A 102,595-nucleotide genomic window follows, 5' to 3' on the forward strand; every position below is an offset into this window, starting at 1 on the left:
CCTCAAGGTGAGGAGGTGAGGGGGAGAGCTCCCTGAGCACGGAGAGGAGACCCCGTGGCTCACCGGTGCTCTGGGGAAGGGGCAGCTTGAGGGAACTTACAGCCATTTGGTGATGGAAAGAAAAGAGAGAGCAGGAAGAGAGCGCTGGTGCCTGCAAGGGCTGGAGGGCCCAGGGTCCGTCTTCTGGGTTACTCCAGAAGAAAATCTGTGAGCAAAAGGCTGGGAAGCTGAGCCAGGGCAAGAGCATACTCTGCCCTGGGAGCTGAGAGGAACTGGATGGGTCCTGGCAGGACGTGCTGGGCGCAGGCTGGGGCTGGCAGGTGAGGGCCAACGTGCTCACATACTGCTGGGGTGGGGTAAGCCTTGGAGTCTCCTGCAGCCGTGGGCCTCTCCGAAAGCTGAACCGAACCCAGATCTCCAACACTTCTGGCTGCCAGCAAGCCCTTGGGATGGGGCTGCTCTCTGCTGGAGCCAGGCAGGATTGTTCTGAGCTGCAGCGACCACTCGGGCTGAAATTTCCACCTGGTCCTTCCTGGAGAGCACCACTGCTGTAGCTGCACACATCTTCCAGCCTGGCTTAGCCCCTTGTTCTCTGGGCCCTTCTAGGCACGTTTGGAGCAGCACAGGAGTGGCTGCCAGGCTTGGTCATGAGAAGGAAGTTCTATGTCATCTTGTCCGCAGGTGCCATCAAAGTCCTTCCCACTCAGCTGATGGCACTGGTGCTTTGTCCTACTGCCCTAAGCTTGAGTTCTGTGGGACGTGCTGGCCTGGCCCATGCCATGTCGCTGGGATCAGAGTTAAAAGCCTTTGCATCCTCTCCTTGGTGTGGTGGGCACGAGTCATGGACCAGCATCGACGCGCAGAGTTGTCCCTTCTTGTGCTGGCCTGAGCGCTGCCCACCTGTAGGGCCCCGTGGGCTCTCCCCGTTGGGAAGAGAGGTGCTGGGTCGGGGGAGGAATGGCTCTGGGTTTCGGTGAGGGCTGGGCCTGGCAGGGTGCTTCTGCCTGGGAGGGGAGACGTGATGAGGGGTGCCATGGGTCGCTGGGCCTTGCCCGCAGACTGGCAGCGGTGCGAACTGCACCGTTGTGCTGAGCGAGTCTGGCAGCCGCCGCGGTGAAGGAGGCTGCCGTGGCGCTGGGACTAGTGGAGTGGGGTTTGTGCGGTACCGGAGGGAGACGGGAGGCAGGTGCCTGCGGGATCTGTGTCTGAAACACTTGTCAAATGCTTCTGGGCTCTTTGGCGGCCGGTGCTGGCACTGTGGGAGCAGACAACTGCTGAGGGTTGGCTCCCCAAAAAGCACCTACTGCCTGGAGCAGGGGGCTCTGGGCAAACCGCGCCGGCTCTGGGCAAACCTCCTCTCCTCTGGCTGGGGAGGGTGCAGGGCTGTAACCAAACCGTGTCCCCTTGGCTGTCACAGCTGGTGAGCGTGTTTGTCCTGGGGTGCTGCAGCAATGCCCCGTCCACCCGGCATCAGTGCCGTTTCCGATGCTGACTCCGTGCATGGCAGGGCTGCTCCTGGCCTTTTTATCGACGCAGCACAGGCAGGAGGGAGGCGGTGAGCCTGGCTTTCTCCTGCCTCCGGCGGTGTCCAACCCGCGCCCAGTCCCCAGGGAAATGGGGCCGGGACAGGTGCGTGGCTGCTTGCCAGCCGGCCCCGTCCCGTGGGCACGCGGCAGCCCGAGCAGGATGCGCTGGGTGTCGTGTCTCTGCGTTGGGGCACAGCTGCTCAGGCAGTGTCTGCAGGGAGCCAAAAGGTGCTGCTGGCCGAGCTGGACCACAGCCACTGGGTGCAGAGTACTGAGCCTGGGGCAGCAGTCTTCGCCCCAGGGAGCTGCCGGGGTGCTGCATCGCCACAGACCTCTCGTCGGTCCCCTCCTCCGGTGGGGGACAGTGTGGGGACCCAGCACTAAGGTGCTGCCAAGAGCCAACTTGCAACTGCAGCCCCTCCAGCCTGGCGTGGCGGGGGGGTGTGTGCTCGGGAATCACCTCTGCCTGCAGCCCCCCTCCCCCTGTGGGCGGCCAGGTGGGTGCCGCTCACTCAGCGTCCTCCTGCTGCTCCGAGGGTTGCTGTGGCTTGCTGGGGAGATGGTGTCTGCCAGCATGGCTCTTCCTCCTCTTTGCTTGCCCTGTCTTCGTCCTCCTAGCAGCTCTCCCTCGATGGTAGGGCTCACAGCCCACCTCAAGCTCCTGCGTGCTCTCCACATCTCTCACTGCTGTCATCGCTGCTTGGCAGAGCCTGGTTTGTTTACTGCTTCCCTCTTCAACGTGTCTTTCAGGGGTGCCTGGGGTGGGTTTGGGGCTCTGGGGAGGTGGAGTGCGTCTCCGCTGGCCCCACGTCTGCCCCTTCGTGCTGGGACTGCGACTGCGAGGTTGGTCGTGGCCATCGGGGTTCAGGTAGCACCGAGCTGCGGTTGATGTGTGGTCGGGCTCCTTGCCGTGGCTCAGCAGAGCAGATGTCCCCAGGCTTGTCCCTGGGAGCGTTTCACTCCTGCAGCTTTGTTACTCTGAGTGGCATCGAGGTTGGCTCGGCCTCTTGGAGGGGCGATGCAGAAGGATGGAGTACCTCAGGTTCACCAGTCCCTTTATTGTGAAATCTTTTTTTTGTGTTGTGTCTTGCAGAATAACATTCATCCCAGATTTGATGATAATGAAAATACAGAAAAAAGAAAAGCAGGTTTGTGACCCTCTCTCCTTCTCCCAACTCAGCTGGCAAGGCCTGGGGACCGTGTCCTGTGTGTAAACTGTTGCAGTTGGTGTGTTGTGGGAAGGGGGCCGGGGGGGCTCTTGCGTTTCAAGGCAGGGCTGTTGCTCAGCACGTCGAAATTTAACCAGAGCTGCAGCCTGGAGCGGATGAGTCTGATGTGGGCAATTGAACAAGGTGGGTTTTATCTTCAGGAATGGAAATGCTCTTGATTTGGTTCTGCTCCCTGTGGCGGAAAAACTCTTCTTTTCCCTCAAAGTCCTTAGTATTGGTTCTTGTTTGAATCCCATCACATATCTGTTACAAAACCCCATGTTTGCTGTGATTACTGCTAATAACACGATGCTGCAGGAGGGGAGTGGGGACAGTAGTGGGGAGGCTGGGGAAGATCACCTCTGCGGGGCTGGGAGCGCTTGGCTGGGGAGTCTTCCCTTGCTCACAAATAATCCCATCCCACCAAGCTGCTGTTTCCGAATTGCTGCATCGGGTTGTAACTACCTGCTGCTCCCGGAGGAGATTTATGAGCCGGTGGTCTTTGTATTAACCGTGTGCGGAGGAAGAACCAGACCATCGGCGCTCTGGTAAGGGGAAAGGACCTGGTCCATGCGTGGAGACTCGCCTTGCCTGCCGGGGTGAAATATGGCTGGAGGTATAAAACAAACCAGTCTGCTCTGAGCGGATTTGTGTCTGTGCTGCTTTTAATGGGAAACCATTAAATCGAACACTGAGCTAAGGGATAAATCTGTGGAGAGCACGAGCTGGTGCCATTTCTCGCCAGCTCTGAAGCAGCATCTTTGTGCTGCTCAGGGCAGCTGCAGATCGCGCTGTCGTGGCAGGTTAATGGGGAGGAGGAAGGGAGGGAAGGGTTTGGAAAAGGCTGCTAGGAGCTTGCAGCGAGCCAGGCACTGCGGATGGAGGAAGGTGTGTGTACGGAACACCGACGCTGTAGGAAGTAGCGAGTTTGTCCGTGTGTTCTAAAGAGGCTGTGAAGAAGTAGAGCTGCCCAAGCTGAGGAGGAGGGGAGCACAGCAGGCCTTGTGTACCAGCACGGCCGGATCGCTGCCACCAGGGCAGGGGGAAGGCCTGGAGGAGAGCAGGGTGCTTTAGGGCACGGGGCAGTGATCTCTGTCCTCTGGTAGCCAAGCCCAGGTAAGAAATGCCCACCGCTCCATTGGACTGACATGGCACTTTTGGCTGCTCTGGAAGAGGGATTGCTGAAATGCCATGGGTTTTAAGCACAGCAAAACCATCCTCCCCCAGCATTTGGGGATTGGGGAGGACTCAGTTGCCAAAGCGTTTTGTGTAACTGCCCTGCCGGTAAATTAGTCTGGGAGGGAGGCAAAGGCATGCTGGTGTGAGCAAGGAGGGGTAGGGGTCAAGCTGCTCATCTCCTGGGCTCTCTGAACCAGCAGCAGTGTAGGACGATCCTTGCAGCGTGTCACGGAGTGGGCTGCAGCGTTCCTGGGGTCACCGGCCCTGCAAGGGCTGTGCTGGGGTGTCCCCAGAAGGGCCTGGGCAGCAGTCGGAAATGCTGAGGTGAGTTCAGGGTTTGGAAGAAAGCCTGGCCAAGCAGGCTCCCGGGTGTACTCTGTGCTCCTGATTGATGTGGCGAAGGGGGTGGCTGCTCCCCGAGGTGGGTGGCTCCCTGGCATGCTCTGCAGAGCCTGCTGAGTGGCGTTGGAGGCAAAACTGGCAAGAAGTGCCATGCCACATCCCCCTGGCCACCTGAGCCTGGGAGGTCCCACACCTTGTAAACAGACTCCTCATGGCACCAAGGAGGGCTCTTGCCTTCAAAAGTCCATTGAGTGATCTCTCTGAAGAAGATGAGATGCTTGTTTGGTTCCCAGGGCTCTCAAGGGCCACGCGTTTCCATATGTGTCTCCCTGCCAGCCTCTCACCTGCAGAAGCTCCACCTTGGTCATCATGTAGGTGTAGGTTCAGGCCCATGGGTACAAAGGCTGGCAAAATGCTGGCACCCTTCATATTGGTGATGGATGGCAGGAGATCTGCCAGCTTCCTTCAGGAATGCATTATGGACGTGCTCTCTCCTTTCCCAAGTCAGCAGCTGCCCTGAGCAAGTGCCTTGTCCTGCCCGTGTCCACCACCAGTTGATTATGAAACCTGGGCTGGAGAGCTGGGGTCTCACAGCAGGCTGTCCTGGGAGGAGGTCCTCTCTGTGCCCCTGCAGCAGTGCCACCCTTCCTGCATGGATTGGGACAGCTTGGCGTGCAGGGCACTGCCAACTGGTGCACCAGTTGAGGGGCTGTTGTTAGCGCAGGCAGAGTCTGTGTTTGCATGACTCTTCTTCCTTAGTAATGCACGAAAATCTGGTGGATTTGTCACCAAGCTGTGACTAACTCGTGAAACCTGTCATTTCCCTCGTGACTTACGAGGCTTCATGCCAGGGCGCCTCGTCTGCTGGCGGAGGTGGCACGCGGGTGCCTGGCTACCCCAGGGAGCAGTGACAGCGATGGATTTTCTTTGAGGGCGTCAGCAGCACCATCGTTCCCTGGGCTGCCTCTCCGGTCTGTGTCCTGCTCCTCCCTGGACGCTGAAGGTTCTTCTACTTCTGCTTATTTCTGCCAAGTAACCCAAGAAATATTGAACTAAAATAAACGCAGTTATCCCACAGTGCCTGTAAATCTTATTCTACAGCCATGGAATTGCTCCCATCATGCCCAGGCTGGAAGAGCAGAGCAGCGTTGCCGGCCTCTTGGAGAGGGAGGGGATGGGAAGTCCTGTGACCCCTTAGCACCTGCCTTCTCCTGGAAGGCTCTTCTGGCTTTTCAGCCTGGGCGTGGAGGCAGTGGGAATGGCCCTCAGCATGCAGCCCTCGCAGCGGGGACGCGTCAGGGCGCGCAGGCGCCCAGGAATGTCTGTGGGAGCTCTGCTTGCCTTTGCTTCACGCACTCACTGCATAAAACGCAGGTTTTTCCTGAATATTATGGGTGTGTTTAAGTAAAACGTGAGCTTTGGTGTCTCATCTACTGCAGACACTGCAGAGGGCCGACACTAGAGCTCCCAGGGCTGGCGCAGCGTGCGGGGGAACAGGGGCTGCCCAGCCTGAGGGCACCTGTGGCTCTGTCCCAGGCCGTGTCCATGGGCTCCTGGCCCATCTTGGGCCTTTTTTCGTCGTGATGAGACTGTCAGGTACGATGATCCTCGGTGCTGGGTGTGCGGAGGAGTTTTGCTCTGCTGAGCAGCGCGTGGGCACCCGCTGTGGTAAGGATGAAGGGCAGGGGGAGCTGCCAGGGTGCCCTGCTCCTCCACCCACAGCCAGGAGCACTGGTCCTGGTCTTCCCCTGTGGTCCCAAGGGTTCCTTACCCTGCTGCTGCTCATGGCAGCACACTGCTGCTCATGGCAGCACACTGCTGCACAGGCCCTCCTCTTTCCATGCTCTTTCCCTGCCTGCCTTGCCAGAGAGCTCTGAGCTGGGAGGGCAGCTGCCTGGCCAGCCCAGGGCACCAGCATGGCCATCTGCCCCTGCCATGCCCGGCACCGGGGTGGTGGGGACATGCATGCCCACTGCCAGGGCTGGCTCTGTCACGGGACGGAGCTTCCCGGCTGTAGTTGTTGAAGGCTGCGTCTTGGTGGAGCGTCTCGGGAACAGAGCCAGGCCCCACCTCCGTCACGCACATCCCATGGCGACTGCAGAGCCTGCTCGGAGACATGACGGAGGGTGGCACTTGTGTATTTTTAGCTTCTGCTGCATTGCATTAGGAGCTGGGAACGAGGGGTGTGGACACCCAGTGACTAGAATACAACAGCCCGTGCTGCGCACGCCACCGGCGGGCATTGCAGCTGCCAGAGAGGCTGGCTCCACCGCCTGCCGAAACGCTGCCTATGGACGAGGCCACCTTTTCTGCTCCTGTCGTGGGGTCTGCGACCAGCTGCACGGATAGACCGGGCTGGTGGCCACCAGCGTGACCAGCCGGGGAGGCAGAGCTGTGTGACGGTGCCCGTCTTGGGCTGCTGGGGGGGCGGCAGCCTGGCTGGTGGCTTCAGTCAGTGCTGTGGGGGAAGCCGAGAGGCTGGGACAGTCGGTGTCCCGGAGACCCTCCACATGTCTGATGGATCTCCGTGGGGTTTGAGCCATGCCCTAGACCCAAATGCAGGGCTTCTGCGGAGGCATCCTGCTTCTCCTGGGGGGCTGCTGGCCCAGCCTGCAGCGAGCGGGGCTTGAACAGTGCTGATGCTGGCGTATGAGGTGGCGTGTGGCATGGCCAGCGCTGCTGCCTCTGGTCATGCTGCCCAACAGAAGCGTGTTGTGTGGGTGTCATCTGAGCCTGGTAGCCGCGGGAGCTGGCTTTGCTCTTGGCGATGACCATGAGAAGGGCCCGGCCGTGGCCTCCTCGCAGGATGGAGCTGCCGTTCGGACTCTGAGGCTGTGGCAGAGCTTTGCCCTGCTGGGAACACTGTGCTCTTTAGGAGGAAAGCCTGCAGGTCTCCGGGCAGGGTCCTGAGGCACAGGACAGGCAGCGGGGTAGGCATCAGACTGTTGCTCCTTTCCCCTTCTCACCCCCAAATTCATGCAGTGCCACAGGGTTTGAGTATGGATCAGGAGTGATGCCAGCTGGCTTCTGACACCCAGCAGTGCCAGTGCAACATCCGCTTAATCCCCATCACACATCCCAGCAGTGCTGGCCTGTGACTCCTGCCACTTGGGCCCAGGGGAGCTGCTCTCTGCTCCTGCCTTTCCGAGTGGCAAACACGTAAGCGCTGTAGTCAGTGCCACCTTTACAGGGCAGAAGATGATGCTGGGCTGCGTGGCCGTGGGCTGGGAGCCCAGTGGTGCCAGAGGCAGGAAAGGTGATGTGGTCTGACAGGCTGGGGAGGGAGTGGGGCGCTGAGGATGTGATGGTTCTCTCCGGGCTGGGCACAAGGTGCGACATTGTCTGCCCCATCCAGCCCTTCTGCTGTACCTCTCCCAGGAGCTTGGGCCCAGTTCCGTCTTGTCTTCACCCAAAGCTGCCTACAGTTCTCCATTCTCACTGACTCCTTAGGACTCTCACCCCCTAATGTCTTGGTGTCACCCTGGCCCCCTGCCGTTTCCCTGTCCCTCTGCCCCTCCCCACCTTCTCTTTGCAGTTGCTGTATTCCTTATTCCTCTTCTTCACTGTTCCTGTGCAGGTCCCTGGCACAGGCAGGGCAAGGGTGAGGGCGAGGGTGAGGGCGAGGGTGAGGGTTTCGGACCCGGCTCAGTCCTGCTGGCCCTGGGCTGGCACGTGCCCTGGGCAGCCGTGGGGAAAATGCTGCTGAACTTCACTGCTCCGAAACTCCCTGCACACGGGCCAAGTGGAGTCTTTAAACTGTTCCTTCAGGTCCCTGTGAACCCAGCTCCGCTCTTTGCCGGAGGGCTTGGAGAGCAAGCAGGTGCATCTGCAGGCTGAGCAGTTTGAGAGAGGGGAGGGAGCCCTTCGAGGAGCGGGGGCAGGAGCCACTTTGCCTCCCATTTCCTGGTGGTATTTTCCCTTAAGTCGTGGAATCATGGAATGGTTTGGGTTGGAAGGGACCTTCAAGATCATCTAGTCCCAACCCCCCTGCCAGGGGCAGGGACACCCTCCGCTACACCAGGTTGCCCAAAGCCTCATCCAACCTGGCCTTGAACACTTCCAGGGATGGGGCAGCCACAGCTTCTCTGGGCAACCTGGTCCAGTTGTCCTGAATAAAAGCTGGGAAGTCGAGTCAAATTGGGACTGAAATGAAACAATTTTAAGTTAAGGAAACACACCATTAAGACCCACCCTAGCCTTGGCTTTGCCCTCTGATGGGGTCATGCAATTATAAGTGCTCTCCGTTAGCCTGCACGGCTCTCTGGGGAGGTTTTAAACATTTTTTTTCCCCTGACCTTCTCTTTGACAGTAGTTAGACGCATGGGACAAGACTTGGTGCTCCAGCTGCTGCTGAGGGACTTGCTTTCCAGTATGAAATGTAATTTATAGAAGATTCCTCTGGGAATAATAAAAACGTATAATCGTTACATAAAAGTGTATTCCGAAAATGTAAAATCGTTACAACTGTCACCAAAAAAATGTTGAGAGACAGTGCGAAGGCACAGCTCTGAGGATAAACGCCCAGGCGTACGGACGCTGCGTGGGTCTGGTACCAGGGGTTCAGAGATGGGCATCGCCTGCCAAACCCTGGAGGTGGTCATCTTTGCTTCCCTCCTCCTCCAAAATACCCCAGGAACAACGACCCTGTGTGGTTAGACGGGCATACAGAAGACATGTAGAAGAGGCTGTTCAGTGTAAAATGATGTTTTTCTTTAGTTAAAAAAAGTTGTGAGAAGTAAAAGGACACATATTCTAGGAATTTAAAAGTCAACCTGTAACAAGGCAGGACTACAGAGATTTTTAGGAACCACTTGCTAAAGACATAGAGTCTAATAATAAATTTTTTTCCCCAAGTATCTCAGGATTAAAAAGCCTTTAAGAGGAGTCACAGCGATTGAGGTGTCAAGTGAGCGCTCGTGGACATGGGGCATCGACAGAACAGCTCGGGCAGGGAGGCTCTCAGCCCGGAGCCGTCCTCAGACACAGCGGAGAGCTGCCCTGAAATGAGAGGGTTTGATAAAGACAGTTTTGAGCAAAGTAACACAAGCCACCAGGGTTTAATGGTGTTTACTGGAGAATCATAAAGGAGCCTGAGGAGATGTGGGGAATCGCTAATAGATAGTGTTTCGGGGCCGTCACCCATCAGGGCCATGTCCACAGAAGGGGAGGTGTTGGGTGAATCGGTAGGAACTACAATAAACACTTCATCTATCAAATACTACACTGGTGTCCTGGTTTTGACTGGGACAGAGTTAGTTTGTCTTTTGGGCAGCCACAAGGGCTGTGGTTTGGGTTTAGTCTGGGATTTGCTGTGAGCAGAATGTCGATAGTGCACTGATGGTTACAGCTGGTGCTGGGACATCAAGGACCTTCCAGCTTCCCGTGTTTTTGCCGGTGTGCAGGAGCACAACAGGCTGGGGGGGCATGGCTGGGGCAAAGGGCCCACAACTGCCCTTATGGTTTGAATTTAGATTTAGGATTGAGGGCCAAACTGGCCAATGGAGTATTCCATACCATGCAGTGTCGTGCCCAGGATGTAGATGAGGGCTGACTGGGAAGTTGGGAACTCTCTTCTGAGGGCCTTTTTCTGTGGGACTCTCTCTCAATCTCTTAGAGTTCTCTTTCTTGCTCTTGCTGTCGCTCTCTTTCCTGGCCTCTCACTCGCCCAGGATTGCGGGGTTGGGACTTACCTGTTTCAGGATCGCTTGCCAGGACAGGACAGGCATTGGTCACCAGGTGGTGAGCAATTACACTGTGCATCACTCGTTTGAATATATTACTGTAAGTTTTTTAACATATGTATTCATCTATTATTATTATTGTTATTATTATTATTATTATTATCATTATTATTACTATTACTATTATTACTATTATTATTGTTGAAACATAGAATGGTTTGGGCTGGAAGAGACCTCAAAGATCATCCAGTTCCAACCCCCTGCCATGGGCAGGGACACCCTCCACTACACCAGGTTGCCCAAAGCCCCATCCAACCTGGCCTGGAACACTGCCAGGGATGGGGCAGCCACAGCTTCTCTGGGCAGCCTGTGCCAGTGCCTCACCACCCTCCGAGGGAAGAATTTCTTCCTTAGATCCCATCGAAATCTCCCCTCTTTCAGTTTAAAGCCATTGCCCTGTATCCTGTCACTGCACGCCCTTGTCCAAAGCCCCTCTCCAGCTTTCTTGTAGCCCCTTTAGGTACTGGAAGGTGCTGGAAGGTCTCCCCGGAGCCTTCTCTTCTCCAGGCTGAATAGCCCCAACTCTCCCAGCCTGTCTCCATAGCAGAGGTGCTCCAGCCCTCAGATCATCTTTGTGGCCTCCTCTGGCCCCACTCCAGCAGCTCCATGTCCTTCTTGTGTTGGGGACTCCAGAGCTGAACGCAGCACTGCAGGGGGGTCTCAGGAGAGCAGAGCAGAGGGGCAGAATCCCCTCTCTGGACCTGCTGTCCACGCTGCTTTGGATGCAGCTCAGGACACAGTTGGCTTTCTGGGATGCCAGCGCACATTGCCGGCTCCTGGTGAGCTTCTCATCAACGAGCACCCCAATTCCTTTTCCTCAGGGCTGCTCTCCATCCATGCTCTGCCCAGCCTGTACTTGTGCTTGGGATTGCCCCCATCCACGTGCAGGACCTTGCACTTGGCCTCATTGAACTTCATGAGGTTCTCACAGGCCCACCTCTCCAGCCTGTCCAGGTCCCTCTGGATGGCATCCCTTCCCTCCAGCGTGTCCACCACACCACACAGCTTGTCGTCAGCAAACTTGCTGAGGGTGCACTCAATCCCACTGTCCATGTCGCCGACAAAGATGTTAAACAGCACCAGCCCCAGTACTGACCCCTGAGGAACACCACTCGTCACTGGCCTCCACTTGGACATTGAACTGTTGACTGCAACTCTTGGAATGCGACCATCCAGCTAGTTCCTTATCCAGCAAGTGGTCCAATTTGGAGACAAGGATGTTGTGCAGGACAGTGTCAAATGCTTTGAACAGATCAAGGTAGATGATGTCAGTTGCTCTTCCCCGATCCATCAATGCTGTAACCTCATCATAGAAGGCACCAAATTAGTCAGGCAGGATTTTCCCTTAGTGAAGCCGTGTTGGCTGTCACCAGTCACCTCCTTATTTTCCATGTGCCTTATCATAGTTGCCAGGAGGATCTGCTCCATGATCTTGCTGGGCACGGAGGTGAAACTCACTGGCCTGTAGATCCCTGAGTCTTCCTTTTTCCCTTTTCAAAAATGGGAGCTGTGTTTCCCCCTTTCCAGTTGATGGGAATTCACTGGACTGCCATGACTTCTCAAATATGATGGATAGTGGCTTAGCAACTTCATCTGCCAGTTCCCTCAGGACCCGTGGATGCACTTTGTCAGGTCCCATGGACTTGTGCATTATTGTGTATTATTTTATCATCATTACTTCTAAGTTTATATTATTATTATTATTAAATTGTTCTTATCTCAACCCACGAGTCTCCTTCCCTTTTCCCCTGTAATTCCCTTCCCCACTCCCCAGGGGTGAGGGAGGGTGAGCGAGCAGCTGCCCGGTGTTTAGTTGCCGGCTGAGTTAAAGCACGACAACTGGTGAATAGTTAGCGTGGCTTGTGTAAAGCAAAGTTGGTCTTTGCAATCTGCCAGGGATTTTAATGGAGGGGGAGAGGTGGGTCCGGGCTGGTACAGTGCTCAGGGGCTCCCCAACAGCTGTTGAGAAAGTCTCTCACCAAATGCTTTTGAAGAAGTTGAGCGTTGTCCTGGAAAGAGATCTTCCTGTGAATCAGCGACGGATTAAAGAGTGGGACAGGAACGGACAGGAGAAACGTCTCTGCTTTCACGGCACGCTGCCTGCCCTGGCCCGCTCCTGCCCGCCTCGGGGTCAGAGCGCTGGCCCAGAGCAGCCCTTGGCTGGTCCAGAGCAGCCAAGGGGAGCCCACCTTGCCCACCTGCTGTGGCAAGCATCCTGGAGCTATGATTTGCCAGGTTTAGGCTCCTGAAGCTGGATGTGTTTCTCCCCTGTGACTGGAGTCTGAACCTGGTAGTGTGTTACTGCTGGCTGTTGCTGCAGCCGCGGTGGCCGGTAGCCCAGGCAAAGCCGTGGGCAACCTGGGGACCTGTGGAGGTTGCTGCCGCAGCTGTCGCTCAGCCTGGAGGTCGCTGCTGCAGCAGAGCTCCCTGCGGTGCTGTGTCCCCATCGAGTGACACTGGCCCTTCAGCTCCTCTCCCTCTGGAAGCAGAGGTGGTGGTTCTCTGCGGCACGGGGGCAGCACGGGGCCGGTGTGCTCCTGCTGTGGGCAAGCTGCGAGTGTGCTTGGAAGCCGCGCAGGAGCGCGGATAACGCTGGCACGGCTTTCTCAGGCTTTTCCTGTTGACGAGAAGCCAGGATAAACTGAACCTTATCAAGGGAAAACCCATTCCCAGGCTCGCAGCAGCGCGCTGAGCTCTGGCTGCAGATTTGTACTCGGCAGCACAGTCTGATGTGGATGGCAGGAGCATGACGTGGAGCCATTTCCCCTCAGGACAAACCAAGCAGCCATGGGCGCAGAAGGGTTTCTGGGGCTGGTGGTACCTTGTCAGTGAGCAGGAGCCTGGTTTCCTGCCCCTCTGTGCTTCTGCTGCCTGCACGAGCCCTGGCCATGAGCTGCTCAGTTTGGTGTTTGATGGCCCTTTTCTGGCAGGGCCTGCGCCAGAAGCTTCTGGATGCTCCAGATGGAGGCAAGTGCTGTTGACTGGTACCAGCACAGCTTCCCGGACACAGCAGGCTGCGACGTTTGATGCTCACAGGGCATCCCATGGCAAAGTGCTGGCACTGCTGGATCTGGGGAGGCTGCAGTGCTGCCTAGGAGGTGTGCTGGGGTGGATATAGAGTCATAGAATGGTTTGGGTTGGAAGAAACCTCAGAGATCATCCAGTTCCAACCCCCTGCCATGGGCAGGGACACCCTCCACTACACCAGGTTGCCCAAAGCCCCATCCAACCTGGCCTTGAACACTTCCAGGGATGGGGCAGCCACAGCTTCTCTGGGCAACCTGTGCCAGTGCCTCACCACCCTCACAGTGAAAAATTTCTCCCTTAGATCTAATCGAAATCTCCCCTCTTTCAGTTTAAAGCCATTGCCCTTTGTCCTGTCACTCCATGCCCTTGTCCAAAGCGCCTCTCCAGCTTTCCTGTAGCCCCTTTAGGTGCTGGAAGGTGCTGGAAGATACGTGTCTGTGCTCCCACCGCGATGGCCTTGCATAGAGGCTGGAGGGGCTGTTGGCAGCCAGAGGTGATGCAGGAGGAGCAGAAGGGTTGCTTGCGTTTTCATGACCCTTCCGACAGCTTGCGGTTGTTTCTATAAAGCATTCAGCTTTCTATGGCGGCCGGGCCTGTGGCAGGCTGGGATGTCTTCACCAGCAGTCACCGAAATGCCCTTCGCAATTTGCCTGAGCAGCACAATGCGGGCACGAGGCAGACCCCACCATGTAGGTCACGGTTTGGGACCTGCTCTCCTGACAGCTCTATCAGCCTGTCTCATGCAGCGGGGCCTGGGGCCCCTGCCGGGCAGTGGACGTGCCAACGGCGAGAGGGACCTGCCTGGGCTCCATAGCCTGGGTTGGAGCTGTCGGTGCCGACAGCAGATGGGGTAGGGGGGAGCTCTGGACCACTTGGCTGGTGTGTGGCCGTGGGAATCATGAGCCAGGTTCAGCACTGCCTGTTCCACACTGGCCTGCTGGGAATTGCTGATACACACAATGAGCGGAACCCACATCCCTGTGCCCAGCAGTCCTGGCTCCGCACCCCTGGGCACAGGCTGGCGGGCACAGACCTGCTCCAGGCGCTCAGCACCACTCCCAGCGCAGTCCTGGCCCAGCACTGTGGTTGAGCCGGGGAACCCCTCTCTGGCAGGGCAGGTGACATCACCTTCTCTTGGACAGCACCACAGCCGTGGTGTCCAGACCTGCTGGTCGCTGGTGGTCTGCCTGGCAGTGGGCAGCCCCTGGCGAGACTCAGGGCTACCAGCGGTGGCTGGGACGAAGGAGTTCACCCTCCCGCTGCGCAACGATGCTGAAGATTTGCGTTTCGTCTGGTGTCTGCACTTGGCTTCTGTTCCGTGCAGACGCAAAACGAGATCTGGGCTTTTCGGGGGTCTGTGAGCTTTGTAGCTAATCCAGTAAATTGTTCCAGCTGATCCTCAGCTTGCAAGATCTGAGGAATGCAAAGGCTGGGCCTGATCCCGTTGCTCAGCCTGTGGGCTCCGAAGCTGCATCTATAGTGCTGATTTTCTCCCAGCCCAGAATAGATTCCCCTTAATTGCTTGGGCACATGGTGGTGGCTTGTCCATGTGATGGGACAGCTGCTCTGCCCTGTCCCGGGTCGCTGGTGCAGACCCCCAGCAGGGCCAGGGCAGAGCACTGGAGGTGGCCGCGCATGGGCAGAGATGCCAGTGCAGCCTGCCCGGCCGGTGCCAGATGTGCCAGATGTTCACGGGTGGCTGCAGGGGCACTGGGGGTCTTTTCCCCTTTGCAGCCTGTTTCATTTAATGCTTCCATCTTATCCAAATCAGAAATCCAAGCGTGCAGAGTGCCCAGCGCCCAGACCACCCCTAATGGGCTCCAGTCCTCAGCCCATAGGATGCAAATATTTTCATTCTCTCCTGCACCTCTGGAGTATCTGAAGAGCTGGTTGGCAGTGGGGGTCTGCAGGGCTAGGGCATTGCTGCCGGGGGCACTAACACCTCAGCACCAGGGAGGAGGCTTGGGAAGGAACCAGCACCCCTGGCCCGGGGCAGCCATGAGCACAGGGTGCCGGGGCCAGTGCTGCCACTGTCTCTGCAGATGTGCCGCTGCCCGGCGCCTCCTGGGCAACTCGCCAGCTGCCCCACGGCTTCCCTCCGAGGAGGTGCCACCTCCATGGTGGCGGAATGGGCCTGGCACACCTTGTCTCATGGGAAGCCACCAAACACCCGTCTGCAGGAGCAGCTTTCCAGCCCCGCAGCAGTGAGTCAGGCCGGGGATGGCCGCAGGTCCCCTCTGGTCATGGGTTAAGAGGAGGAGTTAGTCAGGTGGTTGTGGGTGCAAAGTTGCCCATCTCCTGCGAAGGGTGCAGGGTTTGCTCTGCTGCTGCGGGGCCGGAGGCGCAGCTGGGTGCCCGTGCTGCTGGGGCAGCGGGCTGAGACCTGCCTGGGTGCCCGGCGGCGGTGGGTTCCCAGCAATACCGCAAGGAATCAGTGCTGGCCGTGGCCCCAGCTGCTCTCCAGTGGCCCCCTGATCACAGGCAGAGAGGAAAGGGCGCGTGGGCTACTGAGGGTGCGGGCAGGGCCAGACATTGCCTGTGCCAGGTGCTGGGGATGGGAACTAACTAGCAGAGCAGCTGAAGTGGAGCCTGACACGTTATTTTCCCTGTTCTTGCTGCACACAGCTCTGCTTCTGCCCGGCCCCTTGTGCATCCCTTGCTCTCTCGCCCTCTGGCACCTGCCAAGGCATTTTTCCTGTCCCCATTACAAATTGTCACCCACAGCTCCCTTCCCCGGGCTGTCCCCTGCCAGCCGCACCGGCTCGGGCTGCTCGTGAGCCGGGGTCGCTGCTCATGAGCCCGGGCTCATCGCAGACACTCCTGCTGCTGCTCCAGCACAGCTGGGCCTTTTCCGGCTGTTTTCTGGTTGGATGTGCCGCAGCGGAGCGCGCTGGGGAGGCAGCTGAATTCCATTCAGTGTTCAGTGCTGGAAAGTTCGCAGGAAGTGGAGGAAGAGCTGGAGCAGGAAAGCAGCTCCACTCTGCTGGGCTGGAGCGAGCCCCCGCGCCCAGCAGCTCCTGGGAAGGGTGCCGGTCCGACCTCACTCTTCTGCCCTGAGCTCTGCCCCGACTGGACCTGGAGGCCTGCTGGATGTCGTCTGCCTGCAGTTCAGTAAGGCCTTTGGCACCGTCTCCCACAGCATTCCCCTCGGGAAGCTGCAGCTCATGGCTTAGACAGGCGTCCTCTTCACTGGGTAAAAACCTGACTGGATGGCCGAGCCCAGAGCTGTGGTGGATGGAGTTAAATCCAGTTGGTGGCTGGTCCCAAGTGGTGTTCCCCAGGGCTCAGTTCTGGGCCGGTCTGGTTTAATATCTTTGTCAATGATCCGGATGAGGGGATCGAGTGCTCCCTAAGTGAGTCTGCAGACAGCACGAGCTGGGCAGGAGTGTTGATCTGCTCGAGGGTAGGAAGGCTGCAGAGGGATCTGGACAACTTGGATCGATGAGCCAAGGCCAATTGTCTGAGGGTCAACAAGGCCCAGAGCCGGGTCCTGCACTGGGGTCCCAACGACCCCACGCACCGCTACAGGCTGGGGAGAACGCGGCTGGAAAGCTGCTCGGCAGGAAAAGCCCTGGGGGTGCTGGTTGGCAGTGGCTGGACATGAGCTGGCAGTGTGCCCAGGTGGCCAAGAAGGCCAACAGCATCCTGGCTTGTATCAGAAAGAGTGTGGCCGGCAGGACTAGGGAAGTGCTCGTGCCCCTGTCCTTGGCACTGGTGAGGCAGCACCTGGAATACCATGTTCGATTTGGGGCCTGTCACTACAAGACAGACATAGAGGTGCTGGAGCGTGTCCAGAGAAGGGCTACGAAGGTGGCAAAGGGTCTGGAGCCCAAGTCTTATGAGGAGCAGCTGAGGGACCTGGGGCTGTTTAGCCTGGAGAAAAGGAGGCTGAGGGGAGACCTTCTCGCTCTCTACAGCTGCCCTGAAAGGGGGCTGTAGCCAGGTGGGTGTCTTTTCCCAAGTAACAAGAGATGGGATGAAATGGCCTCAAGTTGTGCCAGGGAGGGTTTAGATTGGATATTAGAAAAAATTTCTTTACTGAAAGAGTGGTCAAGCATTGGAACAGGTTGCCCAGGGAAGTGGTGGAGTCACCATGCCTGGAAACGTTCAAAAAACATGTAGATGTAGCACTTCAGGAGACCGTTTAGTGGGCATGGTGGTATTGGGTTGATGGTTGAACATGATGATCTTAGAGGTCCTTTCCAACTTTCATGATTCTATCAGTCTGTGGTTCTGTGATTCTTGTTGCCATTGCAAGGCATCCTTAGTTCCCTCTCCCTGCCCTGTGCAGACAATCCCTGGTCCCAGGCAATGGACGGGAGGTGGCCTGGGTGCGTGGGTTGCTCTGGATGTGGAGTGTGTGATCAAAGGCAGGGCTGTGGGACCAGCCACCTCTGCTCTGGACCTACATGGGCTGGTGGGGAAGCACAAGGTCTCTCTAACCTGTCGGCCTCCATCGGACAGGGACGGGGGCTCCTCCCCTTTGGGCTGCGTCTGCATGTGGTGGCCATTAGCAGCAGCCCCCAAACGTGGAGGGACATGGCTTGCGCTGCAGCCGGGTGGTCAGAGGGGCAGTTCCTCCTAAAGCACCTGCTGTTTGTGTACGTGGCATTTGCTTCACTCGCCGCCTTTCTGTTCTCTCCGCAGCCGCCAAGCTTCAGAGCGCTGAGCCGCTCCCCAATGTCGGATGCCTGGGAGCGCAAGGCGCGGGACCCCTTTGCCGGCAGCGAGGAGCAGGACGAGGTGCCCCACCAGGTGACAGTGACAGCCACGGCCACCGGCGGCCAGTGCCAGTGCCCGGAGGAGGAGCCCAGCGGGGCTCCCCAGAAGCGGACAAGCACCCAGAATGGGATGCAGGACAGTGGGGGTGGGGGCACGGGGGTGAAGAAGAAACGGAAGAAAAAGGATCTGGGAGAGCAGGAAGGGGGAGAAAAGCAGCTGTGGAGGTGAAACCAAAGAGGAGGAGAGAGCCTAAAGAACCAAAAGAGCCTAAAAAGGCTAAGGAGCCCAAGAAGCCGAAGGAGCCCAAGCAGAAGGAGGTGGCCAAGAAGCCCCGGAAACCCCGGGAACCCAAAGCCCCCAAGGAGCCTAAAGACAAGAAGAGCGGCTCTGAGCCTGCCCCCAGAGCAAGACCCAAGAAGAGCAGGTGGGTGACGGTGTGACCTTGTCTCTGTGCCTGGTGTGGACGGGGCTGTGGGCTCGCAGGAGCTTCGGCTGAGAGAGCCACAGTGGGCCACCACGTCATAGGGCGCGCGGGCTCCTCATGCTGAAGGCCGGATGTGCCAGTTGGGAGGCTGGGATGAGCTCTCTGGCCACGCAGGGACGGGACAGGTGAGTGCCCTTTTGGGGATGGGGCCCTGTGAGACCCCAGATCCAGAAGAGGACTGGAGAGTCTTGGCCTCTCCTCCGGTAACTCCTCATCCTTTTAGCTAGCAGCTTGGCCAGAAGCTCTGGTTTCTTAGCTCTTGATTTCTTTTTAATTGAGATTGTGTGCAGAGAGCAGAGCAGGTCTCAACAGCACCGGCGGCATTTGGGTTATTGTCAGGGACTGGCAAGAATAAGTGGTTTTGGAGAGCCCTGTACAAAGCAGGTCTATTGACTGGAGCCAGGCCCTCCTCGTGTGCTGTAAATAATCCATAGGATGAATATATTTCTACTGTAAACGGGATTGGTGCAGGAGCCAACTGGGAATTTTTCAGCAAAATCTTTCCTTGTTAGAAAACACCAATTTGGTAGAACTTCTTGAGGGCACTTTCCTGGAAACAGTCACCAGAATGGGCGTCCCAGGGTCTGTGGCATCTGCCCACCTCCCTCCCGCAGTGGCTGCCCGCAGGACACGTGTGCAGGGTGAGGACTGAGCCCCGGGTCTTCCCCAGCCCTGCTCCTTCGGAGCTCACTGCCAGGCAGGTTCTGGAGAGGCCAGGGCTGTGGAGCCGGCGCCAGGGCAGCCGTGAGTGCCATTGGTGTGGGCTGGTGGTGATCAGAAGAAGATGTGGGGCAGCAAAGCTTCCATGCCAGGCTGGCAGGGAGCTCAGCTGGGTGCCATGTCCTCGGCAGGTCCCTGAGCTGAGCAGCGCTGTCACTTCTGGTTTTCCTCGAGCTTGGGGCTGTGCACGTGAAGAAGCCAAGCCCCTGCGTTGTCGTGGGCCAGAGCAGATGGGGATGGACAGATGAAACAGGCAGTGCCAGGAGGGTGAGGGAGAGGCTCCTCGAGGCCCCGGGGAGGGCTCGAGTGGAGGGGCTGGAGGTGGAGAGGGAAGGAGAGGGGCTGCAGGCAAGGAAGGGAAGGATGAAGTCCATGTAAAGGCAGCACTAGGCACCGAGGAGAATCCTGGGATGAGGGCTGCAGCTAACAGCTTTTCCTAATGACATCTCTGCTCCACCAGTAAGAAACTGCCACATGGGCAGTTCACAGAGGTCCACCCTTGCGGCGGGACCTTTGGGACCAGACCGAAGCAGGGGAAACCATGGGAAGAGCAGACCGTTGAGGCTTGAGCTCCCGGAGGCACTCATGGCTCTTGTCCAGGAGCTTCTTGCTGCCTTTGCTGCCAGCAGTGCCTTCACAGGGCACTAAGAGCAGCCCATGACAGTGTGACCTGCCATGGGGCACTGGTGGGCAGGTCACTCTGCTAGACCTGGAGATTGTGGCAGGGTAACACCAACTGCAAAGCTGGAGACTCTTGTCCCTCCTTCAAAGGCACGGCAGGGTCTGGGAGTACCAGGAGAGGGACTGAAGGTGGGTCCGCTTGCTGTGCTGGAGGCCAGTGTGTGGAACCCTGGTGAAGGAGGAGAAGGACTTGGGGGTGCTGGTTGACAAGAAGCTCACCATGAGCCGGCACCATGCGCTGGCACCCCAGAAAGCCCGCCGTATCCTGGGCTGTATCCAAAGCAGCGTGGGCAGCAGGTCGAGGGAGGGGATTCTGCCCCTCTGCTCTGTTCTCCTGAGACCCCCCTGCAGTGCTGCATTCGGCTCTGGGGTCCCCAAGATCAGAAGGACATGGAGCTGTTGGAGCGGGGCCAGAGGAGGCCACGAAGATGATCCGAGGGCTGGAGCACCTCTGCTATGGAGACAGGCTGAGAGAGTTGGGGCTGTTCAGCCTGGAGAAGAGAAGGCTCTGGGGAGACCTTCCAGCACCTTCCAGTACCTAAAGGGGCTACAAGAAAGCTGGAGAGAGGCTTTGGACAAGGACGTGTAGTGACAGGACACGGGGCAATGGCTTTAAACTGAAAGAGGGGAGATTTAGATCAGATAGAAGGGAGAAATTCTTCCCTCTGAGGGTGGTGAGGTACTGACACAGGTTTCCCAGAGAAGCTGTGGCTGCCCCATGGCAGGGGGGTTGGAACTGGATGATCTTTGAGGTCCCTTCCAACCCAAACCATTCCATGATTCTGTGACTCTATGAAGAGGCCACTTCATGCAAAAAAGACCAATTAATGTAAGTCTCTAAAACATCATGCAGCCAGAAGAAACCATGTGTGGGAGTGCCACAAAGCTCTGTGCTTTCCTCATGCTCTGTCCCAGCAGAGCCTGAGCCCATGGTGCTTCCTCCTGCTCACCTGCACCTTCCAGGAGGACCTGGGTCCACCCCTGCTGCTTGCAAAGTCCAGCTTGTGGGTCCTCCTTGCAGCTTCCCCACCTCCGCAGCCCCTCTTCGAGCTTCTCCTCGGACTGTTGCCTCCACCTGTGGGTCAGCCACCAGAAAACCCACCCACGGGAGGAGCAGCTGCTGGGTGGAGGCACCCATGGGTGTCAAGGGGGAAGCCCTGCAGGGCACAGGGCTGTGTGTGCCCGGGGCAGAGATGGGGAGGTGGGCTGGGAGCCCCGGGCAGCGCGGGGAGCGAGAGGCGAGCAGCAGGCAGGGTAGGCACTCCGTGCGGCTGGAGTGATTGCTGGGAGTCCTCTAAGTGGCAGATAATGGTGGCATAATTTCTTCTAAATTATTTCTAATCATAGCCGACTACTGGTTCATGGACGAAGCGGTTGTTAATTGTCACTTACAAATCAATACCGTGGGAGTTATTGCTCGGCGCTCGCGGTGCATTTTCCGGGCCTCTAATTGAAGCGCGGAGCACGGCCGGGGCCGTTGGCCTGCGCAGCAGATTTGTGAGTGCCGGGGTTTTGCTGGTCGCGGGCAAGCGGTGATTTCTCTCCTGAAAACAGGAGTGAAAACTTCACACGAGTCTGAATTTCACCCTTCCTCAGCCACCGCGCAGGTCTGGGAGGTGGAGGGGACGGGTGGTGGGGCTGTGAGTGAGGAGGGGGACGTGGCTCAGCCCAGGGACAAGCACCAGCTCTTGGAAATCTTTCCCTGAACAGTGTTCCCTGCAGAGGGTGAGGATGGACGGGCGCGTTGGGAGCAGTTGTTTCTTACCCTGGTGCTTCCTGGGCACGTTCCCTTGCGCAGGCGGGTTGTGGTGGGTGCTGGGTACCGTGGGGATCCGGGTGTCCCTGAGCCCGAGAGCGTGCCACGGGGCTGGGCCGCGTCTTCACAGGTTTTATGTTTGCAGGAAGGTGGTGGGATTCACCATTTGGGAGCTGGGCCCAAATCTCCTCCACCACTTGAGGATGGGGGAGAGCTGGCTGGTGGGCCAGAGGCTCCCGGCAGGCCCTTGGAGGCAGCAGTGACCACCGTGGTGGGCCAGGGCACCGGTGGGAGTCTGGGACCTGCATCCTGCTCGTTTTGGTGGTGATCACGGGGCTGAACTCCCTCCAGCTGAAGGCACAGGCCAGCGTCTGCTCAGCTGCCATCTCGGGGCGGGGACACTTGGTGCTGTGGCTCAGGGAAGACAAACCACGAGCTGGAGCAGCTTCTGCCTCAGCACTGGTGGAGAGTTTTACCAGGCTCTGGCAGGACTCTGCGGCACACGTGGGAGCTGGCTGGCAGGACGGCCACTGCTTCTCAGATCGGGCTAGAAAGTTTGTCTCTGGAGTGCCAGGACACAGGTTTCCTCTGGAGCTGCTGAACTGTATTCCTGACTTTGATCAGTGCAGGACGTGTTTGCGAGTGCTCTACTTGGAGCAGCACCTCATTGCCCTCGGCCTGCTGGGGTTGGCGGTGGGGAGATCCTCCTTGTGTCTGCGCTGGACACAGGACCCTGTCTTGGTCTCCCAGCTGGGGCAGGGACTGCCTTCACTGGGGAGAATTCATGGTTCGAGGAAGGGGTCACCCTGCCCGGACGGGAGAGGCTGGCCTCGTTCCTCCGGGCTCATGGCCAAACCTGAACCACTATCCAGAGCATCCTGACCTCACACATCTGGGCTCGCCATGCTGAAGGAACAGTGAGGGCCAGCTGTGAGCTGAACCCCATCTCCTACAGCCCCTGTGGACTGTTCTCCTGGCTGGTGGGAGCCCCAGCCCCTTTCTGCCCCACTCCAGGCCAGGGCAGGTGGATGCTTTCATCCCATTTTATTGGAGTTGGATGGAGAAACACTTAATGCCGATCAATTGGGGATCCCCAATGCTGGAGGAGGCTCCCAGAGCCTTGAGCTGCTTCTGGGTGATCCAGTGGGAGCAGACCCCTGTGTAGGTGCCTGCTGGCTCTCCCCTGGGAACCCTAAGACAAGATCTAACTGTCAGTCTGTCTTGGCAGCAAGGACACCCCTGTGGAGAAGAAGAAGAAAGGCAAGAGGAAAAATGAGATACCAGTGGATAGTTTGGATTTGGATCAGGATCTGCTGAGCCCATCCGCGCAGAGCCCAGAGGAGTCTGCAGAGTCGGCCGACAGCCAGGTATATCTGAAAACTTCAGTTGGGGGAAATCCCACCTCTGAGTAGGAGAAGAGGTGGGCTCCAGGGCACAGTGACCAGAAACGACTTTCAGCAGTGTGGTTGGTGGACCCCAGCCTTGGAGGGGAGCCTGGGGTCCACCAACCACACTGCTAAAAGTTAACTGATGGCCCTGGGTTGGGTGCACACTGCTGCCCTGGGCGCTGCGCATCCCTCAGCCTTGAGTTTCACTCTCCTCCGTGGCTCCTGACAGCTCCCCTTTCCCAGCACAGCGCAGGGAGGCAGGTTGGCCCCAGGGTTGGGGACCTGCACGTATCTCCGCAGGGTTCCTCTCCTTCAGGTCTTGGAGGGATGATGGGGCTGTGTGGGTCAGGCATTGATGGAGACCTCCCACCACCTGCATCCCACTGGTGCAGGGAGTGGGCTGGAGATCAGGCAACTTTGGGCTTTGTCTCCTCCACTCAAGCAAGGAGGAGGTCCTTGGTCTGCCCTTCTCCTCCATGACTGCCTTTTTCATCCTGTACACAGAAACGCCGCTCAGGACGGCAAGTGAAGAGGAGAAAGTACAACGAGGACCTGGATTTCAAAGTGGTGGATGATGACGGCGAGACAATAGCCGTGCTGGGAGCAGGGCGAACCTCCGCGCTCTCTGCCTCAACTCTGGCATGGCAGGCAGAGGTAGGGCTGGATGGGGGACTAGGGTGACGGGGCCTCCTGCCTCTCGCAGGATGTCCATGCTGAGATTCAAGAAAGTGGGGGATCCCAGCACAAGGATGGGGTGAGAGTGTGCCTGTCTGGGAGGGTGCAGGCTGGCTTTGCAGGGACCATGAGGGCACAGAGGGATGGGCAAGAGGCGTGCAGGTCCAACTGTCCCCTTCCTGCTTGGAGACAAAGGCCTCTGGAACATGTCATGTAGCTGGATGTGTCCGTGAAGGCGTGACCCACCCATTGCCTGTGCCCACCTTTGGCTTCTGTCTCCAGGACGTTAGGCTATTATTTTGGCTCTGCCAGCCAAGGGCTTTGTAGGTGCCAGGTCATTGTTTTCTGCCCATGTTGCTGCTCTCCATCAGTGCCTCGGAGTGTAGAGATGCCCAGCCTGGCACGTGCCAGCCAAGCTGACCTGCCAGGCAGTGTGGTAGGATCTGGGACCAGCCAGTGTCACTGCAGTTTGGGCCTCGCTGCTTGGCCTCTGCCCACTGGTTCAGTGCTGGCTCCTGGTAGGTGCTGGCATCTCCTTCCTTCTGGGCTGCGTGTCGGATCCTGCAGCTCACTCCCTCTCTCTGGTCGCTAACAAAGCTGCCAGATATTAATAATGGTCACTAATTGTTTTCACAGTGTTCCCGTGTCCCTCTCTAGTCCCTCTTCCCCAGGCTTTGGTGTGGGTGTTAGTCAGCTCTGTTGCTAACCCAGGAAATAGACCTGGCCTGGTGCTCCCTGCCTGCCCCGGGGGCTGCCGCACGCCCGGGAGGTGCCACCAGTGCTGCTTCGGCTGCTGCGCGGGGCCGTGTCCCAGCCGGGCTCCTGGCACTGCTCTCTCCAAGTGGCGTTTTCGAAACAGCAGGTGGGAATGGGTTGCCTTTGGCACATGGCCGTGCTGCCACCCTGCTCTCCTCTTTGTCCTGGACTTCCACCTCAGTTTGCCCTGCTCCACATGAATTATTAAGGCTGGTGTCTGATGGCAGCGAGGCTCTGCTGAGTGCCCGCTCTGGGCTCCTGCCAGCAGGCTTGGCTGGGCCTGGCCGTGGCTGATCTCAGAGTCGGGACCAACCTGGCAGGGCAAGATGTCCCGTCTTGCTGAGGCCTCAGGGCTGCTCTCCCCATGTCCTCTACTTGCAGATTTCCCCCCAGGGCCCTGGCCACGTTCCTCAGCAGCCAGAGAGCTGCACCAGGGTGGTGCAGGGTTCCTCCGGCACTCTGTGGGCTGCCAGCGATGAGCCACGGACCCATTTAAGCCATGTGGGCTGCGGGTCAGTGTGGGAGCTCCCAGCCACAGGGCACTGGAGGCGGCTGTGGTGGCAGCACTGTGCGCCTGGCTGTGTTCACACAAACCCTTTGTGGTCAGGGTCAAGCTGAAGCCCAGCAGCACCCGGGTGGACACCTGGGTGTGGGGATAATGGGCACTGCCCAGTGGCTGCAGCAGGAGCGTCTCTGCTGCTGCCCTTGGCCATGTGACCCTGGCATGGGGCAGAGCTCCCCAGGAAGGGCAGGAATCCCCTCTGGGACACAGGGCTGCAGAGGAGCCCAGGCAGAGCTGCTGATGCCCTGCTCGCTGTGTTGTGGTGCTGTGTCCAGCATCTTGCCCCACACCGCAGCGGGGGTGCCGGGGCAGCGGGTCGGCTGAGGGCTGGCACGTGGAGAGGTTGGTGCCGCTCTGGGCACCGCCTTGGCTTCCCCAGAGCCTTTCGGGTGAGTGGTGTGGGATGCCCCAGCCCATACCTCTGCCAGTGACACCACAGGTGTTCAGGGCACTGTCATGGACCCTCCCCAGCCTGTCCCGTGCCTTTCTTGGAGGGATCTTCCTGGTCTGCAAAGGAGCATCTCAGGGCTGCTCTGCCTTGGACCAGACTCTGCCTCTGTCTGAAGGAGATGAACAGAGTCCTCCTCCTCCTCCTCTCTGCACTTCCCTCTTCCTCCTGCTGCCAAACCATCTCCCAGCCAGGGCAGAACTGATGTTTCTAATGCTCAAGCAAGCTCCACGGTTTTGCTGTCTGTCTTCTCCCCTTAATCTTTCCGTGCCTCTCCCGCTACAGCGCAGACGGGCTCAAGCCCAGCTCTCTTGTCCCTTGGCATTGGGTGGGGCTGGTCCTGCCACAGCACACGCGCACGAGAGCCTCGACCTCCCCTCTCGCCCTGTGCCTGCTGTCTTGGAGCTGGAAGCAGGACAGTGTTAGGGCCACTTCCAGCAAAGCTCACATCCTCAGCGTGATGAAGTGGGGTGGGAGCCCGTGGTGGCCAGCAGAAGGTCCCTGCAGCCTCGTGGGGCGATTTCCTCATGGCAGAGTTGAAGCCTGCGGAGGGAAGGAGGTGGCACTTTGAGCTTGTTGGGAAGAGCTGCTCGGAGAGCAGTGGGGCTGAGGTGCTGTTGCCTGTGTCCTGTGGCCATGGGCAGGCGGCAGCAACGGAGGATGCCTGTGGCAGGGCCCGACAGCCCTGCTCCCTGCTCTGCCGGGGCCCTGGGGGCCATCCAGCACTATGGGGTTATATAAATGCCGAGGCAAGCCAGACATCTGGCACGGAGAGTGGCTGGGAGCAGGAGATGTGCACGTTTTGGCCTATTTCCTTCCTTGAGTCTCGGGGCAGCAGCGCTCAAGCTCCCTCCTCTTTTCCGGGAGACTTACCACCGTCTCTGGCTGCCCTGGTCTGGCTGGAAGGACCCAGGCAGCTAAACATGACAATGCTGTGGCCTTGCTGGCCCGGCGAGCACAGGCAGAGGGTGAGTGTAGCTGGGCTGGCAGCACCCACACCCTTGCACACAGCAAGGGTTCCCCAAGCACAACTCTCCCAGCTCCCACGGTGCCACCTCTGCCTGCCTGGCTGCTGGGCTGGGAGAGGAGCAAGCAGCCGTTCTGTGCTGGGAGGGTGCCAGGGGCTGAGCCACACGGTGAGCCAGGAAGACAGCACTCTGCTCTCCTGTCCCCAGGAGCCTCCCGAGGATGATGCCAATATCATCGAGAAGATCCTTGCCTCCAGGATGGTGCAGAAGGAGGTGAGTGACAAAGATGTCAGTGGGCCTGGTGGTCCCTGGGCAGAGGAGAGATGGGACCTGGCTGCCTTGTGCAGCAGTGACATGAGACGTAGCAGCAGTCGGAGCTGCCGTGCCATTTCTTGCACTCATGCTTCGCAGGGTGCTGCTGGGGTATGCCCAGACTGGCACCTTTCTGGGTTGGGGATCAATGTGGTGCCTCTCCTGCCCTAGGCACCAGAAAGCCTCTGGAGAGGAGTCAGGCCTCGGCTGATGCCCAGGAGGTGTTTGAGTCCCCTGTACTCAAGGGTGGGCTCACACCACGTTCCCCAGGGCCACTGAGCCCCCGGGGCAGGCAGCATGCCGAGTGCCGGGCTGTCCCCCCCATCCGTGGGGCTCAGCCTGCCTGGGGCCTGTGCCCCCCGGTTTCTGCAGTGACTCTGACTGTCCCTAACTCTCCTTCCCTTGGTTTCAGGCTCACCCCGGAGGCCTGGCGTTTGAGATGGAGGAGTTCTACGTCAAGTACAGGAACTTGTACGTGCGGCGTTGTGGTGCTCTGTGCCATGGCAGCGGGCCCTGTGCATGCAGGAGCGAGGGCTGTGCACTCCCACCTCCATCCCATCCCCAGCTGCAGCCCCAGCATCCCTGTCTCGCTGCCCCCGTCCTTCTGAGCCAGCCCCAGCAGCGGGAAGCAGGAAAGCCACCATGGCCACAGTGCTCAGTCTTGGCCTGGACCTGGGCCATGGCTTCCTCCAGTTTGGGGTTTCGCGTGGCGAGGCATAGGCTGGGAGTCATCTGGGTCGCTGGGAGATCCCTGCTGGTCTGCGAGGCGGATGGGATCGGGCCCAAAGGCCTCTTTGGTCACATTTTGTTGGTTTTTGTTTTTCCTCTGCAGCTCCTACCTCCACTGTAAGTGGGCAACTCTGGAGGAGCTGGAGAAGGACCCCAGGATCTCCCAGAAGATAAAGCGCTTCCGAAACAAGCAGGCTCAGATGAAGCATATTTTTACAGAGGTGAGAGCTGAGAGCAGCAAGCAGCTGTGCCCAGCCCTGGCACCCCTGGGCGTGGTGCGGTGCCTGAGCAGGCCAAGAGCTGAGCACCACCTCTGGCACCTGCCTGCCCAGGTGAGACCAGCTCCAGGGCCAAAATTCAGGGCTGGGAGTGGGCAGGCAGGGCTCACCGTGCATCTGTGCCTGCCCCGCCTGAGCTCTGCCGTAGCTCAGTGATCCCAGGGTGCTGCCCAGAGCCCTGCCTGTGCCCCCTCGCTGACACCGTGGCAGTGCCCAGGCAGCAGCGTGGCACCTCGAGCTTCCAGGCTGGTTTGAATGAGGGCACAGCACAAGAAGGTGAATGGGTGGGGATGCTGGAGCCAAGGGTCCATGACAGTGCCCTGAGCACCTGTGGTGTCACTGGCAGAGGTATGGGCAGGGGGACAAATGTCACTTGCCAGGCGCTGCCAACCCTGGAAGTGTTGCTCAGTGGGAGGGAGGGCTGTGTGCAGTGCTGGAGCTGCTTTCGTGGTGGAGCAGAGATGTTATGGGAGAGAGGGAGCTATAAATACTGGGGCTTAGGGCAGCTCCTGCCTGCTTTGCTCTATAAGCAGATTAATCTTGTTTAATGTGAAAGGTGTTCTATAATTTATCTTGCTGCTCCGGAGGCAGTTGTTGGATCTCCTCAAACTGCCCCTTACAAGTGTAAATTGGGGCAGCAGGCCACGAAAATTTCTCCATGGATGTAGTTGGGAAGCTGGGGGGGCATCAAATTTCTCACTCCCGAGTCTGCGTGGGGTCTTTCCCAGGATGCAAAGAAAAAGCAAGTGTTGGAACACACTGCACCACGAACAACTTAGCAAGGAGCAAACGCTCTTTCCTGGGACTGACTGGGGCTTGGGGAGCTGTGAACACAGACGCCTGGTTTTTCTCCTTCCCAAGCTGTAGAGAGTGTGTCTCTCCAAGGACCACTGCCAGTCTAAAGCCTGCTCCTCCCAGGTGTTCCTGGCAGGAGGATGAGCTCTTGCCTCGGGAGCAGTTGCTGCTGGTGGCTGCTGAGCTGAAGGTGGGGGGAGAGGAAGGCAGAGACAGAGAGCAAGGTGTCATCCCTTGTGGTGGGGTTCATTGGGTGCTATGTGTAGCCCTGTGCTGTGGCAGCCGCAGCTCTGCATGCTGCATGTGAGCTGGAGCATACAGCCAGGGCTTCGTACCTCAGGGCCAGATGGGCTGGAGAGGACGTTCCTGCCTCCCAGCAAGGGCAGCATGGAGCCCGCGGCTGCTCCGAAGCAAGAGCTGTGCCTTCCGCAGGGCTCCTGCCTCCTCCTTGCCTGGAGACAGATGTCGCATACCTGCGTCCAGGGCGCTCAGGGCGCTCGGTGTGCTGCGCACAGCTAGCAGCACCCTGGGGACAGATGTCCCACAGCTGGTTACTCGTGCCTGCCATCTGTTTAACCCTGCAGTCACCTTGAACTTCCCTCTCTTTTTACTCTTTGCTGTCACAGCCCGATGAGGATTTGTTCAACCCAGACTACGTGGAGGTAGATCGAATTCTGGAGGTGGCTCACACGAAGGACCCAGACACCGGGGAGGTGAGTGGCTCCATCACTTGCTTCCCCCACGGAGGGAGGCTTGTCAGGAGGCCCAGATGTGCATGGCATGGTGTCTCTGAGCACCCCGAGGCCTTCCCACTGCCCGTCGCTGTGACTGGCTCTCAGTCGTGCTGTCTCTGAGCCCGTCTCTCCGCGCTGCAGGAGGTGACTCACTACCTGGTGAAGTGGTGCTCGCTGCCCTACGAGGAGAGCACCTGGGAGCTGGAGGAGGATGTCGACCCAGGGAAGATTAAAGAGTTTGAAGCCCTCCAAATCCCTCCAGAAATCAAGCACATGGTAACGTACCCAGAGGTAACGTACCCGGCTGGCAGCTCACTGCCCTGGGTGTCTTGCCGATGTCCAGCAGTGCTGACCTTGTCCCTGCTGCTGCAGTGCAAGCCCCATATCCTCCCCTCCGGATGGGTTAGTTAGCAGGATCCAGGGGTGGGATGTGGAGGCCAAGACCTTGCTGTGAATCAGCAGTCAATGCCTGTGCTGAAGTGTTGTCCTGATGCGCAGCCCCAGAAGCGGGGTCTGGCCTCGCTGAGCCTTAGCTTCTTCCTCTCCACGGACCTTGCTCCTGCTCTCTCCTCCTAGGAGCGCCCGGCATCTGAGTCCTGGCAGAAACTGGAGAAGTCCCGGGAGTATAAGAACAGCAACCAGCTGCGGGAGTATCAGCTGGAGGGAATGAACTGGCTGCTCTTTAACTGGTATAACAGGTGAGGAGGGGCTGGAGCCCAGTGCTGCCAGGAGGAGTCCTGCTGGCAGTGGGGCCCCGGGGTGTGCAGTGACAGGAGCAGCAGAGCTGAAGGAGCAGACCTGCCAAAAGGGGCCTGACAGCAGCTGCTGAGACCTTCCGGTGCTGGAGCTGGCAGGCAGCTACCAGAGAAACTGTGTTTGTTTCAGCTTTTCAACTGAGCCTTTAGGAAAGTTTCTCCCTGGTAAATGCTGAGGAGTCTTGGAGATAGTAGGGCTTAGCTGTGGGTCTAAGATACAGCTGATTTCTGGTATTGGCCAGGCTACTGGTGACCCGTTCTTGTGGCAAGAGTGCAGGAGTATGCATGTTCTCAGCTGCAGCAGGCCATCAGATCCATCTTTCACTGGCTAGTGTGCACCCGAGGGACAGCATCTTTCATACTAACTTTGAGTCCATCATCTTGCAAGAAGTTGGATGGACTGGCTTATCCAGACTGGTTTGGGCCACTGTACTAGTGTCCCCCTACCCTCCACGCTGCAGGTCAGAGAGGTGTGGGTGGAGGTGATGTGCCTGCCATCCCATCGAGGAGTTGGCAACAGGATGCCCCTGAGGGCCATGTTCACCTGCCCCTGTCCATCTCTGCAGGAAGAACTGCATCCTGGCTGACGAGATGGGGCTGGGGAAGACAATCCAGTCAATCACCTTCCTCTCAGAAATATTCCTGATGGGCATCCATGGCCCCTTCCTCATCATCGCGCCTCTCTCCACCATCACCAACTGGGAGAGGGAGTTCCGCACTTGGACGGAGATGAATGCCATTGTGTACCACGGCAGCCAGATCAGCCGGCAGATGATCCAGCAGTACGAGATGGTGTACAGGGACACACAGGTGATTGACAGCACTCCCAGGATGCGTCCCCCAGCCCTGACTTCCTTTGTCTGGGAAGCACTGAGCTGCATGTGGAGCTTGTGGTTCATCTGGAGAGGGAAAGGTGATCTTGTAAAAGCCCTTTGCTGGCCTGGGCTCAGGGCGCACTGTGTATGAGTGAAGAACAGGCCCAGCTCATGCAGAAGGGAGAAAGGCAGCAGAGTTCCAGCCACAGTTCTTGTCCAGGCCTGTTTGTGTGCCCTGAAGCAGTGTCTGGTTTGGAGAGACGCAGCCTGTGGCCAGCGAGGAGGCTTGCAGGAACCTGCCCTCTGCTTGGGAGAGATGAATCTGGGGAAATCCCAGCTAGGAGCCAGATGCTCACGCTGATACATTGACAGGATGTCTGACAGTGTCCTGCGCCCTGCAGGAGTCAACTGCTGCATGTGGTTTATGTCTCCCTAGGGTAACCCTCTCCCGGGGATCTTCAAGTTCCAGGTGGTTATCACCACCTTTGAGATGATCCTTGCCGACTGCCCGGAGCTGAAGAAGATCCAGTGGCGCTGCGTGGTCATTGACGAGGCACATCGCCTGAAGAACAGGAACTGCAAACTCCTGGAGGGGCTGAAGCTCATGGCTCTGGTGAGCATGTCCTGCCCGGGTTCATGTGAGAGCAGGGTGGCCCAGCGATGGCCATGCCTGTCAGGCAGGTGCCACTGCCAGCTGCCCAGGCCCAGTGCCAGGGCTGAGAGCTCCCTGTCAGAGGAATAACCATCCAGGACCCATCAGGTTGCGGAAGCAGTGCCGGTGACGGGGGGCCCTTTGATGGAGGGGGCACTGGTGCCCTGCAGCCACCACAGACTCCTTTTTGCTGAAGTGGAATGTTAAGTCACAGCAGGCCAAGCCCCGCCATGCCCTCCCTTGTGTGTGCACTCCCTGGCAGAGCACCCGGCGCCTTGCCACGCAGCTGCAGCTGCTGCAGCGCACGGAGGCGGTTGTGCACGGACTGCCGTGCACAGCATCCTCTGGCCGTGGTGAGCCTTGTACCCTGCGCTGAGGAGGGCTGCAGTATTCAACTCAGTTTCTTACTGCCCTGCAAACCTGGGTCCGGACCGTGCCAGGGATGGGGATGCAGGACCATGCATGGTGAAAAAGGGATCAGCGAGCTGCTCTGAGAAATGAATTTGGATGTCCAGCTCCTTTCCAGCCCTGGGAAAGGCAGCGCTGCTGTTTGCTGGACCAAAGGCCACCAGGCCATTGGATCTCCCAGCCCTACCCAGCTTCCAGCACACTCACCTGTAGCTGCGCCTCCCAAAATTATTAGTCTTATGTCTCCAGTTCCCAAAGACTCTGCTGTTTCCCCGTGACCCTGTGTCTTGTGTGGGTCCCTGCTGGGTTGTGAGCAGCCTGGGGCAGAGTGGGATTGCTGCTGGCCCCCCTTCGTAACCATCACCTTTGTTGTACAAGTCCTGTAGGAGCCCCCACCTTACAATTGCCCTTCCGTCATAGCTGGTAACTCCTGGGGACGTTCCCGGTGTTAGGTTGAGCAGGAGGATTAGCCTGAGCAGTGAGCAAGCACCCAAGTCTCTGGCACTGCTGGGACAGAGTGGCCGGTGTGCCCTGGGGCGCAGCACCCAGTGGTGCCTGAAGCCAGAGCCCATGGTGTCAGCGCACAGAGGGGAGTGTGTTCTCCTTGAGGGGTCATCTGCTCCTCACACCCTCAGGTCTTGGGGGGTTGTCTGGACCCCATCTCCTTTCATTGCACGTGTACCTACATGGTGAACCTCTAATGAAAGGTTCCTTGTTCCCAGCACACACTTGACACAGTCATACGTGGCCTTGCTGATTTTGGAGCACCCTACTGATGCTGGCCCTAGCACCAGGTCCCTGATGCCCCTTGGAATCGCATGGCTCTGGGCCATGTTCCCTCTTGTTCTACCTGAGCCCTGAAGAGGAACATCCTGCCCCATCCTGTCCCCGTCCAGTGCCAGCACAGCCCTGCCTGAGGGTCTTGTGCCAGGGCAGGGCTGAAGCCTGGGGGCCGTGCAGGATTCTTGGTTTTGGCTGTTGTTGCTGCCCAGAGCAGGACTGGGGCACAGCCAGGGGAGCGTCCTGGGAGCCACGAGACAGCGTTGTGTGGCAGTGGCTGGGGCAGGGCTGGCACCATGTCCAGGGGACCCTTTCAGGCAGTGCGTGTGCCCCCAGGCCACCCAGAGTGCTCCTATGGCTGGAAGACAAGGAGCATTGTGTTCTTGGGAGCCCTTGGACCCAGCCAGTGGGTCTGAGCCCTCAACCTGTTTTCTGTGTATGTCCAGGAGCACAAGGTGCTGCTGACGGGGACCCCCCTGCAGAACTCAGTGGAGGAGCTCTTCAGCCTCCTGAATTTCCTGGAGCCACAGCAGTTCCCCTCGGAGACAGCCTTCCTGGAGGAGTTCGGAGACCTGAAGACAGAGGAGCAGGTACCTAGAGGAGTGACACTGGTGACTGTTAGCACAGGCCGCTGGGACGTGTGGTCACCAGGCCAGGCACGCACTCGCACACGTGTTTCATGGGGGCGAATAGAACTGCTCGTGCCGGGAGAGGCAGTTGTGACAGAGCTCCCAGTGCTGCCTGGGAGAGAGGAGCCCGGCCTGTGCCAAGGCAGCGGTCCGCTCCCCACCTCGCTCCCTCCTGCCCTTGCGTGCCTGGGCAGTGCAGCTCAGCTGGCTTTCCCACCTGGTCTGTCCTTGAGACCAACAGGAGTGCAGGGGGAGTGAGGAGGTCAATAAGTCCATGTGTCAGTCGCCCTTGTCAGGTTCCCCTGAGGAGCTGTCCTCCAAAGTTCCCCTTGAGTGTGGGTCATGGAAAGCAGCTCAGTCCCCTGGGCTGTCTCGCTGCCGTTTGAATATCTGGTTTAAGAGGATATTGCACAAAGATCATCATTCTGAGGGAACAGGTATGGGCACATGGAGCAACCATCATCTCAGCTGCTGTTGAAGCTCTCAGCTCTCCTCCTGCAGCAGACACATTCACCCACGGCTACCGGCAGCACAAGCTTCTGGAGTTCGTGGCCCAGGGCTGGTCACTCACATGCCTGCCCCAAGGAAACCAGACCCTGAAGTTGTCCTGGCTGCTCCTTCAGGGTTGTTTGGAGTGGTTTTCCAGCCTGGGGTTGCTGTAGCGTTGCCAACCCCCTGCTATTGTCACTGTCTCCTTGCCATGCAGGGAGGGCAGTGAATCTCTGCGCTTGCTCTGGCAGGTGAAGAAGCTGCAGTCCATCCTGAAGCCCATGATGCTGCGACGGCTGAAGGATGATGTAGAGAAGAATCTGGCACCCAAGCAGGAGACCATCATTGAGGTGGAGCTGACCAACATCCAGAAGAAATACTACCGGGCCATCCTGGAGAAGAACTTTTCCTTCCTCTCCAAGGGTGCCAACCAGCACAATATGCCCAACCTCATCAACACCATGATGGAGCTGCGGAAGTGCTGCAATCACCCGTATCTCATCAACGGTGAGGGCTGTGGGAGGGACGAATAGCACTGCAACGTTTACTGCTCACTACCTGCAGAGCTCGCCCAGCCTGGGAGCCTGCTCAGGCCCTCATGCCATCTGCTGCTGGTGTGGTTGTGCATCGAGGCCCAGCACAGGATGCAGTGATCTGCCTTGTTGCCCTCACGGGCAGCCCAGCTCCCTGCAAGTCCTGCTCACTGGTGGGGACCGCAGGGTCTTGCGAGGCTCGCTGTGTTTGAGGGTGTCCTGCTGTGGGACCCTTGGCTTGTTCTGACAAGAGCTGGTGCAAGCCCTGAAGAAGGAGTAGAGCCATAGGAGTGGAGGGGCTTCTGGAGGTCTCTAGCCAACCTCACTAGATCTGATTGACTGCATGGGTTCTGTTCCTGTGTGGTGGCTTGCTGTTGCCCTGCATGGGGCAGCTGCACTGCCAGCCTCGCCAAGAGCTCATGTCCCTTCTCACCTGGCAGGAGCAGAGGAGAAGATCCTGGAAGACTTCCGTAAGACACACAGCCCGGAGGCGCCAGACTTCCAGCTGCAGGCAATGATCCAGGCGGCTGGGAAGCTGGTGCTCATCGATAAGCTGCTTCCCAAGCTGATCGCTGGTGGACACAAGGTGCTCATCTTCTCCCAGATGGTGCGCTGCCTCGACATCCTGGAGGACTATCTCATTCAGAGGCGGTTAGTACAGCCTTCAGCATTTAGCACAGCTCCTCCATCCACATCACCTCCATCCTGCTCTGTAGATACAGCGTGGAAACAGCCCAGGGTGGGGATTTGCCCTTTCTGTGCCCACCTACCAAAAGATCCCAGTTACCGGCTACTGCTGGTGGGTGCAGAGACCCCAAAGCAGGGCGCCTCCGACCTGTCCATTCCGCGTTGCCCAGGGCTAACCCCAGGAGTGACCAAATGGAAATAGGCCCTTCCCTTGGTCCTGGTTCCCATGAGCCCCATATCCATGCACCGTGCATGGAGTTGTGATGGTTTTGCCTTTGTAAGAGGAGCAACTTGTGGGAACAACCACAGTGCACAGAGGCTGATGGGGCCTGAGCACAGGTCCTGCCAGTGAGTCCTGGCTGCCGGCGTGCCCACGCACAGCGCGGGGAAGGAGCAAGGCGAGGTGTGTGAGCCACAAGCAGTTCAGGCCCTGCTGTGACCCCGCTCTCGCCTCTTCCCCTCTCGGAGCAGGTACACCTACGAGCGCATCGACGGGCGGGTGCGCGGGAACCTGCGCCAGGCTGCCATCGATCGCTTCTGCAAGCCCGACTCGGATCGCTTTGTCTTTCTCCTGTGCACGCGGGCGGGCGGGCTGGGCATCAACCTGACCGCTGCCGACACCTGCATCATCTTTGATTCCGACTGGAACCCACAGAACGACCTCCAGGTAACGGTGTGGGCCAGGACAGGCTGCTGGGAGGTCCTGCAGCACGGCTCCTGTCACTCGTGCCAGCCGGGGAGGGATGGGCAGCAGCACCTGGCTGCACTGGGTGTGGAATGCCATACTGGGAGAGCCGTCAGGAGTGCAGGCAAGAGGGGACATGCCATGGGGGAGATCACAGTGTGGTTCTAAAAGCACAAGTGGGCCACAGACTGGTGGTGGAGGGCACGAAGTGTTGGATGTCCCCATCTGCAGAGAGCCAAGGCTCCAGCCTGAGCCCTGTGTCCTTGCCTGGGGGTGCAGGGGTCTCCAGTTCCTGCTCCACAACCACACACGCCTGGCACTAACCAGCAGAGCCCTGCCAGGTCGGCCACGGGCACTAGATGAGGGTGCTCTGGTGGGTGGGAGCTGACTGTGGCTCAGGTGGGTGGGTGGTGAGTGCTGGTGCAGGGTGCCACAAGCTGCGTGGTCCCGATCCTGCGGGGCTCACTGTGCTTGACGCTCTGCCCTCTGCGCTCCCAGGCTCAAGCTCGCTGCCACCGGATCGGGCAGAGCAAGGCGGTGAAAGTGTATCGCCTCATCACCAGGAACTCCTACGAGCGGGAGATGTTCGACAAGGCCAGCCTGAAGCTGGGCCTGGATAAGGCCGTGCTGCAGGACATCAACCGCAAGGGCAGCACCAACGGGGTATGTTGGCTGTGGGAGCGGGGCTCGGCGGGAGGTGCTGGGGCAGAGCTCTCCTCCTTCCCCTGCAAGTCACTGCCAGGTTGAAGCAGAGACCTGGGCAGGCTTCCGAGGAGGAAGAGCCCGGTCCCACATTGGCGTTGCTGCTGTTTGGCCTGGCAGGCTGTCTATGCACTGCCGCGGGCCTGGGGGACGCATGGTGCTGTGTCTGGGTGACTGGACTGAAACTCCTGACAGTCCCTCAGGCGGTGTTTTGATGTGACCTCTTTGCTATAGCAGCAGGAGGTCTGGGTTGGCTTGGGACATCTCTGCCCTGCCTCCTGGGGCAGAGGGAAGAGCCTTTCCTGCTGTGCAGTGCCCAGGTAGGTGGGTGATGCCCCTGTGTTTTGGGCAGGTTCAGCAGCTCTCAAAGATGGAGGTGGAGGACCTGCTGCGGAAAGGTGCCTATGGTGCTCTCATGGATGAGGAGGACGAAGGATCGAAGTTCTGCGAGGAAGATATTGATCAGATCCTCCAGCGCAGGACGCAGACCATCACGATCCAGTCTGAGGGAAAGGGCTCCACCTTTGCCAAGGTGTGCTGTGCTCCATCGAGAGAGGAAGGGGACTCCCCCGCAGCAGTGGGGGACACACGAGGGGCATGCAGGGCAGTAGCGGTGGGCTGACCTGTGTGTTAAGACATGTCCACATGCAGACCAAGCTCTCCTGCCTGCCCTCCTGTGCCCAGGAGTGAGACCCTGGAGGGGTACGGCAGCACCGTGGTTTCCTGTCTCACTGGTGGTCAGCAGAGCATTGAGGAGGAGCCCACCAGCCTGGGTGGGTGATGTGAGGCTGCCCAGGATGGCTCAGCTTGCCAGCTTCTACTTTCTCTCTGAAGCCGGCTCAGGCTGGTGAGAAGGCAGAGCAGGGACTGTCCTCCAGGAGCCAGGCAGTGCCAGGGTGTGCCAGTGTGACGGATGCAGAGCTGCTCTTGTGTCCCAGTCAAGGCACTGCAGGGTGGAGGGCTGGCTCTCCTGATGGGCTGAGGACTCCTTGCCGTGGCAGCGGGCCATGCCCAGAGCTAGACCCTCTGCCCAGGTCTGGTGTGGGCAGGGTCAGGCCTCTCCCTGGGGATGATGGATGAGTTCAAAGCCTGGGTGAGATCCAGTCCTGATCTTCTGTTCATGGGCTGAGCTTATTTGATCCAGAGTCTGTCACCTCCTCTGCCCTTCCCGACACCGGTGCTGCCTCAGCGTGGTGCTTCACCAAGCAGGAATGCAGGTGGAGACCTGGGCTGCCAGTGGTGTGGGAAGGAGTTGTGGTACCTTCAGCACAGCCCTCCCGCAGTGCAGCTCATCTCTGTCTCCAGCCTCATGCTTCTGCTGCCATGGGACCTGGCTCTGCAGGGAGATCCCCGAGGTGGTGGTGGGACCCAGCTGCTGGCCTGACCGATGTCTGAAGCTGGGTGCTGCTGTGCCATGGGAAGCTGTGGACTGGGGGGCCCTGGTGTCCCCACAGAAGAGAGCCCAAGGAGCCAGCTCTGTGCCACGCTCGTGGCTGGTGTCTGCCCGGGGCACCAAGGGCCATCTGTCCCTCCTCCTCTGGCAGGTGGCACAGCCCAGGCTCTGTTTCCGACAGACCAGGCAGGACTGCAGAAGAGAGGGGTGCAGCTGCCTTCAGCAAACCAAGAGCCTTCTGGCATGTGTCAACATGGGGTGTAACACCTCACGGCAGCGAGACTGTGCGCTGCGGACAGATGTGTTGGGTATCGCTACATGGGGGAAGGCACATCTGGATGGTGGGTTGCACCCTGTTCACTCCCATTCTTTCACTCACAGGCCAGCTTCGTAGCATCAGGAAACAGAACTGACATTTCCTTAGATGACCCCAACTTCTGGCAAAAGTGGGCCAAGATAGCGGAGCTCGATACGGACGCCAAGAATGAAAAGGTAGGACCCAGCTCACGGCCCGTGTGCCCCACAGCTGGTCTCATGCCGCGTGGCATGGTCTCCAGGCGGGAGGTGCGTGCTTCCGCTGGGCTCCTGAAGGGGTCTGTGTTAGGCATCAGGAATTGCTGCCAGGGAAGATGGGCCCATAAGTGCTGCCTGCAGCCCCGATGACTTTAGCCACGTGCTGGGCTGTGTCTGCCTGGTATTTCAGGGTGCTCAGTCTGCGCTCCCAGCTACTCCCAAGCCTGGTTGAGGGGCAACAGTGAGGGCTGGCAGCGCGTGAGGGGAGGAGGGGTGGAACAGCCAGCGCAGTGACGTGCCTGTGAACGCGGCAGGCTGGTGTGATGCCTGTGCGAGAGCTGGAGCCGTGATGGAGTTCCCCATGGCACAGGCAGGTGCGCGAGCCTTCCGCTGCCAGCCAGCTTGGCTGCTGGCAGCCTGGGCAGCTGGGGCTGGCACTCTGGCGTGGAGCAGTACTGGGACGGTCCATGCTGCCCTCCAGGTGCCAGCTCTGATCTCCCGGCTCCCTGGCTGTCTCGCTATGCTCAGACACCTTTGTTAGCTCAAGGCACGCCAGGGCCAAGCTGCCATGTGCCCTGGCAGGGCACAAAGGGGCCCCAGTGCCAGTTTTTGCTGTGGCTGGGCATTGGTGGGGTGAGCAAGGCATCTTCCCACGCTCAGGCAAAGCTGTGTAACCATTTCGCAGCCCAAACCCAAGTCCACGTGAGCCCTGGCACCCTGGGCAGAGGGGAGCATTTGGCCTGGCAGCTCTGGAGGAGGCCTGGCGAGCTGGTGTGAGTTTGTATGCTCCAGCCCTTCAACCTCTGGAGCTGGCAGTGCTGGGCAAATTCATTTTACTGCAGCTCTCCACCTCCCACCACCCCAGGTCTTGATGGCCAGGGAGGCAGTGTTTGTCATAGTGAAGCCCAGCAGGGTGTCCTGGCTCTCCTGGCAGCAGGCAGAGAGGAAGCCCTGCTGCATGCGACTGCGCCCGCTGGCCTGGGCTCCCTCTCCTCTCCCCGCTGGCCCCCAGGCCCTTTGCAGGGCTGCGGCATGCGTGGACCTGTTCAGGGAGCCTTCAACCCAGCATCAAGTTCAGACATTGAGTCACCTAGAAGCAAAGTGGACTTGCGGTTAGTTGAGGCTGGTGGGGAGCAGGTAACATCAGAGCAGGCAGGTCCCTAGGATGGGTCGTGTCACATGGTCCTGCTTAATGCCAAGGTAATAACCATAATAACCATAATAACCACGCTTCTCTGTTCTTATTCATTCGTAACATTAAACGTGTGGGTTCCAGCAGCAGCACTGAGGATTTTGAGGAGCTGCAGTGGCATGGCGGTGCTGAGACACTGCTGGTCAAGAGCCTTGTGTCAGGCACACTGGTACCCTCAGGTCCCAGCCTCTCACCAGCTTCGTGGATGTGAGGGCACCCCTGGAACTGAGGTCATCCAGGCCAGCTGGCTTTGGCCCTGGCAGGGCAAGGGGTATGGGGAGAGAAGCGCTGGCTTTGGCAACTCCTCCGGTACTTCCTCCTGCTCTTACAGTGTCAAATGCTCCCTTGTGCTGCCTGTGGGATATTTTCCATATCCAACTGAATATTGACCATGTTGACTCGAGCCTGGGGGGTTGTTCAAAGACCATGTGGGTCAGGCTCAATATCCAGGCGTTGCTTTAGAAACAAATCTCAAAGCCAATGCGAGTAGGGGTGAAGGGAGCTGCCCAGGGTTTCTCCTGGCCTGATGGGGCAAGCAGAGACACGTTTAGATGGTGCCACTCCTTCCTCTGCCAGCGTTTGCAGCCCTGCTGTCCTGCCTGCAGGAATGGGAACACGGAGAAAAGCCAAGTGGATCTGGCAGCCCGTCACCACGTCCGGGTGAGGGGGTCGCAGTCTGTAAACGGATGCTGCCAGAGTCTCACCGCTTGCCCTCACTGGCAAGTTGGCTCCTTCCCAGCAGCGGCCGTGGGCAGACGCAGCAGCTGGAGCTCTGGCGAGCCGGTGCTTGGCTTCTCCTGGCCTGGCAGCAGAGGTGCTGGATGTTCCCCACGTGCTTCTGGGAGCATCTCCCAGGGGCAGCATCCTCGTTCTCGGCCCCTGCCTACTCTGCCCACGGAAGGAGCTCTCTCGCTGAGCAGGAGATGAAGCTGGGCAGGCTGGTGACTGCCTGTCGGGAGGCAGGAGCGGACAGATGGGTCCCATCTCCCTGCCGAGCTCGTGGGCTTGGCTGCAACCCGGGTCTCTCCTCCTGGCTCCTCCATGGAGTGCAGGGCGCTGCGGCCGGGTTCGGTGGCCCCGTAGCTCCGCACAGCTCCGTGAGGGAGAATGGGAGAGGGGAGTGTGTGTGGGTACGTGGGTGTCCCATGTGCTCGAAATCCAGGCAGATTTAGATGACATGAATTCATTATTCAGGGCGGGGGGAAGGAGAGAAGGCAGATACGTGCTCTTTAATTTCATATTGCTCCCTCCTGCACCTTCTTGGAAGCTGCCTTTCCTCTTCCAGCCCACCTGTGTGTGTGTCGTGTGTCCGTCCCGTCCCCCCCCCCCAAGAACTCACACCGCCCCCAGCGCAGTGCTCGGCGCAGGCGGTGCTGGGAGGACCAGGAGCGTGATTCAGAGCTGAATCAGCTGCTGGTTGTCAGCAGTTGGAACCCCGAGGGCCTGGTTTTTAGCCTGCCATCGCTCAGGCTGGATTTTTTTGCTGGCCAGGAACTGTCTCATGTGTGCAGTCGAAGCTGCACGGAGGTAATTTGGAGCAGGTATCCCAGTGGGAAGGTGGTGGCTAGCCATGGAGCCAGCAGGGCAGGGACCAGGGGTGTTGGCAGAGCAGGTGGCAGTATGGAGAGGAGGACATACTGTGCCCTGATGGAAGGCAGGTGTTTGTGCCCACACCTGAGCATGTTCTCCTCCCTGTCCCTCGTAGGAGAGCCTGGTCATCGACAGGCCTCGGGTGCGGAAGCAAACCAAACACTACAACTCCTTCGAAGAGGATGAACTGATGGAGTTCTCCGAGCTGGACAGTGACTCGGACGAGCGACCCACGCGCTCGCGGCGCTTCAACGAGAAGACGCGACGGTACCTGCGGGCTGAGTGCTTCCGCGTGGAGAAGAACCTGCTCATCTTTGGGTGAGTCTCACCCCCTCCCAGAGACCATGGCCACAGCTTCCAGCTGCCCCAGCCACTTTCTGTCCGTCCTGCTTGCAGTGTCCCCTCCTTCCAGCAGTGACCTCCCTGGTGGGACCTGAGCTCTAAGCAAACATTTGGGATAGAAGGAGAGTTAGGGGGGCAAAGCATGAGCTGGCAGTTGGCGCTTCCAGAGTCTGCTCCTGCCTCTGCCCTGTTCAGTCCTGTGCTAACCTCTCCCCATCTCTGCTCCTGTAATGTGGGGGCAGAACACCCCTATCCAGGGGAGCTGGCAGGGCCGTGCCGCTGAGCGAGAGATGCTGGCGAGGTCTCTAGCTGCACAGGAGCGTTTACTCTGTCTGTGTTCCTGCTGTTCCAGCTGGGGACGCTGGAAAGATATCCTGACCCATGGGCGCTTCAAGTGGCACCTGAACGAGAAGGACATGGAGATGATTTGTCGGGCCTTGCTGGTCTATTGCGTCAAACACTACAAGGGGGATGAGAAGATTAAGAGTTTTATCTGGGATCTCATCACGCCGACGAAGGACGGCCAGAACCAGGCTCTGCAGAATCACTCAGGTATTGCGTGTTCTCTCTGCCATTGCACCTCTACTTGTCGCCGCTGTGCCAGCCTACGGCACCACGACTCCCTCTGCACGGAGATGGTGGCTGCCATGGGACAGAGCTCCGCAGTGACCCTCAGAGCCAGTGGCAGGGGCTGGCTGGGTGGGGGAGGCTGTTTCGTGGCTCCCAGTGCCGTGGCTGGTGCAGAGAGAGCCTTGTGGGGGAACAGAGATGCCATCCTACTCCCCAGTGGGTGCTGCTAAGTTTTCTCTGGCCTGTGAATACAGTCAGGGTTTCCCCACGCGGGGAGGCACCGGGCAGACAACTCATGGGGTGCTGGTGACCGTACGAACACATCAGGTGTGATGGGTGTGAGGGTGCTTATTCCACTGAGAGCGTGGACGTGCCTGGCCATTCCTCAGGGCATCGCAGGACGTGACATGGATCATTGTGCAGGGACCGTCCCTGTGCCTGTCGGCAGCCCCAGCCCCAACACCAGCACTGAGGCCACCAGGCACGGCACATGCGGCTGCGCCGGGGAAGCTGGGGTGCAGTGTGTGCAGCCATCTCGCCCCGGGTTGCCAGCTTGTGTCTCCTCTTGTCGTGGTTCTTGTCCCAGACATACTGCTCTGCGGTGCCTGCCCTGATGGGCGGAGGTGCAGCATGGGGTTGTCTTGAGACCTCTGCAATGCAGAATCCCACCCAGGGGATGCTGCCTTCCCTCACTCCATCTAGCAGGAGCCTTTGTCTCCGGTTTGGCTGTGCCCTCCCCGTTCAGAGGACTCATACACTGATTTTCCAGTATGTGTGAGGTCCACATATCGCACCACGTGTCCAATTTGTAGTTGCATCTGCATTCTGTTGGGCGGAGGTTTCCAGAGTATCTTCAGCCTCAGACAGAGGCCACCAAGCGCCTTCCCCAGTGCTGCTCTGCCGCCGGCTCTGCCGCTGCCCGGGCCGCGGGGCACTGCGGAGTCACCCCCTGCCTGCAGCGCAGCGTCTGCTCGCGGCGAGCGTCCCGTGGGGCTGGCGCAGCGCCGCACACAGAGCCCACCCTGCCAACGGCAGGGCGGCCGCAGTGGCTTTTGGCTTTAACAATACGGAGCTGAGCCGGTTGCTGGCACCTTGAATCAGCTGGAGGGTTGTGGCCTGGGACACGCGGTCACTGCCCACTCCGTGTCAGAGGACTGTGCACTGGCCTGGCAGCACAGCGCCTGCGTCCTGCGCCGGTCAGGACAGGTGAGTTGGGCTGGGAGGGCCAGCAGGGCAGGTCCTGGCACTCCTTCGGGGTGGGCAGAGCCCCACGGCTGTGTGTTGTGCGCTTGGCATCTGTGGCACGGGGTGAGTAGCGAGGAGGCTGGGGCTGTCCGGCGTGCTTCTGGCACCAGGGAGCCAGTGAAACCTGGGGCTCCCGTTTCGAGCACAGGGAAGGCTGTTCTGGAGCGGTGCTGTTGCTGAGCCCCGAGAGTGTCCTGCGTGTTACGTGGTGTTTGAAACACGGCATCGCCAGTTCCTTCTGTCTGGGAATGGCCGACTGGCTTTACAGCGTGAGTCCGAGCACATGGCCTCAGTGGCTTCTGTCGTGGTTCAGCCCAGCCACAGCTCAGCTGCTCGCTCCTTCCTCTCCCTCGGTGAGCTGGAGAGGACGAAAATGTAGCAAAAGGTCTGAGGGTGAGATAAGAACAGGGAGGGAGCACCCACTGACCATGGGCCCTGGGCAAAAGGGACTCGGCTTGGGGACAAATCAGTTCAATTTATTAACAGTTACTTGAGAGGATAACAAGAAACAAAGCCCCATCTTAAAAACAACAAAAACAACACCTCCCCCCACCGCTGCCGCCTTCCCGGCTCTGCCTCCTTCCCCAGCGGCGCAGGGGCACGGGGAATGGGGGCTGCAGGTCAGTTCATCACACGCTGTTTCTGCCGCCCCTTTCTCAAAGGAGGACGACTCCTCACACTCTTTCCTGCTCCAGTGGATCCCCTCCTCATGGAGCAGTCCACAGACTTCTCCAACTTGAGTCATTCCCGCAGGATGCAATGCTGACCCATCGGATTGCTGCAGCGCGGGCTTTTTCCACAAAGTCACAGCTTCTGACGGAGCTGCCACCCGCTCCGGCGTGGGGTCCTCCACGGGCTTCAGATGTATCTCTGCTTCATCATCAGCCTCCAGCAGCTCACGGAGACCATTCTCTGACCTCCTTCAGGCACAGGCATCTCTGCTCCAGCGTGGGCTTCTCCAAGAGCTGTGGGTGGATCTCTGCTCCACCGTTAATCCCCACGGACGGCAGAGGGGCCACTGCCATCTCACCACGGGCTGAGTGCAATCCCAGCTCTGACACCTCCTCCTGCTCCATCTGCACTGTCCTGGGTGTCTGCATGGCCATTTCTCTTGGGTCTCATCCCTCTCTCTGCTGCAGCCATGCCGGGCCCAACAAACCTTTGCAGTCCTGGCAGGACGAACTCTGCCCATCGGGCGCTCTGGGAGTGGGGCACAGCGGAGCTCTCCAAGCCATGCCGCTGCAGCCATCTCCAGCCGGCTAGCTGTGGCCCAGCTGGGGCAGCCACCCGGGAGGCCAGGGGCCAGCCCCTGCATCCCACCTCTCTTCAGCATAGGTCCAGCCTCGTCCAGGCTCCTTTGCCCTCGGGCATTTGCAGAGGCACTGGTTGGCACAGTCCTGCCCTGAGGGGATGGGGGTCCCATCTGGCCAGAGGCCGATCCCACTGGTTCTGGAGCCCGGGAAGTTAGAGGGGCTGCAGCCCCTCTCCTGCTATCCAAACCCCACAAACAGCACATGTCACGCTTCCCTGAGTCACCCCGGTCACCTACAGCATGAGCACTGTGGCAGTGCTGCCTCCTGCCCTTGGCACACAGCCCTGACCGGAGCGTACTGGCACTGGGCTCGGGAGCCCTCTGGGAGCAGAGCAAGAATAGCAAACGGATTGGCTGATGTGAGCGGGCTGGGTTTAGATAACGCCGAGTAAGGAACGAGCTGCTGTTTCCGTGGAGGGCCCAGAGTGCCTTGGTGCAAGAGCAGCACTAAAACTGGGCGGTTAGCAGAGGGGAGCAACCAGCAGCTTCTCCATCCGCGCTTCAGAATGGCTTTTCCCACCTGTGAAACCTCCGTGTGGCCTTGGCCAGAGGAACACCAAAGCCATCCGGCCTGACCTCAGGAGCTGGGGCAGAGCGGAACCCTCCGACGCGGCGCAGCCCCACCGTGCTCATTGCTGGGGCTCGCCAGGGAGCCCGAGGTGCCACTCGTGTTTGCCCAGAGCTGCCCAGGCGAGACAGACTCCAGCCTCCCTGACTTGCAGAAAGCAGCAGCAGCCTCCAGCCCTTGCTGCTGTGTCCTGGGGCTGTTCCTTCTCAATCCTGCATGTGCATGACTCCGGGGGGCGAGCGCAGCGCGTGGGCAGCCCAGCTCAGAGCTCTGCGCTGCTCCTGCCCCTCCTGCCTTCTGCCCTGGAAGAGGCCAAGCTGCTGAGGAAGCAGCACTCTCCCAGAGCTCATCAGGCCAGTTTGGTGCTGGGGACGGGAGCCCTGATGCCCGCCTTGGGCCTCCAGCAGCCACCCCGGGCTGGAGCCCTTGTCCTGTTATGGAGCTGCCAGATGTTGAGGTCACAGCGACACTCTCTCTTCTTCTCTGGTGTCGTGGATCAGACAGCCGGGACGGGACTGCTGAGGCATTTCTTTCCCCTTGGCAGGCACAGGCAGGGCAGGACATCTGCAGGACATCTGCCTCGGGAGCAGCTGCCCAGGGAGGCAGCTCGTCCTTCTCGGAAGACTCCAAACATTAGTGACCCCACCAGGAGTTGTTTCCACGTTCTGCTGTGAACTTGCATCTTAATCCAAGGTTGAAAACGTGTTTAATTTTCATCTCCAGCCACTGGATCTCATTTTATCTTTGTCAGCCAGACGGGACTGCCTTCCTTTTCCCTGCGGTATCTTTGCCAAGTGTAAACGCCCCCTGCAGTGATCTGGTTCCCAGGCAGCCCTCCTCCTGATGCACGGGATAGGAAGGAACCCTTACAGATCAGGTCGTCAGGATTGTCTTCTGGTCTTTGGTCATTTGGGAGCCTCTTGTTTGAACTCTGTCCCAGATCACTTTGTTGTCCCCATAGAATGAACTTCAGAGCTGGCCATAGTGTCTAGGTAAGGCTCCAAGAGCCATGCCCAGGACCGAGGTCCCTTCTGCACTTCTGTGTGATATTTTTCATAGAATCATGAAGGTTGGAAAGGACCTCTAAGATCATCATGTCCAACCATCAACCCAATACCACCATGCCCACTAAACCATCTCCTGAAGTGCTACATCTACATGTTTTTTGAACGCTTCCAGGCATGGTGACTCCACCACTTCCCTGGGCAACCTGTTCCAATGCTTGACCACTCTTTCTGTAAAGAAATTTTTCCTAATATCCAATCTAAACCTCTCTCTTTTCCTCTCATCCCATCCCTTGTTACTTGGGAAAAGACACCCACCTGGCTGCCGTTTCAGGCAGCTGTAGAGAGCAAGAAGGTCTCCCCTCAGCCTCCTTTTCTCCAGGCTAAACAGCCCCAGGTCCCTCAGCCGCTCCTCATAAGACTTGGGCTCCAGACCCTTCGCCACCTTCGTAGCCCTTCTCTGGACACGCTCCAGCACCTCCATGTCTGTCTTGTAGCGAGGGGCCCCAAACCGAACACGGTATTCCAGGTGCCGCCTCACCAGTGCCAAGGACACGGGCACGAGCGCTTCCCTGGTCCTGCCGGCCACACTTTTTCTGATACAAGCCAGGATACTGTTGGCCTTCTTGGCCACCTGGGCACACTGCCAGCTCATGTCCAGCCACTGCCAACCAGCACCCCCAGGGCTTTTCCTGCCGAGCAGCTTTCCAGCCACGTTCGCCCAAGCCTGTAGCGGTGCGTGGGGTCGTTGGGACCCCAGTGCAGGACCTGGCTCTGGGCCTTGACCCTCAGACAATTGGCCTTGGCTCATCGATCCAAGCTGTCCAGATCCCTCTGCAGCCTTCCTACCCTCGAGCAGATCAACACTCCTGCCCAGCTCGTGCTGTCTGCAGACTCACTTAGGGAGCACTCGATCCCCTCATCCGGATCATTGACAAAGATATTAAACCAGACCGGCCCAGAACTGAGCCCTGGGGAACACCACTTGGGACCAGCCACCAACTGGATTTAACTCCATCCACCACAGCTCTGGGCTCGGCCATCCAGCCAGGTTTTTACCCAGTGAAGAGGACGCCTGTCTAAGCCATGAGCTGCAGCTTCCCGAGGGGAATGCTGTGGGAGACGGTGCCAAAGGCCTTACTGAACTGCAGGCAGACGACATCCACAGCCTTTCCCTCGTCCAGTAGGATGTTGTCCTTTGGACTCAGCATTGCACTGAGAACTCACAGAAACTTAGTTTCTGTGGTGATCCCCAAGTTTTTCTTGGAGACGGAGCCTCCCGTACTCTTCATTGACCCTGTCCGCCTTCCCCGCCCTGGCTCACCCACCTGCAGCCCGGAGCTTTGCTCGGCTCGGCTGCCCTGCCTGGGCACTGCAGCGCCCGAGACGCCCCGCGGCAGTGCCCGGCCTGGCCCACGGTGCCCGCGGTGCTCACTGGCTGCCACTTGCTGTTACAGGCTTGTCAGCACCGGTGCCCAGAGGCCGGAAGGGGAAGAAGACGAAGAACCAGATGCTGCTTCCCGAGATCAAGAACGCGGACTGGCTGGCCACCTGCAACCCCGAGGTCGTCCTGCATGACGACAGCTACAAGAAGCACCTCAAACAGCACTGCAACAAGTGAGTGTGGGAGCCCACACTGGCTTGTGGCGACCATGAGCTGAGAGCCTTCGGCGTGAGGAGGGTGGGAGGGAGCTGCGAAGGGCTCAGCCCACGCGGGATCACTGCGCTCCGGCTGCTGGACCACTCTTGGATGCTTCTCCAGCTAATGGGGGCCGTGTCCTGAGCAGCAAACCTCCAGCCACAGGGCCCAGTGGGTCGCAGGGCTGAGTGCTGTGGCGTGATGCCACATGGCCGCTGCCCGTCCTGCTTTGAGAAAGTGGGTCCTGCCACGTGGGGAGACACAGTGTCGAGCAGCTTCCCTGGCCGTGCCGACCCTCGGAGTGTCCCCCTGCCAACGCCCTGGGCTGGTGCCTGAGCGCCTGCATGCTAGTGTGTGTTCTGTCTGCTGCCCCGGGACAGGGTGCTGCTGCGGGTGCGAATGCTCTACTACCTGAAGGCCGAAGTGCTGGGGGAGGCTGCGGACAAAGCCTTCGAGGGGACCCCCGCCAGGTAGGGACCTTACTGTGAACCCCTGCGACGCTTGCCAGGGAGGTGGTGGCACTGCCGTGGCCATCCCGCTCGGCCACCTCTGAGCTCACCGCCGCTCTGGGCAACTCAGACCCTGCGGTCAAATCCCCAGGTCTTGCTCGGGCAAAACTTCATCCTTAGACGGGTGCTCTGCCTGAGCAGGACCATGGCCGTGGCAGCCCTGCTGGGGCAGCCCCGAGGCTGCGGCGCTAGCCAGGGGTTGAGGATGCTCAGGGACACCCTGCAGCCTGCTGGAAAATGACTCCACATGCTGCCTGACAAATTGGCCTTTAATCCAAAGTGGGAGCCCCCAGAGACTGCGCCCAGTTCCCAGGGCCAGACCTCGGAGTGGAGCGTGCCCTGCAGCTGTGGCCTGCAGTCCCTGGCCAGCACTGAGGACGAGAGGACCAGCAGGCTGTAATGCCACCGGGCTCCTCACCTTCCCGCAGAGACGCAGCTCTCGGTGCTTCAGATGTGCTGTGCTGAGCTCGGTTCCCAGGGCAGGGGCTGCCGCCTTCCCAGCACGGCTCTGTGCGGAGGGGATGTTGCAGCCCACCCCACCAGACGTGCGATTCTCTTGGGGCTGGTGGGATTGAAGTGGTTTCCCCCAAGAGATGCTGTTCAGACCAGTGAGGACCTCCAGTCCTCTGGTGGGGCTTGGGTGGGAGGGGAGAGAGGCTGTGGAGCTGCCCCACCTCTGGAGAAAGAGGATGAGGAAGGCAGCGGGTTGTGATGGAGCCAAGACTCCAGCTCCCTGACCCCAGGCCAGCCTTGCGCTCATTACCTGTTCCCAAGCCAGCAAGCGATGGCTCCTGTCTACCCCTGGCCCTGTCCAGCTGTGCCCAGTGCAGCCCGGGGTCCAGCGAGGCTGGGAGAGGGGCACTCACACCTCATCTGCCACAGGGAGCTGGACGTGCTGCTGCCAGACATTGACTACGTGGAGATCCCGGTGGACTGGTGGAATGCTGAAGCCGATAAATCCCTGCTCATCGGCGTCTTCAAGCACGGTGTGTACCCAGCTTGCCTGGTGGGTGCCGGTGAGAGGGACCCAAGTGGAGCACCCGGCCAGAGCTCCGTTACCTGGAGGGGATTCACGTCAGCGTGAGGGTGCAGAGCCACGGCCGTGCACCGTAGCCACCCAGGGAAGCCCTCCCCAGGCACCACAGCCACGGCACTGCTGGCTCGTTGGGTGATGGGGCAGGCACACTGCGGTGCCCAGGGTGGCCGTGCCCCATCTCATGGCATACTCCTCAGGTTTGCCAGGAGCAGCATGTGGTTGCCACGTGAGCGCGAGGAGGAAGGCACAGAGCCTCTCCTGGCGTCCCCAGCCTTGCCAGGAAGCTTCCAGGAGCCACAGAGCTGTTTGCGGGTGCTGTCCACAGCTCTGTGGGTGCTGCCCTGCCTGCTGGGCAGGACTGCCTGGTGGGATGGGAAGGGCTGGCCTTCTCTTCAGCTGCTGCCCAGGGGCTGCAGAGCAATTAGCAGCTTTCAGGAAAGCGCTCTGAGTTTCTGGGGGTGAGAATTGCTCTCGCAGCAGCACAGAGACTTGAGAGCCGGGCGGGCAGCTGTGTCCCACGGAGCAGAAGGTTTGCCTGAACCAGGCTCAGGCCTGGTGGCTTCGTGCCATCTTGCTCCGTTTTGACGGGCGGCGGCGCTCGGCAGGTTACGAGAGGTACAACGCCATGCGGGCGGACCCGGCGCTGTGCTTCCTGGAGAAGGTGGGCATGCCCGACGAGAAGCTGCTCTCCGCGGAACAGGGCGTCAGCGACGGGGCCCAAGATGCTGCCGAAAGGTGGGCAGGGGCTGGAGCTGAGCTCGCGGGGGGCAGCTGGGGGGCGACTGGCTCACTGCGGGGGCCCCGATAGCGGCGGGGCAGTGCAGTGGGGTGAGCTGTGCGCTGGGGAGGACGGAAGCAGAGGGTGGGGCTGAGCGCAGCGGGCAGGGGGAAGGCAGCAGGAGCTGGCTGCCTGGTCCGAGGCGGAGGGGTGGCATGAGCACCAATTCTGTGCTCCCTCCTGCCAACGACTGGCACAGCCAAGGGGACTGTGCTGCCGCTACCAGTGACCCATTCACTCTCTTACCCAGAGGCAGCATGGAAAAGGAAGAGAGCGGTGGAGAAAAGCTGGAGGGGCTGCCAAAGCAGGAGGTGAGTGGGATTTACAGTGCTCGAGGCACCTCTGCTGCTGCCAGGTGCTGCAGGCTTGGCTCTGCTGTGGGGCACCGGTGAACCAGCTCTGTGCTGGCTTTGCCATGCCGTGCACGGGCTCTGCCCCACGCTGTCCGCATTGTCTCTGCCCACTGGAGCACAGCTGCTGCTGTCACCTCTGTGTGTTTCCTGCAGACCCGGGCAGCATCCGCCTCGCAGGGAGCCGAGGGGGATGGAGGGCTGGGCACAGCCAGGGCTGCTGGCTCTTGGGCTCACCTTCAGGAGCTGCTTGGGTCCCTGGCAAAGGAGTCAGGGAAAACGAAATGGCTGGGGGAGAGGAAGGGCAGGGAACGAGGCAGCACGGGAGAGCGCAGGGTTCCTTTGAGCAGCGGAGGCTGTCGCACTGCTGCTGTCCTGGGTGGTGGCTCTACAGCCTGTGTTGGACCTCCCTTCCAGGCCCGAAACGGACAGCAGTGCCCCTTTTTGCTGCCACCTCCCCTGTCCCTGCTGCTCTGATCCTGTGTGCTGAGGGCAGCCAACAACTGCAGCCTGAGGGCACAGGACATGCAGCCCTGCCCATCCTGCCACCCTGTCCTGCCACCCCGTCCTGCCACCCTGTCCTGCCACCCCGTACTCTGCCAGGGCGAATGGGCTGTGGGTACGGGGGGTTCTGCACAGCACCGGAGGGCCCTCTCTGATGGTTTCCTTCTGCAGGACATCGTGGCTGCTGGGGTGGGCGAAGGCAGCGAGAAGCGGGACGAGCCAGCGGCAGGTGAGGCCGTATCTCCCACAGCGTGGCACATGGCTTCCCAGGGGCTGGCACGGCACAGCCGGTGCTGGAGCACTGGGGCAGGCACTGCTGGGTTGGGGGGACGTGCTGCTGGGTTGGGAGGATGCACTGAAAAAGAGTGTTTCCAGCCAAAGCCAGCCAGGCTGACTAGAAGCCATTAGCCTGCCCTTGTCCATGCAGTTACTGGTGTGAGATGAGCGTGCAGGGTCTCTGCCGTGGGCAGTGCTGGCGGATGCCATGGCTGGCTGGGAGCAGGTTGCTGCTCTCCCATGCACGGCCTGGCCCGGAGCCTTCAGTCCTACCCCAGTCTCGGCCTCTGGGCTCTCTCTGGAGGAAGCTCAGACAGGGTGAGGGTGTGAACCAGCAGCTTTTGGGGTGCAGAGGCCCAGGGATGGTCACCACAGCCCCCTCCATGACTGTGATCCCCGGTGGGGAGGGAGAAGGTGGGAGGGAACACTTGGAGCCGGCTGGAGGGACACGGGAACGTGTGGCTTTGAGCGTGCATTAAATAGTAATGTCCTTGCTGATGTTTGAAGCCCAGGATGGCTCCGACTCAGACAGATCCTGCTGGCCTGTCTCATCTGCCCTCACAGCCAGACTGCGGAGGCTCGTCACCGTCTACCAGCGCTGCAACCGCAAAGAGCTGCCTCCCCGTGCCGAGATGCTGGTGCCCGGTAACCATGGATACTGGCTGCAGGACGAGATGTTCAGGAGAGCCTCAGAGATGGACTCAGTGAACAAAGAAATGCAGAAAAGGTAACGCGGGAGAGGGCCCTTTCCAAAGCTGAGTTAGGCCAGTTGAAATCCTTGTTCCCCTGGAGCCACCCAGGTAAATGTCACCACGGCCGCCCATCCAGGCAGCTGCCCACGTGACGGGGCACACGGGTCCTCGCTGGGCAGGGAACGCTGCTCCCAGCCCTGAGGGAGCCCTGTGGCTCTGGCAGCCAGCCTGGCCGGGGAGCTGCCTCCCCTGCAGTTTGCAGGTGGTGACACAGTGACGGGAAGTGAGGGGACAGCTCTTCAGGGTCAAATCCAGCGTCTGCTGGGCCAGGGATCGTCCACCAGCCCCAGCAGAGCAGGTGCTGGTGAGCAGTGTCGTGCGCATGGGTGCGAGGTGACCCCGGAGCGCGGTCACAGCCCTCGTGCGTGGCCGTGGTGACACTCATGGCCCTCACTTGCTCTGTTAGCTTCCTGCTTGTGGCCTCAGGAGCCCAATGATGGCGTATCTGGTTGCAGCGTGCTCCCAGTTCATTCGCGTCCCAGTAAGCAGGAGGATGGTGGGACCATGGTGGCCCCTCGAGTGGCTCTGCAGGAGCTGGGGAGGCTGTGTGCAGGGTGGTGTCGCCTCCATTGCTGCCCGGCCCCTCTGTGGCCACCAGTGATCCATGGCTTTGTCTCCTTGACCCTGCCCCCGTGGCAGGACTCCGCGTAACTGCTGGGTACCTCTGCTGCCCTGTGCTCTCTGCTCTTGGCCTTCTCGTGCAGAAGGTGCTTCAGCCCACTGATCTTCCCTCCCCCCGTCCTCTGGACCTCTTCCAGTTGAACCGTCCCCTCTTCAAGGTGGGGGCACCAGTGGTTGTGCTGTGGACACCACCTGGTATTTCCCGCGGTTTAATTCTGTGGGTCTTTTTAATTTTTTAGGCCTCCTTACAGGAGTGTCCTAGGCAGCTGCCCACCAGCCTTTCATTTGAGGCCTTTCAGCTAATTCCCCATTGGGCTCCTTGATTTGGATCATTTTTATTTTTTTTTTATTAACTTTCTTCTTGTTATTCTCCTTTCCGGAATGAAATACCACTGCAGAGGGCTCACGGCCCTGGGAGCAGGGTGGGAATGCTGCTCTGGCTGTATTTGGGGAGTGCTGTGGGTGCTCTCACCCTCTCTGCTCTCCCTTGACGTGTCCCAGCCGCTTGCTGGTGCTGGCTCAGAGCTGCAGTTCAGAGGAGCTGAGGTTTGACTTGAAGCTTTCTTCAGCCCACAGCACCCACTTGCTCTGCTGGGACCTGCTCCTGCAGTTTGCACCCTGTCTGCGCTCCGTGGCCGGTTCCTCTGTGCTCCGTTTGCCTGGGGCTGTGTTTGCCCAGGGTCTCTGTCCTGGATCATTCCTCTGAGCGATCCCCACAAGATGGAAGCTCAGAAGGTCCAAGCCAGAGTGAAGGTTGTGCTCTAACAGTGCTGTAACGGAACACCCCCATCACCATGGCTGCTTTCCTTCAGTGGGGAGCAGGTGACACCCACCCCTGGCACGCAGGAGTCCACAGAAGTCAGTGGGGTGGATGGTGTTTGTTACTGGGACCCTTATGGCAACGAACCCCAGTCCCAGTTTGCCTCTGGAAAAGGCTGGATGAGAGCTGTGTTTGCAGGACCTTCCTTTCTAATTCCTGGAACAGAGAGTTGGTGGTTCCATGGAGGTAATGAGATAACCCGATGTGGCAGGAAGCGCGTAGGTGAGATAGGTTTGTGCCTCCACAGAAGGTGCTGGAGCTTGTGCCCCATTGGCAGCACAGCCAGGAGTTGCACTTGGTGCTTTTTCAAACAGCCAAAGAGTGTTTTTTCAAAAAAAAAAAAACATCAGGAGGGCTCAGGGCCTTTGCTCCTCCTCACTGCGCACCGTAAGGCAGAGGATCTCAGGTTGTGGTGATCCCCCTGGTGTGCTCCTCCTGGCAGCTCCCCCAAAACTGGTGGGCAGGAACTAGATAGTCCTCTCTGAGCCTCTCTGCCTGGTGCCTTGCCCGTGCTGGGACCAGAACGTGTCTCAGTGGTGTTCATGTCTCCTCCATGCCCCGCAGGTGGACCAGGAGGGAGCAGGCAGATTTCTACCGCACTGTCTCCTCCTTTGGGGTTATCTATGACCAGGAGAAAAAGATCTTTGACTGGGCCCAGTTCCGAGCCATCTCTCGACTGGAGAAGAAGACAGATGAGAGCCTGGAGAAGTACTTCTACAGCTTTGTGGCCATGTGCAAGAATGTCTGTGGTCTACCACTGTGGAAGGAGGATGGTGAGTGGAAACTGTGTGGCGTACGCGAGGTGACGGTAGGTCCGTGTAGCCATAGGTCAGAAATGGTCCCACTGCTCTCGTGGAGCAGGAGAGCAAGGGAGGAGTTTCAGGGGCGTGTGGGGGCAGTGGGACACCAGGCAGGCTGTGGGCTGGCAGAAGCCATGTGCATTTCTGGCTGCCTCGTCACCACCGTGTGCCGCTTGCCCAGCGCAGTGGGAAGGCCGGGCAGCCCCGCGGGCTCCTGCCCCTGCTCTCCCAGCTCTCCCGTGAGATCACATTCAGTTTTATCCAATAGATGTGAGGGAGGCGAAGTAGAGAAGCAGCAGATCACATCTCCTGGATGGGGGGTTGTTTGGGCAGTCTGTATTCCTGCTTTTTTCCCAAGCATCTCTCTGCTGGCGCTGGACAGAGCCTGCGCAGTGCCCGTGCTGTGGGGTAGCTGAGTAGAGAGCTCTGCTACAGGGTACAGGGAGTCTGAGATCCCCGCAGGAGGCTCGGGAAGCCTGGCCAACACACAGGGCACCCCTTTTCTCAGGGTGCCCTGCTGAACCCCAGTGCCTTGGCACCGTGCGGGACATGGCAGATGAAAGGCTGCTTGGGGGCTGTTTAAGCACAAAGCACTTTGCTTCTAGCAGCAGCAGAAAGGATTCTGTCTCAGAGCTGTCAGGGGGTCTGGTCTCAGGCGTGGGCCCTTACATGTGTGTGTTAATGCCTTAGGTAGGTGTTCCTCATCAAAAGAGCTGCACGAGTTGAGGGACTCCCCCATCCCTGAGAACCTGCTGAAGGGCTACCAGAGGCTCAGACCCCAGCGAGCTGCTCCTGGCAGGTCCAGGCAGCTCCAGCACTGCTGGCGCTGACGAAGCAGAGCTCAGACCAGACTCTGAAACCCTCTGCAGCCGAGTGCCACTCTTGGTCCAGCTGCTGAAGTCGAGGGAGTTTAGTGTATGTCCGTCTGGTGGCAAATGAATGGAAGGTGGTGAGATGGAGAAATGAGACTTCAACAGTGGCTACAAGCGCTCCCCCCCCCTCACCTGCGGTCTGAGCAAGGGTTAAAGCTCACCTTGCTCCTCACTGCCTCTGAGTGACTCTCACCAGTCTGTATAATGGGGCCTTGGCTTTCCTGTCCCTGCTCTAGGTCCCCCGGACCCTGACATCTACGTGGAGCCCATCACGGAGGAACGTGCTGCCAGAACCCTCTACCGTATCGAGCTTCTGCGAAAGGTGCGCGAGCAGGTGCTCAAGTGCCCGCAGCTCCACGAGCGGCTCAAGCTGTGCCGGCCGAGCCTCTACCTGCCGGTGTGGTGGGAGTGTGGCAAACACGATCGGGACCTGCTGATCGGCACCGCCAAGCATGGCCTGAATCGCACTGACTACTACATCATGAATGACCCCCAGCTGTCTTTTTTAGATGCGTACAGGAACTATGCCCAGCATAAAAGAACGGGGCTCCCAAGCCCAGAAACCCTGTGCTGCCTTTACCAGACTAACTCCAAACTCTACAGTTCCCCTCTCTACAGCCAGGTGGACCGGACTTGCGAATCCCTGGAGAATGAAGCTGAGAGTCAGGTCAAGCTCGAAGCCGTAGACAGCACTCTGTCCCAGGCTGGGGGCAGTCCGCCGGATGCAAACTGTGAAACCTTCATGTCCAAAGTCCAGGACATCATTTCCAGTAACTACGACGAGAGCTCTCTGCCGGACTCGTTGGTGTGCATGATGTACGACGAGAAGGTGTGCAACAGCGAGCAGAGCTCCCTCGCCCGGGACAGCCCCAGTTGCACGGATGTGGGAAGCAGCGTTGCGAAACTCTCCGAGGGCAAGCTGGAGGGGGACGAGGATCCGTCCAGCTGCGACGCAGATGCCATGAGAGAGACTCCCTTCCTGAGGGTTTGCAGATGGGCTGTGACCAGACGGACAGTCAGAACGAGGAAGCTGAGCCTTCACCTTCCACCCCCGAAAGCGACCCTTCCCGGAGCGTCCCAGCGGAGCTCTGCGAATCTTTGCAGCAGAAGGCAGAGCTCACCAGCCCCGTGCCCGCGCGGCCCGAGCACAGCGCCATGGAGGGGGTGATAAGCGTAGGGCTCTACACGCCCGGTCTTCACAACTATGAAATGAAGGTTCCTCCTGAGCAGAGGTTCATCAATCTACTGCAGGAGAAAGGAATGGAGGCAAAGTCAGGGCCAAGTCAGAGCCACAGCGAGGAAGATGAGGAGGAAGAAGAGGATGATGATAACTCTGAGGCAGCAGCAGATGTTGTGGAAGGCTTGATTGGACCCAGGACCAGGGCTGGTTGTGACCCCGAAGCTCATGAACTGGGGGGTGAGGAGCAGAGCTCTGGCCTCCCCACACCCGAGGACACTTGCCCAGAAGACGTGAACGGCGAGAGGGAGTCCCTGGGGCTGGGGACCCCCGAAGGGCTGGGGGAGCCTGGGCCAGAGGGCAGGGAGGACCGTGGCCTGGATGAGGAGAACACCCTGCAGCACTCCCCAGGCCAGGCTCAGAGCCAGGCTTTCAGCCTGCCTGCACCTCTGCGGGGGACCCCAGGGGCAGAGCCCTCCCGGCCCAGCGGGGAGGCCTGGGGCCGAGGGGCTGAGGGGCCGGCAGGCTGCAGAGACACCCTGCACCCCCGGCCCCAGGAGGTGAAGCAGGAAGAGTGCGAGAACAGAGATGAGAGGGAGAATGTCAGCAGCAGCCAGAGTCGAGGTACGGTCCTGAGAGCTCCCTTTGGTTGACCACCACCTCCGGTGGGGTGGGAGGGACCTGCTGTCCTCCCTGCAGAGCCAAAGCCCCCGGAGCAGCCGCCCCTCTGCAGGAGTTGGGGTTCCTCTAGCTGATGTGATCGGGGAACAATGGGACGGGCTGATGGCTGCATTTGCCAGCAGGGCTGGCAGGGACCCCCAGCCCTGAGCCCCAGCAGCCCTTCTGCCATGACCACCCCATGGAATGCAGGACACCCTTCCTTTCCTGGCACAGGGCACTGCCTGGTGAGCAGCTTCTTCTGGAAAGGCATGTGCTCTCCTCACCCGCCTGGGGTATGGGGATGGTCAGGGATGGGGCCACTGCAACACAAATCCCCCAGCCTCGGCCCAGGGCAGCACTGGCCCTCCCTGAGCAGTGTGGGCCGCCTGCCACCACCCAGGGCTGCTGCGTTTCTCGGTGGCTGGTTGGAGAACAGGTGCCAGGGTGGGAAGGTGTGAGGAGTTGCTCCCACCTAGAGAGGGTGAGAGGGGCAGGACGGTGATGGGCTCTGTTCTCTGTCGCTTTCTCAGATGGTCCAGAGAAGTATTTGGAGGAAGAGAGCAAGAGTTCTCCTTCTGTCCTGCCCGGGGAGATCGATGACCTTCAGGATGCCCGGGCACCGACCATAGCGCAGCTGCTGCAGGAGAAGACACTTTACTCCTTCTCTGAGTGGCCTAAGGTGAGTTTAAAATGAACACTGTTTGTATCACAAGTGTCACTGCGCTGTCCTGACCAGCAGTGGCTCACACAGCCCCAGCTCTGCCTCCTGGTCCTCCGCACATGGCTCCCCACAGACGCTCTAACTGGGATGTCCTTCCCAAGCACCCGTGCCATGGACACACCTGCCCCCAAGCTGTTCCCTGCCGAGCTGAGGTCACCAGGGCTGGGTTTGTCTTTAAGCCTGGGATGACACAGACAAGTCAGTCATTCCAGTCCCAGCCTGCCACTGCCCAATTCTGTTTTCAGGACCGCGTGATCATCAACCGCATTGACAACATCTGCCATGCCATCCTGAAGGGCAAGTGGCCTTCCTCCAGCCAGCAGTTTGAGACACAGGGCCTGCTGACAGCTCCAGCAGTAGCCAGCAATGCCGGCAGCCGCAACAGCTTTGCTGAATCAGAAGCCACCGATCCCAGCTTCAACAACGGGGTGTTAATCTCACATGTACAAAAGGTGAGGGAGGCCCTTGGGCAGGGACAGCCTTGGGTCTCTGGGGTGAAGCATTGCCCAGGCGGCTGTTCTGCAGCAGCTCCTGCAGCTGTAGAGGTGCTTCCAGAGTCAGCGCTGGAGCACCCGGTGTGGTCAGGGGGAAAAGGGGCCACTGCCCTGGTGTCCTGAAGGAAAGGGTGTGGGAGAGGGCACTGCCCCATCGGTCACCAGCTCGCTCTCGTCTCCTCCAGCTGGTGGACACAGCGCAGACAGAAGCTGCTGGCCTCGGACCCCAGCCTGGTGGCCCAGCAGCTCGCAGAGCACCCCGGGTTGTAGCACCTTGAGAGATGAAGCGTGTGCGAGGGTGCTCCTGCACCATCCCCACGCAGGGAAAGAGGTGTGATGTGTCCGAGGACAGGGGTAGCCCCTTCAGGGCTCCTGCAGAGAGGCACAAGAGCCTGACCGTTAGCTCAGTGCTGGTTTGAGGATCTGTGGTCCCTGGGCAGTGCGAGCAGCCATAACCCTCTCCATGGCTTTGACACACACAGGAAGGTTTCCTGACTCCTGCCTTTGCAAAGGACGAGCGGAAGCACAGGAGGCCCTATGAGTTCGAGATGGAGAGAGAAGCCAAACAGAGGAGCTTGGAGCAGCTGGCAGCAACCCATGTTCATCCACCCATTGTGCTGAACGGCTGGCGCGACACAGCGGTGGACTTGTCCAGAGGCTCCGATGGGTCCCCAGGGAGCTCCTCTCCTTTCCCCCTGAATGCAAACATGCCCAAACTGGGGACCGTGAACACCCTCCAAGGCTCCCTGGGCATGGACTTGTCTGGCATCCTCCAGGCAGGGTTAATCCATCCTGTCACAGGACAAATTGTGAACGGCAGCCTCCGAAGAGATGATGCTGCGATGAGGAGGAGACGAGGCAGGAGAAAAAATGTAGAAGGGATGGACCTTATCTTCTTGAAGGAGAGGCCTCTTCCAACCAGGCTGCAGGTGGGTTGATGCTTCTCCCCTTTTGCATGGCCCCGATGGAGTCAGCATGGTTTGTCTCATGGTCCAGCTCTCCTCAACAAGCTCTGCTGCCCAGGACAGTGCAGGACTTCCTCCAGGACAGCTTGGCTTGTGCTGGAGCAGGCAGGAGCAGATACTGCTCCGGGGAGGAAAGGAAATTTTCCCTCTGGCTTGCAGCACTCCACCTGGAGTGTTTGAGTCCTGCTAAGAGTTATCAAAAGCAGCTGTCCCAGCTTGGGGGTTGTCTAGAGTTAGAGAACACAAGGAGATGTCCTTGGCCCCACCAGAGCTGTGGCCCAGAGCCTGCTGCACCCTTTCACCATCCGCCCTGGGATCCATTCAAAGAATGGGGCTCTGGGAGCAAGACCAGTCCCTCTAGACCACTTTTAGGAGTGATCTGGGGATAAGTTGGTCCTTCTGGTGATTCGGGTGTTTCCAGGTGAGTTCAGAAGCGTCTCCCAGCTCTTTCTGCCCTCCATGCCCCCAGTGCTGGGGCTGAGTGGAAGTGTGATGCGGTGGTGGGTGGTGATTTAAGGAACAGGCACTGGGAATACGTGGGTTAAACTGTGCAATGGGAGCAGATAACCCACTTTGGGAGCTCTGCTTGTCTGGGTGCGCGTGCGTCACCAACATGCTGCTGATGGGCTCTCTCTGCTCCTCCCTCCACATCAGGATGTTCAGGAAGACCAGCCGCAGCCCCCCAGAACAGCCCCCTCCCTGATGGGCCGGTTGCTGCTACCTCAACTCCACAGCCAGTGCCAGGTGCTGGCAGCCAAGCAGAGAAGGCTGTCCCAAATAAGAGCCTCCTCGACTGGCTCCGGCAGCAGTCCGACTACACACTCGACGTTCCCGGCTTTGGCACAGTAAGGGTGGCCTTCGGTGGCACGTGCGTGTGCGTCGGCCGTGTGTCTTCCCCTTGGCGTTAGGTTTTCTGCGGTTCCTCTTGAGTTCAGGGCTTCCACGAAGTGTCTCAAAATGCAGCCTTTTTCCCTCTGCCGTGGCTTGTGGTGTCCCGCAGGCTGTGTGGGAAGCTCGTCGCACGTTTGGGAGGCAGGCACGCTTCTCTGCGCGGCAGGGACAGGCACTTGCTGAGCTGCGTCCCCCTCCCCAAGGTCTGTTCTCCAGCTCCAGTGGATCCGTCTGCCCGACGCACCGTTAGAAGCACCTGGGATGGGGAAGGAAAGGGGAAAAGGGATTTGGGATGCTCAGGGTCGGTCTGTGTTGCTCCCTTTCACCTGGGGTCATTTTAGGCAGTGCTGTTGTATTAAATAAGGCTCCCAGGCAAGAGGAAACCTCCTCGCTTTAAAAACTGGAGGGAAGCGGCCGTGTTACCGGCTGCGAAGGCTGCGGCTGCGCGGCCGTGGGTGCCATCACAAAGCAGAGTGGCAGAGAGTGGGGGGCAGAGTCACAGGATCACAGAATCACAGAACGTCAGGGATTGGAAGGGACCTGAAAGGATCATCTAGTCCAGTCCCCCTGCTGGAGCAGGACCTGTCTGATGGTTCTGGCCGTCTCGTAAGCATCCGCCTCATGGTTTCACGGGTTGGTTTGCTCCAGGTTTCGGCTTATTTAGCGTATGAGGCGAGGTGGTAGGCAGAGCACAGGCCGTACAACAGCGTAGGAAGAAATGTGCTAACAGATAAAAGGCTGCACATCCCGGTGCGGGAGGATTGTGTGCGTGAGGCAGGGATTCCCTGGAGCTTGGAGCAGAGGCCATCTGTTAGCGTTTTGGAGCTCCTGAGAGATGAGAGATGGGGAGCCCAGTGTTTGCTCGGGCAGGACAGCTCTTGCTTTTCAAAGTCCGGAGATACGTGCCGCTCTGTGCCCGAGGCCGGACGCCCCGGAGCACCGCAAGAAGCAGTCAGATGGTGGAGCAGGCGTGGAGGTGCCTTTCCACTCCTCTCCATCGCTCCTGCCTTCCGTGGGGGCTTACTGGAGCTCGCCCAGTCTGGCCATGCCACTGGTGAACGTCTTGCTCCCCACAAGCCCCCAGTGCCCTGGGCCAGCGCCACAGGACCTCCCCTGGCAGGGTGGGTGTTCTCTCTCCAGGTAGGATGGGTTGAAAGCTGCTTTGGGGAACTGCAGCAGCTCAGCTTGTTGAAGGACAGCCGGAGCTCCGGGTCCTTTCTTTGCCTCTCAGGAATCAGAGCCTGCACCAGTTCGTTATAACGCCACATCCCTGCAGGCGCATTGGTGCCGGGACTCAGTGCACGCAGCAACTCAGCCGTGAGCCTGTAGGTTGCGGTTCTGAAGGGCTCTGATCCCAAAGGATCCTAAAGGAACGTGGTGCAGCAGGTCTGTGGGGAGAACAGCTGAAACAGGAGCGAAACCAGGCACAGATGGGCTGGCGAGAAGCGGATAGCTGTGTGGGACTGACGCGAGGTGGCTCACACAGACCTGTTCTCTCTTTTCTTCCCTGGTTGTGGTTATTACGGATGTGCGTATGTGAATTGGTTTTAGGATTGGAGGGGAATTAGAAAAGGCTGGAGCAGTCTGAGTGGGGCACACTGAAGACCCCTTTACCCCTGCAAAAATCAGTTGTGCTCATTTGAGAGCTGGCCCTGTGGCAGAGCCCAGCTTGTGCTGCTCGTGCTGCTCCCACCCAGGTGTGCAGGGACCCTCTGCCCCTCGGGAGCTCGTCCGTGCCGCTCTCCTGCGGGGCGTGTAGCCGTCCAGGCTCATTAAGCCGTCTGGTCTCATTAACGTTGTCTTGTTTGCACTCCAGAGTTTTTCAGACAAGCCCAAGCAGAGGAGGCAGCGCTGCAAGGACCCCAGCAAATTGGACATTAACTCACTGACGGGAGAGGAGCGGGTGCCCGTTGTACATAAGGGTACCGGACGGCGGGTAAGCGAAGGCCTGTTCTGTGCTCTGCCCTTGGCGTCCTCAAATGCTTAGCAGACCCTGAGCTCACCTGGGGGAGATTTAATCCAGAGGAGCCTATGGATGGGTCAAAAGTCTGGAACACGTCACTGATCTGCGCTGTCCTGTGACACGTGTGTGCCTGAGGGGACGCAGACTTGCAAAATAAGTGACTTTCTGCGTGGAGTAAGGAAGGTCTGAGTGTTCACCCTTGCCAGGGTACACAGACCCCCGCAATGGCAAAGGAGTTCGGCCTTTGGCTTTAAAGCCACCACCAGCACAGCCCTGGCTGGTGCTTCCCGTTCCAGATTTGATGGTTCCCTTTGAATGGCAGTATGCCACAAACTGTAATATTGCCATGCAAATAGCTTTGGTTTGTTCCTCCTTACGAGGTGCAGGCAGAGCATACCAATACCCATCCGAGTGGTGGGCGTGCGGGGAGTGGCAGGTTTGAAGGGTTTTTCCTTCCTTCCTGAGGAGCGTGGATTTATTTGTCTGCAGTTTAATCTCCAGTGCACTGATGTTCACCTCTCTGAAAAAGAAGGGACGTTCAGGGATACTTTCCACCCAAATTCAGTTCTTAAACGCACCCGGGACTGTGCTAGGTCAGAAGGTGATGTGACATGAATCACATCTAAACCCAAACCTGAAGGGTGTGGCAGAAAGAGGCTGTTTCAGCCACATCTGTGTTTCCCTTGGTTACACCCACGATGGCCCTTGGAGACCTGGGTGAATTGGTGGGTTTGTCCGGTTCTGAGCATGGCTTTTATAGAAGCTCTGTGCCCATCGCTTGTTCCTGGGGAGGGCGATGGGACGGGCCACAGAGGCTGAACTTGCCTTTTCTCCCCAAATTGTGTGTCTGGAGGCAGCAGGCGCATACTGAGTCCTGCAGAGATGCGTAGCAAGGGAAGAGTCTCTGCCCCAGCCCAAGCGCAGCCCAAAGCGAGGAGCTAGGGGAAGTGTAATCGTATTTCTTGTCTTATTTTACATAACTCTTTCTGCAATAGAGGTCATCCTTCTGCTGTGTTTTATAGTTAGGGGGAGCCACGGCACCAGCATTGAAGGAATTGCCAAGGTGGCTTGATGCAAACTTGGAGTATGCTGTTGCAGCTGACTGGGCTGACATTGTTAAGCTTTCAGTAAGTTAGAGCTTTTGGAGACATCTGTATCATGTCATCTTTTCTTTCCCCTCCCCATCCCCACAACCTTTCTCCAGTGAGGACCCGGGAGCTGCGAGGCAGGAGCTCCGCTGCGCAGGCGGGAGGGGATGGCTCAGGGCTGGCAGCACCGGGACCGCTCGCGTGGCACAGGGAGGTTGGGTTCGTGCCGCAGCTCCGTGGCGCGGCCAGGGGAAGGAGAGAAATGGGGTCAGCGCCCTGGGAACGGGGCTCGGCAGCTCAGGGTGACCATCCGGAAAGCCTCGGCATGCTCAGCAACAGCAGGGAAAAGAAACACCCTGGGAGCAGTAATCCACCTCGGGCGCTGGATGGCAGGGAGTGGACAAAGCACATTCTCACGGGTCAAATTTTCAAAAATACCCTCAGCTGAGGCTTTTCATCAGCTCCTGCAAACTCTGTCTGCACAGCCCTGGGCCTGGCACAGCCCAGCGGGTCACCAGGCCTGAGGGCTCTGACACTGGCAGGGAGAGGGGCAGTTCAGAGCCGAGCCTCGCCGCCTTCATTCGCCCTCTTCATCATGCCAGTCCCTGCCCCGGCACATGCAGAGGATGGAGCGCTCTCCCCTCCGGCACACGGACGCTGCCAGATCGCCCTTCCCCACCCTGTGGGCTGGTCTTATCCAGACTTCTCCCTACAGTCCCTCTCGCCTGCTCCCTGTTTTTGTGGCTGCAGTGGTTTGCGTGACGCCCGTGCAGGGGGCTGGAGAGGGAATCAGTTGGCTTAGAGGTTTGTACTGCTCTCAAATTTGCTTTTAATTAGCGCTGGAGATTTGGCATGGTCTGCCCCACTCCCCAGGAAACAACTCCAGGTCTGGGCTGGCATCAGTGCCCCGGCTGGGCGGCCAGCACCCGTGGGAGCCGGCAGCTTTTCCTTACCATCCTTTGCAGGGGATGGTCCCTTTGCCACAGGAATAGCTGTGCGCCTGGCCCCCAGCCCGGGCACCCGCCCACACGCCCCGGTTTGGCGGCTGCATGCCCGTCAGCGTTCGCACCCCCGAGCCCCATCAGCACTTTGCTTTTGGCAAGTGCGCATCCGTCCTGGCACGTGCATGCGGAGGGACATCTGGCTGCTCCGGGCGCTTGGGCAGGCGGGAGCGTGGGGTTGGCCGCCCCGCGGAGCCCAGGCACGGCCGTGGTCCCATGCAGGTTTTCCCACGTGCCAGTGGGAGCAGAGCAGAAGATTGTCCCTCTCCAGGCAGTCGCTGAGCTGTGCAGGCTGCCAGGGGCATTCGATTTCACATTTCTGCACTGCAGGTGTCAATGGGAAACACTTTTCCTACCTAAATCCAGTATTGGAAACGGTTCAAAGAGCAGCGGGATTGAAACTCAAGGGAGCCACAAAGGGAAATGTTTAATTTTCTGTGATGAGGATGCTGAAAAACAGTTTTGACCTGCACTACGGACCCCCCCGCCCTGCTCGGTGTAACCGCACGGTCTCACCCAGCTGTGGCTGCTGGGTTTTGGTCCCATGTCCGAACGCTCAGAAGAACCTTCGAGGTGTCTCAGCGACGCTCTAAGCAGGAGCTCCTCAGACAGCATGTCCACTCTCTGTGTGCCATCCCATGCAGCTTTGCCGTCCTGCAGAGCATTGAAAATTTGGCCCTTCGCATCTAAAAGACCTGGGGTTTCACCTGCTGCTGAAGCCACCATTAAAGCTGGGAGGGGAGTTTAGTTGGTGTCTGACACAGACCTGCCCCGGAGCTTCTCCTGTTGTCTACAGCTGTTGCTGAGGGCTTGGGTGAAAATGGGGGGTCAAAACATGCCTCCTCCTTTCCTCCCTGTGCACTTCGGCGCTGCAGTATCACGCCAGGGCAGAGCGAGGGTGTTTGGCATTTGGCAGCATCCCTTGGGGAAAAGTTGTGCGTACCTCTCAAATTCCATATCATGTAGGCAAATACTTCTGTGCTGACACCATCTGGGATGCAGATGCAAGCACAGAAGAGCCAGATTTGCTTTGACACGGTGATAACTGCCGGCTCTTTTCTGTTGTGTGTGTTTTGTTTTCAGGGCTACTTACCCGAAAGCAAATTCAATCGCATCCTGACCGAGCCCGTGCTCCGGGACGCGGGGCCGCGCCGGAGGGGAAGGCGGCCCCGAAGCGATCTCATTAAAGGCCCCGGCATTGTAGCAGATTCTTCTTCTGGAATGGGACCATTGTTCATGAATGGACTGATTGCTGGGATGGATCTAGTCGGACTTCAGAACATGAGAAACATGCAGGGGATCCCTCTGACCGGGCTGGTTGGGTTTCCTGCTGGATTTGCGGCAGTGCCCACCGGCGAGGACGTGAAAAGCACCCTGAGTATGTTGCCCATGATGCTGCCGGGCATGGCCACCGTCCCACAGATGTTTGGTGTTGGAGGACTTCTCAACCCCCCCATGACAACTGCTTGTACTGCGACTGCTCCGACTTCGTTAACAAGCACAACGAAAAGCGGTACGGCCGGTGCAGAGAAAGCTGCGGAGGATAAACCGAGTAGCCAGGATGCGAAAAAAGAAACTCTCTCGGAGGAGAAGCCTGGTCCTAGTTCGTTTTCTAATCAGACAGAATCCGCAATAACTACCAGTAGTCCTGTAGCTTTTAACCCGTTTCTTATCCCAGGGATGTCTCCTGGACTGATCTATCCCTCTATGTTTCTCTCCCCTGGCATCGGCATGGCGCTGCCCGGCATCCAGCAAAGCAGGCACTCGGAGGCAGCGAACCTGGAAAGCCAGAAGCGGAAGAGAAAGAAAGCGAAAGGGGAACTGGCAAACCCAGAGCCAGAAACTGTCTTGCTGCCGGAAAAAGAAGCTGCAAACAGTGAAAACTGTGCGGAGCAAACACCGCCTCTGCCGGCAGAGAAGGAGCAGGACGGACCAGCAGAGGAGGAGCGCCAAGCGGCTCGCGATACCGATTAGAACTGTTGTTTCCTTGGAAAAAAAAAAACAAAACAAAACACAAAAAGATTGTGGCTTGTGAGTTTCTTACCCCATAAACTCTTTGTTACTTACCCTCCCGCCCCACTCCGCCTTCATAAACCTGTGTTTCCATGAGTAATATGATCTACCTAATTCCCTGTCAGAAAAAACTCTGGTGACATGCTACATGTTAATAGTTGCAGGGTCTTGCCACTTTATTAGATAAACAGTGTTGTCTAGCTAGTTTGGGAGGCACCGAATTCTCGTTCTGTTTTTCCAGTCGTTCATCCCAGCCGACGATAGCAAATCCAGTACTCGGTCACCCCCCCAAATCGCTCACTCCTTTGAGAAGAAAAAGCAGCAAAAAGGAAAACAAGAGCAAAAGCAAAGTCTGTACCTCTTGGTCTACACGCAGACACGGGTGTTTCCGTCTACGGCAACACCGAACACAAAAAGCCTGTATTTGGGGGTAAAAGCACAGCTATAGTAAGTGCTAATGTGTATTTTTGATTTAAAGTATTTCCCTATTTTATCATGGTTACTAGAGTAGTAGTATAGACAGAAGTATATAACTAATGATTGAAAATGCATATATTCATTTCTTTGAAAGGAAAAAAGCGTAACTGGTAGTGATGCAATTCCTTTGTCACCGCCACCTCAAAGGTTTGGAGACAAACTGCAGCGAGTGAAAACATGACGTAGACATTCTTTTGTATTTTTTAAAACCAAAGTTTGGTTTTTACGTTAAGTGGAGTTTAGTTGCCCTTTCCTCAATAGTTACAAGAAGTTTTCAGCTTGAGCTGGAAAGGTTTTGCACATCTTGCATGACTTTTTTGGGATTACTGTACCAGTTTCTTCATCATTCTGCTTCGTTCAGTTCTCCTCTACGGCGTTAGTTCTCATCTATGGCATTAGAAGTGCTGTAAAGGTTTTTTGGTTTATTTTTTCCGGCCGTCAACAGGCCACACTGATTTTAATGCTCTTGTATGAACACTGAGGCTTTTTGAGTTTTGATACTTTTCCACTCCTTTTACCCCAGAAGCAACGTCCTTTCAGCAGACACGGAGGAGGCTGTAGGCCAGCGTTCCTGGCTGGGGAGCCCTCCGAGAAGGACCGTTGAGACTTTCAGAGCTCGAGTTTCTTCTTTTCTAGCATTAGACTGTGAAGAGACGACCTTGGCTTCTTCTTTCCATTCCGTTTGCTGTTGAACAGTGTTTCCGAGTCCCACCCCCATTGGCAAACGATTCCGACGTCTGCATTTCGCACGGGCAGGTTTTAGTGCCGTCAGCCCCCGCAGCTCTGGGTACTGAGCCACCTCCACGGGCAACTCTTCTTATTCCTCCTTCCCCTCACTCCTTGTTTATTTTTTCTTTCACTTGGGCTTGTTCTTATTTGCAGCTCATGGTTTGAGACTTGAAATAAACCCACGGTGGTGCGGCAGTGAGACAAAAGGCAGGCTGGTGAGGGAGTTGGGAGCGTGCTAGTAATCGGTTTCACATTTGGTTGTCACAATTTACTGTATTTTTTACTTATTTTCTGTTACAGTTTTGCTAATTTATCAGATGGTCCAAATGTTTTGACATAACTATTTCAGTTTGCATTATTTATTTATGATGCTTTTTGTCATTGTCTTTTATACATTTGGGATTATAAATTATGTACATGTTAAAATTAGCATCTCAAAGAAGTCTGTTACCCATGGTCTGAAAAGCATTTGGTTTATATTTTCACAGAATTTATTCCCAGTTTACTGGATTGGATGATTATTTTTTTTTAAAGTCTGTAATCAATCATAATGCAACCCCCCCCCCCCGATAATTAAATGTGTTCTATTTAATAACATCCTTGTAGCATAGATACTGTATCACTATCGACAGATTTCTTAGAAATGCTGCTATCTCTATTTAACTAACATTTTGTTCAGTTTTGCCTCCAGTGGAAGCAGAAAGGGTTTTTTCAGCTGTTAAATCCAAAATCGATATAATTTATTTATGTAAAAAAAAAAAAATCACGATTGATATATTTTTGAACCTTTTAAGTACTAACTTTCTTTTTATTCAGTAGAAGAACATGTACTTGCCCTAAATCCTTAAAATACAAATGCTATAAAACTTCATATATCTTCAAAGCCTTACTGTGAATGGATACAGAAATCTCTTCCGAGTCCATTTCTTGTTACGGGATGGTTTTTCCAGGGTTACACACGTAAGGAACAGGGTTTGAAGTGACATTTATTTAATTAGCCAGCATGCTCTATACCTTGTTCTTCCTTATCAGACATGTATGCTACGTCTCTGGGTGTTTAGGCTTCTCTTTGGCTGCTCTTTGTGACCCTTTTGCAACCCGATATACTCTGTGGATTATTTAGACTGTAAGGCGTAAGTGGCTTCTTCTTATTTTCCATCATATCCAAAAGAAACGCCAAATTTTCACCAGTTTTCATGGCTACTCACACAAACATAACATTCTTCACCAAATGTGCTAACAAAATAAACTGTCTGTGCTCTTGAACATGGATAAAAAGAAAAAGATTTAAAAGTCAGATTTTTATTTTTTTAATTTAGTGACTAGATGATGCTTATCTTTCAAACTTGGCAGAGCCTTGCTACAGATGTATATAATTTTTTTCAGCAAATATATGTGAATGTTTAATTCACCTGACTCAGTGATAAACGTTACTTGCCTTTTTCTCAGCACGAATCCGTTGAGAAGCCGTCAAACCCGGCGGACTTCTCCCTTCGTTAGGGTTGCTCCCGGTGCACCACGAGATGCGCGTCGCCGCAGAGGAGGGCTCACCGCTTTCCCTGCCATCGCAACAGGTCACCGGGCTCGGCCCCGCGCCGCGGCCAGCGGCGATTTCACCCAGCGCCGAGTAGGTTAACTCGCCACCCCTCGTGGGTTGCAAGACCACTGGAACAGCCCAAGCTCCCAGTTTTAAGCACACGAGGGTGCGCAGGGGCTCTCTGCCGACCCGCTTCACCCGGAGGATGGGTGGAAGCCTGGAGACCCGTCATGAGAGCCCCCTGTACCAGTTACACCTTCGCACTTGACGTGGCACCTCCCCGCAGAAGAGGTGTTCGGTTCCTTGTACCGAGCGCCTCCGGATAAGCCTTGTAAAATGCCAATAGGTGGGAAAGAAATGCTTGTCCTAAATCTCCATGGAAGGATGTCAGGCTTTAGAAAAGTAGGTATGAATTCAGTTTTTCAGATGAATAAGCAGAAGCACAGGAAAAGCTAAATAATTTTTTTAAGGCCCAGGAAAAAGGCACAGAGTAAAGGAAGAGTTTTTGCTCACTCCCCCTGCCCTTCCATAAACACCTTGTCCTGATGTTTTGCTGCTGCATTTATTTGGGGGGAGAAGCAGGAAAGCAGCAGGCAGAAGAGGCATCAGGTATCGCTTGGACAGGGGCAGAGGAGGCCAAACGATGGTGCGAACTCCGAATTCCCAGTTCCCGAGTTTCCCTATAAATTCTGGCTCCGCACACTGCAGCCTTCCACCCTGGCATCGTCAATGCAGGGTATTTGCTGGAAGGGTCTGCACAAATGAGGCAGCCCCTCGGGACGTGGAGCAGCATCCGCGCTGGCGCTTAAGCCGTGCAGTCGCTGGCAGCCGGGCTGCGCGCCGTCCCCTCGGATGAGGTGCGTCCTGCACCACCTGGTAAGAAGTGAGCGGACGTGGCTGTGGAGGACGGGGCACGGGCAGGCACAGCTCTCTTGCTGGGTTTTGTTTTGCAGGACGCCCGTGCCCTTTCCCGGAGCGTGACGGGGTAAAACACCCTGCAGCCGCTCATCTCCGCACTCCTGTCCCTGCCTGATTCTCCTCTGATGGGACACGGAATAGAAAAGTGTCGCCGCGCGTTCAGGCAGGATCCGTCGTTCCCAGGGTGGTCGCAAAAGGGTGTTAAGCGTCTCCCTCAGCACTGAGCCAGGGCTGGGCGGGCGTTACCTGCCCCAAGGGCAGACATCCCGGTGAGGATTTCGGTCCGAAATCTCGGCTGGCAGTGAGCAGAGGGCAATTCCTCTAACGACAGTTGGTTTGTACCAAATAAAACTCGGAGCTTTTCAGTGCACTTGTATTTCCCACGTCTTCAGGAGCCACTTCAGCTCCAGGGCTGTGGAGCACAGGCTGAGTCACGAGACCGCTAATTCCCGTCGCTTTTTCCAACCTTAAAGCAATGTCGAGCACTTTCCTGAAGAGGTGAAAGCACCATTCCTGGTCCCCGAGTGCTTCGCGCCACATGTGCCAGCACACAGCAGACGGCAGGGTGCTCGGCGGCGGGTGCCAGGCAGACGGGCAGCACTGCCAGGCAAGGAGCTGGCCCAGTGGCCGGCAGAGCAGCAGCTCTGGAAAATCAGCAGTAAGAGAAATCCAGCTTCTCTCTCGTTCCCAGCTATCTGCGAACGTGCCCATTACAGCTTGTGTCGCTGCTGGGGAGCATCATCCTTGGGGTCCTGCTCTGGCTTTTGGGGAGTTTGGGGTTTCACGGTGCACCCAGGGGTGGCTCAAGGCCATGGGTGCTGTAATTCCCAGAGAATCCGGATTTCACCTCAAAAGGCATAAAACAACACAAGATCTCCAGCCCAGTAGAAAATCAGTCCCACTCCCCTGTCTCGCCTCGTCAGCCCTCCAGAGTGATTTTAACTAGAGGAACGGCTCCGGTCGGCACTGTTACCTGGCTCCCGTTTGCCACTGGGCCGGATGGGGATGTGGTGTTACTGGTTCAGCTTGGAATTCAATCCCAGTCTGGTGCAAGACCAGCACCAGCCCTCGTGGAGTGGGAGCAGGTTTCGAGGAATAGCAGCGAGGGCCGAGCATCCGAGGGGAGCGGGAGTCGCAGCAGATGCTCTGCAGCGCGTCTGCTCTCTCCCGGCTCCTGCCAAGCATTTGGCTGTTACATTTCTCAGCTGGGTATGTTGCAGCAAAAGGAGACTTTTTACAGGAATAGCCTGTACCATTTAGAAAGTCAAATTTTTAAAGGAAAAAATCTGCAGAGAATGACTTAGTTTTTCCCTCTCCAGAAGAAGGGAAGAGATTTCTAGTAGAGGCCCAGATGCATGAAAAGCAAAGCTCGGTCCCTCCAAGGAAAGTACATCTTTGCTCCTGACGGAATAAATACGACTGTAGGACTCCGACTGCAAAGCCCAATTACCAGCAATTAAATGCATTTCCTGACAGCAGTCAGTTTTCCTTGGTCTTACAGCAAATCTCCTTACAAACATGTTTAGGTGTTGGATTAAAGCTGGATTTTAGGGGAAGCAACATTTTGGAAAGCACCGAGCTGAGCTGATCATCAGTGAGGGACCGGCTCCCCCAGCCCATGCCCTCCTGCCAAAGCCCTGGGCTTTGCAAAGGAGCAATTGAAAAGAAATTAAAGCCAGTAGGTGTAGGACCATAACTCGGGGCAGGGCAGAAGCTGCTGCGTAAGTGGGAGACACTGGGACTGCGTTCTTACACCTGCTCATGAACTCACCTCCGAGCATCACAGAGTCATGGAACGGTTTGGGTTGGAAGGGACCTCAAAGATCATCCAGTTCCAGCCCCCCCGCCATGGGCAGGGACACCCTCCACTACACCAGGTTGCCCAAAGCCCCATCCAACCTGGCCTTGAACACTTCCAGGGATGGGGCAGCCACAGCTTCTCTGGGAAACCTGTGCCAGTGCCTCACCACCCTCACAATGAAAAATTTCTTCCTTGGATCTCATGGAAATCTCCCCTCTTTCAGTTTAAATCTATTGCCCCTTGTCCTGTCACTACACACCCGTGTCCAAAGCCCCTCTCCAGCTTTCCTGTAGCCCCTTTAGGCACTGGGAGGTGCTGGAAGGTCTCCCTGGAGCCTTCTCTTCTCCAGGCTGAACAGCCCCAACTCTCCCAGCCTGTCTCCAGAGCAGAGGTGCTCCAGCCCTTGGATCATCTTCGTGGCCTCCTCTGGACCCGCTCCAGCAGCTCCATGTCCTTCTTGTGTTGGGGACCCCAGAGCTGAAAGCAGCACTGCGGGGGGGGTCTCAGGAGGGCAGAGCAGAGGGGCAGAATATCCCCCCCGGACACACCGCTCACGGCACGGGGTGGCGGTTCCGTCCCGCAGCCAGAAGCCGCGCTGGCTCCGCGCCCTCCGTCCCACCACCCGGCGGCGCTCGGGCAGGGCACGACACCGGCGGCGGCAGCGAACGAACCGCCGGGCGGCGGCGGAAGCGCTACCCGCTGTCGCGGGGGTTTGAAACCAGACGGCCGGTGCGGGCAGCCCTGGGTCACGCGGACCCCCCGCGGCTGCGGCACGGCGCGGGAGCAGCACCCGCTCCCGCCAGGGGCTGCGCGCGCGGGGGGGGGGGGGGCGCTCGCCCCGCCCACAGACGTGCGCGCCCGCGCGCGGCCGTTCCACGCGCGCGAAGCCCCCGGGGCGCGTGCGGCCTCGCACGACGCCGCGCGCCCGCGCGTGCACGGCCCGGCCCGCCCCGCTCCCCCTCGCCCCGCCCCCCCCCGCGCGGCGGAAGGCGCCGCTCCCTTCCGGCCCAGGCGTTTTGGCGCGCGGAGCGGCAGCGCCGGGCCGGGCCGGGCCCGCCATGTCCCGCCCGGAGCCGCCGCCCGCCGAGCCCGGCGCCGCCATCGAGAGGCTCTGCCAGGAGCTCAACCTGGACGCGGCCAGCGCTGCCGAGGCGCTGCGCGACTTCACGGCGCTGCGGGGCACCTACAGCCTGGAGGTGAGGGGGGCCGGGCCGGGCGGGGCGGGGGGCCGGGCCGGGCCGGGCGGGGCGGTGTGTGAGGCGCGGAGGGGCGGCCCGGGCCCCCCGCCGCCCCCGCAGCTCCCCGTGCCCCGCAGGGCGAGCCGCTGCACTGGCTGGCCTGCGCGCTCTACGTGGCCTGCCGCAAGAGCCTGGTGCCCACCGTGGGGAGCGGCCTGATGCAGGGGAACGGCGTCTCGCTGACCAGGATCCTGCGCTCCGCCAGGCTCAGGTGAGCCCCCCGCGTGGCGGGTCGCGGCTCCGCGGGAGCTGCCGCTTCAGGTGCCCGCGCCTTGGCTCGCCCGTCCCGGGGCGGTAACCTGAACGCGATGGGTCCCCTTTGCTTAAAGGGGAAACAAGATGCGAATACGTAGTTTTCAACCTCAGACCTTTGAAAAACCGCCCACCTGGGACCAACAATTGTCCCACCCACTTTTTTTTTTTTTTGTAGTTAATTAGAACACAGCTCAGACCCCCGAATGCTCTGGTAGCAAGCCAGACAAGACTCGTGTGTGACTCGGGATTTAGGCCAAGTCGCTGGCTTGACAGCTCCATGCCGTGGCGTTCTAGGAACACGGAACTGTGCGCCGCGGAAATATTTCCGTCCCGCAAAGGCTCCCTGGCGGGCAGCGCTGACCCGCGGTGACACATCTCAGGGTGTTTCTTGTTCCGCTTAAAGACCTGCGCTCAGCCGAGCTGCCGAGGGGAGGTGCGATGTAATTACGCCTACAATTAAAGGGGTTTTGTGCGATAGGTACCGACTCTTGTTTGTGGTTTATTTGCCTCCCCCTCGCCACACGGAGAGCTCTTTCCTTCCTACTCCTCCCTTAGCTGATGCAGCTGTGCTGGCAGCCTTTGAATAAAATTAGTGTTTCCATGCCTGTGCCTGAAAGGAGAAAAATCAAAGTGATAAAAGGTGAAAAGCTTACAATATGTATAGTTTGGGAGTCTATCAGAATAAATGGTAAACCTGTATGTTAATCTAATTAGTCGTTAAGGAGTAAATATGTTGCATTTTGGCTTTTTAAAAAATTCAAAATAAAGGGAGTTAGTTACATCTCAAAGTAAAGCAGACTTTTCTTTTTTCTTTGAAGTTTAATTCAGTTTTTTAGCAAAATGAAGAAGTGGATGGACATGTCAAATCTACCACAGGAGTTCCGAGAGCGAGTGGAGAGGCTGGAGAGAAATTTTGAAGTGTCAACTGTGATTTTCAAAAAGTTCGAACCGATATTTTTAGATATATTTCAAAACCCTTATGAAGAAACTACTAAACCACAGCGAAGCAGGAAACAGAGGTATTTTTGAGATTTAATGTGACGTTTCCCTAGAAAGGGCTGTACCTAATGTAGATTTATGAAAATTAAGATCATTGTTTGTGTTTTAAGAAGTTATATACCGTTCCAAAGAGTAGGGCGTCTTGGTGGCCTCAGTTCTGAAATGCAGTGAGCACAGAAACATCTCTCTCCTCGGTGTGGTACAGCTGGCATCGGCAGAGCTCTGCGTGCCGTGGCTGTTTACGCCGTGCAGAGGCTGGCCTGTCTGTGTGCGGCGGGGAGAGGGACAGTGAGACAGATCAGCGTGAGGTACAGCGAGACCCACACTTGAAACGTTCAGCAGAAAGAGCTGAAGGAGCACAGGGGTGCTGTCCTGGCTCAGCACTAGCTGAGGTCGTTGGTGTCATGGCACAGTCCCTCCATCCAAAGTGGCATCACACCCACAGCGACCTCCGCGTGACTGAACAGGTCTTCAGCGTGGCTGCCAGATGGGCGGTCACCTGCAAGTGGAAGAAGGTTACAGCTGGTGCACTCGTTTTTTGTGACAAGCTTGGTAACTGGTGGTGTCGTCTTCCAGATGCGCACAGAGCTTCGACATTTGGCTTTAAACTGAAAGAGGGGAGATTTAGATTGGATATAAGGAAGAAATTTTTAACTCTGAGGGTGGTGAGGCACTGGAACAGGTTGCCCAGAGAAGTTGTGGCTGCCCCATCCCTGGAAGCGTTCAAGGCCAGGTTGGATGGGGCTTTGGGCAACCTGGTGTAGTGGAGGGTGTCCCTGCCCATGGCAGGGGGGTTGGAACTGGATGGTCTCTGAGGGCCCTTCCAATGCAAACCATTCCATGATTCCAGGACCTTAGTTAAAGGAGGTTGTCTGTGTTCCCTGCCGCCTGTGCGGCCATCTCCGTGAGAGCTTTACGGCAAGAGCGTAACCTTAGTGGTGAGGGAGCTGAGCTGGGTCTGTGCCAGGGTTTTTTTGCTGGCTGACATGTGTCCTCTGGATACGAGGAGGGGATAATTGTTCTGGTAAAAGTCTCCAGCATAGCCCCACGTCAGCAGGTAGAGGGGATGCTTCTGCTGCGCCAGCTTTGGCAGGTAGCTTTGTGGGCAGTGCAGTGTGTTAGGAGGAATTTTGTCGGCGTGCTGTTAATGCCCTTTCATTGGAGCTGCATTCATTCCTGTAACCGCAGCTTCAGCTTCTCTGTGGGCTGTCTTGGATAGTGTCTTCCCTGGTCTTCCAGCTCCACGATCTTGGATAATCTCTCCTCCAAGCACCATTCAGCACATGAGCTGTAACACAAGCTGTAGTTGCATATTTTGAAGGAGTGACTGATGCTTTAGTGAAATATTTAGAAAAAGTTAGTGGAATTTATGTAGCCCTTGGCATCTTGCTGCTGGAGGATTCCGTTGGAGATGTGACATCAGCAAAATAGTGTGCCCAGGGTCACAGGCCAAGGGCAGCCACTGGCTCAAAAAAAGGGTCAGAAGGTTGGAGATGCTGTGCCAAACGCTCTGTGGAGTGAAGTGGGAGACTTGGTTACTGAGAGCTGAGTTAAGGACACGTGGCTTAGGTTGTGCCTTAGTGTGGAATTAAGGTGGAGAATGGCTCCAGCTGTTGTTTTGAGCAAGGAAACGGAATGACATTCTTGCTGTAAACCAAGCCTCAGCTTCCTGGCGCTGAAGACTGACTTCTCCCCCTTTTCCTTGTTGCTAGGCGGGTGCCGTGTGGCGTTAAGGATCTCTTCAACTTCTGCTGGACTCTCTTTGTGTACACTAAGGGTAGGCCTGCTCGTTTTTGGCTGCACGGTTTGCACACCTTCTGAGTTACGAACTGCTTTTGTGTTGCTTGACGTGCTGTGCTGTCTCTTAAAGGTAATTTCCGTATGATTGGAGATGATTTAGTAAATTCCTATCATTTGCTTCTGTGCTGCTTGGACCTGGTTTTTGCAAATGCTCTTTTGTGTCCAAACAGAAGAGATTTGCTAAATCCGTCGTTTAAAGGTATGGTGGGGACAGAATATTCGAAATCAAACATGCTTTGTTCTCTTGCTCTGTTTTAAATGAAGTTGAAGGTTGGTTGTCTTCCCCCCCACACCCCCTCCTCCTTCTCAGGCTTACCAGCGGACTTCCCTGCGGCAGAGACCCAAGCCTCCGGAGATCCTCCTTGCATCATTGCCACGCTGTGTGAGCTGCATGACGGGCTCTTAGTAGAAGCAAAAGGAATAAAGGAGCACTACTTTAAACCCTACATTTCCAAGCTGTTTGATAGGAAGGTACATCTTGCTGGTTTTTAGAATGCATGGTAGCGCTCAGACGGGTGATCTCGACACCGTTTTAATCCTGCAGGTTCTGCAGGAGAGTGTGCTAACAGGCAAATAAACCTGGGCTGCTTCAGGTGTTCTTTACATATATTTTAGCAGGAGCAGAATTCACTCAGTTTTACTGTATGTGTGCTGTTAAGCCCCCTGTGTTTTGGCTTTTAATATCCGTGGAGAATCTTTGCTTTCCTTTCTCGGCAGCGTAAAAGTGAACTGTAGATGACAGTGTTTTCTTCAGGCAAAAAAGTAATCTGATTGTGAAATCATTTTACAGTGGAACAACTGTCACGATCGTGTGGGTCCTACTGCTTGTCTTGGAGTTGAGCAAAATGCTATGGAAGGAGGAGGTTTAGGTTTCAGGGGTGCAAGTCGTTCTGTCTGTTTTCAATCCTGGAAATTTTCTCCAAGCTCTGTGGAAGTTTCTGTGTAGTTGTCCCATCAGGTCAGTCCCTAACCTGCCAGTGGAGCAGCTGTTAAATAGCAGTACTGTTTCTGAAGAGTGGCTTCATCTAGAGCTTGGATAGAATTTGGCTTTGTCCTCATCTGTTTGGCTCGCTAATGGCATCGTAGTCCTTTGGTCCAGGCAAAAAAAAAAAGGTCCAGTTATGCTCCTAAACCTCATTTCATTTTTGGCTCAAACCATTATGCCCTCACACTGTTAGAGTTGGAACAGTCTTCATTTTATTATCTAAGATATTTCTGCTTTTTATTCTTAGATCTTAAAAGGAGAATGTCTGCTGGATCTTTGCAATTTTGCAGAAAATAAGTAAGTTACATTCTTCATCCTGGGATTTGGTTTCATTTCTAAAATACAGGCCTGTGACTGCAAAATCACAGGTTTTACCATTCCTTTGTCTCACCATAGCTACTGGCTTTTAATTATTTGGCAACCCGAGTGGCTCTTTGGCTGAGATGCTTTCTGAATCTGAGACGTGTCAGATGGCAGGGGCTCAGCTGCAGAGTTTCTTCCTCCATGTCAGGTTTTATGGGGCTTGCCCTTATTTTCTGGCAACTGTAACCGTTGAGTAATCTAATGCAAATCAAAACCTCCACTCTGGAGTTCACAGATGTGTTTCTGTACATACCTCGAGTGTTATACCCAAGGAGGAAAGGCTTTAGGTTCATTTATCAGTCTCCAACTGAGTGTATAAATCTGTGAATGCAGCAGGAGTACTCAAAAGAAAAAGAAGCAGCAATTGCAAAACCACAAAAAAGAGGCAGAGTGTTTCTGTGGGTGGCAAGTGTAGTTGTTCCAGAAACTTTTTAAATTCCCTTCTGAAAGCTGATTTAAATGCAAAATATGAACAGCAGCTGCTTTGTTCTGGATCTCTTAAAGGTGATGGTTTGTTTTGTTTTGTTTTTTTTTTCTTTTCCAAAAATACCTGATAATTTGTTTTTGCAGGGTGGGGTTTTACCTTGTTGGTTTGCTTTGAGAATTTTGAGCAAAGGCTGAATTGTTTTAACAAAGTAGATAACACAAATTTACATATAAACCAGTGTTGCTGTCATCCATTTGAAGCAGTGAACTTCTTTTACTATTTCTACTTAAAAATTAACAGTAATACCTTAATAGTACTGTCGTGGGGAATGATGCGATAGTCCTTGTTCTTTTGGAAGCAGCCTGACATGTAAAGCAAACATGGAGGCCTCTCTGTTTCTTTGTCCAAACTTTTCAGAGACCTTTCCTTTTTCCAAAAGACAGGGGAAGGTGAACCTGTGCTGTGGTGGAGTTTCCCGTGGGATCACAGGATCGCCTGCATCATGCATACATCGTTATGTTCCGTTAATATATGTGCCTAAGGGGTAGCTTGGGTTGCTAAGACACTTTGCAGGCAAAAGATATTTCACAGAACATTCATCTATCATGAAAAACATGCAGGCAGGATTTATTGATGTAAGGTGTTTCTGATTTTTATCCAGAAGTTTCATTCTGCTTCCCAAGTGTAAGTTGAAAGCTTTGCAGCCTGTGTGAGAACGTTCCTGGTTTACAGTTGGATTAGCTGCAATAAAGCAAACGAAATATTTGTTCGGTATGATATGTCAGTGGTGATTTGAGAAGTTGAATCCAGGGGACTAGCTCTTAAATTCTTCTTCTCTGTACCAGTGTGAAGATTACAGGCCAGGGTGGCCAGAGTAGAAATGGAACAGCTGGTTTAATGCCAGTGCTGTTCGTGTGCTCCATGTGTACGAAGATTTAACCTCTGATCAGTTGAGCGCGTCCAAACTCTTTTATTCACCACTGGGATGGAAGCAAAATTGTTTTTTCCTCTTCCCACTGAGAGCCAAGCTTTGTCGGTAACTTAGGAGGAGCAGTGGTCCCTGCAGCGGGTCATCGAGGGCACAGGGGAGACTTCAAGTGCAAAGGAAGGCAGGGTGATTGATGGGGCAACAAGTTGTGTTTACGAGCAGCACTGCTGCTGGAAGCGTTGAGCACTTGGAACGCGTGATGCTTTCGGGTTTGTGCCTTGGCTCCACTGGCACTTTGTTTGTGCCCTCAGCAGTCTAACCTTGGATCAAAAACCTGGGCTTCTCTTTCAGCAAAGCACTGAACAAGGAGTACGAAGAGTACGTTCTGACGGTGGGTGACTTTGACGAGAGGGTTTTTCTGGGAGCCGATGCTGAAGAAGAAATTGGCACTCCTCGGAAATTTCCTGCGGACGTGCCAGTAGGGAAAACAGCAGCAAGAGCTCACGTGGAGTGTCACCTTCAGCAGCATTTTGAAAAGGTGATTCATTTAACGTCTCGATCTCGCCTGAAGTACTTCTCCAAGTTTTTCCATCCTTGTACGCTGTTTGAATCGCTGAGGTGACTGAATTTCTTGAACTTCTTTCCAAGAGGAAGATGATGAATGCCATTTGCAGGCTTCAGGGGATGCTGCCTTGCTAAGGAGAAATGGTGATGTCTTCTTTCCTGTGGAACCTAGTAAATAACTATTTCTTAAACAGGATGAGAGCTCTTTCAGGTGCAAAGTACTCTTGGTTTTGTCCAAAAAAAATGACTAAGTAGTTAAGACTTAAATATATAGGTCATATGGTTTTGTTCAAACTTCCTTTATGCACCATAAGTATATCATGGAACCTTTACACAGGATTAATTTATTTTTTTTCCCAGTATTTCCTTTTTTAGGACAGGAAAACTCGTGTACTATTCTATGGAAAATAACAAAACCCATCGAAGTCTAACTCTTTGTTACAAAAAGTAGCCTATAGAAGATTTAATGTTTCACTATGTTCGGAGATGTAAAATGTATTGAATGAAGTTGGCGTGTGGGAAAACACTTGGTTGATTACTTTTTAAACTTGGATGAGGGGGGAATAAAATGGTGCTGTCGGTGTGAGAACACCACATGCTGTTTGATTTACACGTCAATTAAAAAATAAGAATTACAAGATGCTAGTGCTGGTGTAAACGAATCATACAGCTTAGCTTTTTCTCCCAGATGTGTTTCATGTTAAGGCAAATTAAAGGCGGGGGTTTGGAATGAGTTTATCAATTTTGAGCTTCAGTTTCTGCAGTGTAAGAATGACCTTATTGCTACTTTTGCCTACTGACTGCAGGCATAGCCTTTCCTCATTATTTGCCTTCTGTCTTCAGAATGCAACCAGTTCTAAGAGTTCAAACCCAAAGACTTCAGTGCAGCACGTCCAGAAAGCAGGATACAAGTAGATAAGTGCAGTTGACACAGCTCCATCTGCTTAGTGCTACATTATCCTTTGGATAAGAGGAGGCTCCGGGTCCACCAGCACAGCATTTCCCAAAGAACACTTTCCTGGGACCCCCTCATAGGCAGCTCTGCTGGGTACTCCTTGTGTCACCTGGCTAACGCCGTCGGGGACTGCAAATTTACAGGCTTTAAGATCTAATATCTTGTTTTGTTATACTTTATTTAAAAAAGAACTCTGGGTTAGTTTTAGTCTGGCTGAAGGTTTGTTACATTCTGTGTTTGTGGGCTCCTGGGAAGACTTTAACTGATTTGAGGTCCGTTTGGAGATGACAGGTTTGATAGCAGCCTTCAGGTCGCAGACTGGTGGTGTCCGCCCAGTCTTCGGAGGGATTTGGCAGGAGATGCACGTTCGAGAGGTTTGTGAATCGGTTCTGTTGACTGATTTTATTTATTGTTTTTCTCTGCCAGAAAAGGTCATTTGCACCTTCAACTCCACTGACTGGAAGAAGATACCTAAGAGAAAAGGAAGCTGTCATCACTCCTGTTGCTTCAGCAACACAAAGCGTGAGCCGGTTGCAGAGCATTGTGGCTGGATTGAAAAATGCACCGAGTGAACAACTTATAGCGATTTTTGAGTAAGTATGTCTGCTGCAGCTGCTCTCCTGCAAGCAGAAACTCATCTTTTGTGCTTGTGACTGCTTTCTTCCTCAAATTTGACATTTTTCCTTTAGTGCAGAATATTTTTATCTGTGTCTCTGTATTATTTCTGGTTGAAAGATCTGCGTTTTTCTAGATGGTCTCATCTTCTGGAGAAAGATAGCTGAACACACACACCCTGCTCCAACTCGCCACCACCCTCGTGTTAATGTAGCTTCAGTTTTTGCTAATATTAAGTTAGCTGTTTGCTTGAAAGGCAAATGCTCTGGTATAGCAGCAAACATGTTTTCCACCTCTCTGGTCGTTGGGGTGGCCGTTCCCTGAGCGTGCTTCCGCTTACCGGTCTCCTCCCTGAGCTGCGATGTCTGTCTGAGGGCAGGCTCCCAGCAGCAGTTAGAGCGTTCCTAGTCAAGAGCCTCTCGCTCAGCCCTGGTAGCTGCTGTGTGATACTGGGAAATCGTAGTAAGTGACTGGTGAACACAACCCCAATCTTTCATGATCACCATTTCCAGGACAGAGTCCCAGTTGTACAAATCAAACTACATTTTTGGCTAACATCCATGCAAAATTGAGACTTTGCTTTATTATGCAGTAAGATCTCCAGATATTTTTTCATTAATCAGAATGGACATTTAGTATTAGCACTCAATATTTGAAGTGCAAAAGTAATGGGTTTTTTAGTGACCTTCATAAATAGATGAAAAATACTACTTCTAGTTCTCATCTTTGGAGTTACGCATATTTTGGAAGTTTTCCTAGCACTTGTTCTTAGAAGTTTACAAATGCTGTTTTAAGGACCATTTGATGTTGTTTATATTACACAATTAAATCATCAACATGTCTGCAGTCTCTAATGAAAAATGTGTGTGTTCAAGCAATAACCTAGTCTGTCAAGAGAGATGTAAATATTAAAACAGGGAGAGGAATTGAGTAAATCTCTGACTAGGAACGTGTTGAGTACTTCATCCTGGATGTGAGTTCAGCAAGCACGAGAACACGTACGGTCTGATGAGGAGAAACGGGGAGAACTGTGTTTTGGACTATGTGTTATATTCTGTGCTTTTGTGTATTTTCACTTTCAAATTAAAATTCCTTGGAAACATAACTTTGAAGTTAATTGGAAGGCTTTGTTCAATGAAACTTTAGTTTATTTCAATGCTAGCTTTTCAAAATAGTTTAGGTTCTTAATTTGACACCAGTCACAAGCCACTGCCCTCTAATACAGAGTTGCTGGAAAATCTGGAAGCATTCAGAAAGAGCATCTCCAGAGAGAGAGATTCTCTGGCTCCTTTTTATGAGAGTGACTGTGAGGAGTTCATCACTTCCTCTCTGCCTTGCTGGTAAAAGAGGTATTTTTGGAAAGATGCTGACTCTTCACTCGGAAAGCTTTCCTGTACTCCCTCAAACCGTGCTGGTTTGTGTGGTCTCGTAGATGCGTTTGGTGTTTGGGTGCTTGTTGTACCATCCTTCTACCACCGTGCTCCCAGCAGATGTGTTTTTCTCCTGAGTGTGCTGCTGCAGCTCTTGCTTTCTCCTGCGTTTGTTCCAAAATCTACATAGCCTGTCTACTCTGTTAGGAAAGAGGAAAGGAAGCAATATTTGTGTGGTTTGTGTTTTCCTCTGTTCTCTCTGGTAATACGGGTTGTTGCCTGATGGGAAAAGCTCAATGTAACTCGCTTTTCTTCTTTTTATTTGGGTGGTACTTTTTGTTTGGTTTTTGAGGGTTTCTGGCAACTGGATATTTATTTATACAAACAAGGCTTTCTCATTGCGTTCTGCTTCAGGTCTTGTGCACGCAGCCCTATGGCAAGTATTCTGAGCAGAGTGAAGGAAATCGGTGAGACGTTCTGCCGCAGCTACACCCAGTCAACAGATGAGCAGCCAGGATCTCATATAGGTACGGCCGTGAAATGCATAGGATGTTTCAAAATACCAAACCAGGGCAAGTGAAATGCTTACATCAACAGTTGTCAAGTGTTTAGGACAGTGGAGCTGGTTTTAACCCAGAACATACCCAGACAGAAAACTGTTGCTGTCAAACAGAACACTGTAAAGAATCATAGAATCGTCTGGTTGGAAGAGACCTTCAAGATCATCGAGTCCAGCCATCCACCCTGCACTGTCAGGGTCCCTAAACCGTGTTGCTCAACACCAAATCCACATGGTTTTTAAACACCTCCAGGGATGGGGACTCCACCACCTCCCTGGGCAGCCTGTTCCAATACTTCACTACCCTCTCTGTAAAGAAATTCTTCCTGATATCTAAAGAATATAAGAATAGAACTTTATTACAGAGTAAAACCAAGGTTGCAATTCAAAATGGGAGAACCGAGAGAGCATTGAAACTACAGCAACTCTTAATAAAAGTTGTGAACTTACATTCTTCTTGGATTTAAAATTTAAAGGAAATGGAAAACAAGTAGGAATTCTGTTGCAACTGTCTGCAAAATTACATCACTCTAGTGATGTAACACTAAAATACATAAATCTTTAAAACATTTTTAGAGTTTCGTGCTATTCTTGTGGCTGGGGGATTTCTGAACATACTTTTTCGATCTGCAAAGTCTATACATACACACATATGCACTGTTTTCTTAGAGAAGGACAAGCACTGGTCACTTTAGACTAAGGCCATTTGTGCAAATGACATTGGGCTTCCTCTTTGGTTTTAAATTTCAGATTTTGCTGTAAACAGATTAAAACTGGCAGAGATCTTGTACTATAAAATCTTGGAGACTATAATGGTCCAAGAAACACGAAGACTACGTGGGAAGGATCTGACTGTAAGTAAAGAACTGGTAAAAAGTTCTTTAACCCTCCAGTTAAAAGTTCTTTAACTCTCCAGGGGGTTATTTTCAGCCGTTTCCAGAACGGAGCGGTCTGTGTATATTGTTAATATTAAAAAAGGGGAAGTTACGGGAGGTGCCTAAACATAGTTTTTACTGGAAATAGTGTAATTCCGGTATAACTAACTATCTTAATTTGTGTTACCTTCTAGAATCCCAGCTTTATGGACAGATAACTTTTGTTCTCTCCTGTGTCCAATTAACAGTGTCAGTGCTTCATGTTAGGCAGCAATGTGTTTGCTCCGCTCTGTGATTCACAGTGAGGCCAGTGCGTTTGTCGTCGTGTGGTCTTTACCGTTCTAGATTTCCCTGTTAAAAAAGGAGATTGTGGAAGGTAGAAAAAAAGCAGCAGCTCTTCTCTCTAGCAATAAGCTACGTGGTATTAGTGGCACAGAATTCAAACTTCTGTTTCCCAGACCTCGGGTCGTTGATGCTTTCTGTAATCTCTTCAGGCTCTCTTGGAACAAGATGTCTTTCACCGCTCCCTCATGGCGTGCTGCTTGGAGATCGTGCTTTTCGCATACAGCTCACCTCGTACCTTTCCCTGGATCATTGAAGTTCTTGACCTCAGGCCGTTCTATTTCTATAAGGTAAAAAAATACTGTCTCAGGACTGCATTAAAAATGCCACGGTACTGGATTGACAGCCTTGGAGGATGACGCTCTTCCTTCCTAGTGATCAGCCAGGAGACTGATGGTAAGGCGTAATTTGCCCATTCTAATTTCTGGCTGTCCTTAAATATATTACCTGGAATGTGGAACGCTGGAGCTGAAGCTGAGAAAACCATTTTGTAAATAGTACTTCACTGTAATGTGCTGTTGATCAACTTTTAGTTCTTAATAGATACGCTTTTAGTAGACTAAAGCCTTCGAGCATGTATGTCGATCATATTTATTGACTGCAAGCTGTAGTTCTGCTTATTAGTGATAAAACAGCAATAATATTGTTTGTTGCCTTTGGCTGCTGCTACTTACCACAGGTTTGCTTTGTTAAATTTTTCTTCTCTGTTTTGTTTTACATAACAGAACAAAAAATCTCTTTTCCTGGCTTTCACTTGTTTGATCCTTTTGTCATCTATCCATACGCCTCCTATTTTTACTAGACACCTACCAGCTTTCTCCAGTTAGTCCTGAATATATCAGAAGTGCTTCTGTTGTTCTGACGTAGATGGTAACAACCAAACAACTGAACCCTTTGGGAACGCTGGTTTTTGTTCCATTCTCCCTTCTTCAGCCCTCAGACGTAGGGCGGTGGTGAGACTGAAACAAACCTGTCAGTGCTGCTGGGGCTGTCCGCAGCCTGCATCAGTACCAGATGCACTGGTGCACATCCAGCTTTGTGGAACAGGTTTATGTTTGATTTACGTTTGATTTGCGTCTTCTTTGTTATCCAGCACACATTCTTGCGGCACTTGTGCTTGAAAAAAAATTGCCTCCACGAAGACCTGACACAAGAGCCAATATTTATTATTCCAGTTGCAACACTTGTAACTTTGTTCTTTGAATGCTCGGTTTCTGTAGTATAAGTAGATGAACACATCAGCAAGTCCTCCAGGGAAGTTTTGTGGCATTCCCATCTCTGGAGCTTTGGAAAAGCAGGCTGAATGTTCCTGTGTCACAAATTACATAAATAAAATGGATCTTGCCCATTGAGCATGGATCCCCATGGAGCATGGGGATGGAGCATGGCATTTCAAGGGTCCTTGCCACTCTTTAACCCCAATTTGTACACGTTAAGGGTTCTAAACCTTTCTTAAAGGAAACTTTAAAACGGTAGTTTTCAACTCTTCTCATTACGGGCTGCTTACTTGCAAGGAAGGAAAGCTCAGACGCCAGAGTGCTCACATACCAGCCTGAGCAGGTACACCTGCTTACATCTTCCGAGGTGTGCTGCACGTGCTCAGTGCTGCCGTTCTGTGCCCGCTCAGCAGTGGTGAGAGAGGGCCTTAAAACCCTGGGAGTGGGTGGTTCTGCATTGATAGGACATCCACTGTCCATTTCCAACTCCTGAATCGCCTTTGGGAAGGGAGCTTGGTAAAAAAGTATCAGAAAAGGGTTGCAGAAGATGAAGATGTGAGGAGGAGGAGGCTGGAGCATTCGGCATTCCAGAGAAGTTTTGAACGGGGTGGTGAAATGAATGATGATTGGATGGTGTTCAACACAAGCGGTGCGACTGTGCTTTTGTGCCTGTGTCTTGCTGCTGTCAGGTGATTGAAGTGCTGATCCGGTCTGAGGAAGGACTTTCCAGAGACATGGTGAAGCACCTCAACAGCATTGAGGAACAGATTCTCGAGAGCCTCGCCTGGACTCGGGACTCGGCGCTCTGGACCGCCCTCCAGGCCTCGGAAAACAAGGTCCCGACCTGTGAGGAAGTATGTTTCCTGTTTTCCTTCTACGGGGAGATTCATTTCTCACAGTTGTTTTATGCAGAAAACCATTCAAACGAGACAGTTGCTGCAGGAAAACTGTTACTGGATTGGCACAAAGAAGGGAAATCTCTTTGCTGTCTTATGCTGACGTTTCTCATTTCTCAGGTAATATTTCCCAGTAATTTCGAAGCCAGCAATGGAGGAAACGGGCTCGGCCATTTGCCTATGATGCCGATATCTCCTATCATTCATCCTCGAGTGAAAGAGGTTCGGACGGATCTCGGTGGGAGTTTGCGACGGGGTACGTTCAAGGTTTCTGACACGATTGGACTGTGAGAGTTTGGCGGGCGTTGGACTCCTTCATACTTGCAAAGGCAATCTCGAATCTGAATTAAGCATTTAGAATTGAGAAGCATCGTACAAGGGGAAGTCTGGATGCATCCAGTCAGACCGCTGCTGGATCCTGCTGGCAGCAGACAGCAGACACGAGTGATAATGCTTCGCTTCTCACCTGGAGCGGTGCTGCTGCTGCTGGGATGCAAGGCTTCCCGTGCCCTCGGGTGGGTTGTCATCCGATGGCTTGCTATCCTTTGCTGTTCACATTTCCCCAGGGTTCTTTTTTGTTCTCGGTGAGTTTGACTGGATTTTAGGTGACTCTTTTAAAAGTATAATCACCTTTTTGTGGTTTCCAGCACTTTTTTATATCCTTTTTCACAGCGGCATTCGCATTATTGTGTTTTCCTTCAGACCCTAGTCGCCCTGTTGCTGCTTTTTTTCCCCCCTCCTTAAGTCCAGGGATGGTTGCCGCTGTCAGCACTGCATTACGGAATGACACAGCTGCGTTTATTCCTCTTTCCTGCAGAACTTTTTTGTAGGAGGGAAGGACAATACTTTGTCTGCAGTATTCTTTCCTCTGAAGAACTGCCTTGCTCTTTGCACATTCCCAGGTATCACACAGAACCGTCTCCTGACAGGGGAGGTGGAGAGGCGGCGGCAGCACTGCTCTTGCTTTTTCGTACTTCCCTAGTCGGGAACTGCTGCTTTCATTGTATCCCAAACAGGAGACCACAGGTTCTTGCTGGTGCATGATGGACTGATTGGTGGTGTGGTGTTGTCTCCTTTTGTGTTTGTCTGGCAAATCGCCTTACAGGACTGTTTGGTTTTTAGTGGTTGTTCAGGTTTTTTTAAATCTTCATTAGGAAAGAGATGTATAAGCATTTGCTGGTTGGTTGTTCGATGGAAGGGAAAGCAGCTTGGAGATGGTGTCTTACATGTGGGTAGGGCTACATGAGACTTTGTCTTGTGTGAGAGAATCTGGTACCAAATGCTTCTGCTAACTTCAAGTGGAAAATGGTGAGGACTGGAAGTGTTTGTTTGCCCCTGGTACCAAGAAAACCCTCCTGGCAGAGTTAGAAGTAAGGTCTCCAATCAGTCTTACCTGGCCAGTTATCCAGGTTTCTGCTTTGTCACTGGTATCCTCGCAAGTAGCTAGTGGACTTCAGCAGAAATGCAAAAAGTCAGAGGAACAGAAACTTGTAAAATTAGTGTTGTGTACTTCCGTCTTACTACTGGAGCAAATGTTTGAAAGGAGCAGAAAAGCCTGAGAGGAACCAGGAGTGAAGGAGGTTGGAGTCTGCTGACTGGGGTTAGTTTAGAGAGTTTTACAAGCCAGAGCATACAGAAGGCAGCATATCCAGGGAATGTTGCCAGTGTTCCTATACAGGGATGTGTTCACTTGCAAATATTACTATCTGCTGAGCAGACTGGAGTAAGCATCTGCAATCCTGCATGTGCCTCCATCTCTGCAAATTAACTTGGTTACTCTTGTCTGCCCTGTGGTACCTGATTGTGAAACTGAGCTGTCTGGAACGACTACAAAATGAAAGGAGATGGTTAGAGGACTATGGGTCTTGTTCATATCGCCCAGGAACAGCGGACTGTGAGGTTTAGTTCCTAGCTAGCAGTGATTCCTACTGCGGTTCCATAGTTTGAAGGTTAGCCTTTTTCCCTCCTGTGGAGAAGCAGTGCTACTACGCTGCTCCTCTAAAGTTGTTTTTCCCTCTCCTTTGCCCGCTAGACATGCAGCCATTGTCACCAATCTCCGTTCATGAGCGCTACAGTTCTCCTACAGCCGGGAGCGCCAAGAGAAGGCTCTTTGGAGATGACAGCCCCAAAGAAATGCAGATGGAAAAAATTTTAACTGAAGGAACTAAGCTGACAATTGCTCCAGCATCAAGCATTGATGCTGAAAATGTATCAGTTTCTCCTGGCCAGACAGTACTGACCATGACAACAGCTACAGTTTCGGGAAAAAATAGGACAGAAGGTTACTATCCCACTGCACGGTACGAATTCTTCCCATTTTATTTCTCTGCTAGATGTTTTGCTTGCTCTTAAGATCTGCTTAGACCATGCGTCTTGAACATGTATTGCTGCTTCTTTTTTAGAAGAACATGTATCACTTTATATTTAAAAAAAAAAACCTTAAGTTTGTATTGACATCTCCTTCTGTGGAGGCATCTGATATCTGACAAGCATCACGAGGATTCCTCCTCATGAACAAAGTCGTGGAGTTCTTGCATTTCCAGTTACACCTCACTGCAGATTAAGTGATGCTTTGGTTCTCAGCTTCCATAACGAATTACTACTGTTTATCCTAACTTTGGTCTAGTATCCTCTTAAAAGGCTCTGGAATTTCTGGGTCAGGGCTACACAGTAACGTTAGCAAAATAGTGGGGGATTTTATTTTTTTTTTTAAGTTGGGTGATGTTTGAATGTTTCTGAAAATGATACATGAGAAATGAGTTTTATAGCCTTTTTTGATTTAAAAAATAAGTCTATAAATAAAGATGAAAAGAAAAAAATCTCCACTTTTCATGTTTAAGGAGATTTTCAGCAAGAGAATTTGACAACTGTGGAAACTAGTAAGAACTGCATACTGCTGTGAGGTACGCAGAATAATACAAAAAGAGAGAGTCTCCACCTCTCCCGAAAGAGTGGAACACTGACTACAGAAATTATGATTTCTTGTAAATGTCATATTTTCAGATAGTTTTAGAAATAATTGTTCACATTCACGTTCTTCCTTTAAGCATTACCAGAAATGTCATATTTAATAATTTCTGAAGACTCTGAGGGATAAAGAGCCTTTCAGCTTCCAGTACAGAAGGATGAGATGTTCTTAGTATTAAATGTTTGTGAATAAATGTATGATTTGCTCTTAAATCTGCAGCATGAGGAGAGCAAACAGTTGATTTCTGGTTGTGCATATCCATCTCCAGGTATTGCGAACGAAGTGAGTGGGATCACGCTGATACCCATTTCGCTGAATTTAGGTCAGCCATGTAAAATGGAGGCTCAGGCTCCCTGCCACCCTCCGGTGAATCAGGCGCAGGAAGTGCAGCTCTCATCAGCCAGCAAACCCAAGAAAACGGGCTCCTTGGCGCTGTTTTACAGGAAGGTGAGTGTCTGTCTCAGGCAGTCGTGCTTTGCTTCTGTTGGTGGCTGTGCCAAAACTTGCCTCCTTGTGCAGCCTTCAGTACCCTGCCGCCTGCGCGTGCCTTTCCTTGGCGTGGGCAGACCTTATGTACCTGGGAGGAGAGGGGAAAAGATGTTGTCAGGTGCTGCAGAGAATCAGATTTTTCCCCCTTCCTCTCCCCATGAGATGTTTCATGTTTTTTTTCTTTTAATTAGCAGCTTCTATAAATAACTACCTAGGAAATATTGGTAGTTTTTACTTCTCTTGTCTATTTTTACCGCCTCCCACATTTGCAAGGCTTGGACATAGCAGAAATGAGATTATTGCCCTGTGCCTCACTCAGAACTGCGCTGTTTCAGATCCTGTATCTGGAGATTCTCATTTCCAGTTTTCTGAGGTCTACCCAGTAGTGCTCATCTTGCTGGTATGGGGCCTCAGAAAGCAGGGATAAATAACATGTTCTCTAAAAGTTTCTAGAAAGAAGGAGCTTCTTGAAATAACGAAGGATTGAAGGGGTAAATTAAGATCTGGGTGTGCTTCAGAGAAAGTTCACATTACTTGGTTCTAGTTGCTTTCCTTTCCAGTGTGGAGTGTGTGAGGGATCTTTGGAGGAGGCAGGGCTAACTGGCCTAAATGCCTGCCAAGAGTGTATGCCTAAATTAATCTCTCAAAAATATCAGAAGATCTTTTTGCTACTATTCTTACTAGAGAAGTTATTTTCAGAGGTTTTCCCCTTTTAGGGTATCTGTATTATAAACCTACATAAACTATACATATAAACCTCTAATTCTACATTGAGCAGTCTTGAGGGTAAATCTTCACACAGAAACAAATTCCTGGAAACACTTGCAAGCCACATCCTGTGCCTGACCTATTGGTTCTTTAATTTTGATCGTGACAGGCTGGCTGTCTCTCTGAGAATGGGTTAAGAATTGACTAGCCAGCTGCCAGGCATGAGCTCGGGCTGCCTTTGGGAAGCTTTTCTGTCAGTTGGGGAACACTTCAGCTCTAGTGTTTGACAAACCATGTGGTAGGCAATATATTTCTTTTAGTTATGAAAGAGAACTAAATCTTCACTTAAATTTTTCTTTAAATATTGACCTTCTGGTTACAGTGATCATATTCAAAATTGTCATTTTTCTTTCCTTTCTTGTTCCTGTTCAGTAGAGCAGGTGAAAATGAAATGAATTCTTTTTGCTTTCCAACCTTAAAGAATGTGCCTGATTACTATCCCCAAAGCAAGACCTTCTGAAATAAGTGGAAGAAGGCTAATGTTGCACTTGAGAGTTATTTCAGGTTTTGAGACAGATTTTTGGTATGAAAAAGAGAAAAAAACAAACAAACAACATCAGCTTGCTGACATAAGATTATACTTGATCATAATTAAATGATGTCCCTTCTTTGCGCTTGTTGGACGTGTTCCATTACAGTGAGTGACTGGTGTGGTGTAGGAGCTATGGTTGTCATGTTTTTAAGTGGATTTCTATAAGCATTAGAGATTCAACATCTGAACAGAGCTGATAGCTTAGTCTTTGGAGACGTTGTCTGAGGCAGAGGGGGAAATCTTGCGGAAACAAACTATTCAAACGTAGAGCAGCTCTACTTAGAGGACTTTCGTTTTTACAGACTGGGTGAAGCTCATTTGCCTTGACTCATCACCACGTGTCTCTTTCTTCCAGGTTTATCATCTGGCAAGTGTGCGCCTGCGTGACCTGTGCTTAAAGTTGGATGTTTCCAATGACTTGCGCAGGAAGATCTGGACGTGCTTTGAATTCACATTGGTCCACTGTGCCGACCTGATGAAGGACAGACACTTGGACCAGCTCCTCCTCTGTGCCTTTTATATCATGGCAAAGGTAACGTGTAGCTTTAAGAAATTCAGGGAATTTTATGTCAGTTATTAATTGTGTTCACAGTTTACAATTTGATTGCTTTATTCATGTTGCGTACTGGAGGGAAGGGAAAAGTCCTTCCAAGAAGTGGATGAAGTCCCAGTGTATTTTTTTTTTTCCCTTGTTTTGCATGATCTTAAAAGTCCCCATCAACCAGCCTGTTGGTTAGGAGAGGATTTTCTTCTCTTCTGAGCGCATTCACAACGAGCACTGGTCAGCGTGGATAAAGCAGTGTGAGGTCCCCTTGCCCCATATTTGTGTTTTCTGTCCTCTTTGGCATCTTCATGATCTCTGCAACCTAAAAACGCCGTTACAGTTACAGAATTATCAGATGCAACACTCTGCAGGAGCTCACAACCTTATGTGTGGATGGAAAGTTTCTATTCCACAAAAATCCTCTTAGCTTTTGAAGATCGAGGTTGAGGAATTGAGCTGGTTCTCTGCTACTTGTACTACTTCATTTCTTGCTCAGTTTGCCAGCATGATTTAAGGTCTTAGTAAATTGGATTATGAAACTGGAATACTGGTTTGACTCAAACTTGAGAACTGATGGTTACAGTGGCCGTCAAGTCCGTTTCAAACACAAATTTGGGAAAGTGAAACTAAGCCAAGCTCCTCTAAAACATTGGTGGCTACCTTTTCTTCTTGAGGAAGCCAAATGAAGAGGAGCACCATCTGTGGAGCGAAACCAATGTTCAAACTGTGCCTGCCTGTGCTCTTAACTGAAGCATAACTGGGGCTCGTTTGACATGGATACTGGAAGCTGTGGGAAAGCAAAACCATGGAATAGTCAGTGCTCTGAATTTTATCATGTAGTTTGTCAGTCTTGTTGTTTTGTGTTTTTTTTTTTAAATAGTCTCCTGAGTGCTGTCTGCAGTGCAGTGTGAGACCTGACAATTTAGCCAGACTGATACGTTCTCTCCTGCCTCCTACTACAAAAATTGTTGCTCATCTGCTATTAAAATTACAGATGCATGGCTGAAAAGCAGAGTCCTTTAACAAATGAGCTGTTTTGAAGCACAAAAGGAAAGCTGAAATTGCATGTCTGTAGATATCTGCCTAGTGTTTTGTTCAGGACTACTTCATTTTCTGTTTAGAAAAGTTAAGGGGCCCAGTTTTCAAATTTACAAGTACATTTTTGACTTAATATTTCCCTTCTTAAATTTTTAGTGTCACTAGAAGAAAGGCTGGAAAAGGAAGCATTCCTAAGCATCATAAGCGGCAAAAGGCTTTAGCAGCTAAGAAACAAGGAATGCTTGAACAAGAAAAATGCTTGGTTTTTAATACTCTCATCACCAGAATTAAGTTTTAAAATGATGTATTTGAAGTAATATTCACAAAAAAGCAGTATAGAGGGAAGGTAATTGAATAGACTGCACCTGAGCAGCCTGACCTTGGTCTTCAATAGCCTTTTCTTTTCCAGGTAACCAAAGAGGAACGAACTTTTCAGGACATAATGAAAAGTTACAGAAATCAGCCACAAGCAAACAGCCATGTGCGTAAATAGTATTGCCTTTCCTTTTTCTAAACCCCAGACAGAGGTGGCTTTTCAAGTGTTTATGCTGCTAAGGGAAAAGTCAAATCCTCTTCAGTGTTGATATGTTGATTTTTACTCAGACTTCATCTAGTCGTCTGACTTCCTTGTTCTCCTTGACAAGAGTGTTTTTCCCCCGTGCCCTGTAGGTTTATCGGAGTGTCTTGTTGAGAAATATTTCCGCCGATGACCTGTTGGACAAAAATGCAAACCAAGATGTGGAGATGACAGAAGGTAGGTACAGCAAAGGCATCTGCTGTTCCTAAAAATGTACATACGGGCTTTTAGAGAACTGAACTGTCAAGTAATAAGGAGAAGTGAAGCAAGTTTTACAGTTTTAAACATATTAAAGAAAAAAATGTATTGTTGTAAAGAAACCATCTTGTCAGTAGCCCTTCTGTGTGTTAAATATGGAAAATATACTTCCCAGTTGGAAAAAAAACGTTTAATTTTGTTTCCTTAAATTCGATTGCTCAAGGGTGCAGTTTTTCCTTAGTGTGTCGGTGATGTTGTAGTTCTTCTTGGACAGCAACACCAGTTAACAAAGAAAGATAAACAATACCTGGAATATTATGACAGGTTTTTTCCAAATATCACCTATCCTGAAGGCTTAAATAGGGAGAACTTGTTTCAGAAAATAAAAGGGTGACTCTCCGAGACCACCGTTTTCTTATATTCAGGTTTCTTTTTAACAGTTGATATTTTCTTTGCACTAGGTTAGAGGAGAAAAGAGATAAGAGCAGTATTTGAGAAAAGCATGACAATTGTGCCATGCCTGTTTTTATGGACGTGTCAGGAAACTGAGACATCACAAGCCTATGTGTGAACCCCTGAGCAGAGCAGACCTGCAGCCAAGACGTGTGCAGAAGTTTTAGAAGACTGTTCCCTGTGGTAAACTCCCACTCTGGGTGGGATTCAGCTGCTGGAACGAGTATTAGAGCCATTTTTTAAATGCCTTTTTGAGGATCCCACCAGCGTCCAGGAAAGTGCTGATGTCCTGTAGGTTCAGCGTCCTGGCTAGCAGCTCCACAATTCCTGGATGTCGTAGAGCATCTGAAGTGGCACTGGGCTCCAGTGTTTTGTCCAACAAATGTACTTGGTTACAAAGTTCTTCAGTTGCTTTTCCTGCCAGACTTTTTCTTCAGTCAGTAGGCCTGTGTCCCCTTATCTAGTATTAACTCCTGCTCTTCTGACACCAGCGTACAGGAGCATAAGCTCATGTTATTGCAGCCTTCCAGTACTTACAGGGGGCCTACAGGAAAGCTGGAGAGGGACTTTTTATGAGGATGTGTAGTGATAGGACAAGGGGCAATGGATTTAAACTGAAAGAGGGCAGATTTACATTGGATATAAGGGAGAAATATTTCACTCTGAGGGTGGTGAGGCACTGGACCAGGTTGCCTAGAGAAGCTGTGGCTGCCCCATCCCTGGAAGCATTCAAGGCCAGGTTGGATGAGGCTTTGGGCAACCTGGTGTAGTGGAGGGTGTCCCTGCCCATGGCAGACACGCTAAGGAGTGACACTTGTGGGTATCAGATGAAGCTTTTGATGTTGGTCTCAGAGCACTGATTGCAAGAGGCTTTATTCTGTGTTGCCTTGGTTTGCTTGGCAGCAGGCAGTACAGAGGAGGAAACATAGAAGGTTTTGATTTGGGGAGAGAGAACATTAACTGAAATACACTTGCTGTGTGGCTGCAGCTTTTTCCTCTGAACAGCTGTTCAATAATATGCCTGAACAAAGGGTGTCGTGGCTTCCTTGCAGCAGGCATGAGTTGAGTTCGAAGTTATTCTCTGCCAGCTGATCACTAGAAACTCTCACAGAAGCTAAAAGCTGGGTGTTGTCAGACTGCTTAAAACTTTAGTTTTAAGAGCAACAAATGGATTTGCACCACTCCTCAAAACAAGCATGAGAAAAGGGTCATTTGTGCTACAGTTTTTGCTACAGCTGTTTCCAAGTTCCACTAACCTGCTAGGAGCAATTTGTAGCTCCTCCTGATGTTCATGACCACCTGTCATGGTTTAGGCCGATCCAGCAACTAAACTCACACAGCCAGTCTCTCACTCCTTCTCCAGTAAAGTGGAGAGGAGAAGAAAAAATGTAGTAAAGGGACTGAGGGTCGAGACAAGAACAGAGGGAGCACCCACCAACCGTGTGGTCCCAGGCAAAACAGACTGGGGCTTTCTTAAAGCAATTTATTAACAGTTACTTAAAAGGACAAAGGGAAACAAAACTGCTTACTTGAGAGGGTAAAAGAAACAAAGCCAGATCTTAAAACCGACACCTTCCCCTCCCCCCTCCTTTCCTTTTCCTCCCGGCTCTACCTCCTCCCCCCAGTGGGGCAGGGACTGGGGGAGTGCAGGTCAGTTCCATCCCATGCTGTTACTGTCCCTCCTTTTGTCAAAGGAGGAGTCGTCCTTACACCCTTTTCCCTTGCTCCAGTGGATCCCCTACTCACGAGGAAAATCCACAAACTTCTCCAGCGTGAGTCCTACCCACAGGATGCAATCCTTCCCCACGGATTGCCCCAGTGTGGGCTTTACCATAGTCCTGGATTCTTAGGGGGCTGTAGCCACTCGCTCCAGCGTGGATCGTCACGCAGACTCCAGATGCCTTTCTGCCTTGTCGTGCACCCCAACACGACCATCCTCAGGCTCAGGCATCTTCTCCCCACGGGCTGCGAGTGGGTCTCTGCTCCACCGAGGCCGTCCTGGTTGCAGGGGGGCCGCCTGCCATTCACCACCAGCCGCAGGGGAAACTCGGCTCTGGCACCTCCTCCCGCTCCATCCTCACTGACCTGCTGTCGATGCGGCTGTTTCTCTCAGATCTCAGTCCTCTCCGGGTGAACTCAGCCCAGTGGGCACCCTGGGAGCGGGGTGCTCCCTGAGTTCCCCAAGCGGCTCTGCTGCCGCCATCCTCCGTGGGCGGCGCCGGCCCGACGCAGGCAGCTGCCCGGCCGGGAGCCAGGGAGCGGGGGCAGTGCCCTCCTCCCTTCTCTGCTCGATCCTGGGCAAAGCACCTTTTCCGGTTCCTTTGTCCCAACTTAAATGGGGCAATTCGCAGAGGTGCCAATTGGCTCAACCCGAGGGGGATGGGAGTCCCGATCTGGTGGCCAGAACCGGGTCTGACCAGTTCGAAAACCAGGGAGGTCACAGGGAGCAAATCCCCTCTCCTGCCACCAGACCACCCCCCCACCCCCCCCCCATCAACCATGACACCACCTACAACGCTCCCTGCTCCTGTCTGAAGCATGTTTCTTTAATTCATCTCATGAACTATTCGATTTGTGGACAAGTTCTCGTCAGTTGGATATTGTGTGTTTGAATCTGAAGCACCCAGTTGGCTGATACTGTGTTTCTGAAATCTGAAGCTCTCTCTCGTTGTTAGACTCATCTGTGAAAACTGGCAGTTCCTCAGGACGATCGGCAGCAGAGAATTCCAGCGAGGTGGGAGCAGAGGAGAGAGGAGATCTTATTAAATTTACAATGCAGTCTATGTAGGAAGAGTAAAATCATTTGCACTGAAGTACGATACCACAAACCAGGATCATGTAGTAAGTCAAGTATTTTGGAATTTTGCTCTGTCTAATAATCACACAGTGTCGTTTTTCTTGCCAGTTAAACACCTGTCAGTAATTTTGTTTTGTTAATCGCCTGGTGTGGTCACAGAATTAAGTAGTTGTAGGTAAGGGGATGAGGACTCGCTTTAAGAGCCACTTTGTCAAGACGACGAAGGCAGATGCCGTTCAGTTTACAGCCCTGGTCTCAGCTTCTTTATACTGATGCAACACCCCTTGGCTCAAACGCCTCTGGAGCATCTGTGTAACACATCTGGAAAAGAAATTGGTTGTTTGGTGGAGTTTGATCTGTTGTTTTAACTGTTACAGGATAAAAATCTTCTAAATAACTGGAAGTACATTAATCTTCCCTTCTGTGAAATTACTGCTCTTAAATATCTTCTGATTCAGCTCCTGTGCAAATTTGTCCTCTCTTGCAGGTGGAAGCCCCTCCCTTGTCTCCGTTCCCCAACATCAAGCAGCAGCCAGTGTCTCCACGACGGATCTCCCAGCAGCACTCTGTTTACGTTTCGCCTCACAAGAACGGTGCCTGCTTGACACCCCGAACTGCCCTACTGTATAAATTTAATGGGAGCCCTTCCAAGGTAGAAAGCAAAAAGGTTGAAAGGGGTCAATTAAGAGAGGGCTAATAATTAATCTCTTAATTAGGATGTGTTTCTAATGCCATGAGGTTTCATTGAACTAGTCTCTCAGTCTGCGGTGAAAGGTAGAATTCTTTATGTAGGATCCATCACTTGCTCAGCAAAGAGGTTCAGAATAACTTTTTGTTCCCAGATAACTGAAAACCAGAGGAAGTTTGAAATGGAGTCATAGTAACTCATGATTTTTTTTTATCTTGATCACAGAGTTTGAAGGACATCAACAATATGATAAAACAAGGTGAACACAGGAGTAAGAAGCGAGCAATAACAATTGATAGTGACAATGAATCCCCTACAAAGCGACTTTGCCAGGAAAACGATGATGTTCTACTGAAGCGTCTCCAGGATGTTGTCAGTGAAAGAGCAAATCATTAAAACTGCTGGTTTTCTGTGGGATCCACAAGCTCTGGAGATGGATGCAGCCTTTGCGCTATTTATTTCTTGCTGTTGTAGACAGACAACTGCCAAGTTTCTTTAACACTGAACTCCTGCCTGACTTCCCCAGGATTGCAGCAAGCAAGGGTTAAGTAGTAAACGCCAGAGAAGGAGAGGTGGTGGTGATCTTCATTCCCAAAGGCCATGCTGTGCTATGACTGACTTGACTTGAGCTGTTTCAGCGAAAGAGTGATCCGTAGAAGCCATACTGGATGCTCTCAAGCCTAATTTAGAGCATAGTGAGTTCTGAGTGTAACTCAGCTTCTAGCAATACTGGTTTTATTTTTTAAATAAGAACGATAAGGAAATGAGTGATACCAGTTGAGTTTCCTCAAGCTTTTGGTATTGGGGAAGAAGAACTTTACAAGTGCCTTATTTTAAAAGAATGTGGAATTTTATGCGTTGTTTTTACTATGGAGTAACTGGTGTGGAGAACAAATTGATGGTGCAGCTTTAGGAAGAGCTGAGTGGTTCCAAACAGTATGATTGGTGCTGTGCTCCGTCTCCTGCCAGAACGTCAGCAAAGGGTAGGTTATGACGTGGATCAGCCAGCTTTTGCAATAACAAAGGCAACAATCAAAAACTGCGGGTCGCAGTGGCTTAAATCCAACACTGCCACCTGATGAAGCACGGAGAGATGGTTCTGAGAGTCTGGATTCCCTTTTCTCCCGAGCCAGTGGATGCTGCCACAGGAGCTGCTCCTTTCCCGTTGACAGCCGTTCGTACGTATTCCAGCTTACCTGGGAGGAGGTGCAGCTGGTTGCAGCTGAAAAGCAGCTGGGGCTTTGGCCATCTTACAGCTGCTGAAATGCATGAATTCATTTCACAAATTGTAGCTCTTCATTTTATTTTTTCCTGAAGATCTTAGCCTCTTGGTAGTATCTACACTGAATGTAAGCCCATCAGATAAGGCATGTTTGTACATATGGGGTTTTTGTAGCTATTAAAGGCTGGGTTCCTTGGAAATGTGTAAATTCCAGCATTCCGTTCTTGTAAGTAAGTTTTTAACACTGAGGCATTGGTAGGGTTCTTTTACCAAAATGGAGAAAAGTCACGGTCTATTCATTACTGTAAATCAGTAGCTTGATCTATTCCATAATGGCATTTAAGATTAGAGCCATAGAGAAACTTCTCAGCACTGTGTTTTTCAGTTTATGTGTTACAGTGAACTGAAAAAAAAAAAAAAAAATTGAACGACGATTACATAGGACTTGTTTAAGGACCTCTGTTCACTTCATGGTTTGGTTGTTTAGTATATGCTGCAAGATCTGCTGTAGCACATTCCAGGGAAGAACACTGTGATGATTTCAAGCAGTCTCAGCTAATAAGTCTGGTCAGCAATGACCAAGGAAAAATGTATTTAAAAGTGTATGTGTGCAGGGACCCTACTCAGCAGTGAGGAGAAAGTTTACAAACTCCATAACTTGTTTTTGAATTATTAGCTAGTTAAATATTTGATATTTTTTTTACTTTCCAGAAAAGGTGCTTATTTCTGAAAGGGTTGACCATAGAGAGCTGCAGCATGAGGAAACAGCCACGCAGTGGACTAGGTTACATGTAGATTCTTCTGCTCAGTTCCTTTAATTCTATTCAATTTTTATATTTGCCTTCAGATCTTGAGATAAATAGTACAAGAGAGACCACCTTTCTGTCTCACTCTCATCACCAGTACTGTTACAACCGTAACTGTTCCATGTATGTACTCCAGTCCCTCGAAGCCTCCGGTGTTGGAGGGAAAATGGGGAATCTTGATCTAGCTTCAGCAGGATCTTCTGTATTAGCCTGGAGGATTGCAGCCTCTGGATGGGGAGCATGCCATCAGGCTTCCCAGCGTAAGTCTTCCAGCAGTATTCCATGACAAGAGTTCAGCTGGTTTGGTTTTAATTCAACATCATGTGCAGGTCTCTCCTGATCACCACTGTTACTGTGTTCTCTGAAACTGTAGGAAACGGATGGTGCTAAAATCCTCGTTAGTTGTCCATTAGGTGTAGTGGTTTTTCATTAGGAAAATGAATGTACCACAACTGGATTGCAGTTCCGATTTTTTTTTTCACCTTTTTAGGTGATAGGAAAAATATTTTTTGGACTTGTTGAACGGCTAAAAACAATAGCTTGTATGAAAATTTTGTAATGGTTTCAAAGTGCCTTCACATGTAAATATGTATTTTGTAATAAACAATTAAAAAAATATTTGGCCTGTGTGGCTGGTATCCCTGTGGTAATGCATCCAATGGTTCCTTCTGCCTGCATCTTCTGTACCGCCTGAGGCACTGTTATGCTCCCTGGGATTTCTGTGGGATTTTTTCGGTTTGAATTCATCGTCTTTCATGTCATCTGAGGTTTGTTTGCACTTCAGTCAGATGCAGTTTCTGCATGAGTAATACGTGAAGTAACCAAAAAAGCACTGGATAGGAGGAAAACCCCGCAGTGCCAGGTGACGTGCCCGCAGAGGGGGCACTGCAGCACAGGTGAGCCGTTACACCTGCCGTGGGCTCCTGGTTCTGCAGCTGCCCGCGTGGCAGCCGTGTGCTGCAGCTGCCTTCCTCCCAGGTGTGCAAGTGTGTGCAAAACCAGCTTTGGACCTGGAATACTGCGTTCAGCTCTGGGGTCCCCAACGCAAGAAGGACATGGAGCTGTTGGAGCGGGGCCAGAGGAGGCCACGAAGATGATCTGAGGGCTGGAGCACCTCTGCTCTGGAGACAGGCTGAGAGAGTTGGGGCCTGTTCAGCCTGGAGAAGAGAAGGCTCCAGGGAGACCTTCCAGCACCTTCCAGTGCCTAAGGGGCTACAGGAAAGCTGGAGAGGGACTTTGGACAAGGGTGTGTAGTGGACAGGACACGGGGCAATGGCTTTAAACTGAAAGAGGGGAGATTTCGATGGGATCTAAGGAAGAAATTCTTCCCTCTGAGGGTGCTGAGGCACTCTGGCACAGGTTGCCCAGAGAAGCTGTGGCTGCCCCATCCCTGGAAGTGTTCAAGGCCAGGTTGGATGGGGCTTTGAGCAGCCTGGTGTAGTGGAGGGTGTCCCTGCCCACTGCAGGGGGTTGGAACTGGATGATCTCTGAGGTCCCTTCCAACCCAAACCACTGTGATTCTGTGATTGGGACAGGTTCAGATTGGTACCAGCTGGTTTCCTGCTGGGTTTGTTGCTACACATCAGCGAAGGGCTGGCATGAACTCGGAGCTTTTTAAATAGTTCTCGTGCATCTGCTCTGAGGGGAAAAAGAAAAGTGGGCCGATTTTGCGCAGATTCCAGTTGTAATGATTTTTGACACCAGGGCTTTTCGTTTCAAAGGCCCGTAAGCTGTAGCTCCCCCCCCCAAAGGGGTGTTGAGGGGCAAAGCTCTGGCAGCGTGGCTGGCCTTTCTCTTTGCAAACTTCCTTTGCAGATGGGCTGCCAGCCAGGGGAAAACATGGCGGGCAGCGTGCAGAGAGAAACGCGGGTGGTTGTATCCGAGTCTTGCAAACTCCACGCTATCCACTAGGACAGCGGTTCTCCCCAGCAGCCAGATTTTTCACTAATTCTCCAACTGAAGATACCACATTAACACTGCTGGAAGGGGATTCCGAGCATCCATGCTTACTACAGGTCAGTTTAGTAACCTTACCACCACCCAGAGCAGCACAGATCTGCTGGCACTTTACATCCAAGCAGTACGTTAATGTTAGGTTGCCACATCCCAAGTCTTGTCCTAAGATGTGGCCTCAGGAAGAATGTGGTTAGGGTGCAATTAAGCAGTGCGGGAAATGGAAACTGATTTTTCTATTTAGTCTCCTGTTAGGAAACACCCATCCTGTGACTCACAGGGTTCTTTCTTCTTGTCTGATACCGTAGGAGCAGCAAGAACTGAAACTGGGGACGCAAAAGGAGGTGCTAAGAGGAAACTGCAAGTGTATAATTGCTGGGATCTCAGATGAAAGCTGATGTGTTCTAAACCTGTCCCAAGGCTGAAGAAACTGAGTTCTGTAATCTCCAAAGTTTACAATAAGCACGTAGCTCCTCAACCAAGTAGCAGTTCTGGAAAAACAGGTGTCGGATGGTGCCAAACTCATCGAACATTCCAACTTCCTCGAGTGACCAGCAGTGTGTTAGACAGCAGGATTATGGTTGTGGTTCCCAACCTGCCTGCAGCCAGGGCTCACGGCTGCCCCGCTCCATCGGAGCTGGAAAGCTGGGCAGAGCCAACGGGCCTGGGGCTCACGCCATGCCTCGTCTTGGAGGTTAACGAGGAACCTTTGGTTTAAGGCAACCTGTTTTACCCTGTGTGGTGGGCTCCACAGCATGTGCTCCCCAAAGCAGGTGCAGCCCCCTCGGTTTGGCACAGCAAACATCAGCTGCAGTGGCTTTACTGCAAGCATCCTCTCTGCCTTCTCTTGTGTCATCCATTGTGGTTCCCAGTAATGGAAAAAACAGCTTTGCAAAAGTTTAGTCATGAGAATTTCGGCTCGTTGACATGTAAATGTAAGGCTCAAGCAGATGAGGCTGTGGAAGGAACTGGCCCCAAGTCACGGATGGCTTTGCTGCAACCTTTTCCGACGGCGAGCTTGTATCGCCGCTTCACGGAGCCCAGCAAAACCAGGAAAGTGGTCGTGGAAAGAGAAAATTAAAAGACCCTGCACAGGGGATAAACCCTCTTCGTCTCAACTTTCAACATGTGCCCTTGCTTTTTGTTTTGCCATCACAGGGGGTACCGCTGGGTACACTTTGGGTTCTGCACTGAGCTGCACGCCTGAGCTAAACCCAGCGCGTCCCGGTTGCCGGCAGCGGCACGAGGGGCTGGCGGGCGTCCGGCTGCCTCTTGCACGCAGCAAGTGCAAAGCTCGACAAACACTTTTCCCTCCCTTCTCCTTTTTCGTTGTTTATTTGGTTAATAGGGGCTTGCTGCTGCTCAGAACAACGCCCTGCCTAGCCGAGTGTTTTCTTCTCTTTTCTTCCTGCTGGTGAGGGTGAGACTGGTAACCCCGCGTGCGGTTCGCTGCGCTACGTGTCTGTCTGGTGTTTGTAACGGCAGCAGTTTTTGCGTTGATCCAAGAAGGATGTCCTGCGGTTTCAGAGTATTCCCTCCTTGCTGGTTTTTAGGTCATGAATGCAACAAGATCCCTCTTGAATATTGTAATTTTACTTCTTTTTTTGATGAGCACTGCAGAGTGTTGGGCCTGTGGACAGGGTGCATGTCCCTCAACATTGTCCCCTCCCAAAAAGCTCCTTAGGTGCAATCTGGGCATTGAGCTACAGAAGGCAGTTTTTGACTCTGGTAGAGGTACAGAACGGACAGGTGACGAATTAGTCCTTAAAAGGACACGCACCGCTGACATTTCAGTGTCACTTCAGTCTGGGAGAGCAGGAATGGAGAAGGTGTGAGGGTTATTTTATCCCGTTGTGTTCCTTAACTGATCTGGCCTGTTCTTGTCTC

At 54.4% G+C, this 102,595-nt stretch overlaps 2 protein-coding genes across 2 annotated transcripts; both read left to right on the forward strand.

Annotated features, from left to right (window-relative positions):
- Positions 1-17,562: 17,562 nt before the first annotated feature.
- On the forward strand, positions 17,563-65,786 carry CHD6 (chromodomain helicase DNA binding protein 6). The gene is given in 39 exon segments (XM_086623125.1): positions 17,563-17,950; positions 17,953-18,169; positions 22,615-22,753; positions 23,279-23,428; positions 26,391-26,456; positions 26,908-26,966; positions 27,328-27,445; positions 28,924-29,010; positions 29,173-29,322; positions 29,608-29,729; positions 30,353-30,596; positions 31,038-31,214; positions 32,888-33,031; positions 33,811-34,066; positions 34,533-34,743; positions 35,251-35,446; positions 35,963-36,127; positions 36,519-36,698; positions 37,941-38,051; positions 40,970-41,172; positions 41,549-41,748; positions 47,353-47,512; positions 47,915-48,004; positions 48,926-49,029; positions 49,685-49,814; positions 50,108-50,168; positions 50,883-50,940; positions 51,495-51,714; positions 53,745-53,953; positions 55,089-55,829; positions 55,832-56,653; positions 57,220-57,368; positions 57,656-57,862; positions 58,387-58,833; positions 59,524-59,551; positions 59,554-59,714; positions 61,577-61,696; positions 62,746-62,850; positions 64,896-65,786. Coding segments are annotated over 39 exon segments (8,286 nt in total).
- A 6,559-nt stretch (positions 65,787-72,345) lies between these two features.
- RBL1 (RB transcriptional corepressor like 1) lies at positions 72,346-98,937 on the forward strand. The gene is given in 24 exon segments (XM_086623126.1): positions 72,346-72,483; positions 72,603-72,736; positions 73,599-73,799; positions 75,492-75,556; positions 75,650-75,778; positions 75,890-76,050; positions 76,812-76,861; positions 78,634-78,820; positions 80,228-80,394; positions 82,201-82,313; positions 83,096-83,199; positions 83,715-83,852; positions 85,469-85,633; positions 85,796-85,931; positions 87,708-87,940; positions 87,942-87,975; positions 88,912-89,090; positions 90,788-90,964; positions 92,424-92,495; positions 92,684-92,772; positions 95,940-96,007; positions 96,010-96,083; positions 96,527-96,691; positions 96,953-98,937. Coding segments are annotated over 24 exon segments (3,150 nt in total). The 3' UTR covers positions 97,124-98,937.
- Positions 98,938-102,595: the final 3,658 nt, after the last annotated feature.

Source organism: Tauraco erythrolophus, chromosome 18, assembly GCF_009769465.1.
Source record: "Tauraco erythrolophus isolate bTauEry1 chromosome 18, bTauEry1.pri, whole genome shotgun sequence".
NCBI classification, from domain to species: Eukaryota; Metazoa; Chordata; class Aves; order Musophagiformes; family Musophagidae; genus Tauraco; species Tauraco erythrolophus.